This window comes from Myotis lucifugus, unplaced genomic scaffold (genome assembly GCF_000147115.1).
Source record: "Myotis lucifugus unplaced genomic scaffold, Myoluc2.0 scaffold_83, whole genome shotgun sequence".
Taxonomy (NCBI): Eukaryota; Metazoa; Chordata; class Mammalia; order Chiroptera; family Vespertilionidae; genus Myotis; species Myotis lucifugus.
Window position 1 is genome coordinate 4,526,992 of NW_005871131.1, and position 144,179 is coordinate 4,671,170.

Genomic DNA, 144,179 nt, shown 5'->3' on the forward strand with positions numbered 1-144,179 from the left:
CGTCAACCTATGAACCAGGAGGTCATGGTTTAATTCCTGATCAGCGCACTTGCCCAGGTTGCGGGCTCCATCCTCGGTAGGGGGCGTGCAGGAGGCAGCTGATCAATGATTCTTATTGATATTCCTCTCTCTCCCTTTCTTCTCTAAAAATCAATAAAAAAATAATTTTTAAAAATTATAATATGTTCTATTTCAGGATTAATTTATCAGTATACAAGTCCTTTTTCTATTATGGTTTTTGCTTTAAATTCTATTTTTTTTTAATATATTTTTATTGGTTTCAGAGAGGAAGGGAGAGGGAGAGATAGAAACATCAATGATGAGAGAGAACCATTGATCAGCTGCCTCCTGCATGCCCATAGCTCCACACTGGGGAATAAGCCCACAATCCGGGCATGTGCCATACCAGGAATCCAACCATGACCCCTGGGTTCATAGCTGGACACTCAACCATTGAGCCATGCCAACTGGGCTGCTTTAAATTCTATTTAAATAGGAAAAAGCTATCATAGCTGTTTTTATTTCTTGTTTGTCTTGTAAAAATTTGTTACATTGTGAATAGAATATTTTTTCCATTTAATTGCAAGCTAGTTATTTGCAATTCAGAACTTTTTGTATTTTTATAGCCAGTTATATTACCATGTTCCCTGGGTAATTAGAATAGTTTGTGTGGTTTTTTTTTCAATTTTATTTTATAGATTTCACTTGAGTCTTTAGCAATAAAGGAGAATTTATCTCTTTCCCAATATTTATACCAATCATTTTATTTTATTGCTATGCTGTTATTTGTTGAATATAGATTCATGCTTTGGGCATGATTTTAATGGAAGTGGCTTTAGAATTATTTTTATTTTTTGCTAACTTGTCCTTTATCATTTAGATATTTTTTATTTGAGGATTTTTTTATTTTCATTTTTTTAATATTTATGAATTTTCACAATTTTCTGGATGTGGTTTAATCATAACAAGTCTATTAGTGATGATCACGTAATGATGTTTTCTTTTTTTAATTTGTTAATGGAAATGATTTCTCTCATAGATTTCCCAATATTGAACCATCCTTGTACTTCTATAATAAATTCTACTTGGTCAAAGCATAAAAAAACACAAAAACTGTAATATGGAAAAAATATTTTGTTAAGTTAGCCATCTTCACAGTGTATTGAATCATATTGAAGCCAGGTGTTAAAATTAACATTTTCTATATAAATGATAGTCTTTAAATTGCAGATCTTAAAAATACTAAATCTTTTTGTTCAGTTGGCTGCAACCCCTCAATATAACTAGTAATTAACAGATGGATTCATTCTGCTAACAAAATCCATGTTCAGTCCTAGCCAGTTTTGCTTAGTGGATAGAGCGTCAGCCTGCGGACCGAAGGGTCCTGGGTTCGAATCCAGTCAAGGGCACGAACCTCAGTTGCAGGCTCCTCCCTGGCCCTGGTGGGGGCTCGTGCAGGAGGCAACCAATTGATGTGTTTCTCTCACATCAATATTTCTGTCTTTCCCTCTCTCTTCCACTCTCTAAAAATCAATGGAAAAATATCCTCAATTTTCAAACTGAATCATCTCTACCTTCTGTTCATTTTGCATTGATTGTATGTCAAAGGGTTTATATAATACAATCCATTTTGCCCAGTACTCACTTTAATGATATCCTAGAATGTTACTGTATTAAAATATTCGTTTTCATTTTTGCTGATTTCATCTCATTTTGTTCTATAATTGAAAATGGTTAAGTAGGGAATTGGATAGGCTTTATTTAGTTGGCTTTCTTATATTGGATGAGCAATATACAGACTTTTCAAAGTATCGCCTATAATCTTTATTTCCCCTGTGGAATAATTTGAAGAAATGGTGTATCCATGGATACATTTACAAACAGCTGGCCCTTAGAAAATCTGAGTGAAGTATAGTGTTTTAAAGGATATAAAACCAAAGACTATTTCTGAAGCTGTAGAATGTTTAAGTATTGCAAATAACATTATTACATTACTGTTTATTACATGCCTAAAGAAATCTAGCTTTTTGCTACCTGGCTTGTGTCCTTTTTCTTCTAAATGAAAGAACCCCATTATGCTTTGGCTTTTCAATCCAAAATTGATCTAATTTCTCTTTAAGGGCTTTGTGTCCCTGCATACCAACTGAATTGGAAAGGATTGGCCCCAAAAAGAAACCCCATACTCATCAATTTATCAATTGATGGATATTTGGATTGTTTCTACTTTTTGGCTTCTATGAATAATGCTGTACATTTGTGTACAAGTTTTTGATTGGATATATGTTTTCATTTCTCTTGGACATATATTTAAAAGTAGAATTTCTGGACCATGTGGAAAATGTTTAACTTTTTAAGGAACTGCCACTTATTATCCAAAGCAGCTGCACAATTTTGCATTCCCGCCAGCAATGTATGAAGAAGGTTCCAGTTTTCCACATCACCACCACCTTACCTTTTGATTACAGCTATCCTTATATGAAGCAGCATTTCACTATGGTTTTAATTTGCATTTCCCTGATGGCTAATGATGTTCAGCATCTTTTTTATGTGCTTATTGGCCAGTTGTATATCTTTGGAGCTCATTTTAAAAACTGAATTGTGGACATGCAGATGGCCAATAGAGACATGAAAAAATGCTCAACATCATTAATCATCAGAGAGTTGCAAATTAAAACTACAATAAGATATTACCTCACACCTGCCAGAATGGCTACCATTAATAAATCAATAAACAAGTGCTGGTGAGGATGTGGAGAAAAGGGAACACTAGTACCCTGCTGGTGGGAATGCAGACTGGTGTAGCCACTATGGAAATCAGTATGGAATTCACTCAAAAAATTAAAAATGGACCTACCATTTGACCAGTGATCCCACTTCTAAAAGATATCCCAAGAAGCCAAAAACACCAATCAGAAAGAATACATGCACCCCTATGTTCAAAGCTTTATTTACAATAGCCAAGATCTGGAAACAACCCAAGTGCCCATCAGTAGATGAGTGGGAAAAAAAGCTGTGGTACATTTACACAATGAAATACTATGCAGCTGTAAAAAAGGATGTCTTGCCCTTTGCGACAGCATAAATGGACCTGGAGAATATTATCCTGAGTAAAATAAGCCAGTCAGAGAAAGACAAATATCACATGATCTCACAAGTGGAATCTAATGAACATAATAAACTGACAGACAAAATAGGTCCAGAGGCATGGAACAGACTGACATATCTCAGAGGGGAGTGAATTGGAAGGGGAGGGGGGGGAACAGTGGAGATGAGAAGAGATTACAAAGAACTTATATACATATATTCATAACCAGTGGCCTGGGAGAAGGGGGGGAGGGTAATTAGGGGACATCTGTAATACTGTCAACAATAAAAAATAAAAATTGGGTTGTTGTTATTTTTATATTTAGCAGCCCCCCCCAACCCCTTTTAAATCATTATCCCTCATCTCTTTCAGGGCTATCTGGGAGGCAAACCTGGCTTAATACACATCCCTAATTAGTGTCACTCAACCCAGCCTCAAAAAAAGAACCACGGCCAGCAAAGTACTAGCCAGTTCCTGAGAGCCAGCTCCCTGCCTGCAGATGGCAGTGCTAAGCCCCATGATCCCAACTGAGTACTTAGATGACCAATATAATTTAAAGCAGTGATGGCGAACCTATGACACGCGTGTCAGAGATGACACGTGAACTCATTTTTTTTGGTTGATTTTTCTTTGTTAAATGGCATTTAAATATATAAAATAAATATCAAAAATATAAATCTTTGTTTTACTATGGTTGCAAATATCAAAAAAATTCTATATGTGACACGGCACCAGAGTTAAGTTTGGGTTTTTCAAAATGCTGACACGCCGAGCTCAAAAGGTTCGCCATCACTGATTAAAGCATACAATGAGAACAGTGCAGAAATCCCTGGCAAGCTCAGTAAGGCAGGGCCCTGACTCAACTGTTCTATGAAATACAAAAGACTGCCCAGCCAGCATGGCTGGAGCGTCCACCTATGAACCAGGAGGTCACGGTTTGATTCAGGGCACATTGCCCAGTTGCAGGTTGAATCCCCAGTGTGGGGCGTGCAGGAGGCAGCCGATCAATGATTCTCTCTCATCATTGATTAATGTTTCTCTCCCTCCCCATTCCTCTCTGAAATAAAAAAAATTATATATATATATAAATAGCCCTAGCTGGTTTGGCTCAGTGAATAGAGCATTGGCCTGCGGATTGAAGAATCCCAGGTTTGATTCTGGTCAAGGGCACATGCCTGGGTTGCAGGCTCAATCCCCAGTAGGGGGCATACAGGAGGCAGCCAATCAATGATTCTCTCTCATCATTGATGTTTCTCTCTCTCCCCCTCCCTCCCTCTCTGAAATCAAAATACAAAGAACCTTGTAGGCATCTATTTACTAGTACAGCTGCCTTAATTATTCTTTACCTGAGTCCAGATTGTTGCTTTTGCTATTGTTGATTTCTCACAATCTTTGTTAATAGAATATAACCACTTAAGCATTTTATAGTTTGTGAAAATAACTAAGGTAAAGGGATATTTGCCTAAAAGTAACACAGCAAGAAACAAAAGCAGCCAAGTAACCTTCTGGTAGTGGTAACTTCCTTTAAGTTAGGCACCTGAATGACATGCCACAATGTATATGCTAAGAAAAATTTATCGCCGAAACCGGTTTGGCTCAGTGGATAGAGCATCGGCCTGCGGACTGAAGGGTCCCAGGTTCGATTCCGGTCAAGGGCATGTACCTGGGTTGCGGGCACATCCCCAGTAGGAGATGTGCAGGAGGCAGCTGATCGATGTTTCTCTCTCATCGATGTTTCTAACTCTCTATCTCTCTCCCTTCCTCTCTGTGAAAAATCAATAAAATATATTTAAAAAAATTTAAAAAAAAAGAAAAATTTATCAAGAATCCACTTGGGGGGGGAGCGGTCGGGGGGAATGGGGAGATAACCACACATTTGTAATACCTTAATCAAAAAAAAAAAAAAAGAATCCACTTGTGCTTAAATGACTCTCAGGAGTAAATTTTAGAACCAAGTTCTAAATCAATTTGATATTTATATTAATACAGCCTTTAAAGTAAAATATTTAGATGATCGTAATGAGATTAAGAATGTAAAGCTAGTATTTCATTCCTAACATTTTCCTAAAAATAACTAAGCAGATTATAAACAAATCCTGTATGGGAAGAGTTCTTGGTGTGCCAATACTATCCCAACACTAACTGCTGAACCTTGAAAAAGGTAAACTGCTGGTAGTAGACTATTTCTAATCACTTACTCAGAATTCAACCTTCTGAATAGGTAATCAGACTCTGGACCTGGTTAATTCTTCCCTATAACAGATCTTCAGATAATGTTCTTGCATATTTACCAATCATTTACTCTTTATTAATCAATATAAGTTTTCATATTAATTCTACCAGTTGGTAACTCATATTTACATTAAAGAAACATCTAACATGACACCAGAAAGCATAAGCACTTGTTTTCCAGTGATGTCAAAAGTGACTTTCAGTCCTAGCTGGTTTGGCTCAGTGAATAGAGCGTCAGCCTGTGGACTGAAAGGTCCTGGGTTTGATTCTGGTCAAGGGCACATGACCGGGTTGCAGGCTTGATCCCCGGTAGGGGGCATGCAGGGGACAGCCGATCAATGATTCTCTCTCATCACTGATGTTTCTCTCTCTCTCTCTCTCTCTCTCTCTCTCTCTCTCTCTCTCTCCCCCCTCTCCCTTCCTCTCTGAAATCAATAAAAATATATTTAAAGTAACAACAAAATAAAAAGAAATATGTTAAGAAAAAAAAGTCACTTTCACCTCCATGACCAAGAACCAGAAATCCACATTTAAGAAAGTTTGTTCCGGGATTTCTTATTTCTGGTCCTGCATATAAGAAGCTTGAAAGTTGCCACTCTGTCCTAACAAGAAGTAAAAACTCAACAAACTGAAACATCAACAATATTCTTAGATCCAAAAGAGAAATGTCACAGGGAAAACCAGTGCCCACCCACCCCCCCAAACTGTAGACAAACAGGTGAATAGAGTCACAACTTAAAGGAGCAGAAATCTCTGTGGGAACCAGTGGCAGGTAGGGAAACCTGAACTGTAATTAAGGAATTGCTGGAGGCTCAGTGTGGACAATTGAAAGTTAAAATTCCAAGGGAACCCAGTCATCAGGAGGAAGGAGGGGGTCACACTTGTGAGTTTTACTTCCTGGATTTCTGCCAACTTCTTAGAGAATATTGGAGAAAAATTCCCTCATGCTTCCAGCAGGGGGAGGAAGGAATCATCCTATATAATAAAAGCCTAACATGCTAAGTGTCCGACCTTCGACCGGTCACTATGGCACACACTGACCACCAGGGGGCAGATGCTCCAACTGGAAGGTTAGCTTGCTGCTGGGGTCTGGCCAATCAGGACCAGGTAAGTTGGGCTGGAGATGCCCTGGAGCCCTCCTGTGGTCCCTCCCTGGCCAGCCAAACTCCCATGGTCCCTCCCTGGCTGGCCCCGATCAGGACTGGGCAAGATGGCTCTGATTGGCCCGATGGGGACTGTGTGAGATGGGCCAGACATGCCCTGGAGCCCTCCCGTGTTCCCTCCCCAGCCCCGATTGTGCACTGGTGGGGTCCCTAGGCCTGGCCTGCGCCCTCTTGCAATCCGGGACCCCTTGGGGGATGTTGGAGAGCCGGTTTCTGCAGGCCAGGCCAAGGGACCCCACCGGTGCAGGAATCTGTGCACCAGGCCTCTAGTTTTAAATAATGCCAGAGCATCCTGTTCTAACAAGGTCTGCCCTAGTGAGAAACTAACCAGACTCTAATTTACAGGGGTTTTATCAGAGCCTAAATGACCAGCCAGCATAAGGAAATACTCAAATCCAGCCCACTTTAGCCCTCCTGTCTCACCTAATGAAGAGGGAAAAAAAATTAAGAAACATGTAAAATTCAGTCCAGAGACTGAGACCTACTCATAGAACTATAGAATGCTTCCTCTACCTCCACACCTTACCATATCATTATGAAAGGCCTATTTATAACAGGTCCTTTTACCTATTACTGTGGTTGGCAAACCGCGGCTTGCGAGCCACATGTGGCTCTTTGGCTCCTTGAGTGTGGCTCTTCCACAAAATACCATGTGCGGGCGCGCACGTACAATGCAATTGAAACTTTGTGGCCCATGCGTAGAAGTCGGTATTTTGTGGAAGAGCCACACTCAAGGGGCCAAAGAGCTGCATGTGCCTCGCGAGCCGCGGTTTGCCAAGCCGCAGTTTGCCGACCACTGACCTAGTACATCATGTCCAACAGTCAAGATTATAGGACATACTAAAAGGCAAAAAAAGTTTGCTGAGAGGAAGCATCAGAACCAGGCTCAGATATGGCAGGGATGACAGAATTACCAGACCAGGAATTTAAAATAATTATGACATTAAGGGCTCTAATGGATAGACAATATACAAGAACAGATGGGCAATGTTAGCAGAGATGAAATTTCTAAGAAAGAATAAAAAAGAAATGCCAGAGGTAAACACTGTCACCAATAGAGAATGCCTTTGGTGGGCTTATTAACAGACTAGAAAAAGCTAAGGAAAGAATCTCTGAGTTTGAGGATATCTCAACAGAAACTTCCAAAACTAAAATGCAGAGAGGAAAAAAAAACCCAAAAAATAAAAACAAACCCAAAACAGCAACAACAAAAAAACAGACTATCCAAGAATTGTGGGATAACTACAAAGGGTGTAACATATATGTAATAGGAATACAAGAGAACAGAATATTTGAAATGACCGAGAATTTCAAGTAAATGTCATGCACATAAAATTTAAAAACACACCAAGTAGAATGCCAAAAAACTTGTAACTATGCATATCATTTTCAAACTACAGAAAAATCAAAGAAAAAAATCCTTAATAATATAATAAACTTGTGTTTCGTGAACTCACAACTGTAAACCTACTTTTGCCCCACCCTGTATATGAACCCACTATAGAGACTTAACATACCTCTACTAGAATGGACTGATCAGGCAGGCAGAAATCAGTAGGGACATACAATAGTTTAAATCAACACCACCAACCATCAACTGGCTAAACCTGACATCTATAGCCTACATCCATGGGATACATATTCTTCTCAAGCTCACATAGAACATCCATCAAAATAGATCACATTCTGGGCCATAATCACACCTTCACAAATTTAAAAGAAATCACAGTGTATACTCTCAGACCACAATGGAATCATAGAAGAAACCAAAAACAGAAAGCTGGGAAAATCTCCAAACACTTAAGAGATTAAACAACACACTTCTAAATAAGACACAAAGAAGGTTAGAGAAATTTGAAAAGGTTTTGAAATAAAAACAACTTATCAAATTTTGTGGGATGCAGTGAAAGAAGTGCTTCGAAGGGAATTTATCGCATTGAATTTATATACAGGTTTCCTCCACTATCTGAAAGGAGAGTTCCTACGAAACCTTTCACAAGCTGAAATGGCATAGTGAAGAGTATCCCCTGCTTTCTGAAAGTTCGTGCTCCACCGCTTTGCTTTACAAAAGACCTACATTAGTAAGGTAAGGTAATGATGGCTTTCTTCGTAAAAGCAAAAAACCTCTTCGGATTTTCTGGCTTAACAAAAACAAGTAATAATGTAGGTCTTCTGTTAAAATCTAAGTGGCATGACATCAACTTCTGGAAAGCAGGAGATAGCTGTATTAGAATCAAAAAACATCAGCTAAGCTTTCACCTTAGGAAATGAGAAAATGAGGAGCAAACTAAATCCAACCTAAGCAAAGAAACAATAAACCAAGAGTAGAAATCAATGAAATTGAAAACAGAAAATCAAGAGAGAATGTCAACTAAACCAAAAGCTGTTTTTTTTAAAAGACGAATAAAACTGATGAGCCTCCAGTCTAAGAGGACACACATTAGAAATGAAAGCTGGGACATCACTAGATGCCATGGACTTTAAAATAAAGTTTGATCTCAGTAAATGTTATGAAACTTTACCATGTGATATAATTCTGTACATATGCTAAGAAAAACTGGAAGTCTCAGTGAATGAAACACTGATGATCTGGAAAATTAAGATAACATTTCACTTAAATTTTATTTTCAATCAAGAATATATAAGGGGAAACCCCACAGAAACAAATATGCTACAAAATATCAAGATACTACATCACAGAAAAGCAACTAAGTGGTTAGACAATAGACAATGGGGGATATTATGGACTTTTATAAAAAATGCTTATTGGACAGAGAGAAAACAGATAATGGTTCTATCAACTCTGATGCTGCTAGTCAGCCTTTAAAAGAACTACAATTCTGCCGAAACCGGTTTGGCTCAGTGGATAGAGCGTCGGCCTGCGGACTGAAAGGTCCCAGGTTCGATTCCGGTCAAGGGCATGTACCTGGGTTGCGGGCACATCCCCAGTAGGAGATGTGCAGGAGGCAGCTGATCGATGTTTCTCTCTCATCGATGTTTCTGACTCTCTATCTCTCTCCCTTCCTCTCTGTAAAAAATCAATAAAATATATTAAAAAAAAAAAAAAAAAAAAGAACTACAATTCCTCTTCAGTTTCTCTATTAACATACTTATTTGCCAGAATACTTTTTAAATCTAGGAATATAATCAATTGTTCTATGTATAATAGAGGTCACAGAGACCTCTTATTGATTGACCAATACTAAGTTTAACATTGTGTGAACAGTAAGCATTAAATCTTTTTTGTTGTTGTTAATCCTTACCCGAGGATATTTTTTCCATTGATTTTTAGAGACGAAGTCGGGAAGGGAGAGAAAAACATCAATGTAAGAGAGACACTGATTTGTTGCCTCCCACACTTGCCCCTAACAGGGCCGGTGAATCAAACCTACAACCCTGGGCACATGCCCTTGAATGTAAATCACTGGAGATCGAACTCTAGACTCTAACCATTGAACAACATCAGCCAGGGCAAGCATTGAATCTTTTATTTTTTTTAATGTATTTTACTGATATTTTACAGAGAGGAAGGGAGAGGGATAGAGAGTTAGAAATATCGATGAGAGAGAAACATCGATCAGCTGCCTCCTGCACACTCCCTACTGGGGATGTGCCCGCAACCAAGGTACATGCTCTTGACCGGAATTGAACCTGGGACCCTTCAGTCTGCAGGCCAACGCTCTATCCACTGAACCAAACCGGTCAGGGCAAGCATTGAATCTTGATAGTGTATTTTATAAAAAGTACTGCATATGGCCCTGGCTGGTTTTTACCAGTGGGTAGAGCACCAGCCTTCGGACTGAAGGGTTCCGAGTTCAATTCCAGTCAAGGGCACATGCCCAGGTTGCAGGCTTGATCCTCAGTAGGGGGTGTGCAGGAGGCAGTCGACCAATGATTCCCTCTCATCATTGATGTTTCTCTCTCTCTGAAATCAATAAAAATATATCTTTTAAAAAAATACTGCATATGTCAACTAATTAGGACAGTGATAGTGATTTTGCTTGCATTTACTGCAAAAAACATAGGGAAAAGCACTTTGGTATTATCTCTTAATTTATTCATTTTTCCAAGTTTACTCCTATTTGGAAAAAAAAAAGAATTTCTCAATTTGATTAAAAAAACTAAAAAAAAAAACGACCCTGATTAGGGATGAAGTAAAATTTTGGGGGGTAAAAAACATACCAAGTTAATACTTTCTTAAAAAAAAAAAAAAAAGGCGGGGTGGGGGCAGGGGAAGGGAAGTCTTCCTAATCTTTTTTTAAAACCCATTTCGTGAAAATTAAGCAATTTTAGTTTCTTAATGCAGTCATTTCCAACAATGATAGTAGAACCCCCTTACAACACAATTAACATTGTATGAATTTTCTTTACTCCCTTTCTTTGACTTACTTGGCTTAATTTTAAAATAATACAGTGGTAATTTAACTGTGATCCTACACTGAACCTACTGAAGTTTAATCTCTTGAACCCCATAAAGCTACACATACTACTAGATCTTAGTTTTAACCAACAAGAAATGATACCTTTCTTATTTGGAGAGAAGAGAAAACTCATCTGGTGGGCTAGGAAAGTTGCACTTACATCAAAGTGACAGGTTAAACACACGCTTTATCCCAGTAACCTGTTTGACAATCAACTACTTAATTCCAATTTCTTTTCAGTTGAACCAGTACTTTTTGTTGTTGTTGTTAACTATTCAAAACTATACATTATTTTACAAGCATGTGCTTGGTTTTGAAAATAAAATTTCAATCCACAAATTTACCAAAATCTATGCAAGCCATTAACAATCATAAAAAATCAAGGTTTATAAAATACAAAGAAATTTAGACTATAGACAAAAACTAAGTTATTTATAAGGTTACCAAGTGGAGTCCCTAATAACTTAATAGATGTAGTTAATGAAGTATATACCTTTATTGCCTTATTAACAAAAACTTAGTCACATGTAATCTCTCTGCAGTTCCGAAATTCGTGAAGCAGAAAAGTGCTGTTACCTTTTTTCTTCTATGTAGAAAAGCAACATCAATAATAGTCTATGTATTCTGCCATGAAACAGCACTTAAATTTTTTTAACCTTAGCTGTAAAGCAAGCACATGCATACATGCTTTTTGGGCAGTTCATTTTATTATAGCTTTTTATTCTTGATCTGTTTTTAGAAATGTACAGTGTCAAAAATGGTATTTTATCAAATAAAACTAAATTTTAAAAGTTGCTTCCCCACTCTGTCCTACACACGATAGCAACCCAAACTTTATTTTCATTTTAAACAATTAATAAATTTCACTGGGATCTGTATTATTATTCACAGTGTAAAGTATGTAAATCAACTTTACTAAATAAAAAATCCATGTCAAACATCTTTAAAACTCAAAAAGAACACACACAAATATATATTTTATCATTTTATTAGGAATAATTCCAAATGGGTTATGAAGAAAACTTATTCATTTGAGTTTGATGAGTTTTCCAAAAACTCTTAATGAAGATATGTTCACCAATAAACAATAAAACATCAGCAGAACTATCATATACTGGGCAAAGAGTCAGGCTGATACCAAAAGCAACATGCAACATAAAAAAGATACAATATAAAGAAAGACAATCTGCTGGGTATTAAAAATCATCTCCATATGAACTCTTTGCTACCAGCATAGAACTAATTAGCTATTGAATCCAAACCACACCAAGGTAAGCTTGGCTGATGGAAGCCAGGAGTCATAATCGGGGGGAGAGAAGGGAGGAGTAATAAGTTCCTCAGTGCAAGAGATCTCAATAGTGTTTTGGAGCATTTCCCTGGCTGGTACAAGCAGTATTAGAAAATCTTTTTGGCAAGGGAGGAAAATAAATACAAATGGAATGCTACATTTTATTTTTAAATCAGCAGACTGTCCCAGGAATGATAAAGGTATCAGTAAAGTAGCAAGGGGATAACTTTAAAACATTATTTTTTGTGGGCTCAAAAACCATTCAAAACGGATTTATTTAAAGGTGTCACAATAGCTAAGTTCAGGCATTTAGGCTTAAGGGAAGTAAAATTAAAAGAGGACACTTTTTTCCCCCAAGTTAAAGATAATTTCTTTAAAACCAAGCATATTGCTAAAGTGCAACATTTATACTTGGTAAACAATAATTGGCAACAAAATAAGTTTAAACGCTGTAATATTCTGCCCAAACCAGTCCCAGATACTGTTTAATAACCAAGATGCAAACTAATTTTGTTGTAACAAGCCTAGACAAATTCTATCCAACATGTCCTTGATTAGATATCCAGTTTCATTTAACGTTTTGAAAGCTCATTTGACAGCCAGTCAAGTCCCTCATACAGACCAGTTCCTTGTGTAGCACAAGTGGCTTGAACATACCACTACAAAGAAAAAAAACAAGAAAATACGTGATTAACATGAGACTATGTATAACACAGAATTTCAAATTTCTGAATCAGAAAATTATTTTCCCCCAATTGCTTAGGGGTATTATTTAGCCAGCAGTTTCCATAAACATACAGAAAAAAAGAAAACATAAGCCCGGCAGTGTGGCTCAGTGGTTGAGTGTCAACCCATGAACCAGGAGTTCACAGTTCGATTCCCGGTCAGGGCACATGCCCAGGTTGCAGGCTCTATCCCCAGTAAGGGGTCTGTAGGAGGCAGCCAATCAATGATTCTCATTATTGATGTTCTATCCCTCTCTCTGAAATCAGTTTTTTTAAACAAAGGAAACAAAATACATAAAACCATAGGAATAAATGAGTAAATACATTAAAGTTTTACTCAAGTGATTACTTTTATATTTAATGATCTCAGTAAGTGTATATATAGATTGGGAGTTCTCTCATAACTCTTGCTTCTCAAAAAACTCCTCTCACATTTAAAGCTACTTCTACCCACACATTAAATTTAACCAACTATCTACTACTTAATCTAAAAAGAACATTCATGGGAAGATTAGTAACAAATAAACTACCCACCTATTCCATATAACCCTCTTATTTCCCACTTTTTAAAAAAGTTCAGAATATAGGAGGCAAAATTTTTAGAGTATGGGCTTGTTGATATTTTTAGAGACATGCCTTTCAGATAATTTCATTATCTTTAGTCTTATGCATTCCAGAAAGTTCTACTTTTTAAAATTGGTAATGAATCTTTTCTCTAGTAACTCTATGTACTGCCATGAAAAGTTACAAATACAAAAAGACTTAGAAAGCAATTTAATTATCTATAAGGGATAATTTATTTTTATTAATTTCTTTATTCACGTTTTGCCTTAAAGACCTTGTTTTAATATTGCAACACCACTGAAAGTATACAATGTTGCCAAGTATTATTTGAATATCAAACACCCCAGAAGGCTGGGAAAAGGCATAACTTCATATCATAGCATGGAAAACTGGTATCCTTTGCAGTTTATTTTATTTAAATCAGCCTGGAACATCTCAAACAGTCTTTACATTATTGCCACAGTATAGTATTTGCCTTGCTGACAAGCTAATAAAAAACTATTGTAAAGCACAAGCCACACTAATAGTTTGTGATATCATGTTTACATATAAAACTGCATGTTGTGTTTTGCCGATATTTAAATCACAGATATAAAATAAGCTGTTAGAGAGGGAATATTTCTTGTAATTTTAAATTAAAAACTTAGATAGAAACATCGATGAGAAAGGAACATCATCTATAGGCTGCCTCCTGCACGCTCCCTACTGGGGGTTGAGCCCACAATCTGGATATGTGCCTGGACTAGGAATTGAACCAGCAACCTTCTTGGTTCCTGGGTCAACACTCAACCTCTGAGCCACACCGGCCGGGTGCCCCACAAGCTTTTGATATTACGGTACAAAACAGTATTATCTAAAATATGGCTCCTAAAAACAAAATTACAAATTATTTGCCTCAGTTATTTAAAAGATATAAAATGTAAAATATCAATAATTTTTTAGTATTACAATTTATATACAGCAGTTTTCTACATATTTATCAATACTAAAAATTTTGAGGATAAAGTTAACAAACATTAAATAAAATAAAGATATTTAAATCTTTAGATCCTTAACGAATATTTATTAAAAGCTAAAAAAATGGAGAAGGTACCAGCATTCTCTAAAGTAAAACTGAACAAATTTATAACGGTATGAAATAATGGCTGAAAGGGGTCATATTTGTGTAAGCAAGAGTAAACTATAGTAAAATAATGTGTTCATTATCTGCTCAAAGGGGACAACTAGCTAATAAATTTTTAAACTAAATATAAAACAATTATCCTAATAAATCTAATAGTCAAGAAATTAATATAAGCCAAATACTTACTGTTCTGTTACGAAGAGACTGAAGACCTAATTTATCTGTCATTTCACTGATGGCCATAGCATTTGGCAAATCCTGTTTATTTGCAAAAAGCAGCAACACTGCATCTTGCAACTCATCTTCCTGAAGCTGAAAATAAAAGCTAAGACATTAACAACTATAAAACTGGAATTCAATTATTGTAACAAACTAAATAGAACACTGTCTTCCTATATATATTATTTATTAAATATCAACCCAATTTCTCTACATAAAGTTAAGGTATTCCTACAAGTTAAATCTCTTATCCTTCAGTTGTTGAGGGGTTTCTTCCAGTACTTATATATATTTTATTGTAAGTATGCCTATGCTATTTTTTAAATATATTTTTTATTGTTGACAGTATTACAGATATCTCCCATTTTCCCCTCCTATACCCCTTTCCACCCAGCCTCTACTCCCTTAGACCCGTGGTCGGGAAACTGCGGCTCGAGAGCCACATGCGGCTCTTTGGCCCCTTGAGTGTGGCTCTTCCTAAGCCTTAGGAGTACCCTAATTAAGTTAATAACAATGTACCTACCTATATAGTTTAAGTTTAAAAAATTTGGCTCTCAAAAGAAATTTCAATCGTTGTACTGTTGATATTTGGCTCTGTTGACTAATGAGTTTGCCAACCACTGCCCTAGACCGTCACCCACACTATTGTCTGTGTCCAAGTGCTATGCATAGAAGTATTTAAGTTCTCTAGTTTATCTTTTCTCATCCCCCCTCCTCCCACCCAGAGATACGTCAGTCTGTTCCATGCCTCCATCCTCTAGTCTTATTTTGTTGGTAAATTCATTTTGTTCATTAGATTCCACAAATAAGTGAGATCATGTGGTATTTGTCTTTCTCTGACTGGCTTATTTCACTTAGCATAATAGTCTTCAGTTCCATCCATGCTGTCTCAAAGGGTAAGAGACCCTTCTTTTTTACAACTGCATATTTCATTATGTAAATATAACAGATTTTCTGTTGTTAATCCTCACCCAAAGATATTTTCCCATTGATTTTAGAAAGTGGAATGGAGGGGGAGAGATACATAGAGAGAAACATTGAGATGAGAGAGACACATCAATTGGTTACCTCCAACACATGCCCCAACCTGGCTGGGGGATTGAGCCTGCAACCAAGGCATGTGCCCTTGACCTGAATCAAACCCGGAACCCTTCAGTCCAGAGGCCGACCATCTATTTACCGAACCAAACTGGCTAGGGTGTAACACAGCTTTTTTTTTTATCCGTTCCTCTACTGATGGGCATTTGGGCTGTTTCCAAATCTTAGCTATTGTAAAGAAGGCTGCTATGAACATAGAGGTGCATATATTCTTTCTGATTGGTGTTTCAGGGGTTTTAGGATATATTCCCAGAAGTGGGATCTTATCCTTCAGTTTTTAAATCCTGAGCAAATAATTATATGCCTTCAAGTAAAGCAAAACTTTTTCAAGCTAACCATGCTATACTCCATTAAGGTAAAACATTTATTCAGTCTTCATGATCATACATTGAGGGTAAGACTGGCAAGGACAAGAAACACATATGGCAATAAATATTTATGACAGGATCTTATGGTACTTAGAACTATTTAGATAATGATTCTTTTTGGACTTTTATCCTTTCCAGCCAGCTGGACTAGACAACAGTGGGACAACAATACAATGATTAGGGTATTAACAATGTCATAAAAAATGCAAGAATACCACCAAAAGTAGAAAGCCAGTAAAAATGAGATTCTGATACATGATACAATATGAACCTCGAAAACTTATGCTCAGTGAAAAGTAACGAAAATTTTAAAAATTAACAAAAGACCACATATTGCATGATTCCAATTATATAAATGTCCAGAATAGGCATATGTATATAGAGACATAAAGAAGATTAGGGATGTCAGAGCTAGGGGTGTAGGGTAGAGTGGGGAAAGGAAAGGGGAATAAATAATAAATGTTCTACTATTTCTTTATGGGCCGATGAAAATGTTCTAAAATTAGACTGTGGTACCGGTTGCAACATTTTGTAAACTAATAACCACTAACTTGTGCATTTCAAATGAGTGAAGTTCATGGCATGTGACTTTTATCTCAAAACTATTTACAAAAAGAGTAGAAGGGGTGATATGTAACTCATCAGACAAAAAAAGAAAAAAACCACCCCAGCAGTTATTTAGTTACACATACACTGACAAAATGGTTTTACAGATTGCAATAAATGAGAATTAAGATTTCATTTCAGTAAATGTTTTATGGCCATAATTTGAAACCATGGCAAGTTTCCTCAACAACCCCACCCCGCCCTGGCTTTTTAGCAAACAGACAAATGAAAACATTAACCCAATATATGGCCAGGCCAAGATGCCACTGTCAACCAAAATCCTACTACCTTCCCCGGGATTCTTTATCATGGTTACTATTACAAAACATTTCAAAGTATACATTGTAAGCACAATATAGAAAAAACTAAACCCAATGACCTTAGGAGCAAGGAATCTGAACCAGCATCCCACCCATAAAGTATCAGAACTACCAATTTTATACCTATAAAATAAGACTGGACTAATGTAAACACCCTCAATCAGAGAGATGCATCAAAAGCAGTCATGGAGCATTCTAAAAACAAGCTGGGCTTTTTCTCCTAGCCTACTACGTAGATTCTCTTCTGTGTCTGTGGTTTTTTAAAAAAAACTCTATAGGAGATTTTTATATGCATTCTTTTTTTTTCTTTATTGATTATGGTACCACATATGTGTCCTTATCCCCCCATTTCCACACCCCCCCCCACCCCACCCCCCGCTCATGCCCTCACCCCCTGGTGTCTGTGTCCATATATGCATTCTTAAGAACCTGTGATGATAGTTCTTTCTCCCCTAAAAAGTCTCATTTGTGTAATCTAATCACAGTTAAAATGTGCCAACCACTGACATCACCACTGTCACCTAGAAAAAAATACATCCTGGAAATGATAAATTAAAAAAATATATTCTTACCATTTTTTGCAGCTCTTCAGCTCCTTCCTGAATTCTTTCACGATCATTGCTATCTACCACAAAAATAAGACCCTGAAAAAAATTGTTTAAATAAATTATGACAGTTAAATTTAAAAAACACACTAAATATGAAACACAAGCATAAGCAGCAAAACCATATCAAGAGCTAAATGTTGAGAAGAAAATGTCCCATTATTTTTAAAAAATGGAAAAAGAACAGGACTCTAAGTCCTGAAAACAAATTTGAGCACTATTTTTTACTTCAACATTTGAAATTTTATTTTAAATCAAAAGAAATGACACTCTTAACCAAATGAAATCTTTTCTTAGTTGCGCCAAGACTAAATTTTACCCCACTCCCTTCCTTCCCTGTGCCCTTGCATGTTTTAAGCCAGATAAATTTAAGTAACAAAATGGCCACAAGTGGGGACAAAAGGAAAAGAATAAGCCAAAGATTCATAAATTTACTAACAGGATTTTTTGAAAGTACACAGTGCTTAAAAAAAAAAAAAAAGCCCTAACCAGTTTGGCTCAGTGGATAGAGCGTCGGCCTGTGGACTGAAAGGTCCCAGGTTCGATTCCGGTCAAGGGCATGTACCTGGGTTGCGGGCACATCCCCAGTGGGAGGTGTGCAGGAGGCAGCTGGCAGCTGATCGATTTTTCTCTCTCATCGATGTTTCTAACTCTCTATCCCAGTCCCTTCCTCTCTGTGAATAATCAATAAAATATATTTAAAAAAAAAAAAAAAAAGAGGGAGAAGAGGCATGCTTCATCAGGAAAACTTAGCCTTGCTCCAGAATGTTGCCCACCAACTCAATCAGGGTAAGGAAGTTTTAAGCAAAATATATCTAAAATTCATGGTTGACTTGATGAAACAAGAAATACTTAATAAGAAGGAAGGTAGTAATCATTCTTAAAGATATTTACAAATATTAGAATTTTATACTAGGAAAGAAATGGAATTGGGAAGCAGTTCTTTGAATTAAGACTTTTCTAAAAACTTTCAAATGGGAAAATATAAAAAAGTTTTCAACTTGAGAGGGTAGATTAATTTTATAGCTTTATTAAAATCTATTCCTATTAATACAAAAGTGATTACTTTGAATGTTCTCCCCACAACCCTGACCACAGAATATTTATGATCATGTGTCACTTTTATCAGAAACTGTCTTGTGTTATTACTTATGTAAGTAACTAGATTAAATCCACTGAGGACAAAGGTCTACATCACTTTGTATTTACTCCTAAGTATTACACTGAGTTGGCCAGAGGTACTTAATAGTTATTTTAGGCTATGGATGTTAAATGACATAATATCATTTTTATCTAGCAACTTTCAAACCCATTTCCTTTATGTCTGTTAGAAACCATCCTTTTTATATACATTTTTTAAAAATTGATTTCAGAGAGGAAGAGAGGAGAGAAACATCAATGAGAGAAACATAGATTGGCTGCTTCCTGTACACCTCCTACTGGGGATTGAGCTTGAAACCCATGCATGTGCCCTGACAGGGAATCGAACCCTGACCTCCTTTTCATAGGTTGATGCTCAACCACTGAGCAACATTGGCCAGGTGTAAACAATCATTTTAAACATCCTAACCTTTAAAAAAAACTTTTGGTACTAGGAGAGCCAGTATGGCATAGTATAAAGATACCCAAATTCAGATCTCAGCACTACTTACTAGTTATCCCCTCTAGAAGAGTTAATACCTCTAAAATGATCTACTTTTTTTCTGTGCTATCAACCCATTTTTATTGTTTTAAAACATAAGTAATGCTATCAGTCCCAAAATAGTATTATTGAGAGGGAGAATTATTTTAAAAATAAAGTATAAGTTATTCACTTCCTTGGACAGCCTAGAATCAAGAGTGTAGAAAATGCCCTGACTGGTTTGGCTCAGTGGATAGAGCGTTGGCCTGCGGACTGAAAGGTCCCAGGTTCAATTCCAGTCAAGGGCATGTACCTTGGTTGCAGGCACATCCCCAGTAGGGGGTGTGCAGGAGGCAGCTGATCGATGTTTCTCTCTCATCGATGTTTCTGACTCTCTATCTCTCTCCCTTCCTCTCTGGAAGAAATCAATAAAATATACTTTAAAAAAAAGTGTAAAAAAGGTAAAATTCTAAAAATAGGTCTGGCTATTATAAGATTACTTAAATGGCTAAATATTTATTTAATTGTTTAGAACAAAATAATTGGAATTATCTAGTAAGGGAAGAGAAATTTACTACAATAAACACTGTGTCCTGGATTGTTAACACAAGTTAAAATCATGGCATCAGTTTCTTTTAAATTTTATAGCTGAAAGAACTGGTCAGGAATGCTGGCAAATCTAGCTGTAACAGCTTAGCTGTTATTATCAGGTAACACATAAAGCTTTCTCCAGCAGACATGAGGTCCCTAGGAAGAAGTACTTGGACTTTTGATTTAAGGTAATCCAAAGAGGTCAGGAATGAATCTAATCTCAAATTAAGACCTTGTAACTAACTTGCACATGCTGGGAGGCCCTTGAAATGGGCATGGCAGAGTATCTCTTTGATAAGCACACCCTGGGAGACGGTGCTGACAGCTAAGCCTTAGGCTGGCTTCCCAGTCACAGGGGTGACTTCCCTGGTCACCAAAGCAGTACATGCATGTTGGAGTTACCTTCCCTTTTCTATAACTTGTACCAAATCATTCATTCATGTCTTTCATTTGTACCATTCCTTCAAATAAAGTAATTTGGTACCTACCCTCCCCCCCCCATAAAAAAAAAAGATCTCAAAGTAAACTACCAAGCATGCTAAACAAATCTAGGGATAAAACCAGGGCTACCCTTGGTTAAAAATTATAAGGCTTAAGATTAACAAAGTTTTACTTCACACATAATTTTACTTCAAAAACATGTTCCCTAAATGAAATACCTATGACTTACTTTAAAATAATCCTAAAGGTGAAGTACACTACAGAGGAGTACTGATTAAACAATATAGCCATAGCCTAATAATTGAAGTTAATTAATAGTTATGTGGGAGTTTATTATGTTACTCTCTCTCTCCTTTTGGGTATATTTGAAAATTTCCAAAATAAGATTTATTTTTAAAGCATATGACTCATCAAAATATCTTTTCTAACCACAGCTATGCTAATGAACAGAAACATTATAATTTTTTAAAGAAGATGGAAGAGGGAAATAGAAACATCGATGATGAGAGAGAATTATTGATTGGCTGCCTCCTGCATGCCCCCTACTGGGGATGGAGCCCAAAACCCAGGCATATACTCTGACTGAGAAACCATGACCTCCTGGTTCATAGGTGGATGCTCAACCTCTGAGCAACCCGGCTGGGCACATTCTTATTTTTAAATAAATAAACAAGCTACTTACTTAACAGGATATACTACTTAAATCTGGTTGCTAGGGTATTCACTGCCACCTGGTGGCAATGTACCTCACTTGTATACAATGTTATAAGAGCTGGAGACCAAGAATAACTGCTATCTGCAAATCTTAAACATATGAAGTGCTTGTTAACATCGCACATTACTTCGGAAACACAACAGAGTTGGAAGCAGGTTAAATAGAAATGTAGAAGAACCAGCTCTCCAGTCTTAGGTAAGTCATTCCAAGCTTCAGTTTCCTTACATATAAGAGTAAGACTAGAGCAGTGGTTTTCAAGAGGGAGCAATTTAGGTTGTTGCAACTGGGTTGGGGGGAAGGAGGGTACTGCTACGGCACCTAGTGGGTAGAAGCCAGGAATGCTGCTAAACATCCTACCATGCAAAAGAGAGCTCTCCCTTCACCCAACAACAGAATTATTCCGCCCGAAATGTCAACAGTGCTGCTGTTGAATTACTCTGTACTAGAGCCTTGTTCCGCAAAGTAAGATCTCAAACAGCAGCATCAGAACCACTACCTGGAACTTGCTAGAAACCTCAGGTGTTACTTAGCCAAGCCCTAGTGAATTGATCTGTATTTTAGCAAAGACCCAGATAATTAATAGGCATATTAAAGTTTGAGAAGCACTATTAATGCCTAGTTTATAGTCCCAGAAACTCTGATTCAAGTGGTCTGGAGTTCAGGACTTTAGCATTTTGAAAGCTCCCCAAGTTACTCCAATGTGCAGCCAAATTAAGAACTTCTGCGCTAATGTCTCTTCCATGTGTTATTTACATATACTACACAGTAATATAAAACTATCTTACAAATCAACAGGGCAGATTAACCTTAATATATTTTTGTAATGCCATTTTTTTTAGAATTTTTTTAAATTCTCTCCTGAGGATTTATTTTTGATTTTGAGAGAGAGAGAGAGAGAGAGAGAGAGAGAGAGAGAGAACATCAATGTGAGAGAAACATCAATCGGTAACTTCCTGTGCACACCCCAAATGGAAACTGAACCAGCAACCTTTTGGTGTAGGGAACATGCTCCAATCAACAGAGCCACCCAGCCAGGGTTGTAATGTATTTTAGTAAAGTAAACAATTAACTGGGGTAAATGAAGAAAGATTGTCTTACATTCATTAAAAACTATAATGACAGAAAGTTATACATATCTTACTTTCTAGACTAAGAATGAAACCAATAGAACTACTGCTGAAACAGCTAATTCAATCTTGAGAATAACCCACACACTTAAAAATATTACTATGACAGCTATGTAACTCTTCCACCCTCAGTAATTTAGCCTCAAAAGCTTGAGAGTTCACTGACGAATGTGGTAGTGATAAGAAGAATGCCAACTCATATAGTAAACACCAACAGCCAGTTAAACAGTAAATATTAACATAAATTTTAGAGCATGAAACCTATAAAGAAAAGTTATAAAAAATGTATAGCATTCCTTACCTGGGTGTTCTGGAAGTAATGCCTCCAGAGAGGCCTTATTTTATCTTGACCACCAACATCCCATACTGTGAAACAAATGTTCTTATATTCTACTGTTTCCACATTAAAACCTACAAAGAGAAAAACCAAAAAGACTGTTGTGCACAATGTCATTAAGGAAATAAACCCCTTTAATTGTGGAATTATCTCAGAATTGCTTTTTTAAAGTCCCACTAAATAATCAACAAACTTAAAAATCAAGGAGTTATAATGATGAATGCATGTCATTGTACATCTGTTTAGACAGAATGTACACCAAAAGTGAACCCAAAGGTAAACTATGGACCTTGGGTGACTATGACGTGAAAATGTAGGTTCATCAACTGTAACAAATGTTATCACTCCAGTGCAGTGGTTCTCAACCTTCTGGCCCTTTAAATACAGTTCCTCATGTTGTGACCCAACCATAAAATTATTTTCGTTGCTACTTCATAACTGTAATGTTGCTACTGTAATGAATCGTAATGTAAATATCTGATATGCAGGATGGTCTTAGGCGACCCCCGTGAAAGAGTCGTCCGACCGCCAAAGGGGTCGTGACCCACAGGTTGAGAACCGCTGCTCTAATGAGTGATGTTGACTATGGGGGAAGGGATAATTTAGGATACCTCCCAATTTTTCTGTGAAAATAAAACTGCTCTAAAAACAAAGTCTTTAAATATAAGGCAGTTTCAAAATTAAGCTCTATTCTATTTCACTTTATAATAATCACCTGTAAACTTTCTTACCAATGGTAGGAATTGTGGTGACTATCTCCCCTAACTTCAGTTTATACAGAATGGTCGTCTTGCCAGCAGCATCCAATCCAACTAGAAAAGACATCACAGGTTTTAAATCTAGACCAAAAGCACACACTAAGAAATTATTTTGCAACAAATATATAGTTTGAAAGCTAAAGTTGACTGGTCAAGGCACAAATGAGTTAGAAATAAAATCACCTCATTTCTGATTTCACTTTTTCTTTCTAGACCTAAAGAGATAGCATGTAGTAGTGAAAAGAAAATAGTATCTGGCTGATTCAGGCAATAATTTCTAGATTTGCTTTGCCATAAACTAGTCAAGTGCCTTTAAACAAGTCACTTTAGGAAACTAAAGCCACAGAAATTAGCTATAAAATAAGGACACTGGATCAGATCATTTATGATCTCCTCCAACTCGTCTGTATTATTTCTATGACCTATTACCATTTTAAAAAACACAAATTAGAAGTTGAATAAGAACACATAAGAACAAGTGAATAAAGAACTAACTTTAAGATTAGTAAACTCAATACTATGTCCTAATCTCTTTAAATGACTTCCAAAGGAAGATAAGGCCAATTTTACTCCTGCTTACATTCATTTCAACGTCAAATGTGCAGAAATGAGAACAAAGACTGGTATATGAGTTGTAAAATGACCCTATCATATTCATCTCCAACATATGTCTAAATTCTTAAAATGCTTCCTTGAGGCATAGACAAGTGTGGAAGAATGTGGTTTCTGAAAAAAATTCATATTAAAACAAGAAGTCATACCACTTTATTACAGTGATAGTGAAGAACAAATTAAATGCTTATTTTAAGTATGAATCTCTCAAAACCTGAATATTCTACATTGTTTGCTAAAGTCTTCATAAATGGAAGGAAGGTCAGTACCTAATAATCTCATTGAATGTACCATTGCTGTAAAGATATCACATTAGGCCACTTGAATTTCCACATTACCACAGATTTTGAAATTCAACTGAGTGTTGATTTAAGCAAAGATGTGTTTTAAAAATTTAAATCAAAGCAAGACTTGGCACATGAAACCAATTCTATTAAGTTTTAAAAGAAAACCAGAAATCACCTCATTTATCTAATCTACATTCCCGTGCAAGTAAGTTTAATTTTGATCAGTTACTTCAAAAACAGAACTAAAGGCTATAGGCAACTCATACTCCTACCCTTTCTGCTTTGTTCCCTATAAAGCAGGGGTGGAGAACGTCCGTATAAGGCCCTCAAAGTCACGTGGTCTGGCCCTGCCAAGGCATTAGGGATGAGTTAATTTAGCAGAAGTTGATAATTTTGTATGGCCCGTGAATGATGTTATAAATATCCAAATGGCCCTTGGCAGAAAAAAGGGTAGCTTTAAGATTTCTCTGGAAACTCTGACATCTTAAATCTTCTTATTCCTATGTCCTCTAATAAAACTTTGGTCTCTACTTCTTCATACTGGGATTCAGGTTTATTCTTTCCAAAATACTGACACTTACTAGACAGAGTGAGCAGCCCACTCTCAGCCCTCACTCATGGACATAAGAAAAATCAACTGTTACCAGGAAGAGTTTTGTTTTCTGTGTATGGAACACTACCAAAAAATCAGAAAAACAAAACAAACAAAACAAAACAAAACAAAACAAAAAAACAAACAAAACCACACAGATCTTCAGCAACAATACAGAAAATGGGTGTTGAAAAAAAGCTGTCTCTTGAGAGCATAAATGCCACTCGCGATTCTGATCAAATTTTAAAATAAAGCAAAAGTCCCCTTTAACTACGTCCAAATATGATTAGGTACAAGTCAGAAGAATTGAAATTGAGATGGTGATTAGGAAAAATACTTGAGTTACAGTTTGAGAACTATGGCACATGCCACTCCTCATTGGGGTCCAAATGAACCTCATACTGCCATTTAAAAACAATGTAAATTCAAAAATATTGACAAGGAACGGGAGAAAACAGAATTATGATTATATAACTACTTTAAGTTACAGTAATCTAATTTTTATTTTAATAAAAGCTTTATACCTGCCTGTATGCATAATTACTATTCTACTTCCATATTGTTAATTTTTTTGGTAACACAATAAACACGTGTTACTTTCATTAAAAAAAGAACAGCCCTAGCCAGTTTGGCTCAGTGGACAGAGTGGACTAAAGGGTCTTAGGTTCGATTTCGGTTGAGGGAATGTATCTTCGTTGTGGGCTCGATCCCCAGTAGGAGGCATGCAGGAGGTAGCTGATCAATGTTTCTCTCTCATTGAGGTTTCTAACTCTCTATCCCTCTGTAAAAATCAATAAAATATATATATATTTAAAAAGGAGTTTACAAAATAGTGCAACCATAAGGTTTTTTAAGCAACCCCGTTATTTTTAAAATAAAAACTATAAGACAATATTTAAATGACTTCCAGCCACATAGAAGTTTCTAAAATCATGAAGATATCATTTGAGTTGAACCCAAAATGATAGTGATATATATATACATATATATATATGCAAACCAAACGTTTCTTAAAAAGATATTTCTATTGTAAGATTTAAGATGCACACATTAATGTTTACCATCATTTAAAACTCATTATACAGGTCTTTACTCAAAAACATGTTGGTCTAACAATATTGTGCTATTTTAATAATTTCTTAAGTTTGTACTTCCTTAATGTTCCAATGTTTGGCAATGAGACTTCTCCACAAAATGAAAATTATAACCAATTTTTAACTAGCCAAGATAAGACTCTAATCTGTACAGTCCAGTTATGTCCTCCCTCCCTCTCACCCCCATAAACAACTCACTGTATTGAAAGATACACTGGAATTACTTGTTCTCCTTACTGGACCCACACTTTGACCAAAGTGTTAGCAGCAAAACTAACCCCCAAAATCTTTGTCAATCATTAAAAAGTTTGTCTACCAAACTGTGGCAGCAAGAAATATTTATATTTTAAATTAAGATAGATTTCAATTATCTCAACTTAGAGAAAAAAACAAATGCAGAAAGGAAAAAACGAGGAAGAAAAAAAAGTAAAATTTCAGATACTTTTATTTCCTTTATATCTTTCAAATTTTCTTACAAAGAAGATTGAAATACAACTTCATAATAATTTAACATTGAGTGTTTACTGTGTTCCATCCATATCTCTAGGTGATTCCATCCATTTTTATAATTTAATCCCCACAATAACCCTCCATTTTTCACATGAAGCATCTGAGGTTCAGTAATATCCCCAGAATCACAGGAATAACGGAGAACAGATAATTCAACCCCTGGGTCTTGTGGAGAAATTAAACCCCTCACACTAGTGGGAATGTAAAATGGCATAGCTGCTTTGGAAAACAGTTTGGCAGTTCCTCTGAATGTTGAACATAGTTAACAGGACCCAACAATTCCACTCCTAGGTATTTATTTACCCAAGAGAATAAAAAACATATGCCCCCCACAAAAACTTACTCACAAATGTTCATAACAGTATTATTTGTAATAGCCAAAAAGTGAAAACAACCCCATTTCCATCAAACAACCCAATTTGAACAAACTGTAGTATATGTATACAGCAGAATTATTGTTCAGTCATAAAAAGGAATGAAGTACTGATACATGCTATAATATGGATAAACCTAGAAAACATGATGCTAAGTGAAAGAAGCTAAACACTAAAGGTCACATATTGGCCCTAGTTGGTTTGGCTCAGTGGATAGAGCGTCGGCCTGTGGACTAAAGGGTCCCAGGTTCCATTCCAGTCAGGGGCACATGCCAGGGTTGCGCTCCACCCCCAGTGGGGGGTCTGCAGAAGGCAGCTGATCAATGATTCTGGTTGCTGTTTCTAACTCTCTCTCTCCCTTTCTCTCTGAATGTTAAAAAAAAAAGGTCACATATTGTATGACTCCATTATACAAAATATTCTAAGTAGACAAACCCATAGAAACAGAAAGTAAAGTAGATGAGTGGTTGCAAGAGGTATTGGGGGATGGGGCAATGACAGACATTTTGGGGGTATGGGGTTTCTTTCTGGGCTGATAGAAACGTTCTAGAATTAAGAAAGTAGTGATCGTTACACAACTTTGTGAACATACTAAAAACCACTGAACTGTACATTTTAAAGGGATGAATTATATGTTTTGTGAATTACATCTCAATTTTTAAATTAAAAATAAAACAAAACAAACAAAAACACCTAGACTGATGCCAGAGCTCTCAAATAGTATTTGTACACTGCCATTCTGCCTTTATATTCTTCTGGTGGACACAATCTATCTTAATATTTTATCTAATTACTCAGAGATTTGACCATCAGGGGATCCTTCCTCCTAAACCTATCCGGTCCCCACCCCCCCAAAATAGTCAAAATATAAGGGAAAGGCAGAACTTAACTGGTATTAGCAATCTTTTAGAAAGGAACATTTTTCAGCTTTTCAACTGTCAAGAACTTGCAAGTTCAGAGAATAGAATTAGTAATTCCTCTATGAACACATTGGTGGTTTTCAGACATAAACAAAATGTGTGTGTGGGGGGGGGGGTCGTTTACTGAAATTACGTATTATCAGATCAAAGTATGCTGATCCTACATAAAATAGCATAATGCAGGGCTACAGGAGAGATAAAAGTTGGAAACTCTGAATTTAAGCTTATATTAGTTACAGGAGCAATTTCTCCTTCGAGGGAAAAAACTATGATTGACGGATTTCTGACAATCTATAGTTTAAATTACTTTAAATCTGATACTGTTTTTAACTAGTTTACTGCAAGCTGTAACTTCAATCAAACCCCTTTTTAAATTACTTGAACTTTTGGGAGAGTGGATATAGGAATAAAACTTAAAATTCTCCACAGTAATTTGGCAAACCAGACTCAGTAGCTGAGTATTAATTCTAATACTTCAATAGAGGCAGACATCTTGAGTGTCTATTATTTATGCTGTCACTCAGAAAGCTGAACAAAAATTTCCAAGAATTATCAAACTTTCAAATCACCTATTTCTCTATCCATTATATGGTTATACTTCATTTGATGAGTTACCTAAAAGTTGTCCTTGTGACTGAAGTATTTTTAATCAAGGAACCTAATTATCCTGAAATTATAATGCAAAACAATAGCAAACCTGAGTAATAAATGAATAATTCCAAATCATGACTTCTACGCCCTGCACAAATGCACAAAGTTAAATACTTTTCCTCTTCCATCATTTTTGAGAAGGGGAAGAAATGCTTCCCTAATATAGTAAAAATAGGAAAGTACTTATAGCATAATTCTACTGCTCTTTTCCCTCTTAACCTGTAGCCATCACAAAGATTAAGGAAATGAAAAACAGCAATTTACTTCCAACGATCTTCAGTAAAAGGACCAAACATACATTTCCAGGAACACAAGGTCGTACTAGTTCATCTCTTTAAGGAACAGGCTGAAAATTAATTTATCACAGTCCAAAGTTCTCTCATTAACTTCGGATACTTTTTTAGACTGCCATTTTTCAGTGACTTTTAAAGCCTAAATAGCATGCTTGCCCTCCTAAATTTCGTCTTCAAAAATGAAATCCGAGAAACACTTTGCAAGAGAAAATATTTTAATTTTCCTTTGTGAATGATTCATTAACAACTGTCCCATGAATTGTGAAGAAGTCAGAAGCTTAACAGAGAAGTTAAAAAAAAGAACCAAATGTGTTTACCCTTCATCTTAATACACCTTGAAATATTACTGAACCTTGCTTTGGAAAACTTTCAAGGGTACAACTTGAAAATAAAACCTTTACCCCTTCCACTCTCTAGAAAACAGGTAATGACCCAGGTTTCAGTTTTAAAGTTAGAGGGGCACCTTTTAGCATTCCTGGGTCCATGGAGCTTAGCTACAGTGCAGACTCCCTACAGCGCTACGCGGAAGGGGCTGCTTACTTCCCTCCAATGACAAGTCCCTTCTCCCTCCGCTGAGCGAAAAATGACCCTGAAAAGCAGGTTTCCAAAAGCCTATTTCCCAAAAGAATTAAAAAAGAACACCTTTGTAATTATTAAGAAGGCTACCCTAAAATTAAGCGTCATAAAGTTCAGTTACTGAAAATTTGTTATCGGCTTAAGAAAATTACTTTCTAAAAGTTCCTCCCCACCCCCATTAAACCTAGGGCTAATAAAACTACCAATAAAAATCAGTTTGAAAACCAAAGAGAGTGAATCAAACACCTTTAGTTTTTGAGAGTGGCTAAAAGGAACATATTCATGAAAAACTCCGTTTGCAGGGCTACTAACGAGGAAAAGGAAAAATACGAAGCGGAACCCAGCGCGAAGCCAAGGTGAGCGAAGGGAGCAGAGGACTCCGGTCGCTCCTGAACCCTCGGGCGCTCCCGGGCCACCGCGCCGAGCCGGCCACTTCCGCCCACGGCCAGCCCCGGGCTCGGCGACCGCTCGCTCGCATACCACTGGAGTGTGCAGGGTGCAGGGTGTGCACCGGCGGAAAGGGGGGCGGGGAGGGCTGGAGTCGCTCTGCCTCCTCCCGACCGCTGCCCACACCGGGGAAGCGGGGAGCCAGATCGCACTCTCAGAGGGGGCCCCGCGAGATCCCAGTTCGCTTCCCCCGTATCTCCGCCCAATCTTGTTGGCCTTTCAGTGAGATCGAGGAGAGGAAGCCAAACGCAGGAGGAGGGAGCCTTGCCCACGCCGCTACAGGGCCTCCGGGACAGGTCTGGGACCACCACCCACCCTTCACCCCATTGTTCCCCCTTAAGAATTCCGCCCGACCCCCAACCGCCGCCCCTCCCCCACCACGGCAAAATGAGGCAAAACCAGGCCCCGACGCCGCCGCCACCGCAGGGACCGGCGTTCCCCGACCCCCACTGGGCTCGGACTCCGCTCTCGGTCGCTCACTCACCCATCAAAATGCGCATCTGCTTCTTGCCGAAGAGGCGGGAGAAGAGGGAGGAGATGGTGAGGCCCATGGCGGTAGTTGCACTCGCGATGGGCAGGAGCAGAAGGGGTTCGGAGCTTCCCCCGGCCTTCTCTTTTCACGCTCCCGGCAAGCTGAGCGAGGAGAAGAGGCGCTAACGAAGAAAGAGGGCGGCGGGGCGGCTCGCTAGCCGGCGCGCCGGGCGACGCTCCGGGGCCGGAATCAGCGGGGCGCGGACCTGCTCGACGACTGCCGCGGCGGCTCCGGCTCTAGTGTTAAGGCTTCGGCTGTGCCACGTCACTCGGCAGCCGCGGCGACTCCGGCAGGGGCCCGGCCCCTCCAACGCGGACAGAATCGCGTCACCGCCGGCCCATCCCCCTGCGCTTCCGGTGCTGCCCGAGCCACTGCGCCTGCGCCCGCAACGGCGGGGCCAGCTTTGCTGACGAGCATCTCCAGTCGCCGCCACCTCCGGGACGTGGCTGCAGGAAGCGGGCGAGGCCGGTTAGCACAGGCGTACTGGGGGACAAAGTCCCACAATGCCTCGCTTTGTCACTGCCAATCAGACTTTAGCGAGACCCTTCCGCCTGATAAGTGCATCCTGGAGGTTGTCATCCTTGCTTCCGGAAAGGTGGGCTGTGCCTTGCGGGTTGGGAGGCAGTTAACTTCGTTCTCTATGCCTTTTGGGCGTCGTCCTCCAATGCTACGCGTGTTGGGGATTCCCCGGTCCCACCAACGAACACGTTGCACGCGCTGGACCGGACTCATTCCCTAGTGGAGAACGAGCCGGCGGAGAGCCGGTGGCAACCGTTGAGGAAGCCAGGTCTGCCGCTTCGACCCCCCAGGCGAGGTCATACTGAAGATCCCTACTCCTAGGTCAAGACAAGAGAACTCCTATTTTCAACAACTATTCAGCTTTTTAAGAGAAGCCAACGAGCAAGGCTCACTTTTCTACTGTCTCCCAGAAGCATGTAAGATTGATTCCTTAAGTTGAGGAAGTGGGAAGCCTTCTCACTTTAAATATATTTATGATCTTAATGTTTTCCTGATTCAAAATAAGGCATACGTCTTGTGGGGGGAGAAAGGTATGAAAAAACAAGTTCCCGGTAATCTTTGCCACTTCCCACATAGACCCCAATTGCTGGAGCAGTTTAGGATGCTTACCCGCTCTGAAGATCTCTTTCAATTTCAACCCCCTTGGAAATACTTCCTTGACTGACTAGATAAATCACTCCCACTCAAGGAATCATAACCGCTCTTCGTAGTTAAGACCTGACTTTTAATATTAACTATTGACAACCCTCCTTTCGCCCACTTGTCTGAAACCTTTAAAAAGGGGTATCTGAAATACTTTCAAAAATAAAGATAAAATTTTTAAAAGGAAGTTAAAATAACCGTCAGTTATGAGAATGCAAATCAAAACCACAGTGATATACCAATTTGATACTGAATAAGATGGCTAAAATAAAAAGATAACGACTGTTAAGAATGTAGATATCAGAACCCTCATACACTGCTGATGGAAACATAAAATGGTAAAAGAACTTTAGAAACAGTCTGGCAGTTTCTCAAAAAGTTAAGCATAGACTTTCCATTTGAATCAGTAATTCCACTCGTAGGTATATAGTCAAGAGAAATGAAAACATATGTCCATACAAATACTCATAGCAACATTATTCATAACTAGAAGTCTGGTGCATGAATTCATGCATGGGTGGGGGGTCCCTCTGCCCAGCGATCTGGCCGGCTGTGGGGAGGGACCTCAGGAGGTTGGCCGACTGGCCCAATTGGTGGGAGGGGGGAGGTGGAGGCGTGGGAGGTTGGCTGTGGGAGTGCACTGACCACCAGGGGGTAGCTCCTGCATTAAGCATCTGCCCCCTGGTGGTCAGTGCACATCCTGGCTACGTAGTAAAGGTCACTTAGGCTTTTATATATATATAGATAGCCCAAAGTGGAAATGACTCAAATGTCCATCAACTAGTGAGTAAACAAAATGTAGTACAGTCATACAATGAATATTATTCAACAACAAAAAAGGAATAAAGCACTGACATATACTACAAACTAGATAAGCCTTGAGAAGTTTATACTAAGTGGGGGAAAAAATCTAGTGACAAAGGACCACATAGCCTATGATTCCATTTGTATGAAGGGTTCAGAGCAGTCAATCAATGGAGACGGCAAATTTGTGGTTGCTTAGGGGTAGGAAGGATGGGAGGCTTGGGGATTACAGCTAAAGGGTGGAGGGTTTCTTTTTGAGGTGATAAAAATGTTCTGGAATTGATGGTGGTGATGGTTACATGGCTCTATGAATTACTAGAACTAGTGAATTATAAACTTTGAATGAGGAATTGTATGGCAAAGTTGTTACCAAAAAATAAAATATTTTAAGAAACAAGGCAGGACTCTAGTCTGTTTTGTGTGTGTGTGCTTTTTTTAATCCCCACCCAAGGACACGATGTGTGTGTGTTTAATTGATTTGAGAAAGAGAGGAAGAGGGAAAGAGAGAAACATCAATGGGAGAAATGTCCATCAGAAACATCCATGGGTTGCCTCCCTGGTAAGCACCCTGACCAGAGATGAATCCACAACCTAGGTATGCGCCCTGAATGAGTACTGAACCTGCAACCGTTTTGATGAACCACAACAGCCAACTGAATCACCCAGCCAAGGCTAGTCCGTTTTTATATTTCATGGTATTTCCTGGATTTGGCACTCCATGACACTCATATATGGCTCAGGGGTGGGCAAACTTTTTAACTCGAGGGCCACAATGGGTTCTTAAACTGGACCAGAGGGCCGGAACAAAAGCATGGATGGAGTGTTTGTGTGAACTAATATAAATTCAAAGTAAACATCATTACATAAAAGGGTACGGTCTTTTTTTTTTTTTAGTTTTATTCATTTCAAACGGGCCGGATCCAGCCCGCGGGCCGTAGTTTGCCCACGGCCGGGCTAAATGATAGAGGGATGGTGAATAAACTATAGTATATCCATACTATGGAATACTATCAAGAGTTAGAATGATGTAGAACTATAAATTCTAATGAAAAGATCTCCAAGATACAATTAGTGGAAAAAGCCAAATAATGACAGTACTGTAAAGTAATATAAAAGTGTAGATTTCCCCAGGTGTATGTGTAAATGCTCAAGAACTTTGAAGTAGAATCTGTAATAGTGATAGTGGTTACCAGTTTAACCTGTATGGAGAGAGGAGGGGGCCTTCCCAGAGAGTGAAGGAACCTGGTTTGGGAGTGGTAGTCAAAAGAGAGCTTTATCTGTACTTTAAAAATCCACTGTATTAAGCCCTGCCAGCATGGCCCAGTGGTTGACCTATGATACAGGAAGTCACGGTTTGATTGCCGGTCGGGGCATATGCCCGGGTTGCGGGCTCGATCCCCAGTGTGGGGCCTACAGGAGGCAGTTGGTCAATGATTCTCTCATCATTGATGTTTCTATCTCTCTCCCTTCCTCTCTGAAATCAATAAAGATTAAAAAATAAAAGTGGGTATTTTTTAAAAACCTCTATAAAAATTACATGCAATGAAGTTCACCTATTTTAAATATACAATTTGATAAACTTTAACAAATGTATATAGTAGTGTAGCCAACACCAGAATCATGATATCAATATCTATTGCCCCCAAAAGTTCCTTCATACTCCTTTATAAGTCATCCTCACAGCCTCTAGCCCACCATTGATCTGCTAACACTATAGCTTTGCCCTTTCCAAAATTTCATATAAATGAAATCATATGGTATGTAGTCTTTTGTGTGTGGCTTCGTTCTCCTAGCATAATTACTTTGAGATTAATCTAAATTATATCATGCAGCAATAGTTTTTTCTTTTTTATTGCTGAGTAGTATTCCACTGTGTGGAGATACCAAATTTTTCTATTCATTCACCAGTTGATGAGCGTTGGATTGTTTAAAGTTTTGGGCTTTTGTGAATAAAACTTTTTGGACATTTTGGTACAGTGTTTGTGTATCTATTAAATTTATTTTTACAAGATGAATTTATCCATGCACTACATACATAATGTAAAAAGTAATCTTCAAATTTGATGAGTTAATCAGTGTTTGACATATATTCTTCCAGATTTTCCTCTCTGAAATACTAACATCTTTATATAAATGTTAATGGGATTTTACATTGTGAAGTAACTCCTTTTTTGATTTAATAATATACTGTGGACATTTAAAAATATCAATACTTTAGGTTTAGCTCATTCTTTTTAAGGGCTGCATTCCATTATGCCTGTAAGGTAACTTATTTAACTTATCTGTGAAATTGTGAAACATGTATACTCTTTGATTCAAAAATTCCACATCCAGGAATTTGTCATAATGAAAATTTCCCTCAAGTTTGCTATGTGTTACTTGTAAGAAGTTCATTACAGAATTGTTTGTAATGGAAAAAACTGGAAGCGTCAATCTTTTTGAAAAGAAATATTTAAATCTCCCTTTGTTTCCCTCACTGATCACTAGCCCAGATAGTCCAATTTTGCTTTTGCTTTGCTACATTTTATAAATTCACAATGATAAATTAGGAGAGAAATTAGACCCATTGCCAGGATAAAGATTTAATCTTTTTTCCTAATAGTGCCATCCTAGGTGTTCTGTAGTTGCTTGTTCCAACTGGTGAATTGCGCAGAATGGGGTTGAATAAGAAAAACCTGCAAAGTTCAAAAAGAGTACGTTGTTTTGTATTGTTGACAGACCGTTGAGTAAAGCTCCATTTGGTAGGACTACCCTTCAGAAACTCATTTCTCAGTAGTGACCCTGGGCAGTCCAGAGCAAAAACTTCTTTATTCAGGTGCATAAGGTAAAGCTATTTGGACTCTACAATGAGTTTATCCTGCCTTTTTAAAAACTTTCCAAAAATTACATGTAATTAAATATACAACATTTAAAGAACACCACCAAGAAAATGCAAAGGGAGAGCAATTTGTTTTCTGCACTCATACTTTTAAACTGTTTAAGCAACTTAACAGAAATGTTTATTAATTTCTGGGGTGAAGCAAAATACTATTTTAATTTTGTAATAACTTAAAGTCTTGCAATTACCTGAGAGACCCACACATTTCCCTAGTTACTTTTTTTTTTTTAACTTAAATGCAATTAAAGACTGTCTCCCTTGAGAAGAACCTTCCTTTGTACTGGAGATACATGTGAAGAGTTGCTTAACAGCTGAGTAACTTAAAATTACATTTTGGAACCTTGCTAGATTTAAAAATAAATATGTAGTCTTTAAGTAGCCTTTATGTTTTCAGTTTTATATAGAAGTCCTTAAAATAATTTTTTCAGTTTTATATAGAATTCTTTAAAACAGTTTCAAACTGACTCTACTTTTCTCAAGACAAATGAAAATGAATCTCCTTCTTCTAAATTTTAATTTGTTTTCTCTTTACTTAAGTAAAATAGATAGAAAAAACTCTGATCTCCACCTCTAGTTTCCAAATCCTAAACCAAAAATAAAAAGAAGATAAAATAATTTTTCAGATTCCCATTTAAAAGGTGCTACTTATCAAGTGGCTAATGTAAGTTATAAGACAGGATGTTAATGGCCAACTAAAATGTCTCTATGGTAAAGTAAACATAGGGAAAGTCGGGGTCAGAGAGGTTAAGTAACCTGCCCAAGGTCTCAGATAATAAGCAGAACTGAGATGGGAAACCATGTCTTCTGATGTCAATACCCTTAACCATTATACTTAATAATGCTTTCTTATTTTTTAAAATAAGAAAATTGAGCCCCAGCCCTAACCGGTTTGGCTCAGTGGATGGAGCGTCGGCCTTCGGACTGAAGGGTCCCAGGTTCGATTCCAGTCAAGGGCATGTACCTTGGTTGCGGGCACATCCCCAGTGGGGAGTGTGCAGGAGGCAGCTGATCGATGTTTCTCTCTCATCGATGTTTCTAACTCTCTATCCCTCTCCCTTCCTCTCTGTAAAAAATCAATAAATATATTTTTTAAAAAAAGAAAGTTGAGCCACAGAAGGAGGAAAATGCTATTGTTTATAAATCACTTATCATGTACCAAGTCCTATACTTCATTTAATCCTAACAAATTTGAGGAAAATGTTATGTTAAGGCATGTCCTCATAAATAACACACTACACTAGGGATTATGTTTTCATCATCCAATTTTTTAAATCTTTGTTGAAAGTGTAACAGATGTTCCCTCTCTTCCCCCATTAACCCCTCCCCCACACACACCCAGCCTCTACCACACTATTGTCGTGTCCATGGGTTATGCATATATGTATATATAAGTTCTTTGGTTAATCTCTTCCCACTGCCCCTCCACCCCCTGATCTCTGAGATTTGTCAGTCTGTTCCATGTCTCTGGATCTATTTTATATATCAGTTTATTTTGTTAATTAGATTCCACATACTCTCCAGGCCCGTCCATGCTGTCTCAAAGGGTAAGAGATCCTTCTTTTTTACATCTGCATAGTATTCCATTGTGTAAATGTACCACATCTTTTGTATATTTATGTTCCAGTCCTTTAAATTTAATAATGTAATATTTTTGTTGATTGTTTATGTCCTATTCAAATTAGACCTTGGGCAGCTTCTTAAGGAAACTGTATAACTTCCTTTGACATTTTCAAAGCACTTGAGAGTATGTGCTCTATAATAGTGCTAATATTTAATAGCAACAATGTTATTGAGCACTTACTATTTGCCAAGCATTGTACTTATATCCCATTTAATCATCTAAACAATTTAATCCATGTCATTTCCTTTGTTCTCTGCAAGAATTACTCAGCTGTTTCTAGTCCACTTGTTGTATAATAGTGTAATTCTTGCCCTTATTCCCCACCCCACCCCAACCTCTGTAAACTTCATTTTTATCTCATTATCTGACAACTCATCACTGATCTTGTTTAAAGTTCACGTTCTCTGGACATTGTTATTTACCTGCAATAGTGAAAGAGTATCTGTGCTTCTATGAAGAGTCTTATCCACCCATTTTCTCTCTCGGGAGGGAAGTGGTATGTGAATTCCCTGAGTCTTCGGTTTTGCTTCTGTTAACTTCTCAGCCACTCAAGCCTCTGCCATGAGGTTAAGACCTGCCCCTAGCTTCAGTGCCTTTTACTAGTTCTTTATTTTAAAAGTTTTATTTATTCCATTTGATATTGTGGGAAAGTCTGTATAACTGGATCTATGCCCTTGTCTTTCCTAGGAGTAAGTGTTGTATTTGCTTTTTAATAATTTGGGTAAACACTGCTAACGTGGAAGAGTATAAAGTCTGCCTGACTTGACTAAGTCAACATTCACCTACTTCCCTAATTTAAAATATTCCCCGTTTTGTTTCATAAAGGTGGCATAAATTTTATACATGTCTTAACCTGTTTTAGTTTCTGGCAGGAAACTTTTTAAAAATAAGGAATATAACTCCTTGACTAGTTTCCTTCAAAGGATTCACAGCAATCACATTCCTAACTTCCAGAAGAACTGGTACTGTTTTTTTCTGAATCCTTTAAAGCAGAATGATTTTATAATGGGAATATATCTTGAGGCCACTAATTCTACTAAGATTTGTATTTACCGTCTAACATTTATAATAGTTTCATGGCTAGAGAAATCATTAGATAGGTTAAAGCTAAAAGACCACTTTGTACCATAGCAATGTTAATGAAATAAGGTTATTTTACAAACTCTTCCTCTCCTTGCCCAAATCTTCATCTGTATACATATTTGAAATGTCTTACAGTAATTGAAATGTTTGACATATTTTCAATGCTACAAAACATAGGAATGAGAATTTATGAACAAAAGTGGTTTTTTTTCCTCCAAAAATTAGATTTACTGACTCATATAATCCTGTCTTCATGGCAAATGATTTATAATATTAGTGAGTAATCACCTAACATTAATTTTATATATCTATATGGTTCTTAAACTTTAAGATGTGTCAGAATTACGTGGAGGGCTTGTTAAAATCAGATTGCTGGGCTTTTTGCTTCTAGTCAAGATCAAGTTACATTGATCAGATTTACCTTCTCACATAAAATGAAAACAAAACAAAACAAATAAAATATAAGAAACAATGTTTTTTTTTAAGACAGTGAACACCAGGCAGTGCAGGGCAATGATTCCTAAAGACAGAAAACAAATGCATTGAGCCCTTAGCCTGAGATTGCCCGTTTACTGCCCCGAGAAGGTTTCTAGGCCACAGCATAGAAAGAGGGAGCAAGAGGGGGAGCTTGGTAAACTCTGAGAGGACAGTCTGGGGAAACCAAACTTTAGGAGAGAATTACAAAGAGAATAGCATAGAAAGAAAAAGCCCCTGTACAGAAAGAAATCTGCAGAGGGTTCCCCTAAAACATTCAGCAGAGTACTGGTTAGTACAGGCATATGAGGAAACTACCCAAAGCACAGAACCATAAGAAAGGATCAGATGGAACAGTGCCCAGGCTTGGTTCGGAACAATGCCTGTTCCCACCAGCCAGACTGCAAAAAACTCGTAATTCATGGGGCAGTGGGTAGAGTACTCAAGAAGGTCTTGCCTCAGTAGTAAAGAATAATTAATTCTAGTCTGAGCACTGTTTCGGGCCTGACAATATTAACTGCAGTCTAGAACAAAGCTCAAGAAGATGTATAAGAATACAAAAATATCCAACACCCAACAAGGTAAAAGTCTGGCTCTAACCTAAGATAAGGCATGCAAAGAGGCAGGAACACATGGCCCATAATAATGAGATAATCAGTCGAAACCAACTCAGAACGGACACAGATATTATCTCAAGCAGAAATGTGTGAAATGAAAAATAACAGATGGAATTAATGGCAGACTAGACAATACAGAAGGAAAGATAAATGAACTTAAAGGCATAGCAATAGAAACTCTCGAAAATTAAATAAAAAGAGTAAATAAGAAATATGAAGAGCATCAGTGAGCTGTAGAACCTCAAGCAGCCTAATACATGAGTAACTGAAAGAAGGGACGGAGGAAGAACAGAAAAAATACCTGAAAAAATAATGGCCAAAAAATTTCCAACTTTAATGACAAACTATAAAACTTGATCTAAGAAGATCAAGAAACCCAGTTAGTTAAAAGCCTAAGAAACATGAGCAAAACTATTCCAAAGCATATTATTATCAAATAACTCAAAATTAGTGATAAAGAGAAAATCTTAAAAGAGCCAGAGAAAAATACGACTTATTAACTACCTAGGAACCAGGATAATATTAAATACTTCTTTCTGGAAATATACAAGTAAAAAGACAGTGGAGCAACATTTTAAAATACTGAAAAAAGGGGGACAGCCTAGAAATCTATACCCAGCAAAAATATATTTGAAAAAGAAGGCAAAATATATTTTCAGACCACAAAAGTTGAAAGAATACATTGACAGCAAATCTGAACTACAAAATATGTTAAAAGGAAGTTCTTCAGCTCTAAGGAAAACTATACCATATTGATCTATGCAGAGAAATATAAAACACTAAAAAGGTTCAATGTAAAAGTTTATATGCAAGAATTTTTCTTACTATTTAAAACTTTAAAAAATTGACTAAACAAAATGTATTATGGAATTTATAACATGTAAAATTCATGAACAATAATATAAAGGCTGGAAAGAAACAGAAGTACACTATTGTACATTCTTATTCTATACATGAAATGGCATACTATCACTAGAGGTAAACCGGTAAGTTAAAAATGTATACTGTACTACAAACCTTAAAATAATAAAGTGTTATAGCTAGTAATCTCACAAAGGAGATATGACATCATAAAAATATTCTATTGATTCAAAATAAGTCAGATAAAAAGGAAAAGAAATAAACAGAAGATAGGACAAATAGAAAACATAGCAAGATAATAGATTCAAATCTAACCATATCAATCATATTCATTGTAAATGGTGTAAATTAAAAGGCAAATTTTGTCTGATTGGATAAGAAAGCAAGAACTATATGCTATCTACAAGAAAAGTTTTTAAATATAAAGACACAAATAGGTTAAGAGTAAAGCAATGAAAAAGCTATACCATGCTAACACTAGTCAAAAGAAAGCTGGAGTTCTATTAATATCACACAAAGTAGATTTCAGAGCAAAGTATATACAAATCTACAATTATAATCAAGAGATTTTACTAACCTTTAGTTAGAACAAGTAGGCAGAAAATCAGCAAGGGCAGCCTTAGCCAGTTTGGTTCAGTGGATAGTGTGTCAGCCTGCAGATTGAAGGATCCCGGGTTTGATTCCAGTCAAGGGCACAAGGCCCGGGTTGCGGGATCAACCCCCAGTAGGGGGCATGCAGGAGGCAGCCAATCAATGATTCTCTCTCATCACTGATAGTTTTATCTCTCTTTCCCTTTCCATTCCTCTCTGAAATAAAAATATATTAAAGAAAAAAAAAAGAAAATCAGCAAGGACATAAGCAATACTGTCAACAAACTTGACCTAACCCTTATAAAACATTCTACCCAACACCAGCAAAATATATATTATTCACAAGTGTACCCAGAATATTTACCAAGATAAACCATACTCTGGGCCATAAAACAAATCTTCATAAATTTACAAGGATTCAAATCATAACAAGTATGTTCTCAAGCCACCATGTAATAAAATTAGAAATCAATAACAAAAAAATTTCGGCGCCTGGCTGGTGTGGCTCAGTGGTTGAGCATCGACCTATGAACTAAGAGGTCACGGTTCAATTCCTGGTCAGGGCACATGCCTGGGGTTGTGGACTTGATCCCCAGTGGGTGGTATGCAGGAGGCATTCTCTCTCATAACTGATGTTTCTATCTCTCTTTCCCTCTCCCGTCCTCTTTGAAATCAATAAAAATAAAAATTATTTAAAAATTTTTTTAAAAAATTAAAAGATGTACAACTGTTTGGATAAGTAAATAACATTTCTAAATAACCCATGGATCAAGGAAATCCAAAATGAAATAAGGTATTCTGAACTGAATGAAAAGAAATATAAAACATCAGAATTTAAGGCATGCCACTAAAACAGAACTTAGTGGGAAATATTGCAATATACAAGATCAGTATATAAATATCAACTATATACTAGTATTTTGAACTGAATATTTGAATGAAAAATTGAAAGCTGAAGTTTTTAAAAATGGTATCATTTACAGCATCAAAAATATGATAGGCTTAGGGATAAATTTGACAGATGTGAAAGATTTGTATCCTGAAAACTACAAAATATTGCTGAAACTAAAGAAGACTTAAAATAAATGGAGAGACATACTTTGTTCATGCATCAGAGAACAACATTAAGATGTCACCCCAATTTATCTATAGGTTTAATACAATCACAATCAAAAGCCAAGCAGAAATTTGTGCAGAAATTCGTAAACTTCTTCAAAAGACACATGAAACTGAAAAAACTCACAAGTGGGAAAAATCTTTGCAAACTATATATCTGAAAAGGAACTTGATACATAGAAAATTCTCTAAACTCAACCTTTAGGAATTAACTCAATTTTTTAAATGAGCAAAATATATTAAAACTTTACCAAAGAACATAAACAGGTGACTAATAAGCTCATGCAAAGATGTTCAACATTACAGGTCATTAGAAAAATGCAAATTAAAATCTCAGTGAGATAGCATTATAAGCCTATTAGAATAGCTAAAATTGAAAAGGCTGACCATACCAAGTGTTGGCTAAGATGTACAGAAACTGGAACTTTCTCATACTCAGCTGGTGGAAACAAATTAGTACAAACACTTTGAAAAAATAGTTTGGCAGTTTCTTTAAAAGTTAAACATTTAGCCAAAACCGGTTTGGCTCAGTGGATAGAGCATCGGCCTGCGGACTGAAAGGTCCCAGGTTCGATTCCGGTCAAGGGCATGTACCTTGGTTGCGGGCACATCCCCAGTGGGAGATGTGCAGGAGGCAGCTGATCGATGTTTCTAACTCTCTATCTCTCTCCCTTCCTCTCTGTAAAAAATCAATAAAATATATTTTTTAAAAAAAAAAGTTAAACATTTACCTACCATATAATCTAGCCATCCCACTCATATCACTCTAGGGATTTATCCAAGATAAGAGGATATATATGGTCCATACAAAGACTTGTACAAAAGTATTCGCAGTAGCTTTATTTGTAACAGCCAAAAACTAGAAACAACCCAAATATCTATCAACAGGTGAGTTGATTATATATCCTATCTAATAATAGAGAAACATGGTAATTAACTGTAACTTCGCTACCCTTCCCATTGGCTAATCGGCAGGATATGCAAATTAACTGCCAACCAAGATGGCAGCCCGCAGCTACGCAGCTGAAGTGAACAGGAGGCTTGCATGCTCCAGTGATGGAGGAAGCTAAGGTTCCCCGCCGGCCGCACTCAGCTCTGAGCTCCGAGCTCCGGATGCAACAATGTTGCAATTATAAAAGCTAAACAAACTACAGATACCTGCTTTCATATTTACAGATACCGGGCTCAGAGCTTAGAGCGCCAGTGATGGTAACAGAGTTTCAATTATAGAAGCTAAACAAACTCAGATACCTGCTTTCAGCCAGCCGCAGCCTCAGAGCTGGAGTCGGCTCTCAGCTCCAGTGACAGCTATAGAAGGTAAATAAATCCCAGAAAAAAAAGAAAAAGGGGGAAAAAAAGAGGCTGGGAGCTTCAGTCACCTACCAGCCTGAAAATGGCCCTCAGCCCCTCACCCAGACTGGCTAGGCACCCCAGTGGGGACCCCCACCCTGAAGGGGGTGTGACCAGCTGCAAACAGCCATCATCCCCTCATCCAGACTGGCCAGGCACACCAGTGGGGACCCCAACCCTGAAGGGTGTGTGACCAGCTGCAAACAGCCATCAGCCCATCATCCAGGCTGGCCAGGCACCCCAGTGGGGACCCCCACCCTAAAGGGGGTGTGACCACCTTCAAACAGCCATCAGCCAGTCATCCAGGCTGGCCAGGCACCCAAGCAGGACCCCCACCCTGATCCGGATCACACTTCAGGGCAAACCAGCCGGCCCCCACCTGTGCACCAGACCTCTATCCTATATAGTAAAAGGGTAATATGCAAAATGACCCTAACAGCAGAAAGACTGGGAATGACTGGTCACTATGACACACACTGACCACCAGGGGGCAGACACTCAATGCAGGAGCTGCCCTCTGGTGGTCAGTCGCTCTCACAGCGGGGAGCTCTGCTCAGCCACAAGCCAGGCTGATGGCTGCCAGTACAGCAGTGATGGTGGGAGCCTCTCCTGCCTCCTCAGCAGTGCTAAGGATGTCCGACTGCAGCTTAGGTCTGCTCCCTGCTGGCAAGTGGGCATCCCCCGAAGGCTGTCGGGCTGCCAGAGGGATTTCTGATTGCCAGCTTAGGCCCAATCCCCCAGGGAGAAGGCCTAAGCCAGCAAGTGGTCACCCCTGAGGGGTCCCAGACTGCGAGAAGACACAGGCCGGGCTGAGGGACCCCCTACCCCCGAGTGCACAAATTTTTGTGCACTGGGCCTCTAGTATATATATGCCTAATATGCTAAGTGTCCAACCGTTCGGTAACCACTCGACCAGTCGCTATTATGCTCACTGACCACCAAGGGGCAGATGCTCCAATTGGTAGGTTAGCTTGCTGCTGGGGTCTGGCCGATTGGGACTGGGCGAGATGGGCCAGACATGCCCTGGAGCCAACCTCCCATGGTCCCTCCCAGGCCTCTAAAATATTTCTTCTAATCAATTTCCTTTCAATGTGCACGAATTCGTGCACCAGGCCTCTAGTAGCCATATAATAGCAATAAAAAGAATGAATTATTGATACATGCAACATGAATGAATCTCAAAATCATTATGCTGAGTGAAAAAAGACTGCTCTTTGCATTGAGAGCAGCTCTCCTGCCACAGCCCTTCACTCCCTGAAAATGTACTCTGTATCAAATTCATCTCCACCCCCTCCCCGGTCAGGAGCACTTCTCAGCTGCCGAGCCAACCACTCTGCAGCAGTGCTGAAATGATCTGTGACACTAATAGAGGAGAACCACAGGAGTTTGGCAGCCTCATATCTCCTGACCTCACTTTCCCCACGTATCCCTAGCCATAACTTGCAAACCAGCGGCATTGCAAAGGACCTTGACACAGCAGCCAAGTTCACTAGGACTGCAGCTGCCACAGTAGGAGTGGCAGGCTCTGGGGCTGGGGCTGGAACTGTGTTTGGGAGCCTCATCATTGGTTCTGCCAGGAACTCTTCTCTGGAGCAATAGCTTTTCTCCTACACCATTCTGGGCTTTGTCATCTTCTAGACCAGTGATGGCGAACCTATGACACGCGTGTCAGAAGTGACATGCGAACTCATTTTTTGGTTGATTTTTCTTTGTTAAATGGCATTTAAATAAATAAAATAAATATCAAAAATATAAGTCTTTGTTTTACTATGGTTGCAAATATCAAAAAATTTCTATATGTGACACGGCACCAGAGTTAAGTTAGGGTTTTTCAAAATGCTGACACGCCGAACTCAAAAGGTTCGCCATCACTGTTCTAGACTCTAGAAGATGTAAATGGGGCTGTTTTTCCTGACGGTAGTCTTTTCCATCCTCTTTGCCATGTTAAGAAGCCCTCTGCACCTCCCATAGTTTTTTATCCCAAGTTTCATGTGCCCTGTATGTTCCTTTTCCTATCATCCCATAGGCAGCATAGGAAAGCAGATGGCTCTGGGTATGACAGAAGGAAAAAATGAAATATTGTTATCATCAAGAAGGGGGAGGAAGCCATAGCTGGTTTGGCTTAGTGGATAGAGCATTTGCCTGTGGACCAAAGGGTCCTGAGTTTGATTCCGCTCAAGGGCATTTACCTTGATTGCAGGCTCCTCCCCAGCCCGGGCCCTGGTCAGGGCACATGCAGGAGGCAACCAATTAATGTTTCTCTCTCACATCAATGTTTCTGTCTTTCCCTCTTTCTTCCACTCTCCCTGAAAAAAAAAAATCAATGGAAAAATATTCTCAGGTGAGGATTAATCAAACAAAACAAAGTGGGAGGAAGAGTCAGACCAAAAAAGAAGTACTGCATGATTCCATTTATGTGAAACTCTAGAAATGACAAACTAATCTAGAGAAACAGAACATAGATCAGTGGTTTTGGAGGGAATTTTTGAGGGGTGACAAATATGTTCTTATCTTGACTGTGGTGATGGTTTTATGGGTGTATTTAAAAGTTAAACCATCAAATTGTGCACTTGAAGTATGTTCAGTTTATTGTATGTCAATTATACTTCAATAAAACTAGTTTTTAAAAACACAAATTTCTGGGTTCTACCACCAGAGCCTCTAGCTAAAAAATATTTACCCAGCCCTAACCAGTTTGGCTCAGTGGACAGAGCGTCAGCCTGCGGACTCAAGGGTCCCAGGTTTGATTCCAATCAAGGGCATGTCCCTTGGTTGCGGGCACATCCCCAGAAGGGAGTGTGCAGGAGGCAGCTGATCGATGTTTCTCTCTCATCAATGTTTCTAACTCTCTATCCCTCTCCCTTCATCTCTGTAAAAAAATCAATAAAACATATTTAAAAAAATACCCATTACATTAGATCAAAACCAATCATTTCAATAGCTTCCTAATGAAGTCTAAAATTAAATTCACTTAATAGTAAGTATGACAACTCTGGAATATAGAGTTATTATTTTTCAAAAAGTATCTCAATCAATCTGAAGCAATTTATATTACAATGTATTCAGACTGATGGCTATGAAAAAACATGAGACAGGAAATAAGATGAAGGATTCACAAAGTTTAGCTTTCTAATGGCTAAGCTGAAATGGTATCATGACCAAAAAAAAATGAGAAGGCAATAAACAGAAGAACCAAGCCTAGTGATGACGCTAGTAAAATGGAATGAAACCTATGATTACTAGACAACACTAACCTTAATTTGGAGAAAGTCATTCAAGTAATGGGTAGCAGAGAAATGTTGCTATTCAAAGAAAATAGCACTGGAAAATAGGATACATCAGAATTCTACTGCCATCTTTTCTCCCCCTCAATATTTGTGTATCCCTTAAGAAGACCGTGATAGGCAATGTTATCACTGCAAAATAAATGTCATAAACCTATTTTATTAACCAATCATCGAGTTAAAACTTGCTTTTCTAAAATTGGTTAAATTTTAGGCATCATGCCCAGGTAGCATGACTCAGCGGTTGAACGTCCACCTATGAACCAGGAGGTCACGGTTCGATTCCTGGTTAGGGCACATACCCAGGTTGCAGGCTTGATTGATCCCCAGTGTGGGCGTGCAGGAGGCAGCCAATCAATGATTCTCTCTCATCACTGATGTTTCTTTATCTCTCTCCCTCTCCTTTCCTCTCTGCAATCAATAAAAATATTTTTTAAGGAAATTTTAGGAATCATGATTCTGTATCTTGTATCAAATAGCTTTAGCTATTTCAAACAAATAGGAAAGTGTAATTAGAAAATGTTTCTAGATGTTGTTTTATTAACAAATGCTAATTTCTATTTGTATAATAAATACCAAAATTCAACCAAGTTGTAAATGGCATATAAATATTATATCTTAGATATATGAAGCATTATCAAATTACTCAAAATTTAGTCATTATTAATATATTTTGTTATTTAAATAACAGTTATCCATACTTAGAGAAGCTTTCTGTCTTCCTCAACTATCTGTTTTTAGAGGACTAATATCTGCAAGTTAGTAAAATTTTGGTGTATAAAAACAAATGAATTGGTATGAGCAAGAGAAAACTAAAGGACAATATTTTAATGACATCTCTTCTAAATATACTAAAACATTCTATAGTATCCTTTGAAGGATATTACCCAGTAACTTAAAAAGGAGTGATATCCAATATATTTTATTATTTTTAAATATGTTTTTATTGATTTTTAGAGAGAAAGGAAGGGAGAAGGATAGAGACATAGAAACTTTGAAGAAAGAGGAGCATCGTCATTTGGCTATCTCCTGCAAAACCCCCACTGGGGATCGAGCTCGCAACCTGGGCATGTGCCCTGACTGGGAATTAAACTGGCAACCTCCTGGTTCCTGGGACAACACTCAGCTGCTGAGCCACATCGGCCATGACAATATATTTTATTATTAATAAATAAATTAAAATCCAAAGAACAGTATCATGTACTTGCAACTTTTAGAAAGGAAGAAATAAAAGTAATTTGAGATTTAAAGTTAGAAAAGAAAAGGTGGCAAACAAAGGACAATCTAACAATACCTAGATTATTAAGCTAAAAGTTTTTCATCAGGACATTTCATAATCAATACATTGATAAGAAGACTATGAGATCACTTAGTTGATCTGTCTGTTATTAAACTGGACTATTCACCTGTTCATAGTGAAGTGAACAAAAAGAAGGTTTTCATTTGAATTTAAACAAGTACTTTAGAAAGTAAAAGGAATCACATAATACACATTTCATTTACAGTGCATTTTTTCAAGCATTCCAACCTTACTCAGAAATAACACAAGATATTCAAGTGTTTTAAAATCAAAGGCCTTTAATTCAGTTTTCAGTAATGACCATAAATGCCTTCACACAAAACATTTTTATCACTGAAAACAGAAGGCACTAGGCATTACTTAACACCCTGAAGCAGTGATTTCTTCTGATGCTGGTGGAGATAAACATTAAATGGCAGATTTTAGATCTTAACAGTGTCTCCTAAAAAAAAAAAACAACGGGGGGGGGGGGCAACTCTGAAAACCACACAAAAAATGAAATTACCAGTCAGTCTTTCTCAGGTTCCCAATGCAATTTTAAATTGTTTTTTACAAGTAATTTGAAATTAATAGATAAACCAGGTTAAGTATCATAGGATTTTCAACATTTGTTTGGTTTTAGTTAAATACAGTAAATATAAAGATAATTATTATGCTAACTGGCAGCCTTTGATACTCTTTAGCTATGCAAATTAAACTTGAAATGATACATCTGTAGTGGTATAATTTAAAAGGTCCTTGATATGACACTAACAACTTTCAAATTCTAGTCACAAACTGCATATAAATTGTGAAATTATTAAAATACACTTTTTGAAAAATAAGATGACCATTTATACCTAAATAAGGTTTCCCAGAAAGATATGAAATTTAAAAGTAGTTGCCTTTTCCATAAGGATAACTGTTGTTTCACAAAATAACTCACATGATCTGAGGCAAATGATTTCAAATGCTATATTCTCTCTATGACTTTGAGGTATGCTTCAAGAGACTGTATAAGACCACAGTTACAAACACAAAGAGCCTTTCTTGGATGGGGAGTGCACTTAATAGTTATAGTAACAGAAAAGGATAGCTTCTGAAGCCATTTCTTCTACAAACACAGTTTGGATACTTAGAAGGTAATTCAAGATGCAGCTATTTACATATGTGCTATGTCATGTGTGCCTTAAAATAGTGGCTTTTGCAGAACACTCCTATTCAAACACAAACCAAACAAATTTGGTAGAGTAAACCAAACCATGATCTTCTATTTTTGGCAAGGTAGTATAAACAAAACAGAACAGAAACAAACAACAACAAAATAGCTATAACAGTGATTCAGGCAAAAGTTCCCATGTGAGACACAGTAGAGAAAGTGTTCTGAGAAATATAAATTCAAGGGGGAAAAACCCTAACAAACAAATAATGCTGAAAAATCAATCTTATAGTCACTCAATTAACTACCACATAAAAGGTTTTTGAATGCCTTTAAAATAAGCTCAGTTTAAAAAACAGCTGATTATGAGGTTTATTATTAGAATGTCTTTGAAAAACACCCAAGCTAATTAACTTAAACAGAAACCAATTAGTAAAGGATAAGAGGAAATGAACTCTTCCATAATTAATATTAAATGCCTTCTTGCCTTTGGAGAAACTAATAAAATTAAGTTGGAAAACATATAGAAAGTAATGAAACGATACCTACATGACAATGGGGGGTGGGGGAAGAGGAAGGATACCAGGCCACTACTAAACATGATGGGAGGCAAGAAACATGTTTTTAAGCAATTATTATGCAAAAGTATGTCTTATATAATTACATATCATAATTAAGTTAAGAAAAAGCTTCAAGACTAGCAGCCGGGTTTTGTGAAACATGTAGGACAACGGAAGGCACTACAAAAGCATTAGTTACTTCTAACTACAGTCAGACAGTTCAGTCCTTTCCTTCTTCTTAAGAAGGTAACCAGTGTGAATGTTATTTTTATATCCCCCTGAGTTTTAACATGATTGGGCAAAACAGCACCAATTTAAAAAAAATATCTGCAATGCCAGCACTGCAGTTTAGAATCACTTATACTGATGGTCCCACAGGTCTCTCATAAGAGCACTTTAGAACATGATTAAAAATATAGAAATGCCTTTCGGTGTTTCAGTATTAAAGTGGAACCATCACAGATATCCATTTTTTAAAATAATGCGCTAAAAAAGTCAATATAGTCTTTCTACCCTGTAGCTAGCATTTACGGCTATTTTCCACTCCAGGAGATCTCCTTTGTGCGTCCAGTTGAAATGTCAGTAATGCTCCATGATGCACACACAGTCCTTTCTGGCTGGAAAATCCTGGCAAATATCATGTCATGCTCGTTTTGAGCAGGATGCTTTGTAGGTCCTCTGGCAATGCTAAGATAATTGCGTCTATGTGTCCCCGTAACTTTTCCATAGTTTCAGGTTTCACAGGTAAATGCTCTCGATCAGCCTGCAACTATACAAGAAACATTTGGATGCATTTAAGTTATCCTCTGAGTCTGTATTAATACATTATATTTTCTAAATAAACATTTTAATGGTCTAATGATTTGTACACTTCAATCAGAATTTACAGAAACTGTAAAAAAAAGCAAAGAACGTGCCATTTAAACAATATATTGTTTGAGCTTAATAAAAAACTCCCATGTAATTTGATAATACTTAATGCATATCATGTGGTATTAAATATAAGTGACAATGATTTTGTAGAGCACATTAGACTCCATGTAAATACTTTTAAAATATAGGTGACAGTCCATGATGTGTCACAGATGTAACCTTTTTATTTTTTATTTTAAATTTATTTACTTTAGAGAAACAGCGATTTGTTGTTCCACTTATTTATGCTTTCCTTGGTTGATTCTTTTCATTTTTTTCCCCATATGTTTTTATTGGTTTCAGAGAGAGGAAGGGAGAGAGAGATAGAAACATCAAAGATGAGAGAGAACCATCTCAGGCAGAAGGGTATCATTATGATCTGCTTGAGAGACAAAGTATTTTCAGTCAGGTCTACTATCAATCTCAAGTCCTCTCATTTAAAAAGATTACGTCTGTGCTCTGACCAGGCAGCTCAGTTGGTTAGAGCATCATCCTGATACATAAAGGTTGCAGGTTTGATTTCCGATCAGGGCACATTCAAGAATCAACCAATCGCATGGCTGGTGTGGCTCAGTGGCTGAGTGTCTAGTCATAAACCAGGATGTCACAGTTCAATTCTGGGTCAGGGCACATACCCAGGTTGTGGGCTCGATTCCCAGTAGGGGGTGTGCAGGAGGCAACCAATGGATGATTCTCTCTCATCATTGATGTTTCTATCTCTCTCTCCCTCTTCCTTCCTCTTTCTGAAATCAATCCTATATAATAAAGAGGCAATATGCAAATTGACCCTCACACCATAACACCATCACAAGAAGGCAGCGTGCACAGCGGGGGCAGGGGTGGTGGCTGCTCTGCGCAGCTTCCACTGGGGTTCCTACAGCCTGCAGGGGCGCAGGGGTCCCAGCGTCCGCTTCGCACGGCTTCTGCCAGGGTTTCCGCGGCCCCGCATGTGCACCACAGGGGCGGGGCCCGACAGCCACTGTGTGGGGCCCGGAGGCGGGGCATCAGGGCGGCACTCCAGGACTCAGGGCCATCCCGTGGCACGCCGGCCACATGGGGCGGGACTCTGGGACTCAGGGCGGTCCCATGGCGCGGGGGGGCGGGTCCCAGGTCTCATGCGATTTCGCGCAACGGGTCACTAGTAAAAACATATGGGGGGAAAATTTAAAAGAATCAACCAATGAAAGCATAAATAAGTGGGACAACAAGTCTATGTTTCTCTAAAGTAAATAAATTAATTAAAAATTAAAAATAAATAAAAAGGTTACACCGGTGCTGCATCATGGACTGTCACCTCAAATGTGAAGAAAATATCTTCACAGATCTTTGGCTGTTTTGGCTACATACCAGCTTACTTTTTAGCTTCAATACAAGGTCTACTGTTTCTACTTCTGTGTGTTTCTGGGTCCAGAGAAGTAAGTCCTAGAACAAACAAATCCCAAATCAGTTAAGTGCTCAAAATCATTTTCAAATTGCTCTATTTCAAAAGATAAAACTCCTGAGAAGGACAAAAACAAAAAGGCGAACAGGGTATTTAACCAAGATACAGCATGACAGCACAAAAATAATTCTGTACATGATATTCTAACAACGTTAATTAGATAATTTTCAACATTAGCCAGAACAATTATTGAATATGTGTCAGTAAAAGAAAATGTAAGAACCTTCTTTCTAAGGTAGCCCTTTTAGATCAATCACGAAAAAACAAAATTGCAATTCAAAGTACAATCAGTACTACCTACCCCCACTAAGTAGTGAGTATTTTAATTTATAAGGAACATTGGCTAACAAATGAAGATAACTGTGAACATGAATATAATACTGGATGTAAACTCTGCATCTTCAAATAAGCTCTTACTGGACTTATTTGTGGTTGTCTTTATCGTACTCCTTCTCTTAAAATCACAATCACTGTGAGTTTATGATTAGAAAGTTAACACTGAGGCTAGCCCACCTCAAACTAAATACAAATGAAAATGAGACTATCCTTTGTATTTTCACTTAACTTAAAATAGTCTGGTAACATATTGTAGAATATAAAAACGTCAGTCCAAATACAGGGAAAAATTATTAATAGTAACTCCAAGAGGTTAATAAGGCATGCTGGAAAAAATCTGAGTTAGACTATTTGAATCTGAATTCTGACTCCATCCAGTGGTATGCTGGAAAATATTTAACAACCAGAAAAAGTCTCTGGTTTGTAGCATTTGCCAATTTCTGTGGTGTAATACTCCCACTGTAGCCAATTTTAAACTACTAACCTAAGATCACTGAATGCAGAGCAGGGAAGAGATGTATAGTCAGCTCTTATGACCCAAAGCAAGTGGGCTCTGGCTCCCTGCTAGCTCCCCTACTTAGCAGTAATGCGATCTGAAGCAAGTCACTTAACTTACAATCCTCAGGTGTCCCATAATGCAGATCATAACACACCTACTTCAATGAACTGTTGTAAAATTAAAAGAGATTTTCCACATAGAGCACCTTACACAGTCCTTGGCATATAGCACATGATCTAGAAGAGTTAGCTATTACTAGTTTTATCCTTCCAGCCTCTACGGATAACTTTTATCTTTTTTCCCCAATAAATGTTAAGATCACACAAACATGCAGTTCTCTAACCTCTTTACAAAGAGCTTCTAGATGGAGTGCCTCCAATTTCTGGGTCATTTCCTTCCGCCGGGTCTTGAACCAACCATCAAAATTTGGGGATTTTAGAAAATGCCTATAAAAATCAATTTTAAAACAGCAAAGTTTGATTATGACTTACTTCCTCTCCTCAATACCTTTCCTACCTATAGCTGGAAGAACCATGTGAAACAATGCAATTTTGAATGAAAGAATATAAGTTCAAATCCAGCTTTTTTTTTTCTTCTCAAAAACAAAGCTGTACAGATGGGCAAAAAAGAAAGAAAGCTAACCGGTAAAGTCCAATCCAATCGCCTTTTATTCTAGAGGTCAACTGAGGTCCTGTTTTCTCAAGTGTTTTCATAAATTCTTCTGGAAGGAATTGTCTTAATTGGGGTGGACTCTATAAAAAAAGGACATACTATATTTAAAAATTAGAAATGCATGTGTTCAAAGAAAGTAATTACAGTGAGAGAACTCAAATAGGAATTTAATTTAATATATTTATACCTTCCATGGAGAAATACTTTTCTGCAAAGGCATTAAGCTTGCCACATATCTTTCCTAAAACCAAGAAAAAAAATGTCAATCAAGTTAGTTTTTCCAGAGAGTCTTCAAAAACGTTTATTAAATAGTTCAACTTAAAAGAAATGGGTTTCCAAGTTTTTCATCATATAGTCTTTCAATGGCTATCAACAACACCATCATTCCCCATAGTGGTAAAGTTCAGAATGAATTAAGAAGTCAGGCTTTCAATAAAAATGTAAATTTTAGATAATCCAAGGAACTACACTTTTTAAAAAAACATTTTTTATTGATAGATTTAGAGAGAGGAAGAGGAAGAGAAAAGAGAGGGAAAGGGAAACATTGATTTGTTGTTACACTTATTTATGCATTTACTGGTTGCTTCTTATATGTGCCCTGAATGGGGATCGAACCCACACTCTTGGTATATTGGGATAATGGTCTAATAAACTCAGCTACCCTACTTGCCCAGGTCAGGACTACACTTTTATTTATTTATTTATTTTTTATTTTTTAAATATATTTTATTGATTTTTTACAGAGAGGAAGGGAGAGGGATAGAGAGTTAGAAACATCGATGAGAGAGAAACATCGATTCAGCTGCCTCCTGCACACTCCCTACTGGGTATGTGCCCGCAACCAAGGTACATGCCCTTGACCGGAATCAAACCTGGGACCCTTCAGTCCACAGGCCGACGCTCTATCCACTGAGCTAAACCGGTCAGGGCAGGACTGTACTTTTAATGATAATAATTAATCTTATTCAGTAACTATGTTCTGAAAAATACACTCAACATTTTAAATGTATAATCTCTTTCCATCCTTGCAACCCTCCTGTGTGGCAGGTATTATTGGGAATCTACGGCTTCAAAAGACCTGCTCAAGTGGAATTAACCACATTTTACAAATAAAATAATTGAGGGTAAAAAAAAGAAAGTGATTTACCAAAGTTACACAGTTATAACAAGAATAGAGAATCCAGGTTTTCTGTAAAGGGCTCAATTTTTTTAATGTTTTTTATTGATTTTAGAGAGAGAGGAAGGGAGAGGAATAGAGAGAGAGAAACATCAATTGGCTGCCTCCTGCATGCCCCCTACCAGGGATCAAGGCTGTAACCTGGGCATGTGCCCTGAATCAGTGACTTCTTGGTTCACAGGTTGATGCTCAACCACTGAACAACACTGGCTGGGCTAAAGGTCTCTTTGTTTTTTATTATTAAATTTATTGGGGTGACATTGGTCAACATGAACATATAGGTTTCAGGTGTGGGTTTCTGTGTTACAAGATATGTATATTACACTGTGTACCCACCACCCAAGTCAAATTTTCTCATCACCATATATTAGGACCTCTTTCTCCCGCTACCCTCTTCCCTCTGGCAACCACTATGCTGCTGTTTATGTTCACAAGTTTCAGTTTTATATCCCACATATGAGTGAAATCACATGGTTCTTACCTTTTTCTTTTCTTTTTTTTAAATTGTTGATAGTATTACAGGTATTTCCCATTCCCCCCACCCCCTTTGTCCCATTCCTCCCAGGTTCTTAGCTTTTTCTGACTTATTTCATTTAGCATAATGTTCTCAAGGTCCATCCATGTTGTTGCAAATGGCACTATTTCACCCCTTCTTATGGCTGAGTAGTATTCCATTGTGTATATGTACCAAATCTTCTTTATCCAGTCCTCTATTGCAGGGCACTTTGGTTGTTTTCATGTCTTGGCCACCGTGAATAATGCTGGAATGAATATAAGGGTGCATATATCTTTGAAAATACATGATATTGAGGTTTTTGGGAGGGAAACCCAGGAGAGGGATTGCTGGGTCATATGGTAGCTCTATTCTCAATTTTTTGAGGAATTGCCAGATGGCTTTCTATAGTGGTTGTGCCAGTCTACATTCCCACCAGCAGTGAATGAGGGTTCCCTTTTTCCCACAACCTCTCCAATACTTGTTATTGCTTGTCTTGTTGATACTGGCCCCTCTAATAGCTGTGAGGTGGTATCTCATTGTAGTTTTGATTTGCATTTCCCTAATTGCCAGTGAGGTTGAACAGCTTTTCATATATCTATTGGCTGCTCATACGTCGTCTTGGGAGAGGTGTGTTTTCAGGTCCTCTGCCTACTTTTTGATTGGGTTGTTTGATGTTGAGTTTTATGAGTTCTTTATATATTTTGGAAATTACTAGTAAACCTTTGTCGGAGCTATTGTTTGCAAATATCTCCCATCTGATTGGCTGCTTCTTTGTTTTTTTGTCAGTTTCTTTTGCTATGCAGAAGCTTTTTAGTTTGATATAGTTCCAGTCATTTATTTTGCCTTTACTTCCTTTGCCTTTGGGGTCAAATTCATAAAATGTTCTCTATGACCAAGGTCCATAAATTTGGTACTTATATTTTATTTTATGTAACTTACTGTTTTGGGTCTTATATTTAGTTATTTGATCCATTTTAAATTAATTTTTGTACATGGGGACAAACTATAATCCAGTTTCATTCGTTTGCATGTGGCTTTCCAGTTGTCCCAGCACCATTTATTGAAGAGCCTATCTTTACTCCATTGTGTGTTTTTGGCTCCTTTGTAAAAAATTATCTGTCCATATACCTGTGGTTTTATAGCTGGACTTTCTATTCTGTTCCATTGATCTGTGTGTCTATTTCTCTGCCAATACCATGCTGTTTTGATTATTGTAGCTCTGTAGTATAATCTGAAGTCAGGTAGCATGATACCTCTAGCTTCGTTCTTTTTTCTCAGGATTGCTTTGACTATTCAGGGTCTTTTGTGGTTTCATACAAATCTGATGATCTCTTGTTTTATTTCTTTAAAAATTGACATTGGGATTTTGATGGGGATTGCATTAAATCTGTATATAGCTTTGGGTAATATGGCCATTTTAACTATGATGATTCTTCCAATCCATGAACACGAAATATTTTTCCATTTTGTTGTGTCTTTTTCATCCTCTTTTAATAAGGCTTTGTAATTTTCAGTATATAGGTCTTTCACATTCTTTGTTAAGTTTATTCCTAAGTATTTTATTCTTTTGGTTGCAATTGCAAAAGTTGTTTTTTTTTCATTTCTTTTTCTGATGTTTTGTTGTTAGTATACAGAAAGGCAATGGATTTTTGCACACTGATTTTGTATCCTACAGCTTGACTATTTATCGTTTTGAATAGTTTTTTGGTGGAGTCTTTAGGGTTTTCTATATACAGAATCGTGTTGTCTGCAAAGAGTGACAGTTTGACTTCTTCCTTTCCTATTGGAATGCTTTTATTTTTCTCTCTTGCCTTACTGCTCTGGCTATGATTTCCAGCACTATGTTGAATAAGAGTGGTAAAAGTGGACATTCTTGTCTTATTCCTGTTCTTAGAGGAAAAGCATTGAGTATGATATTAACTGAGGGTTTATAATACATGGCCTTTATCATGTTGAGGTACTTTCCTTCTATTCCTATTTTGCATATTTTAATCATAAATGGATGTTGTATCTCAGCAAATGCTTTTTCTCCATCTACTGATAAGATCATATGATCTTTATTCTTCCTTTTGTTAATATGGTGTATTACATTGATAGATTTGCATTATGCTGAACCATCCTTGTGCCCCTGGAATGAACCCCACTTGATGGTGATATATTATTTTTTGGATGTACTGTTGTATTCCATTTGCTAGTATTTTGTTTAGGATTGTTGCATCTGTGTTCATCAGAGATATTGGTCTGTATCTTTCTTTTTTTGTGTTATCTTTGTCAGGTTTTGGTACCAGGGTCATAGTGGTCTCACAAAATGTGTTAGGAAATATTGCTTCTTCTTCAATTTTTTAGAAGAGTTTTAGAAGGATAGCTTTTAAATCTTCTTTGAACGTTTGGTAGAATTCACTGGTGAAGCCATCTGGTTGTGGACTTTTATTTTTGGGGAGGTTTTTGATGGTTCAATTTCCTCACTACTGATTGGTCTATTTAGATTTTCCAATTCTTCATGATTTAATCTAGGAAGGTTATATAATTCTAGGAACATATCCATTTCTCTTAGGTTATTGAATTTGGTGGCATATACTCTTTCATAATATTCTAGTATGATCCTTTGTACTAGTATATCTATGATGTCTGTAGTGACTTCTTCTCTCTCATTTCTCATTTTGTTTATATTGGTCTTTTTCTTTTTTTCCTTAGTGAGTCTAGCCAGGGGACTGTCAATTTTATTAATCTTTTCAAAGAACCAGCTCTTTATTTTACTAATTTTTTGTATAATCTTTGTTCTTTATTTCATTCAATTCTGTTCTAATTTTTATTTCCTTTCTTCTGCTGACTTTGGGTTGCTTTGTTTTTCTTTTTCTAGTTCTTTAAGATGTAATGTTAGGTTGTTTAAGATTTCTCTTGTTTATTGAGAAACGCCTATAACAATATAAACTTCCCTCTTATTACTGCTTTCGCTTTATCCCAGAAGTTTTGATATGTTGTAATGTCATTCTCATTTGTCTCTATATATCTTTTGATCTCTTTTCTTTCTTCTTTGACACAGTCATTTTTCAGTAGTATGTTATTTAATCTCCACGAATTTGTAGGTTTCTTTACTTCCTTTTTGCAGTTTATTTCTAATTTCAAGACATCATGGTCAAAGAATATGCTTGATATAATTTCAATCTCCTTAAATTTGTTGATGCTAGTTTTGTGACCCAACATATGGTCTATCCTTGAGAATGGTTCATGTACACTGGAGAAGAATGTAGAGTCTGATATTCTGGGATGAAAGGTTCTGTAAATGTCAATATGTCCATTTGGTCTAGTGTTTTACTTAAGGCTGATATTTCTTTATTGATTTTCTGTTTGGTTGATCTGTTTAGAGCTTTCAGTGGAAAGTTAAGATCCCCAACAATGACTGTGTTTTGATCTGTTTCGTCCTTTAGTTCTGTGAGGAGTTGTTTTAAATATTTTGGTCCTCCCTGGTTGGGGGAATATATTATGTTTTCTTGATGTAGAGTCTCCTTTATCATTATAAAGTGTCCATCTTTGTCTCTCGTTATCTTGAAATCTATTTTGTCAGATATAAGTAGCTTTTCTGTGGATGTTATTTACTTGGAGAATCATTTTCCACCTAAAGGGCTCTATTTTTTAAAAAATAATCTTTATTGTTGAGATTATTACAGATGTCCCTCTTTTTCCCCCCATAGCTCCCTTCCACCAAGGGCTCTATTTTTAATCACTAAACACATGAGCAGACAAAGCACAAACCTTAAGATAAGGTTTTGGTGGATGGGAAAATCATTTATATCCCCTTCAACAAATCATTAAATTAAGCAAATGTATTTATTAACTTACTAATGGAATGATGAAGCTTTGTGTCAGCTCCAAGAAATAACGTCGCAGAATAACACTCTGAGCCTCAGAAGGACGTTTCTGTTGTACACCCTTAAAAGAGAAAACAATAAGAACCTATAGTTTGGTATCAGAGAATATAAAATAATGGATATAGAGTTCAACTGATGCATGAAAAAATATACATATATATGGTATCTATATATATAAAAGCCCGGCAACTGGAACGACCAAAACAACCGGTGGCTACGACACACACTGTGGCAGCCAACTGGCCTGATCTGGACTCTGATCACCCCTCTCCTGGTTGGCCTGGCCCCCAACACCCCAATTAGGGGCAGGGCCGGCCGGCCAACTGCCTGCGACCCCTCTCCCTGGTTGGCCCCACCCCCAATCAGCCCCCCTTACCCCAATCGGGGGCGGGGCTGGCTAGCCAACTAACCGCAGATCCCCCACCCCCCTCCAGCCCAGCCCAATGGGACCCCATTGGGGCAGGCTGGCTGGACCCCAACCATGCACGAATTCGTGCACTGGGCCTCTAGTGTATATATATAACAAACCCTATAACTTCATCTTGAAGTAATTTAATCTGAAATTCATTATACAATATACTGTGAAAAAAATCCTTAGAAAAAAACATGAACTATTCACCCCATACTTAAAAGTATCAGTTCACAACAAAGACTGTATTTATTTCATAATTGCTGTATCAATATTATTTACATTTTCCAAAAAAGGCTAACTATAGTGCATTAGATGCTAAGCTACCTCATGGCACAATCCACTTTTTCACTGTAACTTCCAAGTATCTGGCACTAGTTTGTAGCTGCACCTCCCTATTTTAAGCCCATTAATTGCTGCTACTTTTGTCTCCTGATTTTTAGGACACATTGGTTCAAAAGAGAGAGCTCATTTCACATTATTATACATAAAGCACACATTGCCTAGTTATATATTGCATAACTGAATAAGGAAATTTAGTAATATGAGCAAATAATTACCTTCTGTAATTGCTTTATGATCTCTTCATCTCTATTTAGATATGGCTTATAAGAAGTATAAACTCCTAAGAAGTAAAGAAAACAAGGTAAGCAGTAAGTTTTTATTTTTTAACAAGTGCCCAATATGTATATATTTTTAAATTAATAAAAGTTAATACCAGGTTTAGAATCCAGAGTCTTTAGGTTCTTCAATTTTTTCACTTTAACCTGCTTAGGAATTTCACCTGAAAGAATACATTAGAAAGATTCTTAGATATTCAAATTTCACATCACAAAACTGGAATTTTATAAGATTAATAATCTGCTGACTATTCTTAGTCAGGGATATTGTAGCTAATATATTCTTCCTAACATCAATTGATATTCAAAAGTTTGCCCTCACTGGTTTGGCTCAGTGGCTAGACCGTCAGCCCATGGACTGCAGGGTCATGGGTTCAATTCTAGTCAAGAGCACATACTTCAGTTGCAGGCTCGACCCCTGGCACCTGTTGGGGCATGTGCAGAAGGCAACCAATTGATGTGTCTCTCTCACATAGATATTTCTCTCTTTGTCTCTCCCCCTCCCTTCTACTCTCTCTAAAAAAAAATCAATGGAAAAAATATCCTCAGGTAAGATTAAATAACAACAAAATATATATATTCAAGAGTTTATTACTGGTACTTTAAAACTGGCTAAAAACAATACTGGATTATTACAGCATTACAGAAACAATTTGTGTAAATTACATATAATAGGTACTTGATCTTTCATTAATATCTATCATTACTTAAAATGTTCCCTTTTTGTCATTCAACTTGTAATTGAAAATATTTGTATGAAGTACATAATATTGAAAATTCACTTTATTTTTTGCACTGATTGTACCTTTATTATTTATGTGCCAAATACACATAAGATACCCTTTAAGAGTAAATGGAATTAAAATAACTCCTAAATTAGAATGCAAAGTATTTAAAGGTTTCTCCACTCCCCACCCCAACACACACAACTCTGCTTTTGCATTGCAGGAACTTACACTGCCACCAGGTGGTGATAGCGTATGCCACAACCCCAGGTCTGATTCACAGGTGAACAGGACTCCTGAGCAGGGAGGGCTGCTGTGAACAAACTACTCCTGCAGCATATGCAGAGGGGTTCTAGTCTTGAGGTCTAGAGAAGCTACAATCTAAAGCACCCTTTTAACTGGCAAAAAAATACCTCAAGATAAACACTTAAGTGTCATATACATATGAAACAGAACAGGCTTTCTTTCTCTTTTCCTTTCTCTAGCCTTTCCTCCCCCCGCTCCCCCCGACTTAGTCCTAGGTCTTTTAAATTGGCAACTTCACCTGCCTGAAGAGATTTCTCAGATCAGCAAGAATATTAGCTGGCAAGATATCATAACAAAATGAAAAATTCAGGAATGTCCAATGAGGAATGTCAGAGGTATCATTAAGTTATCTAAAGTTATAAAACTTCCAACCTCAGAATTCATGTATTCACTTAAAAACACCTTTAAAACAGCTACCCTGGCTCCTTCCACCATCTTGGAGCTGGCGGAGACCTGCTGGGAACCGGACTTCTAAAACGACAAGTATGTCTGGAAGGCTGTGGTCCAAGGCCATTACTGCTGGATATAAGCAGGCTCTCTGGAACCAGAGAGAGCATACTGTTTTCTTAAAATTAAAGGTTTTATGCTCAAAATGAAACTGAATTCTATCTAGGCAAGAGATATGTTTTTACATGTACAAAACCAAGAACAACATAGTGACTCCTGGTGGCAAACTGAGTAATCTGGGGAGAGGTAACTCGGGCTTATGGAAATAGTGGCATGGTTCGTGCCAAATTTGGAAGCAATCTTCTTGCTAAGGCCACTAGACACAGAACCTATGTAATGCTGTACTCCTAGAGGATTTAAATTTATTGAAAAGAAACAAGTAGGTAGGGGAGGCCAGGGGATTGTCAAGGGCGGGGGGAAAAAAAAGGACACATATGTAATACCCTCTGTAATACTTTAAGCAATAAAACAATAAAAAAAAAAAAGAAACAAGTAAAAGTGGATTTGTTATCTTATTTTTAAAAAAAGCCACCATGAGCAAGGTATATATATCTTATTTCTTCAGGAAAGCACACCTTTTGATTACTTCTTTAATCAATACCAGCATCACAGAAATGTATAATACTTAGTCAAGTGTTGGAAATCCCTTTTTAATTGGGCTATTTACAAAAAGTAGCTCGTTTTTGAGGTTTCATTTAGCTATAATTCATTCCATGTTTATAACACTAAGTATGTTTTTTGGTAGGAGGAATGATGGGTTATACCTGCATATTTTAGTGAGAAGTTATGCTTTTCTCCAAAGGCCCTTATTCAGGTTGCCTCAAAGAAGACTGCCATCAACATAATTAAAAAGTAACCAAAAAGTAAAAACAAATGGGAAGAAATAAACCTGCTCAGCCACATTATACACTAAAAAGCAGAACACCAAGTTTATACTTTACCTGCTGGCTTAAGGTCTCCTATTCGAATAATGTGTGGCCAGTGCTGAAGTGTTTTTGCAAAAAAGGGGTTGGTTACTCCTAATATGACTGAGGGCCTACATAAAGACAAAACAAAAATGAGGTGAGAGAAAGATGAATGTTCCATCAGTGAAGAATAGTTTACAATTTCTTTTGAGTGAACCATAAATAGATTATGTTTTCCTTCATTCAATGTATTCCATATAAACTATATGCCAGACACCATGTTTAGCACTAAGCATATAAAGATGAAAAGACATAGTCCTTCTAAAGCACACAGTTAAAAGGGATACATACTGAATTATGATGCCAGAAATGATAAAACAGTGAAAGTGCTATAAAATGTACAATAATTACAAAGGAGACACTATGTCTACCATGGGATCAAAGAGATGACATTTGCACAAAGATATGAAAGATGAGTAAGAGTTCTTTGCCAAATAGATAAGAGTGGTAAAGGTGATGCAGGAGAATGAATAGTATGTGCAAAGCAATGAAGTGAGATCATGATCTATTTGTGGAACTACAAATAGTTCAGCATTTCTAGAGCACAAAGTACAAATAAAAGTAGTTGGGCAGATGCTGGCCAGATCATTAAGTACCAAGTTAATATGCTAAGAAGTTTAGATGTTATCTTGTAGGCAAATGAAAGCTTCTAGAAAACTGAGTAGAGCAATGCCACATGAATGAAAATGTACTTTTAGAAAGGCTACTCTACGGAAAATTTAGAAGATATCCTATAAGGAGGGGAAGAGGTTTGAGAAAAAGCAACAGCCCATATGAAAATAGACAGGAGGACTGGGAAGAGAGCTTTGGAAAGATTAGGACAGTGATGGCGAACCTTTTGAGCTCGGCGTGTCAGCATTTTGAAAAACCCTAACTTAACTCTGGTGCCGTGTCACATATAGAAATTTTTTGATATGTGCAACCATATTTATTTTATATATTTAAATGCCATTTAACAAAGAAAAATCAACCAAAAAAATGAGTTCGCGTGTCACCTCTGAAATGAGTTCATAGGTTCGCCATCACTGGATTAGGATGTTGAATTGACAGAATTTGGTAAAACTTGATGTGCACCCTATTAAGGAGAAATTTACAACAATTTAGGTTTTGATAACTAAGCAAAAAGTAATAGCATTCATGAAAATACTAAGAGGCTTGGGATAAGGGGGGAAAAAAGAGGAACCAAAAAGAATTAAGTTTGAACATGTTTTGTTTTAGGTGACATTAGATGTCCAAGTAGCAAACATGGTTAAAAAAAATAATAAATTTGGATATATATATGTCTGGACCTTATAAAGATTTTGACTAGGAAGATAAACTTCAGTCACCAGTATATAGGTGTTAACAGAAGTCGTGAGTACAGATAAGATTGTACAGAAAGAATTATCAGTATGAAATCAGAATCAAGAACACAACACTGAAGAATACCAACATCTAAGGGGTTGGCAGAGAAAGAAAAGTCTGCACAGGAGAGTGAGATGCACCACCAGCCAGCCAGGTAAGAGTGGTATCAAGGATTAAAATATTTTCAAGGTCAACAGCTCAAATGTTATAAGAAAGGGAAAATGGGGCAATATAGTACCCACTGGGTCGAGCAGTGAGAAGGGCCTTACTGACTTGGGCAAGAACAACTTCAGTTGAGATGGAGAAATCAACATGCAATGAACTGAGAAGCAGCCAGGAAACCAAGAAAAGGAGATAGTAAATAGAGGTTTTTATTGTTATTCTAGAAACTTAGCTATGAAAAGAAGATGAGTAATAGAGCAGGAGCTAAAAGGGAAAGCATAAGATAATTTTCCCCCTTTTACAGACTAGGAAGAATTTTCATGTTTATATGCAAATTCAATGAAGAGGAAGAAGAAAAAGGAAATTATAGAGCAAGAAGAGATAACTGATACTACAAGAGGTCCTGAAGTATGAAAAGAAGATAGAACTGACAGTACAGTTGGGATGGCTATTAATGACAGTATAGCTCCCACTAATAAAATGAATCATTCAAAGAAAATAAGATGCTGACTCTGGAAATGTGAACCAGCAGCTCCTTAAACCTTACTTTATAAAATCAATCTGCCAATAAGTTCAAAATTTAAACTTTTAAATTATTACCAAAAATGATTCTGCAGTTTATAAAGGTAATAATTGGTTAATAAAAGTTGCTTTGTTTACTTACGGGGCTTGGGTACGAGTAGTATATTCTTTGAATTCACTATCATGAATAGTGAAATAAGGTCGGAAATCACTGAAGTACTTCAATGGAGAAATACAGCTGTGGAGCGAGAACATGTAAAACAAAGGACACAGAAATTAAAGGCCCTGCTCAATAAGCACAAAACAACCATATACACAGTATACCCCTAATGGGATAATGTATCTATTTCAATAAATGGCAAACTCATTTCAGGAAACTAGAAATCAAATGGAAATACATAATGTGAAAGGGCATATTGAAAGAACATTGGACTTGGGGCAGAAAATAAGGTGAAATTCTGATTCTCTCAGATGCCTTTTAATGACACTGACCATTCACATACCTAATATTTTTCAGGTGTCAACTTTGTGTATGTCAGGGATTTTTCAACCTTTTTCATCTCATGCACACATAAACTAATTACTAAAATTCCATGGCATACCAAAAAATATATTTTTGCTGCTCTGACAAAAATAAAAAGGTACATATTTTTTTCAAGTTATAAGAGAAAGTTTATTTAGAAAGTTACAGAAGTAGCAGAAGCGAGCCAGCTGGGCTGCATAGGCTCAGGAAACAAGTTACAGAGGCAAAAGAAGGGACCTTGAAGGTTAGGAGAGGGAAAGGCAAAGGTAACGCACCTGGGGGGAAGGGGAGAGGAATGGGTGGGCGTGCTCCTGAAAGGAAGAGCACTGGTGTAATTTTGATTCATTCACACCGAAAGGCTATAGGTGTGTTGGCTGTTGTCATTTTTTAATTTGACAATCTAAGGGTAAAGCGGTCAGTGCCCCTGACTAAACAGTCAGGTACTGCCTGTTTTGGCACACAGGTTGGAAATCACTGGTGTAAGTAAATGAATGTGCTTGTTGCTCAGAAAAACAAGAACATGGTTCCAGCCTTCATGAAGCCTGATTAATTTTGTCATCCATAAATTGGTGCTATAATGAGCACTAACTTCTTTGTGTGGATCAATGCAATGAGTGTACAAGCAAATAACAGATGGGAAAGTGCTGCAACTATCACCATTATGAACGAATGTACTCACTTAACAAGTGCCAATACAGTCTCCGAAGACTCTGAAGGTGATGGTGCCATGACCACAAGGGGCTCCCCCAACAGCACCAGTTCCCAAAGCATCTGACTATGAAAGAAAACTGGGAAAAAACACCTGAAAGGTGTTTACATAGTAGGAACATTGTTATTTATCCAACTTGCTAAGTTCCCATGTAATCATTCTAAACACTTCACATTGAGTCCTGGCTGGTGTGGCTTGGTTGGTTGGGTGTGTCCCTGCACTGAAAGGTTGCCAATTTGATTGGGTTGCAGGCTAGATTGGGCACATGCTTGGGTTGCAGGTTAGATCCCCAGTAGTGGGCATGCAGGAGGCAGCCGATCAATATTAAGCTCTCACATCAATGTTTCACTCTCTCCTCCCTCTCCCTTTCTCTCTCAAAATAAAATCAATCAAATCTTTAAAAAAAAAAAAGGCCTGATTTTTATAGTTTCTCCTTTTCCAGAATATTATATAAATGGAATCATTCAGTAAGTAGCTCTTTATACTAAATCTAGCTCATTTCACTAAATATAATGCTTCTGAAAGTCATCCATAATATATCGATAGTTCATTCTTAATCGCTGGGTAGTATTCCATGCACATATCTCATTTTGTTTATCCATTTACCAGTTGATGGACATTTGCATTATTTCCAGTGTTAGGCTGGTATGTAAAGCTGCTATAAACACGTGCATACAGGTCTTTGTGTAGGTATGTTTTCATTTTTATTGCATAAATACCTAAAAGTAGGGTTACTGGGCTGTGCCAGGTCCAGTACATAAAACAAATCTAGCATATAAAACTAATAATCTTTGAAGCAGTATGCCATGCAGGTCACACACACACACACACACACACACACACAAAACCCATATACACATAAAAAAAAAGCAAACCAAAACTCACTGTCTTTGACATGACTTCTGATTATATGTATTAATATTTAGTAATTGCTCATTTATAACAATGGTTTCTCAAGCTAAGCTCCACATGAGAACCACCAGGGAGCTGGAACTTGGGCACCAATTCAAAGATTCTTACTTAGCTGCTCTGTGTAAAATACATTGGTACCTTTTCCTTCTTTCTTTTTTAAGTGCTAGATTATCTGCACTTAATTTTTAGTTTTGCATTTTAAAAAGTTTCAAACATACAGAGAAATAAAGATAATAGTGTAAGAACTCCCTTACATATATCTAGTGTTAACAATATTTTGCTATTTTTGCTTCATTTACTTTTTCTTATTGAAGTACTTTAAAATAAAACACAAACCTCATGACATTTCACCTCAAAATACTTAAAAGTGCATCGCTAAAAAAAAAGTGCATTTAAAAAAATTTAATCCTCATTGGGGGATATGTTTGAGTTTAGAGAGAGGGAAGCGGGGGAAGGAAGAAAGTGAGAGAGAAACATTGATCGGTTGCCTCCTGTACATGCCCCAAATGGGGATCAAACCCCGCAACCTAGATATGCGCTCTGACCAGGAGTCCAACCCACAACCTTTTGGTGTAAGGATGATGTTCCAACCAACTGAGCCACACAGGCCAGGGAATGAGTGCATTTTTTTTTATATCATTACAATACCAAAGCTTGTAACATGCAGTCAAGATGAAGCATAATGATTATTTTCCTAAATTTCATATACAAACATTCATTTTCTAAAGAAATTTAACATCAAAAAGCAAAAGCAGTTAAAATTTTTTACTCTATACCTGAAAAGATCCACTTCATGAACAGTAGATAAAACAACAGATATGTGTGTGTCTGCCTAAGAGATAGAAAAGAAATAGAGATGTCATTAAAATGTACAGAAATTGATTTTTTAAATAAACCTATTTATCTCATGATCAAAAAACATACTGCTCTATCTTTTAAGATTCTCTTCCTCTAGGGAAAGCTACAGAAAATGGGTCTGACCCATCTCCCCTAAACAGCAGAAGATCAAGGAAACATTACATGGTTAAAGCATTAATTTAATAGCCAGATGAATTCACGACTGTATGAAATACTACCATAATACTATATGATATATATAACAGACAAAATTAGCTTTCCTACTGCTCTACATTTTTATTCAATTCAAAGAACAATGGAAGTGCTAAGATACTAGTTAAAATGTCTCAGGTGAAAAAATTCAACTCCACCCTAGAACAGATGTAGCTTTGAGAAAAATGAAAGGCAATCATAACTACAGAATCCTTTTGCTTGAGTTTGCTAAAACCAGAAGTCTGCTGACCACTCTATAAGAGGCTTTTTAGAATTAAATCTTGCTGAAAAAAATATTTACTTTCCCCTTGTCCTCACAATTACAGTATAAATTCTGAGTTCTCAACAGTATCTACCAGAGAAAGAACAAGAAAAATATCTGAGAAACATTAGAAAGTTTACTATCAATTCATTAACATATTATTTCATAGGATATTTCAGTACTATTCAGAATTGTATCATAAACCCAAGACTGCATTTGCTAGTTTAAAATGCCTGTTAAAGAGACTCTCTGTGCTGGTTTATTCTACCACAGTACCACACTACCTGCACTATTTGAGTTGTCCCAGGTTTGTCATGACATGTGGGAATCCGTACCTTAAAGAGAAAGGAGAAATTAACTTTGGTAACAAAAGAATGTCCTTTATATAATTTGCCAGTCCCACCACAGAGGGATCAGAAATGCTCTATCCTGCTGCTAAAAAGGTACACTTAGCACTACCTAAAAAGCCATAGAAACAAAGTATTTATGTCAGATTAAAAAACTGAGGTCATATTTATTTTCAGTCACAGCAAAAGGTAAATGCACCAAGGTCTCCATATTCCCACACACACAGAAATCACTAAACCAATGAGAAGCAAATGTGCTGAAAAACAGAAAAGGGACATCAACTTCATACCGCTTCCAGTTTATTGTTCCAATCTTTGCTTCATTAATATACACACACCCAAACACACCCTTCCAAGCTTGCCAAACTATGGGATAAATCCCATAGGAAACCATGAAAACTCTCAACCCAGGACTACAAGTACTACTTTTGATGATTTCCCAGGGAAAAAAACAAAACACAGGAAAGAACACATTTAAGAGAGCATTGCCAAAAATAAATCCAACAAGAAAATTAAATGCAAAAGCACTTAGAGCCCACTCAAACAAAGCCTAAGAGCAAAATGCAAATTTATTTTAGAAAATGAAGGAAAGAAAATTTAATAGAGAACAATACCCTGGAATGGACATGTTTGGTCTGACATTACATATTAAGAAGATCATTTAAGACTAAAAAACAATGGCTTTCCTAATTTCTTTTAATTTTTAGTAATTCATACTTGATCCTACAAGTATGTTGCAATACCACCCATCTCTGGAGAGCCATAAAGTAGCAGAATTCTAGGTGGCATTTACATGCACATGTATTATATAAAAACTAGAGGCTCGGTGCATGAATTAGTGCACTGGTAGGGTCCCTCAGCCTGGCCTGTGCCTTCTCGCAAACCAGGACCCCTCAGGGGATTGTCAGACTGCTGGTTTCAGCCCGGTCCCTGCAGGTAAGGCTGAGGGACCCCACCAGTGCACGAATCCATGCACTCGGCCTCTAGTATGCATATATAAGATCTTTGGTTAATCTCTTCCTGCCCTCCCACCTCCCTCCTTCCCTCTGCGATTCATCAGTCTGCTCCATGTTTCCATGCCTGTGCATTGAGCGTCTACCCTCTGGTGGTCAGTGTGCGTCATAGCTACCGGTCAAATGGTCACTTAGGCCTTTATATATATAGATGACCCCCCTCATGCAAACTTTACAGGAAGATGGGACTGGTGTCCCTGGAGTTGTATGACTAATGTTTTTGTGCAGCAGGATGAACTGGTATATCTGTAACTCCTCACATAAAATAAAATAATAAAATAAAAAAAACAAGTGAAGGCAATAACAAGATTGGATGTTATTAGGAAGTTAAAAAGCAAAACTCATGTATGAACGCTTACAGATCTTTTAAAAAGGAGACAAATGAAATATAAGTTATTACCTTCATTACCACCCCCATAATAGGCAGGTATAATGTTTTCCCTGGCACTGGGGCAGGCCATCGATCAACATCATTACAAGCTGTAAAAACATAATAAAATTCTTCCTTAGTATAAATGGAAATATTAAAATATGAAAAATAGCGTATTAGATTTTAGAACTCTACTTTCTATAGGGCAGGACAAATATACTGGGAAGGTTGGAAAAGAGGTAAAAAAAAATAAAAGCAATGAAAATACCTTACATTTCACCAGAAATACACCTCTGCTAGGATAAAATTGGTTAATATATTTTTTAAAGCAACCAAATAACAGGTTTAAAGGAGTTTTTCTATTCATTTATTACTACTAAAATTAGCTACAAAAGCACACCACTTGGCAGAGGCCTTCTCTCTGCATCAAGCAACATAAGGATTTCTGTTTAACGTGCTAAGTATCAGAAATGTCAACTCAATATTTGTTTATTATTGTCCCATGGTGCAAATGGAGATAATAAATGATACAGTTTTTGGTGTTTCTAGGTAAAGATGCCAGAGAGTAGTTTTACATCTCTCTCCCACCATAAAATTCTTAACTAAATTTTTAAAAGGTCAACTTCATTATTATCAGACCATTTCCAGTAAAATTTTTAAAACTCCTTCATAAAGCTACTTAAGTCACACAATGTTTAACTTACCTGCTTCCAAATAAGGTTTGCTCTTTTCAAAATACTCTGGTGCTATCTGTTTGAGTACAGTGTGAAAAAAATGAATATAAGGTAGTTTGCTGATCAAAACCAAGGACTGGAGGGAAAAAAGAAACAAGGTGTTGTTGTTTTTTAATTTTCTAATGATTATAATTTAAATTTGTCATTTTTTACATCAGCAATTACTAACAATCTAAATTCAGCAAAAAGTGTGGATTTTGAAATAAAAAGGTTTTTACAGTATATGGTTAAAAGGAAATATAAAACTATAATCGCAGAATACAAGAAGTTTTAACCTTATTACTACACTTTAAGAACATAAAAAGCATACTGACCAATTTTCCTTCTTTCCAGGAAAAAGAATTTCCTGTAAACAGACTAACATCATGGATAATTTCTAAAGGCTAGCTACTAATATCATCATCAAAACAATATCAGGAATTAGCTAAATAAATTATTCCTCATAAGGAAAGAGCAAATTGTGATGCTTTTTCAAACTAAGACCTGTAACTGTTATTATTTTATTTTTTATTGAATTCATTGGGATGACATTGGTTAATCAAATTAAGTGAGTTTCAGGGATACAATTCCATAAACACATCATCTGTATATTGTATTGTGTGCTCACCACCCCAAGTTTCCTTCCATTACCACTTATTCACCCTTATCCTCTCCTATCTCCCAATATTTTAGAGTTCAATGGTCATAGCCACATACTTAGAAATTGTGGCTTTACAGTTTAATCACTTCAGATACAGATTATGCTGATCTTGTTTTTTAAATCTATTTTTCTTTAAATTTATTTTTTACTTTTCAGTCCAGCATCAATTACTGGTCAGGGCATACTCCAGTTACAAAAGGTAAAGGTGTGTTTCATTAGTTGGGACTGACTTGAAATCAACTGATTTTTTTTTAAAGAAAGTAAAAGATTGTACATTTACAGTAAAAACTATACCTAGATGTTGCTAAAGTATATTTACTGACTCTTCAAAAAAAGTACTAGTTGTAACTATATTATAATCTGTTTATTCTTTCCCTTATTCTAAAACGTAACAATTAAGTAGATTCTGCCCTGACTTGTGTGGCTCAATTGGTTGGGTGTCATCCCATGCACCAGGAGGTTGCCAATCACGGGCACTTGCCCAGGTTACAGCTTGATCCCCCATAGGGGGGCTTACAGGAGCCAGCTGATCAATATTGTGCTCTCACATCGATGTTTCTCTCTCTCCTTTCCCTTCCTATCTCTAAAAAAATCAAAAAACTCTTTTTAAAAACTAAGCAGATTCTTCTGGCTTTTGACAGTTTCATAAAAAACTGTAAGTTATTGTCATGAATATACTACAGAGGCAGCAGAAAGGTAAAATTTAGTAGCAGATAAAAATCTAGGAACAGATGTTTATAATCTAAAAAAACACAAAGATAAAATATAAATTCTAGTAAGTTTAAAAATAAAATATCAAAGACTTTAAAGACTATTCATTCTGATAGTTTCTATCTTTCTAACCATATTATAAAAATATTTTTTCTATTATAGTGTATCTGAAAATTACCTTTTGAAAATAGCCTCTTTTTAGAGTTTTGTCTCGAACTTGTCGGAAATACACATATCCATAAAAATAAGCAGGATCCTTCTACGAAAGAAGTGACAAATGAAAAATATAATTATGTGTAGCCATCCTTTATTATTAACATTAAGTTCCTTTATAAACCCGAATGGAGTCATGAAGTATACACAAAGAGGTAGTTATGCTTTTCCACCAACACAAACAACAATCATGACAGTAACAGCCAGATAAAAACCTAACTTGCCCAAAGATGAAATAATCATTAATAAAGTCATATTTCCCCCTGTAACTTACTCTGTTTATGTTCTTTATTCATAGCTGTACTAGTTAAAGGGAGTTATGAACAATTAAATTGTTTTTCCCCAATGCTTTGTATAATTTTTTAAATCCTGCCTATACTTTTGCATTAGGGGACAGTCTTAGTAAAATGAAGTGTCCTAATGTAAAATTTCGAGAGAGATACAAAAGGAGTTAAATGCCAATTTGAATCTTATGTAGCCAGTAATGTTTTTACCCAATAATAATGAGACATTGGAATATTTATCAACATACAATTTGAAAGGAATTACATTCCAAAAAACTTAAGTTTTAACATCCTAATGGAATAAATTTTGGCCTGGTTCCTCATTTGATATTTTTTAAACAAATGCTTATCGACCGACCACCTACTCTGAACAAGGCATTGTGTTAGAGAAGATAGAAAGATGCATCAGACACAGTTCCTAAAGGAGATCACAATCTAAGAGGAATAAGAAAAGTACAAAAATGACCATTATGGAACAGGAGGGCAGGTACAAAGCACTGTTACAAAGAGGTCAAGGGGGAAGAGATTATCTCTGTCTATGTAGATCAGTAAAGATTTCATGGAGACACCTAGTTTTAAATTGGGCAATGAAGGATGGATATGTTTAAACAAAGACAAAGACATTCCAGGTTTAGGAGTTTCAGCAAAAAACACACAGAAAAATACAAGCTATCCCGGAAAAAATATGGCACATGTATAGGAAGGGTAAAAAGTTGGAAACTGGAAAGGTAAAGGCCTTATTTTGGAAGGCCCAGAAAGTGAGCACAAGGAAACAGTACTATCATTAGCTCTTTGTTCATTAAACAATGCGTAGTCATTTTAGATTTTACTTATTTTTAGATAATACGTATGTACATTTTAGCTGGGAACACTGTGCAAGATATATTGCGTTGGAATATCTTTGGGCAAGTTTCAATCCTCAATAACCCTTAATTCCCACATCTGCAAAAGGAATGCTCTCAGAACACTACAGAGATTAATGAGATAATATATGCTTATTGATACAGTGAACCTAGAACATAAAAAGGTCTAATAAATGTAGTGATTATTATCATCAATTGAAAGAATATGTTAATAGTGAAAGCAAAAGGTCATGGAAAGGAACAGATGGCTATAAGAGACATTTCTTTGGCTAACTGGGAGAGGGTTCCTGTCATTAGCAAAACCAGTTAGGTATACTGTAAATGCTGATTGTAGGCAAACTAAAGTTCATATTGGATGTGCTGATAGCACATATAGATGGAAATGTTCCTCACACAGTTAGAAATGTAAGTGTGGGTACAAAACAGAAATGTATGCTCTGGAATAATCGGAATTAAAATTATTTTTAATAAATAATAATTTAAAAATAAAGCTCATTAAAAAAATCAAAAAGAGAATTCTATCATAAAGTAGGTAGGGATTAATTACCACAGGGAATCTTCTACTCTGGGTGATATTTACTGGTATAAGACTACCCTATCTCCACATCTAAACAAGGAGTTATTTCCCAGCTGGTGTGGCTCAGTGGTTGAATGTCAACCTTTAAACCAGGAGGTCACAGTTCGATTCCTGGTTAGGGCACATGTCAGGGTTGCGGGCTTGATCCCCAGTGTGGAGTGTGCAGGAGGTAGCCAATCAATGATTCTCTCTCATAACTGATGTCTGTCTGTCTGTCTCTTTCTCTCTCTCTCCCTTCCTAAAATCAGTAAGAATAAAACTTAAAAAAAAAATTTAAGCAAGGAGTTATTGCCCAGGCCGGGTGGCTCAGTTGGTTGGAGTGTCATCCCATGCACCAAAAAGGTTGCAGGTTTTTGGTCAGCACATATACCTACATTGTGGGTTCAATCAATCCCTAGTTGGGGCCAATATGGGAAGCAACTGATCGACGTTTCTCTCTCACATCAGTTTCTCTCTCTCTTTCCTTCCTCTCTCTAAAATTAATGAACATATCCTCGAGTGAGGATTAAATATAATAAAATAAACAAGGAGTTATTAACAAATGAAAGAAAATTACTTCAGCATCCTAATCAATTTCTCTAACTCCCAATGGGCATTACATTTCAAGAACAGTAACTTTATAAAGTCTCCTTCACTCACATATTGAATCTATATGAATCAGATTTAGGAAATTCAGCAGTGTGATATAATAACAAAACAAAAGCAAAATGTTTCTGAATGCTATAAGAAGTAACTGAGTTTTAAAGTTTCCTCTCACATAGACATTCTTTTATTACTACTTTTCCAACCTTTAAGTAAACTGGTAAATCTTTGTCAAATTGATCCAGGAAACAATGCAGTGACACACTCCTCCCAGAAGACTGTCGAAATCTAAAACAGAACTGGGTATCTCCAAGACAACCTAATGAAAACAAAAATGAAATAAATTTAGGATAGCACAGTATAACACTTACTTATCCAGTTTCATTAAATGTTAGAGTGGCAAGGGTCCAAGCATCATTTAAATCCATTCCATCATGTTTTAGAGGAGAAAAAAGAGATCCTGACAGTTCAAGTGACTTGCTCAACACTATCTTCACTAGTTAGAGGCAAAGCCATTAGTAAAACATGCATCCTAAATCCTGCATTATTTTTCCTATTCCATTTTCCCCATGTAATTAAAATTACTTAAAATTGTTTGCATGTAATGCAGACTCACAAGTATAATAATGAGCAAAAGAAGCCAAATACAAAATAATACATAGTTCAAATCCATTTATATAATTGTTTAAAAAAACAAAAGCAGGCAAGCCTGGCCAGCGTGACTCAGTGGTTGAGCGTCAACCCATGAACCAGGAGGTCATGGTTTGATTCCCCGTCAGTGTACATGCCCAGGCTCAATCCTCAGTGTGGGGCGTGCAGGAGGCAGCCAATCAATGATTCTCTCTCATCATTGATGTTTCTCTCTCTACCCTCTCTCCCTTCCTCTCTGAAATCAATAAAAGAATATATTTTAAAAAGCAGGCAAAAGTACAGACTTTAGAGATGCTTGGTTGGGTGATAAAACTATAAACAAGCAAGAAACTTATTACTGTAAGAATCAGGGTAGTGGTTATATTTGAAAGGGGAGGGAAACAGTGTTTGGAGGAGACATATGGGGCTTTTGAAGTTCTGTATTTCTTGACCTTGTATGTGTTTTATATTTCACAATGAGAATTTTTTTTAAAAAAAGGCATAATATAGCCGAATCAGAAAGAGCTCAAGTAATAAACTTACTATTTTAACTAAAAATAACTTTTTAACCTTTAATCATTTTAGTAAACCTCTTAAAACATGTAAACTTTACAACTAAACTGTCAGGCAATAATTACAAAAAACTGAATATCCTAAAAAGACAGATGAAAGTAACTTGTCACTCAAATTTTTCCCAGTTACTATATTTAAAATAGGATTATATTAAATATAAAATGTGCTCAAGATTTTATTATTACTTATTATGCACAGAAGTACTTTAGCACATGAAGTTCTTAACAAAGGAAACAGAAACTTGGTAATATGTTTTTCTTTTTAAAGAAAATACACTTTATTATAATTCCTTATGAAGTTAAAAACAGAGGCAGACCCCTCTAAATAAAGGATTGTAAAACAAAGGGCCACTCCATTAAAAATCAAATAATCTCAAACACTGAAAATTTAACATAACAAACAGGATCCTCAGATGGCATTCCCGCTTCTAACATGTAGTCCTCCTACAGTCACAGTTATAGGGATTATATTTAGCTTCTGAATTCTCAGGTGGAGAAAGATAAGCCATGTGATTTTTTGAGTAGCAAAAACTGATCATTGCTCTTAACTTTCTGGTTGATCTTCTTTCCAATGTATAAATTTGCTATTCCTGATCGTTGGGGTTGGGGGGAGCACCTTGTTTATTTGCATTATTTCCATACTTATTCTTACAGGAGCTGGATGGCGGGGACAACACAGAGCACAGGTATTGAAATTTCAAGAGTGGAGAACAATGACATAAAGATGATTTCAGACATAAAAAGGAGACGATCCCCTGAACCTCAACCCTAATGTTACAATCAGAAGGATGATACTGAAACTTGGTATTATGAAAATCAGAGGTTACAAGACACTGGTCTCCCAGAAACATTACTTCAAGGGCCATAAGTAGATCATTATCCATTGCAATTGACTTGACACTGGCCAGGAACAAAGAGGGGCTACATTATACATAAATTGGTGTTCTCCAGAGCAAGTCCAAATCAAAGAAAAAAGGAAGTACAGCCCTCCTAAAACCAGAAAAACCTTCATCTGGCCAGAGCACCAATATGTTTTTTAAAAAGCAACTCAGTGCCCTGGCCAGTGTGGCTCAGTTGGTTGGAGTGTCATCCCATACATCAAAAGGTTGTGGGTTCAATTCCCAGACAAGGCAAATACCTAGGTTGCAGGTACACTGAGAAGTACACACTAATTTCTCTGAGACCGTTATAAGATAGAACAGGAAAATGCAATGGATTTTAAGAAAGAGATATGATAGCATCTGGAAAATGTAAGAAATACTAAGTTTTGTGGAAGGGAAGTAATGAATCTCCCATAGCCTTAAATTCCTACCCACCTGGTTCCATTCCCAAATCATGCTGTGAGAACTTTCCAGTGACCAGCTGCACCCAAAAGCTATACAGAATTGGTCAGGAGGCAAGTTTACCAGGTCAAAAAGGCTTTCATAGTGCCCTTGTGAACTGAGGTAAATGTTTCCTATTTTATTTTCAGAGATCTGTCCATTCACATATGAAAGATTACTAAAGAAATATCAACTACTGCCCTAGCCAGTTTGGCTCAGTGGATAGAGCATCAGCCTGCAGAATGAAGGGTCCTGGGTTCTATTCCAGTTGAGTGCACATACTTTGGTTGCAGGATCAATCCCCAGCCCTGGTTGGGGGCCTGTGAGGAAGCAACCAATCGATGTGTCTCTTTCACATTGATGTTTCTCTTTCTCTCTCTCCATCTCTCTCCTCCTCCTTTCCACTCTCTCTAAAAATCAATGGAAAAATATCCTCAAGTGAGGATTAACTAACTAACTAACTAAATAAATAAATATCAACTCCTGCCAGACCAGTGTGGTTCAGTGGTTGAGCGTCAACCCATGAACCAAGAGGTAACTGGTTTGATTCCAGTTGCAGGCTTGATCCCCAGTATGGGGCATGCAGGAAGCAGCTGATTGATGATATATTTCTCTGATTGATGTTTCTATCTATCTATCCCTCTTCCTTCCTTCCTCTCTAAAAATCAATAAAAACATATTTTTAAAAAAGAAGAAATATCAACTCCTTGTCTGGCTTTGTTGAGAACCTTTGTTCTCCATCCTGACCTACCATCATCATAGGAAAAGGGGCATTACAGATTGGCAACCAGGTTTTTTCACTTTTGCATTGCAGAAAATGATACCTTAGAAAGGGTAGAGCAATTCTGATACCCTACAACCTCATCAAAAATAAATTTATGGCCCTAGCCAGTTTGGCTCAATGGATAGAGCATTAGCCTGAAGACTGAAGGGTCCCAAGTTCGATTCCAGTCAAGGGCACATGCCTGGGTTGCAGGCTCCATCCCCAGTAGGGGGTATGCAGGAGGAAGCCGGTCAATGATTCTCTCTCATCACTGATGTTTCTCTCTCTCCCTCTCCCTTTCTCTCTGAAATAAAAAATGTACGTATATTTTTTTAATTAAAAAAATTTATCCCTGGCCAGCGTGGGTCAGTGTTGAGCATCAACCTATGAACTAGGAGGTCACGGTTTGATTCCCTGATGGGGCACGTGCCCAGGTTGTGGGCTCAACCCCCAGTGGAAAACATGCAGGAGGCGGTTGATCGATGATTCTCTCTCATCATTGACGTTTCTCTCTCTCTCTCCCTCTGTCTTACTCTCTAAAATCAATAAAAATTAAAACAAGAATCTATTTTGTCAGTATGACCTGTTTAGTTTGTCTATATAACAAGAGACTGCAATTCTACATAAGCAACCTAATGATAACATGTACAAGATGGTTAATGAGTGTGATCATGAGGAAAAAGTTATAATCCGAGGAAAAAGAAGCCACAATCAATGGGATCTAGTCACAGGTCTGTCAATAATTAGCCTTCTAGAAGTCACTTAACCTAAGCTTCTCAATTTCCTTAACAAAAGTAAGAAGTATCAGAAGATAATCACTTAAAGTCACTTTCAGCAGTTATATTCAATGATTTTAAATAAAAGTTGCCCAGGCCAGTTTGGCTCAGTGGATTGAGCATCAGCCTGCGGACTGAGGGTCTCGGGTTCAATTCCAGTCAAGGGCACATGCCGGGGTTGCATACTTGATCCCCAGGGCATGTACCTCAGTTGCAGGCTTGATCCCCAGCCCCAGTGGGTATGCATATGGGAGGCAACCAGTCGATGTGTCTCTCTCACATCTATGTTTCTTTTTCTCTGTCTCTCCCCCTCCCTTCCTCTCTCTCTAAAAATCAATGGAAAAAATATCCTCTGGTGAGGATTAACAACAGTAAAAAAGAGCTAGCCCTATCCTTGGCATTCAGTTCTTTATAGCCACTCTTCCTGTGATTAAAGTGGTTAAGTTGGAATTGCTGGGAAGTGGAACTTTGGACCAGGGCTTCTCAAAGTGTAGTCCATAGACGGGTGCCAGTATACAAATCTTGCTACTGATCCATGATGAAATGAATATCCAAACTGAGAATAAATATTTAGGAACTCTTACAGAAATTTGATATTGTCATGACAAATCTGGACTTCATTTTTCTAAAAATTTCTTTTAACTGTATTTTATAAAAACATTGGTCCACTAGATTGGAAATTTTTAAAAAACCCAACTGGCTGCCCTAGCTGGTTTGGCTCAGTGGACAGAGTGTCAGGCCATGAACTGAAGGGTCATGGGTTTAATTCCAGTCAAGGTCACGTACCTCAGTTGCAGGCCAGTTGGGGCGTGTGTGGGAGGCAACCAATCCAAAATTCTCTTTCACACCAATGTTTCTCTCTCTGTGTCTCTACCCTTCCCTTTCACTCTCTCTAAAAAAAAAAAAACCACAAAAAAACACCCTGAGACAGAACCAAGATGGCAGTATAGGTAAACACCAATACTCACTGCCTCCAACAACAACATCAAAATTACAACTAAGATACAGAACAACCTATCATTCAGAACCTCCTGAAATCTGGCTGAATGGAAGTCCTATAACTACATAAGTAAAGAAAGCACACTGCGACTGGCAGGAGGGGCAGAGGTGCAGAACAGGCTGGTTCAGCACCCACGTGTGTCATTTTTTTAATTGGGAGGTATATCGTGGCTGTGGGGGCCTCCCATGAGAAGAGAACCCAGCCCTGTATCAGACCCACAGCCCAGGGTTCCAGAGCTGGGGAGAGAAGTCCCCGTACCTTCCGGCTGTAAAAACCAGCGGGGATTGTGGCTGAGTAACACAGATGCTGCTGGAAACCCAGGCAGTTCCTCTTAAAATGCTGGCACACCAACTTACACAGGCTCACTTCCTCTGAGGTCCAGTGCTGGGGCAGCAGTTTGGGGGGATCCAGGGATATATGGGAGGACTGGATTGTTTGGCATCAGAGCAAGAACTCGGCGGTGGCTTTCTCCCAGACAGAGGTGCTCACAGGGGTCATTGTTCCTATGCTGAGACGTTCCTCGTTGCAGACCTGACTGGCAGCCATATCTGAGTTTCCATCAAGCTGGCTCAAATTGTTTATTTCTCCCTGGTGATTCCCTGAGACCCCACCCCATCCAATCTGCACCCCACCCAAGTTTTGCAGCCATTTTTCCATATGTATGGTCTGTCCTGGCTCAGGCTTCAAAACTTTCCTAAAATATCTCAAACAAGCAGCAGCAAAGTCAGGGTGCCCCATACCTCTCAACAAGAGACCCAAGATAAGGCACTAGCGCCAGCCTGCCTTGCTTCACTCTCCTGGGCACTTCCAAGGCCATACAAGTAGCAGCAATCTGTAGATAGCTCTGTAGCTCCTGCTGGATGACCCCAGGCAGTGGCTGACTTTGTACCTCCCAGGAGGCCCCAAGCCAGTGCACCTGGTGGACAGCTTCAGACCATACCAGATTACAATTCTATACATCCATAAGCAACACACTCAAGGAGCAAATTCAGTGAGCACCAAAGCCCCATTGAAGCAAGTCCTGCTCCATAGGGTGTCTCCTGCACAGCAGCTCTTCCATTGTAGTCACAGCTGGTCCTCAGAGCCAATTGGCCTGGGGGTCAATTCCTCCCAGTGACACCAACAGCAATCAAGGTTCAACTACAACAAGACTGTGCAGACAGACGACACAGGGGTGCACCTAGAATGCCCAGCTCAGGTAACTGGGGAGGCTGAGTCACTGGGCCCCACAGGACACCTACTACACAAAGCACTCTACTCATTCCAGGAAATGTAACAGCTCTACCTAATGCATAGAAACAAATACAGGGAAGCAGCCAAAATGCAGAGACAAAGAAACATGTCACAAATGAAAGAACAGAAGAAATCTCCAGAAAAAGAACTAAATGAAATGGAAACAAGCAGATACTAAATACAGAGTTCAAAACAATGGTTATAAGGTTTCTCAATGATCTTAATGAGAGCTTCAAGGGACTTAGTAAGAATTTTAAGGATCTTAGTGAGAACATCAAAGACGTGAAAAAGGACTAGTCAGAAATTAAGCATATACTAACTGAAATAAAGAATAATTTACAGGAATTCAACAGTAGAGAATCAAATCAACGATTTGGAATATGAGAAAGCAAAAAACACCCAATTAGAAGAGTAAAAAGAAAAAAGTATCCAAAAATATGAAGACAGTGTAAGGAGCCTCTGGGACAACTTCAAGTGTATCAACATCCCTATTATAAGGGTGCCAGAGGAGAAGAGAGACAGCAAGAATTGAAAACGTATTTGAAGAAATAATGTCAGAAAACTTCCCCTACCTAGTGAAAGAAATAGACTTACACGTCCAGGAAGCACAGAGAGTCTCAAACAAGAGGAACCTAAAGAGGCCCACACAAAAACACATCATAATTAAAGTGCCAAGGGTTAAAAACAAAGAGAGAATCTTAAAAGCAGCAAGAGAAAAGCTGTTAGTTACCTCCAAGGGAGCACCCATATCACTGTCAGTTGATTTCTCAACAGAAACTTTGCAGGCCAGAAGGGAATGGCAAGAAATATTCAAAGTGATGAGTAGCAAGGACCTACAACCAAGATTACATTACCCATCAAAGTTCTCATTTTAGAATTGAGGGTCAGATAAAGAGCTTCACAGACAAGAAAATGCTGAAGGAGTTCATCACTACCAAACCAGTATTACATGAAATGTTGAAGGGTATTCTTTAAGAAAAGGATGATGATAAAGAAGAGGAGGGGGAGGAGGTGAAGGAGAAGAAGATAAAAAATATGAACAATAAAATGGCAATGAATACTTATCTATCAACAATTGAATCTAAAAATCAAAATAAACAAAAAAGGAATCTAATAAACAAAGTAAACTGATGAATAAAATAGAACCAGAGACATGGAAACATGAAACAGACCAACGAATCTCAGAAGAAAAAGGGGAGGGTGCAGGAAGAGATTAACCAAAGGTGTTATATGCACACTAGAGGTCCAGTGCACGGCATTCATGCACTGGGGGAGGAGGGCTCCCTCAGTCTGGCCTGCACCCTCTTGCAGTCTGGGACCCCTCAGTGGACATCCCCGAGGGGTCCTTAGCGCTGCCGTGGAGACGGGAGAGGCTCCCACCACCACCACTGCGCTTGCCAGCGTGAGCCCCACTTCTGGCTGAGCAGCGCTCCCCCTGTGGGAGTGCACTGACCACCAGGGGGCAGCTCCTGCATTGAGCTTCTGCACCCTGGTGGTCAGTGCGCATTATAGCAACTGGTTGTTCTGCCGTTTGGTCGATTTGCATATTGGGGTTTTATTATATAGGATATGCATTACCTATGGACATAGACAATAAGGGTGGTAAAGGCCTGAGGCTGGGCAGGAACCGGGTGGAGGGGGGCAATCAGAGAAAAAAAGGGGGACATCTGTAATTCTCTCAACAATAAAGATTTTTTTAAAAAGAAAATCCAACTGGCCTTTTAACACAGATAGTGTGAGAAGCATTGCTTTCAGCACTAGGAACTGTAAAGCACATGACAATGTCCCTGCTATTTATAGAGAAAAAATCTGCTGAGACAACAAATATTGTCTGCACATTTAATCCATCCAGAGCAAGGATTAATCCTTCCCTTGAATTCATAATTATTTGAAACTTTCTCTACTAATGCTGACTTTTCTCTCTGGACATGTTTAAAATATAGTGGTATAGACCTTGGCTACCCATTACAGCTTAAGCCTTAGGAACACTTGTATCTAGACAATGTTAATGATAAACAATAAGGAGGAAAAATAAAATCTGACAAATATTTATCAAAGAGTAGGCATACTTCAAATGTAGGCTCCTAAAGATAAAAACCATTCAAATGGTACAAGAAATCAAAACCTAAAAACAAACCAATTTCTAAAGACACGAAATCTAGGGTGTGTGTGTGGGGGTACAGGGTGGAAGAAGTGAAGGATTGGCAAATCATTCTATTGGGAATTCCCAAAGCATTCTTTTTTACCTATTCAGCATACCAAAGTCTAAATGTTTTACTTTTTAAAGTGTGCACCCCGGAGCCCTGACCAGGTGGCTCAGTTGGTTGGAGTGTATTCCCATACACCAAAAAGTTGAGGCTTTGATTTCCAATCAGGGCACATAACCTAGATTGCGGGTTCTATCCCCGGTTGGGGTGCATTCGGGAGACAACCAATCAATATTTCTTTCTCTCTCTCCCTCTCCCTTCTCTAAAATCTATAAAAACGAAAGTGTGCATCATAGAAACGAACCCTAGACTTTCCTAAAGACTGCTCTACTGTGCCTAGATTTCCTTTCATAACAATAAAAGCTATTTTGGGAAAAATTAAATCCATTTCAAAGTTGGCACAGTAATCCCAACTTCCATTTAATAAAACACTTAAGTGAAATAAACTTTTTGGATAATCACAACTGTGAACAGTGATCTTAAATACACACAAAACTTACAATCTTTTGGTGTCTAGAATAATATTCATCTGTTAAGAGGGCAAGGTGTCTGTTTTTAAGATCTTTTGTCAATTTTACTTCTAAGTGCCAATCATACTTTGAATAAAATAAACCACACTTCATTTGATGTAGATTTTATTAAAAAGGCATTACAAAACATTGGTAGATCACTCAAATGCCTGAAATACTGATCAAATTCTGATTTACACTCAGTTTAACTTCCAGTAAGAAAATAATGTATGGAAAGACTAATTACAAAATTAGAAATGAAAAGGCTATCTGAACACCATATAATAACTTGATGCTCATGTGGAGATATGAAAAAGAAAGAAAGCCATGAAAACCAACTATTAACTGAAAGAGAAGAATGTGCAGTAGAATCTGCTGGAACTCCAAACACATAATCAGCTCATCCTGCAATCCATACAGCTCAGCTTACCCTGAGTCCAGGAAGTCCAATCCAACATTTACTACATTCAAAACTGCATGTGTGGACTTTGTAGGCAAAACTTAATAAAATATTGCAATAATTCCAAGTCAGAACAAATGCCCTACAGGGATCTCTCAAAGGCACCTTTTAATTTTATTTTTACAAAATAGCACTTCTCTTTTACATATGTCATGAAAGCTCAGTTCCAAGCCCTCACCGGTTTGGCTCAGTGGATAGAACGTCGGCCTGCGGACTGAAGGGCCCCGGGTTTGATTCCGGTCAAGGGCACGTACCTTGGTTGCGGGCACATCCCCAGTAGGGGGTGTGCAGGAGGCAGCTGATCGATGTTTCTCTCTCATCGATGTGTCTAGCTCTCTATCCCTCTCCCTCTCTGTAAAACATCAATAAAATATATTTTTAAAAAAAAAGCTCAGTTCCAAATATATAGAAAAAACTCTGGAAGCATTTAGAAGAAAAGGAAAAAAATTTAAATGTCAAATCTCCCAAATCAGATTAATTAAACTAAATTAGTAGAATATTGGAAATAACCTCAAAAGGAAAGGGAACTGGAGTGTCTTTGCTTCAAAAGGTTCTAACTGTGTGTGGTCTAAGAAGTTGAAAGCTCTGGTCATTATAACACGCCTAAAAAGCTGTTTTAAAAGTGAAACACGAGAGGTAACCTGAAAGATTTCAACAATTAGGGAGAGTTTGAGAGACCAGCAAAATCAAGTTAAAATAATAGCAAACACTTATATGGTGTTTTCTACACACCAGACACTATTCCAAGTACTTTCCATATATTAACTCACATAAATTATTGGGTGAAAATAATTGATGGTCATGCTTTATAACCAGATTCACCTGTTGTGTTTTTGTGTGTGTGTGTTTTTAACTTAGTGCTTTTACAGAGTTCTTGGCAAGCTCTCAAACGCTAAACTAAAAGTAAACTACTTATTATAAATCCCCAAACAAAACAAACAAACAAAACAAAAAAATCCCCAAACATACCAATGTTGCTGATTTTCAATCTCTTCACTATTTCAACAGTTTATTTTTCCTGGATGTTTTACCTCATTATAGTTATTTTAAACGTTGAACCAACTATAATCAATAAGACATGACTAAACATCATAAAGCTAGGAATCCAAATCACTGACCTTTTAGGCTGAAACAGTTGGCATTCTAATATGTGGTTTCAATCAATTTTCACATATTAAAGTAAAATCAGTATTCTTAGTAAAAATTCAACAGAAACACCACATGAAAAATAGTTACCTGAATTTGAATCTGGAAAAGACAAATAGCAAATATTGGTTTTCTGAAAAAGAAAACAAAAGCTATATATATTGACACACACACACAACAATAAAAATAAACAAATACAACAGTAAACTATACAGAGCAATATTTTTACTTACTTCTTTATCAGTAAGTTTGGAATGTTGAGGATAAATTACCTAGGAGAAGAAGAGTTAAATTTTATACATAAATATATTGAGTGTATATTATAAACATTAGTAGGTACTTTTAAAATACTATATGGCTACCGTCAAATAGTTTCAAGAAATAGTTCACAAACTTTAACAATGAAATATGTGAGAAGTTGGGAGAATTGAGAATTTATATTAGACCAAAAAAAAAATCTTTTTGACTCAAAGTTATCTCTAAAAGATTGGTGAAATCTTGAGTTATCAAGAATAATTTACTAACTGAATTACCAATAACTCAAAGCTTAATCAAAGTTATCTCTAAAAGATTGGTGAAATCTTGAGTTATCAAGAATAATTTACTAACTGAATTACCAATAACTCAAAGCCCCCCCGCCCCGAGTCTTTTCTTTGGAAGCCTAAAATCTAAAGAGAAACTGATCTATCAGCTGGTATATACTTCAAGCAAAAATAATTTTCAATTGATTCCAAGAAGTAGCATAAATTACTAACTTCTTATTAAAAGAAAAATGAAAAAATAATTATCTGCAGTTTAAGAAATTTCAAAGGCCATCTCCCACCATAAAACCTATCCCACTTCTAATTTCTTTAAATAATTATTGCATTTTTCTAGATAGGTCGGTTTAGTGTCTGCAGTAATCAAAGCCACCTTCTGAGGGAAAATCCTGCCCCATAGCCCCAGCAAAGGAAGGAATAGCCAAAATAGCTACTGTGGAACAAACACTAGTAAACACCAGATCCAAGGGCACCCACTCTACAAGCCAATTATCTGCCTGTATCTGGCTGGGTGTGAAACTACTGCCCACAAGAATATCAGTGCTCCAGTGGACCAATCCAGATTCTCTTGGGAATGTGAAGAAGAAATGAGCAGGTTAGCTAGAGGCTAACAACAAAAAGGAGAGAAAACAATACAAAGAGTAGCTAAATTATGTTAATGTTGGGTTGCTAATGTAGGGATCCATGACTTCCACTTCTGGAAAATCCATGAGTTCTTCCAGTCCCCAAGCTGCTGAGAGCCTGAAAATCTTCCCTTTCTAGAAATAACATATAGTAATATCATATCATAAACCATATTAAAGTAGATTCACATATTTATTTCATTTATTTAGTTCTTACTATCATAGACAAGGCCAGTAGTAGTATCCCCATTTTACATATAAGAAAACTAAGGTTAAAAAAAAGATGGGGAGAATTAATACTTAATGAGCATCTTCTGGAGTTTTTAATTTTCACAACTCTCTCAATTCTCCCCATCTTTACCAAAGAGGGAACAAGTTCACAGTAGCTAAATAACTCTCCCAAAACTTATATATGTAGTAAGTGCCAGAGCTAGGACTTGAATTGAAGTTTGATTCCAAAGTATATCAGCCACCATTCCTCACTGCACTTACAGTAGTGATCATTAACATGCAATCACAGCCCTCAATCCAGGTCTATGGGGAGGGTCTACAGAGCTAGTAGGTTACATGAAAACCATCCACCGTTCCTGAAACACAGAACGACACCAAAGCATATTCTCCCTACTTACCCTGCTTTGTATTCCATGTACTGATCAACCTCACTTAATCTGTCTCCACAATTCATGAATGCAAGAACTGGTCTTTTTTGTTCACCACTCTATCTTGACGCCCAGAACAATCTCTGCTACACAGTAGACACTAAAATATACTGTATGTCTTCAATCAGTGGATATACCTTCAAATTAAGTCCATTCAACAACTAAGTATTTTATATGTAATTCGTTATGTGTAGATACATTTCCCTTGAGATTATTTTACTTTGTTCCCTTTAAAGCAGAAATGGGACGCTTAAAACCTATTTAGCCATATTTTATGAAAATCTCATTGCATTTAAGTTACCCTGGAGTTTGCTGGTCTAAAACATATTGGTAAGCTTAGTGATATGTAATAGCTTAATCTTAGCCTCTAAAATAAGTTTTATGTAAGTGCCCTTCAGATTGTTATTTCCTGCAATTAAAATATCCACTCAAAAGTAAATTCACAGCCGAAACCGGTTTGGCTCAGTGGATAGAGCGTCGGCCTGCGGACCGAAAGGTCTCAGGTTCGATTCCGGTCAAGGGCATGTACCTGGGTTGCGGGCACATCCCCAGTGGGAGATGTGCAGGAGGCAGCTGATGGATGTTTCTCTCTCATCGATGTTTCTAACTCTCTATCTCTCTCCCTTCCTCTCTGTAAAAAATCAATAAAATATATTTAAAAAAAAAAAAAAAAAAAAAAAAGTAAATTCACAGTTTCTTTTTAAGTTTCTTTTTCCTTTCTTTTACATAATCACAGTGACTCTTTTGGACTTTGGTTTCCTATGGTTTAAATATCAGCATGACAATATAGAAAAAGATGTCGGTATGTTTTACCTATATAAGAGTACCTTAAATATATACAACATGTGTATATATGTCTGTGTATGTGTATATTATAAGAAGTTTATATAGCTATATATATTTAAGTAAGCTAGAAGGATATAAAAACTACATAACCTATCAAAAACTGGTTGTACCTTTTAAAAACCGGTTGTACTAGACTGTCAAACAGAATTCCAGAAATTCATTTCAATGTACTCTTTTAGGGCTATCCAGTATTTTATTTTGGAACAGATATAATATTCAAAAAGTAACAGTGTATTATTATATGCTATAGAATTCTAAATGTCCACTCTGTACTTAATAGAAAAGTTCATACTTGATTTTAAAAACCTCAATTAAACTATCTAAAAAAAAAAGTAACCATTGTCAAGTAGCTTGAACTGCATAAATGTCAGTTACTAGAATTATTTTCTATGTATATACTTTATTTCGTGGGGGGGGGGGGGAGTTTAAATATAAGTTTGGGCAATCACTGTTAGTTTAGTCAGTTAGCTCCTGACACCTATAAGGAAATTAATCAATTATCGTTTGGCCCCAGTATCTGGAGTTTTCTTTCTCGCTTGAAGTTTACTTTCTCCACAGCTCAAGCCCAGGCATCTCTGTCCCCCAAGCCACTTGCATTCCTGGGAGGCATCAAAGGGGGACACAGAGCATCAGCTAATGTCATCCTTGTTTTGTTACCTATGATAAGACATCCCATGTTATAACAAATAAGAGAGAGGTGGCCAGGTAATAAGAAAAAAGTTTTATTTCATAGAATTATTAAGGCCTAAAAATGACATAGTATATATATTTTACATTATGATAAAATAGGAAAACATATGCCCCAGAAAAATATGTATATGTACTGAAAAACAGTATTACAAAATGTTTTAAATGGGGCTATTCTCTTTAAAGATATGTCTATTTGCCACTTGCCCTGGATACCCTAACATTTCCACCTCAGTAGGGGAGTAATCGTGGTCACAGGAAAAGGAAAATTAGGAAGACGAGTTAATTTACTGCTAGTATTACTTGGACACGGGGAAAATTCATGCCTGCATGCACCCTAGTTGTTTGTGAATGGATATCTATTACCACGTGGCTGAGTATCTGTCTTCTGAGTATCTGTCTCCATTGCACAACCCCACCAAGCATCCCAAGCTTGGAAGAGACTACATTTCCCCAGAAACACCTGCCTTGATCTCTAACATTAACTCCTGCCCTGGCTGGTGTGGCTCAGTTGGTTGGAGGGTTGTCCTGTACTGAAATCTTGTGGGTTCGATTCCCAGTCAGGGCACATCCCTAGGTTGTGGGTTCAATTCCCAGTCGGGGTGTGTTTTTGAGGGGGGAGAGGGGGAGAGAGAGAGAGAGAGAAAGAGAGAGAGAAAGAAACATGGATGTGAGAGACACATCTATTGGTTGCCTGCTGCACATGCTCCAACATGGGCCAGGGGTCGAACTTACAACCCAGGTACGTGCTCTTGACTGGGAATTGAACCCGAGACCCTTTGGTGCACAGGTCGATGCTCTAACCACTTAGCAACACTGGCCAAGACAGGAATAAATCTTTATGACCATGCATTAGGCAACGGTTTCTTAGATATTGTATAAAAATCACAAGCAATCAAAGAAAACATAAATATACTAGACTTCATCAAAATTTAATACTTTTGTACTTCAAAATACACTACCCAGAAAGTGAAGACATCTCACAGAATGAGAGAAAATATCTGCACATCATATATCTAATAAGGGTCTAATATACAGAATATATAAAGAATACATTTTTTTAAAAAAATGTATTTTATTGATTTTTTTCAGAGAGGAAGGGAGAGAGACAGAGAGTTAGAAACATCGATGAGATAGAAACACCGATCAGCTGCCTCCTGCACATCTCCCACTGGGGATGTGCCCGCAACCCAGGTACATGCCCTTGACCGGAATCGAACCTGGGACCCTTCAGTCCGCAGGCCGACGCTCTATCCACTGAGCCAAACTGGTTTCGGCAAGAATACATTTTGCCCGGCCAGTGTGACTCAGTGATTGAGCATCGACCTATGAACCAGGAGGTCATGGTTCGATTCCTGATCAGGGCACATGCCTGGATTACAGGCTCCATCCCCAGTAGGGGGCGTGCAGGAAGCAGCCAATCAATGATTCCCTCTCATCATTGATGTTTCTATCTCTCTCCCTCTCCCTTCCTCTCTGAAATCAATAAAAATATATTTTTAAAAAAGATATACAAATGGCCAATAAACACATGAAGAGACAGTCAGCATCATTAGTCATTAGGGAAATGCAAATAAACTTATAAGATACCACCTAATATTCACTAGAATGGCTGTAATCAAAAGGACAGACAATAACAAGTGCTGACAGAATATGGACAAATTAGAACCTTCATATATTGTTGATGAAAATGTGAAAATGCAGCCATGGTGGATAACAATTTAGTAAACATAGTTACCATATGACCCAGCAGTTTCACTCTTAGGTATATATCCAAGAGAAGTGAAAACATGTTCATACAAAAACTTGTGAATGAATGTTCAAAACAGCATTATTCATAATAGCCAAAAAAGTAGAAATAATCCTTATTTCCATTGAATGATAAACAAAATGTGATATAGTACATCCATTCTCACTATTAAATGGTCTACCCTCCCTGCTAGATTGATAGAAAATTCAACCATAGAAAGGAGTGAAGTACTAAATACATACAATATGAATGAACCCTGAAAACCTTATACTAAGTGAAAGAAGCCAGACACAAAACGCACAATATCCATTCTTATGAAATGTACAGAATAACCGAATCTGAAACAGAAAGTGAATTAGTGGTTGCCAGGGGCTGAAGGGGAAAAGGGAATGAGTCATAACTGAAAGAAGGGAAATTTCTGGGGCAGCGATAATATCCAGGGTATTTTTAAACCCATGGTAGTGTCATGGTATGTTCACTTTATAAAAATTCATTAAACTACAGACGTAGGATTTGTGTACTTTTTTCTATGTATGTTATACTTAAATGAAAATATTTATTTACTTATTTTTAAAGTAGAAAAAATGACTTGACATCACAGTATTAGGACAGGCTGGGCCTCAGTCTAAGATTCCAGCTCTCTCAAGATCGAAGGTAAATTATGCCACAGGAAAAGCTTGATCAATTTGAATATGAAATGGACAGTGAAGCATTTCTCTCAAAAAAGAATAGCCCTAACCAGTTTGGCTCAGTGGATAGAGCGTCAGCCTGCGGACTGAAAGGTCCCAGGTTCGATTCCAGTCAAGGGCATGTACCTTGGTTGCGGGCACATCCCCAGTAGGAGGTGGGCAGGAGGCAGCTGATCGATGTTTCTCTCTCATTGATGTTTCTAAATCTCTATTCTCCCTTCCTCTATGTAAAAAATCAATAAAATATATTTTTAAAAAAGAATAAAGTTTATATATAATTGTCCATGTTTTACATCAGGCATCTTAGTAAATACAAAAATATAAAGTACTTGTGACAGGACTAACTGGACAAGAGAATGCCCCAGATTATCTCCAGATTGGGATTATACAATTTCATAACAGAATTAGAGATTAGTAACACCAAAGAAGCCTTTGTAAAATCTAGGAGCCTAAGAAGCTCAAGAGGACACTAAAGCTTTAATTCTCAAATCACAGAACTATGAAGTGCTACTAGTTCACAAGGGAATTTAAAGGCTATTATGAGTACCTTGAATATCCTCCTACCAAAGCACTCACTGTTAAATAGCCTACCTTCCCTGCTAAATTGACATCTGATGATGAGGGAATGATCAAGGCTTTATCTCTAGAATATACCAGTGCCCAATAAATACCTGCTGAACAGATGGTTCAATGAGACAGTACAGCAACATACAATTACACATAACATCCATTTCAATTAAAAGAGTAAACTTGCTGATGATCAAATACTGGGGCTACAGATCACTCAGTTAAAGAGTGAAAGAAACAACCCTTCATATAATTCTCTTTATCCTTCTCAGAAAAATAAACAGAAACTGCTAAGATAAAGAAAACTGGTGACTACTCCAGGCTCCACCCTGCTTAGAGGATAAGGGGGAACAGGCAATGACAAAAAAACAGAAGTTGCCCAGCTGGCGTGACTCAGTTGTTGAGCGGCAACCTATGAACCAAGAAGTCACCAATTCTTGTCAGGGCACATGCCTGGATTGTGGGCTTGATCCCCAGTGTGGGGCGTGCAGGAGGCAGCCAATCAATGATTCTCTCTCATCACTGATGTCTCTATCTCTCCCCCTCTCCCTTCCTTTCTGAAATCAATAAAAAAATATTTTTTAAAAAAGGAAACTACTAAATATCCAAATTAAGGAAAATGGTTTAATAAATTATGGTCCATAAAATTATATTTATGAAGACTCTTCAATGATCTGGCAAATTGTTTATAAGAACGTTTATCAATAAAAGCAGACTTTTACAGCCCATGCTTTGAAAGTGTCTCCTTCCTGCCTTCTGCAGCAGTGGGTGTCTCCTGATTACAGCTCACTGAACAAAACAGAGAACTTAACCCATTCTGAGCCAATCGGATATTCCATTAGAGTTACACTTCAGTCTGATTCCAGAATAAGAGTAGAGTGGCTAAAATCAGTACCAGGGTAACCCAAAGTCAAGTAGAACCTGGGAGCTGAAACTGAGACACTTGCAGAGGAAACCACCCTCAGCATGGAGAATGGAACAAGACATGCAAAGAAAAGCAGAGACAAAAGACCACACAGCTCCAGAAACAAAGGCAAAAAAGCCTGGGGCTTTCCAAATTCCATAAGGTTCATTCCTGTTTCCTGTAACTGTGTCCCAAGAGACTCCTCACAATCAATCTTTTTGCTTAAATTTATTCTGCAGGGTTTCTGTTACTAACAATCAAATGAATCCTTGACAGATACAAAATTATGTAAAGGAAAAAAAAAAAGCATTAACAAAAATGCCAAATACTGATAGCAGTTGTTTCTTAATATGAGTGATGTTTTCTAGTGTTTATAATTTTCTTTCTTGCCAAGTTTTCAACAATGAGCATATTATTACTCAATGGGGGGAAGGGGAACTTGAGTAAATAAGGCAATTCTGTATTGAGATAATTAAGGCTTTTCTAGATAATCAGGTAATTTCAGATCTAGAAGTAACAGAGAATATTTTAAATCCAGAGACTTTCAAACCTATTCCACCGGACACTTGGATTCTCTGATGATGTTTCAGGGCCACTTCAGAGGGAAAAAAAGAAGCTAAGTACACCTCCTGCAGTCTGTACCTTTTGCCGGCTCTTCTGGCTCCAAAGACACCCTGCCCCCAACTGTCTCCTTCACTCAGACAGGGCCCCCCCCCCCCTGACATTTTGTGCAACAAGGTCTTCAGCTGATTGTATCAGAGTGATAATCTGCCCCAAACCAGGCCTGAGTACCTTCCTCTAGTGTTTGGAAGGAGAGTGAAATTCACTCTCCATTGAAGTGGCTGAAAGGGGCAACTTCACTACCATAAATATCACAGAAGTAGAGGAAATCAGTTTGCAGGGAGCATAAAGCATGAACAAAATCCATAAAACAAGAGCATAAATAAGATGTGTGCTTGGTTCTGGGCTCTAGCCATTTTCTGAAGCCCCACTAGGTTTGTGCGTTGGATTATCTTAAAACACCTTTGTAGCCTTAAGCAAGTTCCCTTTTTCTGCTTGAGCTGTAGCTTAGTTTCTGCTGCTTATAACCAAATATACACACACAGGCAACATTTCAACCAGATTAGCCAGGTCTTTATTTACACAGGGGAAAATATTACCCTACTTAAAAAAAAAGAAAGAAAAAAGTACTGATTCTAGTAACTCAACTTCATCTTACAAGTAAGAAAACTGAAGTCCAAAGGCTTCATTTTCACAAAGCAAAAAGTGAGGGGTTCTCCCCATCAAAAATGAAAAGGGGACTCTCGCCCAGCCAGTGTGGCTCAGTGGTTGAGCAAAGACTTATGAACCAGGAGGTCACGGTTCCATTCCCAGTGGAGAGTCGTGCAAGAGGCAGCTGATCAATGATTTTCTCATTGACGTTTCTATCTCTCTCTCCCTCTTACTTCCTCTCCAAAATCAATAAAAATATAGTTTAAAAAAGAAAAGGGGACTCTAAATGCTTACATAAGCCTTACTGGGTCCCAAATGCTATTTCAAATGCTTTGCAAACATTACCTTACCTAATTCTCACAATGCCACGACAAATGTACTGTTATCCTGTTACAGAGGAGCAGCACCAGGCTCAGACAAGCAAAGTAGTGTACCCAAAGTCACACAGATTAAAACCAGCTCTAGAATCTAGAGTTCCTAATCAATATTCTATAGTCACTTTAGTAGGGATTTAAACTTAAATAAGTGGCACTGTTCATGCATTTGTTTAAAATCTGCAAATGGTATTTTCTGTCTTGGCAGAACAGATTCTTAAGTCTCTCAGGCCTAAGATTCAATGACTGTGTTTTTTTATAGCACAGGTAGGTAATCTAGGATATTATTGTCCAAGCTTAGTTTTTACCTATTCTTCAACTAATTTTCCTTTTGAGTCCCCATGGTTGTGCTTTATAGGAAGTAGAGATGGACTACTATATGTCACTTCTCCAACACAATTCTACACTCACCTTTTTAAAAAATATGTATTTTTATTTGTTTCAGAGAGGAAGTAAGAGGGAGAGATGTAGAAACATCATTAATGAAAGAAAATCATTAACTGCCTGCCTCCTGAACGCCCCTACTGGGGATTGAGCCTACAACCTGGGCATGTGCCTGACCTGGAATTGAACCATGACCTCCTGGTTCATAGATCTGAGCCACACCAGCCAGGCTACACACACCTTCTTATCCCATTATAGCCACTCCTCCTTTCCATTTTTGGCCTGGGTAGGGCCATAATACAAAGGTAAAATACTATGTGTTTTTCAACTATTTTGTTATATTAGTTTCTAATCTGTGTTCCTTTTTCTTTAAAAGTGGCAAAATGCAATGTTTCTTAGGAAAACAAAACAAAATTGTTGTGTTGCATCTCACTTAATGTGTTTATCTGTCTTTGGATCCTTCATTAGGGAATCTTCCCCACTCTCATCCTACACCTTCTAAAATCAATGGTTCTTAATCTAGAGACAATGGACTATAAGGTCCATTGATAACCCCCAGAAAGTACATAGAAACAAATACATAATTTTGCATTAGTAAGCATTTTCCTAATGGAGAGAGTTCATGAAGTTCATCATATATTTTTTTAAAGTTTCAGAATGCAAAAAAACATTATGAATAACTGACCTAAAGAAAACTCTGCAGTAGCACATACTATGGAAAATGAAATTCAAAATAAGACCTTTAATGATCCACATTTTTGGAGCACCTCAATTATGCTAAGTATTCTTTATTTGGTCAGAAAAACATACTCATGTTAAAAAGAATGTCCCAAATGATAAAAGTCCCAAAAGATCTCCTATAGCTACATAAAAATGCAATAAACTGCGACAACCCAAACCATTGTTTTCTGGTTAAATTGTAGTTTGCTATACATATAATTTCAGGTTAATGTGTCAATATAGTCAATAGATGGTTTACAAATCTCTTCTTCAAATTCTTTAGGAACCAGTTGTTTCTATCTCAATAAGATAAAGAATTGTTCCTGTACTTACTCATTCTATCAGCAACTATTTATTGAACACCATATGTGCCAGGCACCACATTTGGCCCCATCTGCTACTGTGATTAATTCTTGGTCCTTCCCTACATTGTAGTCTCAATCCACAAACATAGTTTAGAGCATATAGTTCATATTTGTATGCCCAGCAACCAGCATAATGCCTAGATCTTTGTGGAAACCGTGTATGGAACTACATAATGATAAAACATAGAGAAGACAGGCTGAATACAAAAGCAGTATCTTCGAATTAAGAAAAACCTCCCTGGCCAATTTTCTTAGCCAACTCATGTCACTGAAGTAAAAATGAGATGGTGCACTAAAATGGCATCACTACCAAAACAATAAAAAAATAAAATCTCAAACCTACAACCTTCTGATAAAAATTTTTCTTGGACACATAAAGACAAGCAATCTCTTATGCTACATAAAGTACCCTAAACAATGTCAAGAACAGATTAAGATTCAAAGGCCTTTCAATAAGGTGGCATACAGATAGGAAATTTGACAGATTCACAAGCAAAAGATATTCCCTATGTTCTTCTTCATATTAGCTTTCAGGCCGACTGCTTCAGAAGCAACATCAAGAAATAACAGAAGTGAGGAACAAAAGGAGGAAAATGAGAAAATGCATGCTATGCCTTTCGGCTCAGGCTCACTAAAATGCTCTAAGAGTTACTACTGTGAATAACCAAAACAATCCCTTAGTCTAAAAAAAAGTATGTTGTAAGAAGCTTGGCTATTATATTTCACCATATGTCAAGGGCATTGTTTGCTTCTTGAAAAAGTCCCAAACATCCCGCCTGCAGCCTCCTCCAGGTGCCGCTAACCATGTCAGTTATTCTGGTGACACCGGGTTAAAAAAACAAAAACAAAACAAAAACAAAAACAAAAGACAGCAAGTGTTTAGGAGGGGCCTTGAGAGAACTTTTCACCCCCAGCCGCAGCCCAGGATGCTCCCAGGGGAACTGCCAACAGACCGCAGACCGCCCCGATGGGCGGAGGGGCGGCCCGCCACGCCCAGATGCGCGGCGGCCGGGGTCCAGGCCGGCACAGGCTACACACTCTGCAAAGGCCGCCCGGGCGCGAACCCGGACAGGGCGGAGGGACACCGCTGCGGCCGGGCCTCACCTCCACGGCCTGGCCCAGCTCCAGGTCGAAGCCCACCACGCACACGCAGTGCAGCCAGGCCGAGAAGCCGTCCCAGCGCAGCAGGCCGCGGCCATCGTCCTCCTCATCGTCCAGCGGCGCGGCTGCCGCCGCCGCCGCCTCAGCCGGCGCCTCGCGCTCCTCGGCCGCCGCCCCCGCCTCCTCCAACGGCCCGCGGGAGCTGGGCCCCGAGCTCTCCGGGCCCCGCAGAGCCATCCACCGGCCCCAGGCTGTTCGCGCCGCCTCCACCGCGGAGCGAGCCGCAGAGCGCGCTCGGTTCTGCGCAGGCGCAGCCGCCGCAGCTGCAGCCGCGGGGGACGGGCTCCGCCAGGGCGAGACCGGAACCCACGTGACCCTGGGAGCCCCGCTCCGCGCGGTCCCGCCCCTGCACCTCGCGGACGTGGGGACGTCACGCCGGCGCTTGACTTGGATTATGAATCAGGCGCCGGCCGCCTTGTCTTAAAGCTCTTCGAGGCTGAACGGTGGTTTATGAGTCCTGGCACCCTCCTTCGCAGTCCAGCGACTAAGGAATGAGTTATCCTTGGAATGATCCCGGTCCATAATTATAAGGTATTATTAAATTAAATGAAAACAATGGGAATGGTAACAAACATTGAACACTTACTCTGTGCCAGTTGATGTGCCAAGCAAGTACTTTACAAAGGTCACCTCACTGAGTCTTCGCATCATGGCTAGTACGTAGACCTCATTATTTATTTCTTTACAGATAAGGAAACGGGTTCTGAGAGGTTGCATGACTAGCTTAACAGTTGACTCAAAACAGTCTGCTGATGTAGGAGTTCTGAGCCCTCCCTAAGCTTTTTCTCTCTACTAAGGCCCCTCCCACCTTTCTTGGCTTGGATCCCTGTGAGTCACTCAATACGCACAACAACATCTCCAGACCTTTCTGGAACGGCAGGTCGCCTCCACAGCAACCTGTGCATCACTGTTAGCAAGGGCCCAATTTCAGGCAGCGTTGTATTCTCAGGGACTAGTACTGGGCTGGGCACCCAGGAAGCTCTTGACTTGCTCAGTTGAATTGTTACTGATTGTTGGTCCAGCATGATATTACTGACTAGGATTTATTCAGCACCTACTATGCTAAGCATAAACTGCACAGTGAAAGTAAATAGGAAACACACAATAATACCCCAATTTTAAAAAATGCGTAATAAACTGGATATTAACTCACAATAAATGTAATTTTTAAAAACAGCACCGTGTTCGTGCCTTTACACACATTATTCTATCTAATCCTCCCAACAGCCAAAAAAGGCAAAACCTATTATTATTGTTCCCATTGTACTGATAGGGACCCCAAGGCTTCCTGAGATGACTGTGATTTCTCAGGCAGTAGGTGGCAGAACAAAAATCTTAAACCCAGGTCTCTGACAGCCAGAGCTCCTAAGCATTTTGCCACACTGCCCAGTCAAATCTACCCTATTTAGCAAACATTGTTCTGTCCACATCCTTAGGAATTTTATTTGAAGCAACTGTTAGCATCCCTGTTTTCAAGAAGAGAGTCAAGTACGAGTATCCTCAGCCATCAATGGTAATGTTTGCTATAGACTTTCTTTAGGACATAAGATGAACTAGTGCAGTTTATTCTTAGCATACTAGATGCTGAATAAAATAGGAATAATTATTTCCAGCCTGCTTACTTCACCGATTGTCGGGAAGGGCCAAACTATCCCAATGCACACATTTTTCTGTATGCTACCTCATTATTAACGGTTAATGAACTTTAAACACCAGCTGTTCCACAACAGAGCTGGTTGTTTGACATGTGGATACAGATTGCTATTCCCCAAAATGCTGCTTTATAATTTTGGATTAAGAGTAATCTTATCAAAATATAGTGTCCAGCAAACAACATATTAAGAGGAGCATAGTCCTAGCCGGTTTGACTCAGTGGATAAAGCATCGGCCTGTTTTCATTCAGTTAGAACAAACAAACAAACGCTACTAAAACAAAATTCACAACCATCAGGGAAAACAGAAAAGTTCCTATGGATTTTTTGCTTTCCAACTTCATAACTGGTATTTGCCCTTAGCATCAATTTTAACATAATTTCTGTGGTTAATGCTTGTATGGGGTCTAAGAGAAAAAGCAGTAATTTTTGTTTTGTTTTTTTTACTTCTTAATGTTTCGTTATTAGAACCTTTGACTGTGAAAGAAGCTTGGATCAGGTCATCTTTCCAAACCTCCCATCCTATTCATGAATGGTCTGAAGTTCAGTCAGCCGGCCACCGTCCTAACACCCCTTAGTAAGGTATAGTCACTACCTTACAGAGCTGCTATTTTCTGGATGTTCATAAGGGCTAGAAAATTCTTCCTTTTATGGGGACAAGATCAGCTACTTTGTAATGTACACCCACTGGCCTAAGTTGTGTTTGCTGAGATTTCACAGAGGAGTCCAACTCTTCTATATGATAGCCCTGCGAATATTTGAAAATGGTTATCCCACATCCTCATGCCTTCTAGTTTCCAGGGGAAACTACTTCAGTTTCTCCAACTGTTCCTCAAAGGATATAGTTTCTAGGCCATTCATCATCCTGTTGCCCAACTTGGGCATACTCCAACTTGTCCACATCACTCTTAAAATGCAGTGCCCAGGAGGTAACACCATCTTCCAGGTGTGATCTGACCACTGCAGAGTGTACTCTGGGACTATTACCTTACTTGTCCCAGCCACCAGCCTTCTATTAATGCTGGTTCAGATCACATTTGCTTGTTCTGGCAGCCAGGTCACATCACTGGCTCAGGTTGCATTTACTGTCAACTAAAGCCCTGGGTCTTTTTTCATTTGAGGAGCGCTTAAGTCAGGGTAGGCTGCTGTAGCCAAGAGCATGACTGGATTCATGGCTCCGCTGCTCTTCTAATATTACCAACAACATTGAGCACAGGATTAAAAACATGCCAAACTTCCCTATTCATTTCTAACCAAACTCCTGGCATTTCAGCAATTTTTGTAGTTTAAAAAAAGAAGAAAGAAAGAAAGTAAAAGAGTGTGAGCCTTAGATAATGCTGTGAATTGCCACGCCAAATCTCTGGACTAAGTTTAACCAAAAGGACCTGAAGGGAGTCCAAATACCTGAGATATCCACCTACTTGGGTAGCCAGAGGACTTCCCTTTTGCTCTAAAGCTAAATGCTACTGCAGCTGCTGGGCCATAACCACACTTGTAATGGAGAGAAAATACACAGAGAAATGTGCAGAGGCTCAAGTACCAATGTGTTATCAACAGACGACTAAATTTACTGCCATATGCCTCAAAGACAAAATGCTCAAATGCAGATTTTAAAGGGAGGATCCAGGCAAAGAAGACAATAAAATACACTGTTTGGTGCTTCCTTAATAGTGCTTGTGAGAGCTCAAAAAAAAAGAAGGCAAAGAGCATATATATATACTATATTTTAACCGTTTTAGGGAGAAAGGGAGAGGAAGAGAGAGATAGAAACATCAATGATGAAAGAGATCATTGATTAGCTGCCTCCTGCACGCCCTCCACTGGGGATTGAGCCGGCAACCCAAGCGTGTGCCATAACTGGGAATCGAACCGTGACCTCCTGGTTCAAATGTTGACACTCAACCACTGAGCCATACTGGCCGGGCAAGAGCTTTGTTTTTTTATAATTACATTCCTAATATCTATATAGTGCCTGGTACATGGCAGACACTCAGTAAATAGTTAATGAATGAATCAATACACTGAAATAAAATCTCTAATTGCTGTTCTCTATTAGATAGAATTTTTCTTTCATGGTCAGTTGTATGAACACGTGAAAAGTTAACAGAAATGTTTCTTAAATGTACTTTACTCTTAGCTTATGAAAAGTAAAGATAACAACACCTCAATTATTTGAAGGTTACTTTTCCAACTATCTGACTCTGGGAGTGCCAGGGGGCAGTTTTAACAGGCCTACTAGCAGTCGAAATGCAAAACAGAAAAGGTAACCAGTGAAATTTATGATCTTTAATCAGAGAGATGTGAAGCCTTTGCTCAGAAGTTATTTTGTCTGAATTTACACATAATTCTAACAGATATGTTTGTCAGGTTTCCCAGACTAACCAGCAAATAAGAAGAGTAAAGAGGCTGCTTGAATCTGAGCATGAAAAGAGCAGAAAACAGAAGGCTATAGGTTAATAGAATGGAAGGAAAGAAAAAAAGGAGTCAGAAAATAAAAGCATTCAGAAGGGTACACAGTAAACTATTAACAGTGGTTGCCCCATGGGGAATTGAAATGCTGGGAAATAAAAGTGCTGGTAAATAGAAATAGGGAACTTTGCTTTTTATTTTACACAATTCTATATTGTATTATTATTTAGAAAGAGCATATATTGCTTTTGTAACTAAACATTAAGAGATAAGAAGGGTGCCCTGACTGGGTGACTCAGTTGACAAAAGCATACACTGAAAAGGTTTCAGGTTCAATTTCTGGTCTGGGTACATACCTTGGTTACAGTTTCAAAACCCAGTCAGGGGGTATATGGGAGCCAACTAATTGAAGTTTCTCTCTCACAACAAGGTTCTCTCTCTCTCTCTCTCTCTCTCTCTCTCTCTCCCCCCGTCCCTTCCTCTCTCTTTAAAATAAATAAAAACATGTCCTTGGGTCAGGATTTAAAAAAAGAGATAACAAGGGTGTAATAGAGTTGCATAGCTTGTGAAAAATTGGAAACCACCTAAGTATCTAACAATAGAGGATTGACTGAAAAATATCATGTATCCATTCAATAGACTGTTATGCAATCACTAAAAATGTCATAGAAGACCATTTTATAGCAGAAAAAATGTTTAAAGTATATAGTTCAAGTAGAGGAAGGTAGGTCATAAAATAAAATCTAATAAATGATTCTGTTTTTAGAAATTATTTGCAAAATAAAAAACACTGGAGTTGATAAAAAATATCTTGACAAAGGAGACATTTTTTGTTTGGAATCAAACATTTATTTTATCCTTAATATCTATGTAACTCAGGGGTCCTCAAACTATGGCCCGCAGGCCACATGCAAATACAAATATTGTATTTGTTCCCGTTTTGTTTTTTTACTTCAAAATAAGATATGTGCAGTGTGCATAGGAACTTGTTCATAGTTTTTTTTTAAAACTATAGTCCGGCCCTCCAACGGTCTGAGGGACAGTGAACTGGCCCCCTGTTTAAAAAGTTTGAGGACCCCTGATGTAACTAGCTGGACACCTGGGTAATTGGGAGCCGGGGCTCCGCCGCCATCACCACCGTGAATGATCAGCAGCTGTACTGTGCCTTGGACTTAATGAGGCACCTGCCTCTACAGCAAATCGAGATTGACCTGATTGACCTGGTCCCAGTCTGAGTGAAGATCTGTCTTCTGTTAACCAGACACTGAAAATCGTCCGAGAAGATGGTGGGAAAGGATTACCTTTTGTGTGACTACAACAGAGATGGGAACTCCTATAGGTCACCATCTATAGGAGATGGAAGATGGGGCATGCGTTCTGCTCAGGTGAGAAAGCTGGAGGTGGAAGCCAACAATGCCTTTGACCAGTATCAAGATCTGTATTTCGAAGGCGGCATCTCATCTGTCTATCTATGGGATCTGGATCATGGCTTTGCTGGGGTGATCCTCATAAGAAGGCTGGAGATTGCCCTAACCGGTTTGACTCAGTGGATAGAGCGTCAGCCTGTGGACTCAGGGGTCCCAGGTTCGATTCCGGTCAAGGGCATGTACCTTGGTTGCGGGCACATCCCCAGTGGGGAGTGTGCAGGAGGCAGCTGATCGATGTTTCTCTCTCATCGATGTTTCTAACTCTCTATCCCTCTCCCTTCCTCTCTGTAAAAAATCAATAAAATATATTTAAAAAAAATAAAAGAAGGCTGGAGATGGATAAAAGAAGATCAAAGGCTGCTGGGATTCCATCCATGTGGTGGAAGTGCAGGAGAAACCAATGGCTGCACCACCCATCAGAAGCTGACCTCCTCAGCAATGCTGTGGCTACAAACCAACAAATCTGGCTCTGGCACCATGAACCTCGGAGGCAGCCTTACAGATGGAGAAAGATGAAACTGAGTCACTGCTCGCCACACATAGCCAATATCGGGCGCTTGTAGAGGATATGGGAAACAAAATCCGAAGTGTGCTGAATGAGATCTGCTTTGGAAAAACAAAGGACATCATCAATGGGCTGAGGTCTGTGCAGACTTTTACAGACAAATCAAAACAAGAAGCTCTTAAGAATGACTTGGATGCTTTGAAGAGAAAGCAGCAATTGTAAAACCTCTGCTTCACTCTAACCGGACATGCTATGCACTCCTTCGATTCCTTTCTTACACAACTCTGCTCTCTTCCCTTGTCCCTCCTCCCCCCCACCCCACTCCCCTACACACAGATCACACAGTAATTTGTGTCACCGACCTGTATAGGGCCATCAAACCCTGAGAACAAAGCTGATAAACACCTGTCTCTGTCTCCAAGGCCTGCTTTCCCCACCACGTTTTGCTATCAAAACTCAGTGTTTCAAAAAAAAAAACACGCCAAAAAACCTCAATGTTTCCGCCTGGCCAGTGTAGCTCAGTGGTTGAGTGTGGACCCAGGAACGAAGAGGCCACTGGTTCAATTCCTGGTCAGGGCTGCGGGCTCAGCCCACTGTGGGGGCGGGAAGTGGGGCGCAGGAAGCAACCAATCAATGATGTTTTTCTTACTCAGATATTTCTATCTCTCTAACCTCTCCCTTCCTCTCTCTCTCAAAAAAAAAAAAATTTTTTTTTAAAAAAAACACACACACTTGCTACACCACTGTGATTAAACATTATACATATGCTTCCTGATAATACTGATCATACTTCTTTATAAAAAAACACAAAACCTTGATGTTTCCATATCGACTGTATGTATTCTGTTTGCCCAGCCCCATGTCCCCACCACCACCCATTTATAGGCATAAAATACACTGTCTGCCTCCCCTTCCCTCCCACCTTTTAGTTACATTGGTATAAAAAAAGTAAAACAAAAAAATTATGAAATAACTGTGGTGTGTGAAAGATAAAAGAAAAACTAGAAATCTGATTCCACATGTATTTGGGAGTTGCTTGGAGTTGGGGGTGGGAGGACAGGGGACAGCTCTGGGAGGAAGGAGAGGTGACCCTCAGCATTGTCCCACACCGTCTATCCCCTGTCCCACCAAGAGGATGTTGTGGGGAGTGCAGGGTAGGGCCTTCAGACCGATCTGCTCTTCTGGCTAGGTGCTTTTCTGTCAATTTTTGTGGAATGTAAAGGAGTTTTTTGTTTAATTCTGTTTTTGTTTTTTTCTGTAAAGCTTTAAAATAAAAATCTACATCTTATACTTGAGCTTCCATACTTTTAAAAAAAAGGAAAACAACAAAAAAGAAAAAGAAACTGGGATGCAGTTAAAAAATATATGTAAATATATATATATATATTATATATATATATATATATATATATATCGGCTGAAACTCAAGAGAAAGAAATTAAAATGTTTTCACTAATATCTTTGTGGCAGAAACTGCAGTGTCACTGTTATGGTTAATTTTATGTGTCACCTTGACTGGGCAATGGAGTACCTAGATATTTGGTTAATTATTATTCTGGGTGAGCCTATGAGAGTGTTTTTAGGTGAGATTAACATTTGTATTGGTAGACTTGAGTAAAGCAGATTGCCCTCCCCAGTGTGGGTAGGCCTCATGCAATCCATGGAAGCCTGAATAGAACTAAAAGGCTGAGTAAGGGAGAATAAGCTCTCTGCTTAGTGTCTTTGCGTTGGGACATTGGTCTTCTGCCATTGGACTCAGACTCAAACTCAGGTTTCCTGGTTCTCAGACCTTTGGACTTGGACAGGAACTATATACCATTGGCTCTTCTGTCTCCAGCTTGCTGCTTGTAGACCATGGGACTTCTCAGCCTATACATCTTCTTATTTATTTTAAAACAATTTTTTATTTATTGATTTCAGAGAGAGAGAGAGAGAGAGAGAGAGAGAGGTAGAAAGAGAGAGAGAGAGAGAGAGAGAGAGAGAGAGAGAGAGACAGAGAAACATCAATTTGTTGTTCCACCCATTTATGCATTCGCTGTTTGATTCTTGTATGTGCCCTGACCAGGGATCAAACTTGTAACCTTAGTGTGCTGGGACAACGCTCTAACTAATTGAGCTACCTGGCTAGGGCTATACATCTTTTTAGAAACTACATAAATAATCATCAATAGAATGTTAGTGGAAATAGGGGCAGTAAAAGCCATTCTGGTGAACTCTCCATGTTATTGGACAGTGGATAAAAAGGTGATCTTTGTTAAAAAGTGACCAGAGAACTTGGCTGAACTATATTTTAGTGTTTTGTAGAAAGTAAACTTGCAAACTATAAAATTGGTTAGTTAGCTCAGGTGATTTCTACACACTGTTGCAGGAGCAGTTGGATTCTTCCTGACTGTTTACAGTAAAACACAGGAAGAGAGAAATGAATTGAAGAAGGAATTGTTAAGTGAAAGTGAACCAGAACTTAAAGATTTGTAATAGTCTCACTCTGTTCATACTGCAAGAAATAAGAAAGGTTGTTCTGAAGAGAACATTAAGGGTGTGACCTAACAGGTTGATAAGGAGGTTAGTATGGGTGTGAACCATAGACCTTATCATCCACCCCAGCAGAAAATGAAGGAAGGCTGTCAGACTTCTTAGATCCTACAGGACTGGACTATAGAACTACACAGCTGAAAATGTGTGCTATTCTTTAAGAAGAAGGAAAAATGACCACAAAGGTGATTTATAGATCATCAGGGCTGCCTCCTCAGTTTCAAGGAGGGGAAGGTGTGTGTGTGTGTGTGTGTATGTCTGCGCGTGCGCACATGCCCACGCGCATGTGTGCTCTGTGTGTGTTTTGTAGCTGTTCATTCAGATTCAACCATCCAGACAGTAGCCACCTTCATACAGCCTTGGGGGCTGGGGTGGTGGACGACAGGCTTTGGGAGTACAGCCCTACCTGGCAGAGCTGTAGAAGCAAGTCCACTCCCCGCCTCCCCCAGTAGGTCTGGAAAACAGAGCACTGAACCAAAAAGGATTTTTCTGAAGCTTCAAGATCTAATGTTATTCGTCTTACCAGGTTTTGGAATTACTTGTGCAATCTGACAGCTTTTTCTTCCTTCCAATTTCTCCATTTTGGAATGAGAATGTCTATCCTTTGCCTGTCCCACCATTGTATTTTGGAAACACATAATTTATCTGGTTTCATAGAATCACAGCTGGAGAGGAATTTTGCCTCGGGATGAATCATACCTCCCTGTAGCACCCATATCTGATTTAGATATTTAGATAAGATTTGAACTTTAGACCTTTGAGTTAAAGTTAAGTTTTTTGAACTATTAGGATTGAATTAATGTATTTTGCATGCAAGAAGGACAGGAATTTGGGGGGGCCGGGGATAGAATGTTGTAGACTGATTTTATATGTCACCTGCAAATATGTATGTTGAAGCTCTAACAACTAATGTGATGGTATGTGGAGCTATAATATAATTAGGTTTAAATGAGGTCATGAGGGTGGGGCCCATGATGTGATGAGTTTCTTTATAAGAGAAACCCTCTCTCTCTGCCATGTAAGGACATAGCCAGAAGGGGGCCATTTGCAAGCCAAGGAAGAATGCACTCACCAGGGAACCAAATCAGCCAGCATCTTGATCTTGGGCTTCCTAGTCTCAAGAACTGTGAGAAATATCTATTGTGTAAACCACCCAGTTTTTGGTATTTTGTTATAACAGCTCAAACTGACCAGTCACCCAATATCCATTTAACTCCTTTTTCCTACCATTACAGCATGGTTTAATTCTGGGTGGTACTGAGGTAAACTAAAACACTGTATTTCTCAGCCTCCACAGAAGAAATATGTGGCCATATGATGAATAAGATATACTAGTATGTAGGAGTGTTGGTTATACTCTTTAAAACACACACAGAAAGCCCAGCTGGTGTGTCTCAGTGGTTGATTGTCAACCTATGAACTAGGAGGTCACAGTTAAATTCCAGTCAGGGCACATGCCCAGGTTGCAGGCTTGCTCTCCAGTAGGGGGCGTGCAAGAGGAAGCTGATTAAGGATTCTCTCTCATCATTTATGTTTCTCTCTTTTCCCTTCCTCTCTGAAATCAATAAAAATATTTTTTTAAAAAACATACAGAAAAAAATAAATACAGCAAGCAGTTCTTATCCTTTTGTACTTATCTGCTTCCTTCTAATGCAAACCTGAACATAAAGGCCAAAATTAAAGCAGCCATTTGGGGCCAGAAAAAAATATCAGGAGACTTAGCATTCATAAAGCACCAAACCAATGCTAGCAACAACCTGCCTCTGGACTTCTTAAATATTAACCCTTATCTGTTTAAGTCACTGTAGTTAGATCTGTCATTTGCAGCCAAATGTAAATCATAACTGACATGAGTTTGCTTTTTCATTAAGATGTTTACCATATTCAGCCCTAACCGGTTTGGCTCAGTGGATAGAACATCGGCCTGCGGACTCAAAGGTCCCAGGTGCGATTCCGGTCAAGGGCATGTACCTTGGTTGCGGGCACATCCCCAGTGGGGAGTGTGCAGGAGGCAGCTGATGGATGTTTCTCTCTCATCAATGTTTCTAACTCTCTATCCCTTCCTCTCTGTAAAAAATCAATAAAATATATTTTAAAGAAAAGATGTTTACCATATTCGAAGCTATATCATAAAGCTCAAATGGTAGTAGACATTAGAAATGAATTTGTGTTTAAAGTTGATTTCTTAGTTAATCTTCCTATATAATAAAAGGCTAATATGCACATTGTCCCTTCAACTGGGAGTTCAATCAGGGGGTGGGACTGGCTGGCCAACAGCCCGAGGCCCCTCCCCCCAACCAGCCCCACACTCAGTCGCCCCTCCCCACCCCATTGGGGTGAGCCCGCCAGACCCCACCCATGCACAAATCCATGCACCGGGCCTCTAGTTTGTATATAAACAGACTTAAGATAGTTTTGTTTTGCATAACTAGGACCTCTTTTTTGTTAATTTTGTTGTGGATTCCCACTGTTCTTTCTTGCCCATTATCCATTGTACCTTTTTCTGCTTCATAGTCCTAAGTTTTCCAACAGGGAGCCACCCTACCATCTTTCTAAGTCAAAGAGGTTCAGGAGGAGATACGGTACATGCTACCTGTGGACGCCAATCTGGGCACATAACCCAGTCCTAGCGAATCAGTGTATACTATATTCCTAGAATAATGATAAGTGTAGGCACATTCCCACACACGACCCAATCAAACAATAAAACTCAACTCTGGAAGTCATTAGAACTGTTCTGAAAGAGACACTGTCCTAACACCAATATTAGAGGATAGAATATAAGCTTGGAGCTGTTAGTGAGTAGCCATAAGTGAAGAGCTGGCCTTAGATTTAAGTCAACGGAGAAAAAACAAGCAAAAGAAATGGAAAGAGTTAAGACTAAGTCCTAATGACGTCATTCAGCTCTGGATTCAGCCAAGCCTGAACTTTTCAGATACATGAGTCAAGTAGATTTTCCATTTTGGATGAACAAGTTTGAGCTAGATCTTTTGACATTTGCAACTATAGAAGTCCTAACTAGTAATGCTAAATAGTCCTGATTCGTTACATTAGCCTTTTACCATGCCAAGTGTTCATAGGAAATCTTCCCTGAAAGTTATTTACCAAAAAGCAGTATAAGAGAATACTAACATAATGCTTTCTGGGTTTTTATGTTATAAAATAAACCATAAATCATTTTATAAAATAGGGGGGGATATCATTACTGTAATGTAATTATTATCACCTGGCTAAAGGATATTTATCTCACCAAAAAGCGAAACAATTATTGGAAAATAATCTGCAAAGCAAAACAAAAAATATTTCAACACATTCTCCATTCCTTCAAATATTTATTTAACTTGTCGCAGTTGCAGTGTTAAATTGTGAGGAATAGCAGACTGAATATGAAATGTTTTTAGGACCTTACAATTTAGCACAGCAGACAAAACATGAATGCTCATAACAGTTATATACCATTTTCTAAGAATTAGAGAATAATAAGAGAAATATCTAGGGAAAGTCTGAAAATTTCTGTAATATTATTAGAACTGGTAAAGAGATTAGAAATCCAACAATTCTTTGAACACATAGTTGAGGAAATTGTAACTCAGAGAGCCAGCGACTTAGTTCCCATAGCAAGTTAGTGGCAATGTCCCACTGGAAGCCAGAACTCCTTAGACACAGTCCAACATTCTTTCTTACTACCCCACCCTACCTCTGCTAGGAGAAGAGCAAAATACCAAAAAGTTTTTCAAACTATAATTTTTCTTCCACACAACCTAACATGGAGACACTCAAAGACCACACTAAAATAAGCTTAATTCTCTCCTTATCATTTAGAGGCAAAACAGCAAGGCTCTGCGTCATTTTGAGAGTTTGCCTGCAAGTTTCTGTCATGGTTTTTCTCTCACTGACTTTTGTTTTTATTAGTCTAACCTTGAAAGTGTAGCAACACTGCCTGAGAAAAATCCAAAACATCTTGTTTTAAACATGTTTGTCTCTTCTGTATTCTGGGCAAGCTGATGGAGTCTGATAGCCCAAATTAAGAGTTACCTAACTAAGTTAAACTTAATCCAGGAAGTCTTCCTTGGTTGATATCCCATGTGGGCAGTGCCGGCCTGCACACAAGAGTAAGCCACTGCAAATTCTATTTTAAGACTTTTGGCTAAGGAAAGTAAAGGAAATATATTGATTCCAAACTAGGACTGCTGTCTTTAGGCTCCTTATTGTCAAGAATTTACGAAGAAGACTAATTCTTTTTAGAAATACTTGTCATATTTTTTTCAGTGTTGCCAAGATGGCAGCCACCTATGAATAATTTGAGAAAGTGGATTAAAAATTTGGTTTCAAAGAAGGACAAAGTCAGAGGACTTACATTCCCACATTACAACCCTTACTACAAAGCTACAATTATCAAAACAGTGAGACAGTGCCATACAGATATATAGACCAATGGGATAGAATAGAGAGCCTAGAAATAAATCATTGTAATAAATCATTGAATGGTTTTCAACAAGGGTGCCAAGACCATTCAATGGGGAACGAATAGTTTTTTCCAAAAAATGGTGCTAGAAAAACTGGAAACCCACATGAAAAGAGTGAAGTTGGATCCTTAACTTACACCATGTATAAAAATAACTCAAAATGGATCAAAGACCTAAACCTATAAAGTTGCTAGAAGAAAACAAAAAATAAGCTTCATGACATCAGATTTGGCAGTGATTTTTTGGATATGACATCAAAATCACAGGCAACAAGAAAAAATAGGTAAAGTGGACTTTATCAAAATTAAAACTGTGCATTAAAGGACACCATCATCAGTGTGAAAAAGCAACCTACAGAATGGGGGAAAATATTTTAAAATTATTTATCTGAAAAAGGATTAATATCCAGAATATACAAAGAACTCCTACGACGCTCAACAAAAAACAACTGGGCAATTCAAAATTGGGCAAAAGACTTGAATAGACATTTCTCCAAAGAAGATACAGATGGCCAATGAGCCCATGAAAAGATGATCTATATCACTAATCATTTAGGAAATGCAAATCAAACCCGCAGTGAGAAACCACTTCATACTCATTAGGCTATCTATTACCAAAACAAACATACAAAACCAGAAAATAACAAGTGTTAGTGAGGATGTAGAAAAATTGGAACTCTTGTCATTTCTAGTGGGAATGTAAAATGATACAGTCACTGTGGAAAACAGTATAGAAGTTTCTCAAAAAAGTAAAGATAGAATTGCCACATAACTCAGCAATCTCACTTCTCGATATATACTCAAAATAATTGAAAGCAGGGAATCAAACAAATAATTATACATCAGTGTTATAATAGCACTATTCACAATAGCCAAAAGGTGGGAACAACACAATGTCCATCTACAGGGGAATGGATAGACAAAATGTGGTATGTACATACAATGAAATATTATTCAGCCTTAAAAAGGAATAAAATTCTGATGCATATTATAACATGGATGAACCTTGAAGACATCCTAAGTAAAATAAGGTAGACACAAAAAGTCAAATATTGTGTGATTCCACTTATATTAAGTGCATCAGTAGTCAGACTCATATAGACAGAAAGTTGAATGGTGGTTGCCAAAGGCTGGGAGGAAGGAATGGGAAGTTTGCTTGTTTGCTTTTACTGGTCATTTTTCACCAATTTCAAATTTTTTATTCTCTGCTTTTATTTTCATCATAATTATACTGATCTTGTAATACTTGCAACACATTTTTTACATTTGCACTTATGATGATGTAGGATTAGAGGTGCTACACTTAGCACATACATTTTTTTTGGTCTCATCAATTCTTTTATTATTATTAAAGTATATGTGAGAGGATAGTTAGAAGCTAGGAAAATTCCTGGGGTGGTGGAATAGGAAACTGAGATAAGAAAATTAAACAAGGACCAACAGTTTGGGCAGTTTGCAGCCAGCTTGCAGTAAGACCTTACCTTCCCCAACCTAGGACACTTGAGAGAAAATAGTTAATACCTCTCCTCCTATTCAGAGAATACATAGCTTAAATCACTCTGGAACAGCTAAGGCAGGAGGTGGGAAGGCGGAAGGAAAATATGGGAGTTTATCTCACTCACTGAACAAAGAAGTCAGCCTCCTTGGGACTTGCCAAACAAGATGACCAGGTGTGTATACAAACATCCCAAGAGAAGCCACAGTAAAGTAAAAGGGTGACTTTGAAACCTAATCTGCTACCCAAGATTCCAGCAGAGGAACCTTGAAAACTATAGGACAAAGGGAATAACACCCCTTGAACCTGCACCGGCATGCACTCAGATTAGCTGAGTGGCCCACTTGTGCTATATGCCAAGTTTATTAATAAATTAGCTCGTCTTGCTTCCTTAATAAATTCACTTGCTTTGTTTCAACGCTGCTGTATGGTGTCACTTGTTTGAAATCTTTCTTAAGAGACAACAAGAACCAAGGAGGAGACAGGTCTCTACTTCCAACTCAGGGGGCTGTCCAATAACATCTTTTCTGGTGCTGATAACAGTATAGTTGGTATACAATAGTATATTCATTTCAGGTGCACAACATAGTGATTTGACATTTATATACTTACAATGTGATCACCACGATAAGTCCAATAGCCATCTGTCACCATGCAAAGTTATTATAGTATTATTGACTGTGTTATATACTACACCATGGCTTATTTATTTATAACTGGAAGTTTGTGCTTCTTATTTCCCTTCACCCTTTTCACTCATTCTCCCTCCTCTTTCCCTCAACCATCAGTTTATTCTCTTTATGAATCTGTTTCTATTTTGTTTTGTTTGTTTAGATTCCACATGTAAGTGAAATCACATGATATTTGTCTTTCTTTGTCTAATTTACTTTACTTAGCCAATACCCTCTAGATCCATCTGTGTTGTTGCAAATAACAAGATTTCATTCCTTTTTATCACTAATACTAGAGGCCCGGTGCACAAAATTTGTGCACTCGGGGCGGGGGGGGGGGGGTCCCTCAGCCCAGCCTGTGCCCTCTCACAGTCTGGGACCCCTCAGGGGATAACCACCTGCTGGCTTAGGCCTGCTCCCTGGGGGGATTGGGCCTAAGCTGGCAGTCAGACATCCCTCTGGCAGCCCGGGAGCCCTCGGGGGATGTCCACTTGCCAGTGGGGAGCAGGCCTAAGCTGCAGTCGGACATCCTTAGCACTGCTGAGGAGGCAGGAAAGGCTCCCACCACCACCACTGTACTGGCAGCTGTCAGCCTGGCTTGTGGCTGAGCAGAGCCCCCCCTGTGGGAGCACACTGACCACCAGGGGGCAGCTCCTGAATCGAGCATCTGCCCCCTGGTGGTCAATGTGTGTCATAGTGACCAGTCATTCCCAGTCGTTCTGCTGTTAGGGTCAATTTGCATATTACCCTTTTATTATATAGGAGTGCCTGGCTAGCCTGGGTGAGGGGCTAATGGCTGTTTGCAGGGTGGGGGTGCCCCTGGGGTGCCTGGCCAGCCTGGGTGAGGGGCTGATGGCTGTTTGCAGGCTGGCCACAGCCCCTTCAGGGTGGGGGATCCTGCTGGGGTGCCTGGCCAGCCTGGTGAGGGGCTGATGGCTGTTTGCAGGTTGGCCACGGACCCCAGCCACCCAAGCTCCCAGTGGAGGCTGGCTGGAAGCAGGTATCTGGGATTTATTTGTCTTCTATAATTGAAACTTTGTTGCCATGGGTGGAGGCCACAGCCGGCTCAGGGCAGGCGGAAGCTTGGCTTCCTCCATTGCCCGGGCAACCAAGCCTCCTGCTTGCTCCAGCTCCGTGGCTGCCCGCCGCCATCTTGGTTGGGTTAGTTTGCATATAGTTGCTCTGATTGGCTGGTGGGCATGGCTTAGGGGGTAGCAAAGGTACGGTCAATTAGCACCTTTGTCTTTTATTAGTGTAGATTCCATTGTACATATACACTCACTGCTTGTTTATCTATCGACGCACATCTAGATTGCTTCCATATCTTTGCCATTATAAATAATGCTGCAATCAACCTAGAGGGGTGCATATATTTTTTCAAATTAGTGTTTTCATTTTCTTTGAACAAATACCCAGAAGTGGAATTGCTAAATTGTAGGGTAGTTCTATTTTTAATTTTTTGAGGAACCTCCATACTGTTTTTCATAGTGGCTGCACCCATTTACAATCCTACCAACAGTGCCCTGGCTGGTTTTGCTCAGTGGATAGAGCGTCAGCCCTTGGACTAAAGGGTCCCAGGTTTGATTCTAGGCACATACTTTGGTTGCAGGCTTGATCCCCAACCCTTGTCACGGTGCACATGGGAGGCAACCAATCAATGTGTCTCTCTCACATCAGTGTTTCTCTCTGTCTCTCCCCCTCCCTTTCACTCTCTCTTAAAAAAGAAAAAGAAAAAGAAAAACTATCTTCGGATGAGGATTAACAAAAAGCAAAACAAACCAATCCTACCAACAGTACACTGAGAGCTCCCTTTTCTCCACAACCTCGCCAACACTTGTTATTTGTTGACTTTTTGATAATTGTTATACTAATAGGTGTGAGGTGATATCTCACTATCATTTTGATTTGCATTTCCCTGATGATTAGTGATGTTGGTTGGTGGATGTTAAGCATCTTTCATGTGTCTGTTGGCCACCTGTTGTCTTTTTTGTAGAAATGTCTATTCAGGTCCTGTGCCCATTTTTAAATCACATTGTGTGTGTGTGTGTGTGTGTGTGTGTGTGTGTCTATGTGTGTTGGGTTATATGAGTTCCTTGTATATTTTGAGTATTAACTTTTATGAGACATATTATTTGCAAATATCTTCTCCCATTCACTAGGTTGTCTTTTAGTTTTGCTGATGGTTTCCTTTACTGTGCAAAGCTTTTTAGTTTACTATAGTCTTATTTGTTTATTTTTGCTTTTGTTTCCCTTGTTCAATGGGACATACCTAAAAAGATACGGCTAAGAGCAATGTCAAAGAATTTACTGCCTATGTTTTCTTCTAGGACTTATATGTGAGAGTCACATCAATTGATTGGCTCCCACACATGCCCTGACTGGGGCTTGGTTCGAACCTGCCACCCACGTACATGCCCTAGACGGGTAACTAAATCAGAGATCCTTGGTGGGTGGGCCAACACTCTAACCACTAAGTCACAAAGGTTATGCTGGCCTCAGAATGAATTTGGAAGCATTCCTTCTGTTTTAATTTTTGGAATAGTTTGAGAGAGAAGTTATTGTTTAATGGGTATTAAGTTTCAGTTTGGGATGATGAAGAAGTTCTAGAGATGGATAACAGTGATAGTTTGTACAACAATGTGAATGGACTTAATGCCACTGAATTGTATACTTAAAAATGATTAAGATGGTAAATTTTATTTTACATGTATTTTACCACAAAACATTTTTTGGCTTCAGGCACATAGGTACACTGAAAATCATTTTCAAGAGCCAGGCTTACTGATTTATAAGATTTTTTTCAAACGCTAATATATACTTTGGGCTTTTCATTCATAAATATTCATTGACAACTTGCTGAGGCTACAAAATTGAGCAAAACATAGTAGAGCATCTAGTTTTTGGTGGAAACAGGTAAAAAGAAAGTAAACAAGCAAATAACAAATAATGATAAATTATGGAAAGCATGAAGAAGTAAACATTATGATAAGATGAAGATTAATGGGTGTGGTGAAGACCTACTTTAGATGGATCTGATAGATGGTGTATTAGTCTTCTAGGGCTGAGTAATATAATAAAGATAAACATTTGGTTTTTGTCCCAGGTTCCTAGAATACAGCCACTAAAAGCTTTGGAATCTCTGGAGAGATGCTGAGTGTCTTTTGGGAATCTTGCATGATTGAGTGTCTTTTGAATGCTAATGAGATAACTGGTTCCTGGGAGCCCCTTGATAATTTCTAGATGGGGATTAGAGGGTTGGAACTTTCAGCCGTACTTCCTGGTATCAAGGGGGGAAAAGAGGCTGGAAATTGAGCTGATCACCAATGGCCAATGATTTAATCAATCATGCCTATGTAATGAAACCTTCATAAAAACCCCTAAATGATTGGGCTTGGAAAGCTTCTGGGTTGGTGGACACATGGAGATGCTGGGAGGGTGACATGCCTGGAGAGGCCATGGAAGTTCCTCAACTTTTCCCCAATACCTTGACCTATACTACTCTTTGGCTGTTTCTCTGCTATATCTATTATAATAAACTAGTAATTGTAAGTAAAGTGTTTTCCTAAGTCCTGTGAACTGTTCAAGCAAATTATCAAACCTGAGAAGGGAGTTGTAGGAACTCTTGTTTTATAGGTGGGTGGTCAGAGTACAGTTGGCAACCTGGGACTTGTGACTGGCATTTGTAGTGGGGACAGTCTTGTGGGACTGAACCCTTTAACTTGTGGGATCCGGGGCTAACTCCAGGTAGATAGTGCCAGAATTGAATTGAATTGTTCAACAGCCAGTTGGTATCTGGAGAGTTGGAGAATTGGTTGTTAGCAGGAAATGTCCACACTTCAGTGATAGAGGTATTGTGAGTAAAAATAGTTCAGAGGTTGCCACCACAAAATAAGCAACAGAAATTTATTTTCTTACAGTTCTGGGGGCCAGAAGTCCAAGATCAAGGTGCCATCAGGGGTGGTTTCTGGTGAGGCCTCCCTTCCTAGCTTGTAGACATCTGGCTTTTTGCTGTGTACTCACATACCTTTTCCTTTTTTTTGTTAGATCCCTGTAAAGTAGAAAAGGGGATAGAGAGATCTGGTGTTTCTTCCTCTTCTTATAAGGATAACTTTTATGACCTCATTTAACCTCCCTAAAGGCCCTGTCTCCAAATATAGTCACATTAGGGTTATGGTTTCAACTATAAATTTGTGGTCAGGGGTACATATTTACTTCTATAGCAGATGGGTGATCAGAGAAAGCCTTTCAGAGGAGGTGACATTTCCACTGAGATCTAAAAGCTATAGGATCTTGTTATGGGATAAGCCAGTGGAAGATCACTATACAAAGAAGAAATATGTACAGAGGTATAATGTACATTTGTTATACTGGGAATATTGAGTTATGCTGCAGAAGAAAAGAAAAAAATAAGTGAGATAAATGAAACTCATAAGATGCAGAGATAAGTATAGACAAGTAGTAGTGAGTAGAGCACGTGTATGTTAAACATAAATAGAAAGGAATTAAAGGACCAAGACTAATATTCGAGAGGCACTAAATATTCATGACAAATTACATACATATGAGGATACACTAAATATATATGATCACTTAATATTTATGAGGTCTTAATCCAGTCACTCATTGGTAATAACTATTCTGGTCCATGTGTCCTCTGCCCCAAACACATAAACTCATAGCCCAAATAAAGCCCATAGCTGTACAGCAAGTTAATTGGCAAGCTACAAATATTAGCCATGTATATATTTGTCTCTGTGTCTTTCTGATAGAACAAATGTATGTTACTGGTCCAAGCCATCTTCTGTCTTTGGGCTCCCTTTCTTAACCCTCAACTCTGTTCCATCGACAGAGAAGACTGATGTAGCAGAGAGATTTATAGACAAACAATATATAACCCAGGATTTAAGTAGTGTGATCCTTCCACCTCTCTTGTACCCTTACCTAATAATATACCTGTCTCATTCCCTTTGCTTTGTGCTGTGGGTATTTTGTTGTTGTGGTGGTGGTTTGTTTTGTTTTTTTGGTTTTTTTTGGTTTGTTTGTCTTATTTTGGTTAATCCTCACCCGAGAATATATTTCCATTGATTTTTAGAGACAGTGGAAGGGAGGAGGTGGGGGGAGGGGAGGGGGGGGGAGACGGAGAGAAAGAAACATCAATGTGAGAGAGAGACATTGATTGGTTGCCTTCCCCATGTGCCCTGACCAGGGCCAGGATCCAGCCTGCAACGAGGTACGTGCCCTTGGCCGGAATCGAACCCGGGACCCTTCAGCCCATGGGCTGACACTCTATCCACTGAGCCAAAATGGCTAGGGCTGTTTTAAGTTAATTTAATAAGCAGTTTAAGCATTTTAATTTGATGTGAGCCCTTCTGTTCTGTGACCTTTGGGATAGCCTGCCTGATAGTATAATTGATGTTTACAAGGTAATTTCCCATACAACAGAAGGCCTTAACATGGGAAAATCTCAATGTGTTCTAGAACTGCACTGTCCAACAGGGTAGCCATTTGACACATGTGGCTATTTAAATTTAAATTAATTAAAATTAAAAAGTCATTTCCTCAGTTGCACTGATCATATGTCAGGTGCTCAATAGCTATGTGTGCTTGGTAGACACCATCAGACAACTGGACAGTGTAGAAGAACATTTCCATTATCATGGAAAGTTCTGTTGGACCGTGATATTTTAGAAACTTAGAGGCGGCCAATATGGCTGGAGGGTGACTCTGAGGAAAGTGGCAAGAGATGAATTTGGAGGGAAGATGTCAACATCACAAAGGGACTTCCTCTTTTTTCTCCTTATCACTTTCTAACTCATTCACTCTCCATTTTATTCATAAAGTCTTCCCTGACTGACCCTGCCCCGACTATACTCCTTAGTCCCTCTCAACCAAAACATTTAGTTTGTTTATTTTTTTTTTCATTAGATTCCACATATAAGTGAAATCATATGGTATTTGTCTTTCTCTGACTGGCTTATTTCACTTAGCATGAAACTCTCCAGGTCTATCCAGGCTGTCACAAAAGGTAAGATGTCCTTTTTTACAGCTGAGCAGTATTCCATTGTGTAAATGTACCATAGCTTTTTTATCCACTCATCTACTGATGGGCACTTAGGCTGCTTCCAAATCCTGGCTATTGTAAATAATGCTGCAATGAACATAAGGGTGCATACCATATGATTTCACTTATATGTGGAATCTAATGAACAAAATAAAATATTAACAGACTCATAGATACAGAGAACAGACTAACAGCTGTCAAAGGGGAGGGGGTTTGGTGCTGTGTGAAAAAGGTGAAGGGATTAAGCAAAACAAAAACAAAAAAACTCATAGACACAGACAACAGTATGATGATTACCAAAGGGGGTCATGGGGAGGTAGAAGAAGGTAAAAGGGGATTAAATGGTGATGGAAGGAGGCTTGACTTTGTGTGGTGAACACACTATAATATGCAGATGATATATCATAGAATTGTACACTTGAAGCCTATATAATTTTATTAACCAATGTCACTCCAATAAATTCAATAAAAATTTTAAAAAAGAAAACAGAAGGGGCAAAGAAATAAACATTTAGAGTAGGTGCCATATAATTTAGAGTATATATATATATTTTTTACCCCCCCCCCCCCCCCCTTTCCTTTTCCTTTCCTTTTCCTTTTTTTTTTCCCTTTTCCTTTTTTCTATCAGGACTCTTTTGGTTGCAAGTGACAGAAAACTCAACTCAAGTGAATTTTTTTTTAAATCCTCACTTGAGGATATGTTTTCACTGGTATTTTTTAGAGAGAGAGGAAGGGAGATCAAATTCGCAACCTAGCTATGTGCTCCGACTGTAAATCAAACCCACAACCTTTTGGTGTATGAGACGCCGCTCCAACTAACTGAGACACCTGGCCAGGCCTCAAGTGAATTTATTAAACAATAAAAGGAAATTTTGTGTTTGGTGTAATTTAAAATTTTAGGGTGTATCTTCTTTTATTGAGGCTCTATTCAAAGCCTTCAATAATGTCATCAGGATTTGGTTGCTTTTCATTTCTAGGTTCTACCTTTCACTGAATTGGCTCTATTCTCAAGCTCTAGCTATGTGATTTCTCCTCTCACCCCAAACAAGGTTACAACTTTACATTCTTTCAAGTTCAAAGCCAATGAAAAAATAGAATTTCTTCCTGGAAATTTTCAAGTAATTCTTGGAATTCACCCTTTTGATCTTGAATTGGTCATACCCATTCCAAGACCAACACTGTGGTGAGCAGGATTCTAGATGCTGGCTGGTCAGATCTGGGTCACATGCTGCAACACCAGAACTGGGAGTAGAGTCCTGTCTGAATCAAGTGGACTCAGAATGGAGGAAGGAGAGTTCCTAAAGGAAAACTGAGATAGGGTTTATCAGGAGGAACACTGGTAGGTAAAAACAATCTATGACTACCATAATTTAAGTGACCTTATGAACTGCTTCGTAACATGCAGATATTTCATCTATCTTTATTTTTCTAAATAAAGTTAAATTTGGTACTGGCTTCACCTGACGGGCTAACATTAATGACCAACTTTCAGGTATTCCTCCCCACCTTGAAGCATAAATAAAGTATGGAATCCAGCCCTAGCTGGTTTGGCTCAGTAGATAGAGCATTGGCCCTCAACTGACAGGCCCCAGGTTCGATGCCGGTCAAGAGCACATACCTCAGTTGTAGGTTCCCCTGCCCTGGTTGGGGTGCATGTAGGAGGCAACCAATCGGTGTGCCTTGCTCACATCAATGTTTCTCTCTGTCTCTTCCTCTCCCTTCTACTCTCTCTAAAAATCAATGGGAAAATATCCTCAGGTGAGGATTAACCAAATAAATAAATAAATAAATAAATAAATAAATAAATAAATAAATAAAGGAATCCAGGGAAACTGAACCAAGAGCTTTGGCCTTGGTTCATCATGATAGCTTGTAGATATTCACTGCCCTCTTTTTCCATTTGAACCTGAGCAGATCGACTGAGGGTATCTACTCTCTCTAAACTACTGGGATTTTTACTGCAGATCTCAAGGCTAAATGGCTTTATGTTGAGAGACCAGGCATCTATACTGATCTTCTTCAGCAGTGGTTTTGCATCTCCCAGGACAGAACATATGGGATCAAAGCTCATGTCTCTATTAGTTATATACTTATATACTCTTTTATAAAAATTGCTACAGTTTTACATGGGTAGGATTTTTCTTCCAAGTTAAAATATGTTTCATAATTTATTCTTTCCTATGCCTTACTTTGCTGAGCATAGAAAATACAATAAATATTTTATTGGTACAAAAAAATACACAGTTTCTATCTGGAAAAATTTACAACTGGCCAAGGGTACAACCAAGGAGAGGCCCAGGTATAACCACAAATCAAGAAAGAGTAAGAGAACAGAAATGAGAAAAGGAAGCACTATAGGGGCTCTAAAAGCACAAGATATGATGTTACTAAGAGTTCTGAAAAGAATACATAAATATAGGCTTACTAAAGAATGCCCTGGAATCTTTTTTTTTAAAATATGTTTTTATTGATTTTTAAGGAGGAAGAGAGAGGGAGAGAGAGAGAGAAACATGGATGTGAGAGAGAAACATCAATCAGCTTCCTCCTGCACACCCCTATTGGGGATGGAGCCCAGAGCCTGAGCATGTGCCCTTTCCGGAAATCAAACTGATGACCTTTTGGTATATGGGATGATGCTCAACCTACTGAGCTACACTGGCCAGGGCATGCCCTTGAGTCTTAAACCTTTTTAAGAAAGATAAGGATAATTTCATTTTTGATTTTCTAATTTTTTTATAAACAGGATTTTAAAATCTAAAACAACACTGTTGGGATGGATGAAGAAGTCTGGAATACATTTTATTCTCTCTCTTTTTTTTATAATTTTTATTTCTTGAAGTATTACAAAGAGTATTACATATGTCTCCTTCCCCCCCCCCCTTGACATTCCCCCGGCCCCTACCCCCCAGTGTCTTGTGTCCATTGGTTATTCTTATATGCATGCATATAAGTCCTTCGGTTGATTTTATTCTCTCTTGATACCCTCTTTATTCAGATTCAGATTTAAACTGTGGAATTCAATTTAATAATAGTTTTATATTCAACTGGGGCTGCCATTCTTGCACTCATTCTCCTCAACTTTCATGTCAATGATAGGAGCCCTTGATGTAGTCTGTAGCAATACAAAAGTAGACCAGCAAACTGCAGACACAAAGAACCTGTTTCAGTACTTGTTCCTACCCCCCAACTCCCAGGCTCTAGAGAATGGTATAATAAAGTCATGTTTAGCTATGTAATATCACAAGTTGATGAATATTATACCTGCTATTTCCCCCTCCATCTTCCCAGGTGCTTTTCAAATAGCATTGACTATGAAACTTGCTGGTCTGATACAAGATTTTGGTGATGAGGAACACACTGACTTAAAGAAAGCATCAGACATAAGAAAAGCATTCTCTTTTATTACATAAGAATACTAAGAAGCAGAGAAATAAGCATTAAATTATTTGATAGAAACATTTACATTTCATTTGTTTATTAGTGACTGATAACTAATAAAAAATGAAGTTCTAGAATACTACGTGCATATTTTTGAAAAAGAGGTCCCAAACAGCACTTATGTGAGATCTCTTACAAAAAAAATAGCACTTACAATAGGGTCATACTAAATTACTGTATTTCAAATAACCCACTGCAGGCTGGTTGAGGGAGTGAGGTCAAAGCTGGAAAGAATTCAGTCCTGAGAAAGGGGAGCTAGGAAAGTCAGAAACTGCCTTTGTTTCTGCAGCCAGGAGTTCTCTGATGGTTTGTTGATGGTTGGTGTGTATCCAGATTATAGTTGAATAAGTGGTTTGCAGTGCTCTTCCTCTAAAGCAGTGGTTCTCAACCTTCTGGCCCTTTAAATACAGTTCCTTATGTTGTGACCCATAAAATTATTTTCGTTGCTATTTCATAACTGTAATGTTGCTACTGTTATGAATCGTAATGTAAATATCTGATATGCAGGATGGTCTTAGGTGACCCCTGTGAAAGGGTCATTCGACCGCCAAAGGGGTCAGATTTAGTAGATATAAGATGGAGGCCAAGAAATCTGCCTAGTTATTCAGATGCAGATGATCTGAGGATTGTACCCTGAGGAACACTGCACATTCAGAGCAGTCACTGCTTCATATTTTCTATATAGAAGGTAGGGTGTGGAAAATTCTCTAGTGGGGAGGATTGCTAAGGGGACTTGTCCAGAAAGTTTGTTTAGAAAGTGCACACCCTGTATCTTATTTGAAGTGATGTGTGGCTCCTGAAGGACACTGGTGCAGCCATTGGTTAAAGGGTGCTTAAGAGTAGTGCTTCTTAAACTTTAATGTTCACACAAATCACAAAGGAGCTTGTTAAAATGCAGATTTTAATTCAGTGGAGCTGAGGGGGGCGGGGGGTCCTGAGAGTTCTGTATTTCTAACAAGATCCCAGCGGATACCAATACTGTTGGTCCCAGGAATAGCAAGATTTTAATTGAAAGTGGAGTTATGTAATGGAATGAGCTATGGTCAGAAATTGCATGCGAAGTGAAAAACCAAAACATGAAACATAGCCAAAGTCTGAAGAAAACGTAATCCAAAGGTTAAACAAATTAGAGTCATGAAAGGGGATATAGCTGACAGCTCAGACTTGCTAAGGGTGAATCCCCAAGGCTCTGGCTCTCAGCCTTTTATTTTCCCCCCACATGGAGCACGTTTGATGTCAGCATGAAAAGAGGGGGTCATAGATAAGGTCACAGGCTGGGTTCTGAAAAAATCCAGCAAAATTTCTTAAAGAAACATTGTTTTCTCTGATTAACAAACCTACCTCCCACAAGCTAGAAAATGCAACTTTGCAATACAGGGTAACTGATAATCACCACAGAAGTTCCAAAAACCAAGATCTTATCTTCCTCTGCTGGAAATTCTGGATGGTTCTCTTACTAGACAAACTCAGACTTCTGAGCTTTGAGTTTAATTTCCTTCACATTCTGACCCCTCTGTACATTTACAACTCTATCTCTTACCAATATTCACTTACTTTTAAGGCAGGTCAGACCTGTCTATAGGGTATTTCCTACTGTAGGCCTTTCTACTCTAGTCCGTTCTTTGCTGGAATGCCCTTTTTAAAATATACTCTTCAAAGACTAATTTAAACATAATAGCAATGATGATGAAACACAAATCTATATTTATATAGTTCATACTATTTGGTAGGCCAAAAAATTTATCAGAATGAATCCTCACTCCAACTCTGAACAATATGATTATTATGATTGGCCATTCGTTCATTCAGAAAATATTTATTGTGTGCCTAATGTGTACTCTACGCACTGAAAAACTAAACAGACAAGTTTCTTCCTTCAACAGGCTAACATTCCAGTTTTAAGAGAAAAATAATAAATAAACATACAATATGTTAGTGATAAGTGTTGGAAAAAATGAAGCACAGAGGGGATACTGATAAAGATCATTGTTGGAGCAAATACCTGAATGGAGAAAGCTATAACTCTTGAGAATAGCTGGATGCAGAGAAAAAAGCAAAAGGCATACCTGACCTGTTTTGGCAAGGGGAGAGTGACTGAAGAAGAGGATGATTGGAGTTGAGGTTAGAGAAGTGGAGGAGGTGGGGCTAAATCGTATAGGAGGTCTTTGTAATTTAGTCTAAAAATGTTGCCTTTTCTTCTAAGTTAAATATAAAGCCATGGTCCTTTTTATTTCCATCACCATTTATCCCCCTATACCCTCTTCCACCTCCATCCACTCCCCCACCCCCACAATCACCACACTGTTGTCTGTGTCCATGAGTTCCTTCTCTTTTTTAAATTTTTTACTCAATCCCTCCACCACCACCCCACTCCTACCCCCGAGCTATCAGCCTGCTCTCTATCTATGAGTCTATCTCTACTTTGCTTATTAGTTTAGTTTGTTCATTAGATTCTACATATGAGTGAGCCATGGTCCTTTTAAAAGACTCAAGGACTATTGCCTTGAAAATTGATCACAGGGGAATAAGGACAGAATCAGGGACACCTGGTAATAGGCTATTGCAAAGGTCCAGGTGTGACATGATGGAGGCTTAGCCCAAGGTAGAAGCAGTATAGGTGGAGAGAAGTGGTCAAATTCTGGATCTATTTAGAAGGTTCAGGAGGTAGAAGATAAGTGGGATTGAGAGAATGAGAGGAGCTAAAGACCACTAAGTTTTTGGCCTCTACAATGGGCAGGATGGAGTTGCTAATTGCTGCTATCTTATAGATAAAGAATTTGAGGTTTAAAGAAATTAAGTAATTCCTCCAAAGTCAACCGTTCAGTTGTCTGTTACAGGTTTATCTGGAAAGACTGAGTGATAGTTCTCCTTTTTCCCATCTCCTCCAGAAAATAGCTTTTGCTAAGGTAAAGACAGCACTGAGGCTGGGGATTTCCATGCGTCTTCCTCTCTTGGAGCATCCAACAGAGGACATGACTCAGGTTGGGGTGGCTGCAGGATGCCTGGGGGACAGGTCTAAGCACTGAGACCCTGGAAACAACCCTAAGAGTCCTGGGCTGCTTTGCTCCAGAGAAGGGAGAAGACTACTGGAGAGGGCTGTCTTTGGCCAAAGGAGGAGGATCAACAGTATAACCCCAATCCAGTTTCCCATTATCACTCCTAGCCTAGAGGTCTTGTAAAGTTCACTTCAATGAGGAAAAGAATCCTAGAACTACCTCTTGTCCACCTTGATGAGTGAGGGCTCTGAGCCATGTTTTACTTGAATGAATGAATGAATGAATGAATGAAGAAAAATGACAGGGATATGCACCATTGCATTGGTAACTAAAGGAAAACATTGGGGATGACCTAAACGACAACATGGGAATGGTTGATTAAATATGCTATTTATATGCATCTGTTTAGAAAGCTGGAACAGATCTGTACATATATAAGTAGAAAGGTCCACACATGTTGCAAACTGAAAAGATCAGTTTACAGAACAGTATGTAGAGTATGATTCTGTGTCAGTCAAACCATGTGAAAGATCAGTTTACAGAACAGTATGTAGAGTATGATTCTGTGTCAGTCAAACCATGTGCACACATATATATGCACAAATATATGTATGAAGGGACGGTTGGAAGCAAGTTCACAGGATGTTAATAATGCTTATCCATGGCCAGTGAGGTTTATGTAACTTATTTCCTGCTTTTCTGCATTAACTGAATTTTTAAAAATGAGCATGTCTCAATTATGTAATCAGAAAAAAAAATGTCTTCTTCTTAGAAAAAACATCTGCCTAGAATTTTACAACTTTACTTTTATGCTGTAAAATTGTTTTATCTAAAGCTAAATTTAAAATATTCATCAGATATTTTGCACCTTAGAAATTTTTATTGAGCCTCCATTTTCATCAATTAAATGTTGAAAAAGTTAAGTACATTATGTGGTGCCTGTGCTAACCATTAAACACTCTGGTAAAAACACTCAGCACCATTTACTCATTTTTAACATTCCTTGGACTTTCTTGCTAACAAAAATTAAGTGGTTCTTTATTAAAACCACAATTATTTCCACAAATAAGAAGACATGAATTCCACTGATGCTACTTTTTTTCCTGAGGCAGAAATAGTTTTGAAACAACCAAAGGAAAAGGTACTGTTCAATGTCTGGGACTTTATTGGTTTATCACAATGATTCTTCTTCCCAACTTGGTTATAAAACTATATGATCTGCAGGTTACTTTTTTTTTAATCCTTGAAATGCTAATTCTATAGGCACTGTACTTATTTATGTATATAATATTTCTAAATATGTAGTTCTAGATAAGTAGATCCGTTCAAATTGGTTGAATTCCAATTCTTAGAGTGTTGAGTTCTAGCTATACTTAGGTGTTAGAAATGAAAATCACCGTATTAGTTGAAAAACAATTTCAAAGAATTAGATGACTATTGACAATGAAATCAAGAAGTGTTCCATGCCTATAAAATACTCAATAAGGAAATCAAGATCTCTGCCACACCTGTTCAATAAAAGAAGAGGTTTTATTTTCTATTGTTCACAAAAAGCAGGAAGAGGAAAAAGGGGGAGAGGAGGAAGTAGAAGATCATGAAACTGATACAAATATACTGGAAAACAAACAAAAGCAAAATTTAATTTGAAAAAAATGTAGAATAGTAATACAGAAATAGAGTGTACTAGATGAGATATATTAGCGGCGCTAAAACAAGTTGATCTAAAAAGGAAACATTTTGGGGTGGGTGAGTAATTTTTAGGCTTTGCCCTATCTTTACACCTTTTTATCTACTTAGTCATCAGGTTCTGCCAATGGGTGAATCCTCAGCAAAACTGGAAGATATTAAAAAATGGTCTTCAAGTTACTCTCACTACCTGTACCAGGTTCTAATTCATTCCTCCAATCCTACCCCAAGTTCAATGAATTTGCTATCAGTGAAAGATAAATCTAAAACTCTAAATCGTATTTAGATTTCATTCCACCCATGGAATTGTTTATATTTTAATAAGGGAGGCTTGCATGAAAAAGCCTTCAAAACTTAACTGTCCAACTTTAGCTTGACTTTGCTCCCTCTTGGGTTTCATGCCAGGCCAGGGTTTCTAGTTGCCCACTGTACATGTTTATCTGAATGTCCTACAGATCACTCAAACTCACCCCCTCAAAACTTGCTCCTCTTCCCGGAACCCACATCTTCCCTTTCCCTTATCCCTCACATTTAAAAAATTATACCTCCTAAAAGCCTTCTGAATCCATTCCCCCTTCTCTATTCACCCTACTAAGTCCTTAGGCCTTAGTCCGGTCACTAAACATCTGGACTTGCAGTAGCTTCTAAATTGTCTTTCTGCCTCCAATCCATCTTCCATTTGGTCATCATTCTAAAATATACAATTGATCATGTCAGCTGCCTGCTTAAAATTTCTTCAGTGGCTCCTTATTTTTTTAAAAAATATATTTAATTGATTTTTTACAGAGAGGAAGGGAGAGGGATAGAGAGTTTGAAACATCGATGAGAGAGAAACATCTATCAGCTGCCTCCTGCACAACCCCCCAGTGGGGATGTGCCCGCAACCAAGGTACATGCCCTTGACTGGAATCGAACCCGGGACCCTTCAGTCTGTAGGCCGACGCTCTATCCACTGAGCCAAACCGGTCAGGGCCTCCTCATTGCTGTCAGGATGAAAAAACAATTACAGCCCTAGCTGATTTGGCTCAATGGATAGAGCCTCAGCCTGTGGACTGATGAAGGGTCCTGGGTTCGATTCTGGCCAAGGGCACATGCCTGGGTTGCAGGCTCAATCCCCAGTAGGGGGCGTGCAGGAGGCAGCCAATCAATGATTCTCTCTCATCATTGATGTTTCTATCTCTCTCTCCCTCTCCCTTCCTCTCTAAAATCAATAAAATATATTTAAAAAACAAAACAAAACAAAAAACAAATACATGCACATGGCATATAAGGTGCTTTGTGAGCTGGTTTCTGTCTACTCTTCTAATCTCTCTCAACCTCATTCTTTAAACATACTGCATCTAGTCATGCTGAACTAATTGCTGTTTTTCAAACAAGTCATGCTCTCTTATTTCTGGCCTTGTGTACAAGCTGTTCCTTCAGCCTGAAATGACGCCCCTTTCTCTACCTTACATCCACCTGCACTCTCCTACTCATCTTGAAGACTTAGTTCATGTCCCTTTTTTTCTGAAGATTTTTTTCTGACCAATTTAGGCAATAGTTTCATATAGACATTTATTCTCTATAATTTATAGTATAGTGTTTTACTTATTGCTGCATAATAAATTATTCTAAAATGTAGTGGCTTACAACAAAAATAAACATTAACTTCTCATAGTTTTTATGTGTCAGGAATATGGAACCACTTGTCTGGGAAGTTCTAGCGAGGGGTTTCTCATGAGGTACAGTCAAATGTCCGCTGGGGCTGCAGTCATCTGACGGCTTGAATGGGGTTGGAAGACCCACTTCCGATGGCTCACTCACATGATTGGCAAACTGGTGCTGGTTGGGCCTTTCCACAGAGCTACTTAAGATTCTTCAAGAGATGACTGACCTCCCCCAAAACAAGCAATCCAAGAGATCGAAGCGGAAGTTACTAATCCTTTACTACTCTTGGAAGTCACCTCCTCTAACCTCCACCATACTCTGTTGTTCACATAGATTAGCCATGATTCATTTCAGGAGAAGACTAAATAAGGACATGAATACAAAATGTGAGGGTCATTGGAAGCCATCCTGAGATTGACGGTGACATGCAGAGTAACAAAAATATATCTTACTAGCTTACTTTTAATGTTGACATAAGTCCTCCCAGCCCATTTCCTGATCTTCTTCTTTGTATTTCCGATGTAGCTCTTATGTTCTCAGGAACAGTTTCTCCTGTTCTGTCCCAATTGTCTGGATCTGCTACAGCCCTGCTGTTTCTCCCTATGAGGATATAGCTTCACTGGTCACCACTGTCTTGCACAGATGACTGTCACCATTGCTTCTACCACTGACTTTGAGAAATGTGTGATATTTCTTCAAGAATGTGAATGTGTGATATTTCTCCAAGCTCAAGAGCACAACTGAGTCCACACTGTGATTGTTAGCAAGTTGTTTCAGATGGCCTGGGAAACACCAGAGAATAAATGTAATGGATAGGGTAAGTTACACTGTTACTAGCAGTGCCTACTCTGAGAGAACCACAATCTAAACTTACCCTCAGAATGGCTCAAAAAAGGTCCTCTGGAAACTCTACTACAATCAGATGATGTTCTCTTGTCCTATGTCCTACAAAAGACAAAGTGCAACACAATCTATCATCAGTGCAGCTCATAAGGTCTGGGATTTCAGTTTTTAAATAACACCACAGGTGGAACTCAACCATCCATACCATGGCATGCTGGGCCAAGCACTCTCCATGTCCAGTTCACAGCCTCTCTTCCAGCACTGGTGGAAGAAAATAGGCCTGTGCACTCTCCCAGCATTCCTTTCCATCCAGTTCCATGACCCTCACAAACAACTGCCGAAAGAATAGTATTAATATCTAGTAATGCATAAGCCTAGGACAGTCTAAATCCACACTTAGGGAAAAACATTTCCATATAGAAATCATAGGGGCAGAAAACTACCAAAGGACATCTTATTAACAGCTTGAAGCATCTACACTTGCTTTAACTTAATTATTTCAAGTCTTTCCCAAGAACTACACATGAGTGATTGTTTTATATTTACATAGTCCAAGAGACCACTTCAAGGTGTTTCCCAGGACTAAGGAAGAGTTAATACCAAAGGGAAATTGGATTCTTTGCTTTTAGGTGATAGAGTTTCCAGCTGCTTGACTCAAGGTTAAAAAATAAAATCGGGGCTTCAGCCAGCCTGATTATATCACCTGCTGTAATTACTTCTTGGAAAGCATGTCTCCTCTTCATTAGAGAGCCTGGAGGTCAGACAGTAAAAATGGGAACTGAAGGAGATATTAAAGGAGTAAATGATTCTTAGAGATAGAAAATGTAATGTCAAGCACATGTCATGTGGAAGCAGTGGGCTGCAGTAAAATGACAAGAGATTTTTTGAGTCAGGCAAATGTAGGTCCACTATGTAGTGGGTGCTTTTCCTGTGGCGAGTGAGGTAACTCAGACTTCTCTGAGCCTTGCTTTCTTCACCTGTAAAATGATGGTAACAAACTCTACCTCACAGGGTTGAGGGCTAAATGAGAAAATACATAATCAACCTCTAGCAAGCAGGTAGGCAGGTTGTGCTCCAGGTACAGCACTGGGTACTGGGAACAGATTGGTGAACAGATAAAAATGAGTCACTGTTTCACTGAGATTCCAGTCCAGAGGGAAGGCAGGCATTAAACAACTACCTAATTAATTACAGTGGTAATGAATGCGATAAAGAAGCAGCCTAGGGTATCACAAAAGGAGACCTGACCTAATTTAAGGTGGTAGGAAATGTGGCCTTGAGGTAGTGACACCAAAGATGGGAAGCCTGGATTAGGGGAGAGCATGTCAGGTTTCAGTTGGAACATTCTAGGCTCCTGGACGGTGCTCAATAAATGGAACCTGCTATTTATTATTATTATTTATTCAATAAATATTTATTGAGTACCTACCATGTGTAATATTACTAGGCATACTGAGGATATAATAAATATGTGAACTTGAGCAAATATCTTAACTTTTTGAGCGTCAGTATGTTCATATGTAAAATAGGAATATTAATAGTACCTACCTCTTCACTACTTTTTTGAGGATTCAATGAGATGATGTACGTAAAGTTTTTAGCAATGTTTCACATAGGGAGAAGATAATATGTGCTAGTAATATTATTGTTGTTCCTTAGTCAGGACTGGCAATATAATTTTTAGGGCCCAGTGCAAAGTTAAAATGAAGGGCCTCTTGTTAAAAAATTATTAAGTGTAGGGCCCCGTGTGATTGCCAACACTCATGAAGATAGCCCTATCACTAATTATGTCATATGCATGTATTTATATAGCTTACCAATCCAAAAAGATTGAATTTTTCTGGGAGGCAAATTCCAAAACTCAGTCCATTGAATTTAGTTTGTAAAAATAAAATATAAACATATTCAATATACCAATAGGTGATTGGTGCTTATATATTTCTCAACATTTTATTATGAAAAAATTTTAAATAACAAAATTATAAGAATTTTATAGTGAACACAGGTATATATACCATTTAGATTCTATAATTAATATTTTTAAATTGTTGACAGTATTATAGATGTGTCCCATTTTCCCCCTCTTTGTCCCTCTCCACCCATCCCCTGTCCCACTCCAGGCCTACACTATTGTCTGTGTCCATGGGCTATGCATATATGTAGATGTTATTTGTTAATCTCTTCGTGTCGCCCCACTTCTCTCACCTCTAAAATCTGTCAGCCTGTTCCATGCATCCATGCCTCTGGACCTATTTGTTATATTATCTTTATTATATATCTATCCACTTATCCAGTCCTCAAATCATCCATTAATCTATCTTGTTTTTGGTGCACTTCAGAGTAAATTTCAGACATCAATATCACTACCCAAGGTCCAATTTGTTTGTTTTTTCTTTAGATGTAAAATTGACATAGAATAATGCACAAATCTTAAGAGTAAATTTGCTGAGTTTTGACAAATATATATGTCTCTGTAACCCACACTTTTAAAGCATTACCATCACCCTAAAATGTTCCTTCATACTTCTTCACAATCAATCTCCATCACAACCTCCCCCAAAGACAACAACTATTCTGATTTCTTTTTTCTTTTTGTGCTTAAATTTTTCAAAAGGAGCCTTTATAAGTGCTTAGCTTCTGCTTGCTAACTTTTATACGTGTTTTCTTACATGGGTATATAGACTATCCCACAGACTCTAAATGAGGAAAGATAAGTCTAGGATACTCTGGTGCAATCAACAAATACTTATTGAGTCAAAGAGTGAAACTAGGAAAATCATTTTATTGTTTTTTTAAAAATAATTTCAATGTGTACTCCAGAAAAATGTAAATAATATGAAAAAATACAAGAGGAAATTAAAAATCATCCATCATGGAGAAATAAACATTTTAAATTTTTGATGAAATTTCTCCCAGATGTCTATTTATATATACATATAGTGACCTATGTATAAAATTTGATAAAAATAGCAAACACATGTATAATCTGTTTCTATCACTTAACAATATGAAATAGATGTTTTCCTCATGAATAAGTATAGAGTGGAATCATCATTTTAATGGCCACACTAGATGGGCATACCATTCTTTAATGAACCAGTTACCTACCCATGAACATTTAAGATTGTTTGCAATTTTTCAATATTATCTGCAATACTGAGATGAACTTCTTTGTACATACATCTTTCTCTGAAATGTATAATTACTTCCTTAGGATAAATTGTTAGGGTTAAGTTTACTGGGTTACAACCTCAGTACATTTTACATGCTGCTTTATGACACCAACATGCCCTCCAAAAAGGAGGCACCAATTTATATCCTTAAGTTTAAAATTTTTAAGAATAGAAAATAAATGTTTGCTTCATCTTTTTTTTTCCTTTAAGATAAAAAAGGGAGAAACACACCAAGGGCTAATATGCCTAGATTTAAACCAGCAAGCATGAATGTATATAGATGTGCCCCTAAAAGCAAATCAATCCAGTTGAACTCCATTCCATAAACAATTATTAAGCACCTACTATATGCAAAAATAAGGCTAGCTGCTGAGAACAGAAAGATGAGAAGCTATGGACTCAATATTCAGAATATTCACTCTCTTATAGGACAATTTCCTTGGCTACAGTGATTTATCTTTACCTAAGCCTACATAATGAGGATTTACTCTTAAAGGGGCACTGACTCCTACATTAAATTTGGTATTACTCAAAAGATATAAATGAAAAATCTTTCTCCCATCCTTATTCCCCAATCCATACCCCCCACCTATTGTTTCCCTCTCCAGAGGTTATCACTGTTTCTGATTTCTTGTATATTTTCCAAGAAAATGCTCTGCATATACATAGACAGGCATGTGCTTGAGCATGTGAAAACATTAATTGCCCACTCATTGCTTATTCATTCAAGCTGTTTTAAAAATACAATAGTATTATACTTACAAATGATTACCTTGGAGATTGTTACATTATCCATTCATATAGAGTAGCTTCTTTATTTTTAACTTGGAGATTGTTCATAACCCACTCTTAGGGAGCTGCTTCGTTCTTTTTTTAATCATCTACACAATTTTCCATTGCATGAATATGTTTAACCAGTACTCTATTGATTGACCCCTAGGTTGGTCCCACTGTTTTGCAAATACAATCCTGCAATGAATACCCTTTTAATTTAATTTTTAAATATATTTTTATTGATTTCAGAGAGGAAGGGAGAGGGAGAGAGAGATAGAAACTTCAATAATAGAGAATCATTGATCGGCTGCCTTCTGCTAGGGATCGAGCCTGCAACCCAGGCATGTGCCCTTGACGGGAATCGAACCTGGGACCCTTCAGTCCACAGGCCGATGATCTATCCATTGAGCCAAACCAGCTAGGGCATGAATACCCTTTTAGATAGTAAAATCATTTTGAAATAAGAAGTGACATTGTGAAGGTAGTAATGGTTGGCTTCTAATCAAATTAGTAAGTACTTCATAGAGACATTTCCTGGGTTATAGATGAATATCAAAAGTACAAAGCATTCAATATTATATGCTGTGTCTGAAATATGTTCCTCCAAACGAAAGAAAACCATAAAAGCCAACAGGAAATTTCCACCCACTTAGACTCCTTAGGAGGAGTAAATAGATAGGCCTTATCCAGTGTTCTCCAGGTCCACAGTAGAGCTTTGTCACATTAATAGTGAAAAGTTTTTTGTACAGTCCATGCCTTGGCACTAGGAACTTCCCCTAGAGAGTTTGGATCTACCAATATAGACATACAAATATTCACTTGTCACACAAATAATTCATCAAAAGGCCTTTGGACATGCAAGCGGAGGAGCATGTTTCCTTTTGCCCTTCCCATTGACTTTTTTTTAAACTTCATTTTGAAAAAATTACACTTAGAAAAAAGTTTCAAGAATAGTACAGAGAACTCCCACACACTCCTTATTCAAATTCACTAATTTTTTTAACATTTGTCGATCTCTCTCTCTCTCTCTCTTTCTCTCTCTCTGTTTTCCCCCTGAATTATTTGAGAGTAGGTAGCATACGAATGCTCCTTTACTCCTTGATATTTCAGGTGTGTTCCCCCAAAACAAGGATATCCCATTGGTTGCGGGGGAGGGAGGAGAGACTGACCTGGCTGCTTCCAACTGACCTTTTAGAGAATCGTGGACTTTAAGAGTTAGAACAGCGGTTCTCAACCTGTGGGTCGCGACCCCTTTGGCGGTCGAATGACCCTTTCACAGGGGCCGCCTAAGACCATCCTGCATATCAGATATTTACATTACGACTCATAACAGTAGCAACATTACAGTTATGAAGTAGCAACGAAAATAATTTTATGGTTGGGTCACAACATGAGGAACTGTATTTAAAGGGCCAGAAGGTTGAGAACCACTGAGTTAGAAGGAACCTAAAGGTGTCTAGTTCAATCTTTCTTTTACACACAGGGAAACCCAGAATTAGCAAATGAGTCAGCCACGGTCACATTGCCAGTATCCGGGAGAAGATCTTTTCTTCTGGCTCTTTACACTCTACAAGGCATTAGGGAACATCTGGTCCAAACTATTCAATAAATTTTATAAATGAGGAAACTATGGTTCAGAGAAAGTTTATGATTTGTCTAAGGTTACATAGGAAGTTACCTGCCTGGATTCCATTGGCAGCTATACCTCTTTGCTAAGAGGCTTAAGGAGAAGACTAATTTTCCTAAATGCATACTCAGTGAATAAGCTAAGTGAATATCTAATATTTTTGTCTGCCCAGCAGCCCTTCCCCCTCCTTCTGGCAAGAGGTTTGGGAAACCATCCCTCTTCTATTGGATACAGAGTTAGTGAGACTGTCCTTCAAAGGACCTTGCCCTTTTGGCCATGAAATGGGCATGTAACCCAACCTCGGTCAATGGTCTCTGGGGTATTGAATTTTGAGGAGAGGGTCTCAAGGATTGAAATCCTGATTCTTCTTAAAGGTGGTGCCTGAAGAGGCTGTTACTGGCTTTTTTACTCAGCCACTCTGCTTCCCATCCCACCCGAGACTTGCTTCTTTAGTATTTATTTTCATTCTCCCAGGTACCCCAATGTGCTTCCAACAATTTCCACAGCCTGAAATTGGCCAGGCCCAGATTCTGTAGCTTGCTAGACCAGGACCCTAAACAATGACAGCAGACTAGGAAAAAAATTGCAGAAACATTTGTCCAAACAAAACTGTGACTTGGGTTGCATAGAAAAAAGTTGGGCCTGAGTATACCCTTCCTCCAAGCTTAGTGTGGAAATGCTTTTCAGGCTCATCACTCTGCTGTTCAGTGTACTTTCACACTCCAAGAAGTGACTGTTCCTGGAAAAACAGAGCAACCTTTCTGTTAACTGTAGCTCTTAGAAATGTCTCCAGCATGGGGACACCACTTAGTCAGCGGTTATTTTAAATCCATTTTCCCCAAACTGCCCCATCTGGACTGTTAAGAGTGTTGAAACACAATCTGACTTGAGCACAAAGGCACAGGGTGGGCTCCCTGCCTGATTGACTCCAGGGCCTGTTGCCAGCAGGAAGTGAAGACACCGCTCATTGTCTTTCCTGACCTCCTGAGAAGGCTTTTGGAAGGAAGTCACACACATGCAAGAATGGCATTCAGACAGTGTAGTCTGAATCTGCATCCAGGAAAAAAATCTTCATAAAAGCATAATCATCTGCAGAGGTTCCCAAGCTCATGCTGAAAACAGCTTTTCCTCTTAAAAAAATTATTTTAGTATTATTTAAAATAATCTACCATGTATTATCTATATTATTCATAATTTAATATTTTTAAAATATGATTACACAGCAGTTTAGCTTCTCATTAGCCACTCATGAACCAGATCTTTGCATAGCCAAAAATTCGATTATTTAACAAATTTTTGTGCCTACTGTGTGTCAGACTGTATTAAGTTCTGGAGAAATAATAGGAAGGAAAATCAGACAGGGTCCTTACTCTTACAATGCTTACAGGGCAGAGGGAAAACAAACATTAATGAAGATGTTATCCTCATACCCTGTTACAAATTATTACTAGTGCTATGGATAAGAATAGTAAATTACTTTCCTCAAAACAAATAGTTTCCATAATTCTAATGAATTTCTTAAAAGGACTATGGAGCAGTCCTTCCTCTATTCCATTAGCCTATAAATGGTCTGTAAATATACATATCTCCACAGCCCTGGTAATAAAGAAAACAACAAAAACTATAGATCTAGTGCCCCTTTTAGAACAAAACGTAGGGATTCTGCCTTTATTTTCTCATTGCATTAATTATGAATGTGTTCAAAGGCAAATAGAAAAGGAAAATCACTCAGACAAAATGTCCTAATGAATAAAAGACCACCATTTGAAAGGCAAATACAAATGGGGAGATGTATTTATTTTCTATCTTTGCTGTAATAAAATACCACAAATTTAGTGGTGTAAAACAACACAAATGTATTATCTTAAAGTTTTATAGTCAGAAGTTCGACAGTGTCTCACTAAGCTAAAATCAAGGTATTGGCAGAACTGAATTCCTTGCTGGAGATTCTAGGAGAATAATACTTTCCTTGCCTTTTTCCAAGGCTTCCTTCATTCCTTGGTTCGTTGCCCTCTCCTTCTATCTTTAAAGTCAGCAACATATTGAGTCCTCATATCCCATTTCTCTGCCCTGACTTCTGCCTCCCTCTTCCACTTTTAAGGACTCCTGCAATTAAAAGTAGCTTCACCCAGATAATCCAGGATTATCTCCCCAGCTCAAATTCTGTATCTTTAATCATACCTGCAGAGTCTCCTTTGCTTAACATTCATAGGTGCTGGGGATTAGAACATGGGTATCTATGATGTATCTTATTCTGCCTACACAGAAGACATGGAAATGTTCTTGTTAAGGGTGAAGAAAAGCAGAGATACTTCATTCTGTGGGGATAAAGCAATAGGTACAAGGTGGTAGCATTTTTCTCCATAGCACCAAACTGCTTACAGTGGTAATCCGCAGGCAGTGGAACTATGGGTGATTTTTCTTTATGTTTTTCCATTTTCCACGTTTTATACATTAAAAATAAAATAATTAAAAAAGAAACACTGTGGCCTAGCCAGCGTGACTCAGTGGTTGAGCGTCGACTTATGAACCGGTTGGAGGCGGGGAAGGGGAAGGGGGAAAATAGGGGGACATCTGTAATACTCTCAACAATAAAGATTTTAAAAATCCACAACTTTGAATCAAGGAGGGATATATATATATATATATATATATATATATATATATATATATGCTCATTTTTATTTTATTTCCATTTTCCTATACATTTGAAAATGTTTATAATAAAAAGTTATAAAGTGCATAATTTTATATTATTCTCATTGTTTTCAAGCATAACTTCAGCATCTAACTAGAGGGGATGGATAAGTTACAAAATCAAGGCAAGTTTTTGCGCTGGTGGTGTGGTTAAGTGGTTAGAGTGTTGGCCCACAAACCGAAGGGTCTCAGGTTTGATTCCCGGTAAAGGGCACATACCTGGGTTGCAGGTTCAATCTCTGGCCCTGGTTGGGGCAAGTGTGAGAGGCAGCAGATCCATGTGTCTCTCTCACATCAATGTTTCTCCTCTCCCCCCCCCCCCCTCTAAAAATCAATGGAAAAAATATCCTCGGGTGAAGATTAACAAAAAATAAAATAAAATAAAATAAAATAAAATAAAATGCCTTCCCAGAATTAAAAAAAAAAAAATCAAGGCAACCATCTTTGTCACTGATACCAAGTCATATAATTAGATCCCAGGAAATGGAGAGATGAACCCATCTGGTTTTACTTAAAAAGTCTCAAAGATCTCTGAGAAATTCTCCAAAGTATAGCCATTTGGTGAGATGCTGTTGACCATTATCAATGACAGTGTTGTACCATAGTAGCAACAATGCCTTTCTCTAAAACAAAAGCTCTAATGAAACTTAATACAAGGAAACAAATAATTATATTCAAAAGCAATGATTCAAAATGTCATAGTTTTCCCAGAACAAAGAATATACTTAAAATATATTTTAAAAATCACTAAATGAATAAAACCACCATATAAACAGTCTCTGATATTGTAATTGGTTATTTAACCAAGTTATGTAAAAATAAACCCAGATATACCAATAAAAATTCAGAAAGAAAATGCCTCAGGTGGCTTTCTGACCCATCCTTTTTTTATTAAACATTTGCTGCATTCCAAGTAACATTCTTAAACTGATTATTAAAAGCAAGAGAATACTTTCAGTAATCAAAAGGGATCTTATAAAAGTGACAAAAATAAACATAATTTCTTTCTTTCTTCCCCTTCCCTTCCAGTGCTGGCTTTTTGCTATTGATATAAAGTATTTGCCACTTTTAGGAATAAGGTTGCTACTGTTCATTTTTCCATTTCTAATAAATAATATGACTTTTTTTTTTAAAAAAAGAGCAGTTCTCATAAGGATTAGAAAAACATCTGGAAGGATATAGCTCACAAACTGATAACAGTGGTTAGCTCTGGACTGAGGATTTGTGATGAAGCAAGAGAGGACTTTTACTTTTCTTACTTTGCTTATTTGAATATATGCAACGAATATGCATTAGTTTAATCAATTACCCCCAAAAAATTCAGTAAAATTTTTTTTTAAAGAAAACAAACACCTGCATGTACTTTAGGTCTAGCATGATGATTTAGGATCCATCACTTAATCTCTTTTGGTCTCAGTTTCTCTACTTATAAAATGGAATTAATATCACTCAGAGATGTCATGAGAAGAATGCCTTAGCACAGGGCAAATACACACCCAATAAAGGTTCCTTTTCTGAGCCTCGGGTTCTTTGCCTACAAAATGAGGGAACTAAATTAGTTGTCTGTCATCCTTTTGAGAATGAATATTCTGATACCCTCTTTTTATGTTCACAGAAAAAGATTGCTAATTGAAAAATAAGTGTCTTTACTTGTCTTCAGGTAATTATTTTTCTTTTATTTCCTGTAGAACCAGGAAACCAAAAACAGATGAGCAGTAACTCTGGAATGTTTGGGCCACTCCACCCTGGGCACCTGGGAAATGACAGGGTATTTCCACTCATTAGAATCTCCCTGATGAGAAGAGCCTTCCTTATTGGGAAAAGGATCAAACTTAGTTTTAGTAAGCCAGTGTGTGCCATTAAAAATATTATATACTCTCAATTTTAATCGTTGACTATTCAAGGCCTCCTTTTTAATTAGTTTGCTTACCTATGTTTGCAATCCAGATACTCTGCGTAAGCAGTTATGCAAGTGTTCCATAATTCATTACATCAAATGTCATTGTTTAAAGTCCAATTAGATCATTATCACTTAAGGAAGGGTTGCATTTTCAATGAGTTTAAAGATTTGTCTCCTACACAACTGAAATGCTAATAATTGTCCGTCTTTCATGGTATCAGGGAAATAATTTCACAATAATTCTCTTTGCTTTCCTAAGATTGAAAAGTAGCATGGTTCATAGCAGTAGTACTTTTTATTTGCCTATTAAAAAAAGATAAAAATAGAAAAGGGAGAGAAAGCTACAACATTGAGGAATACTACCATTCCAAATTTCTCGAAACATGGTATGTTTTTTATTTAATTAAAATCTTGTATGGATATAGAATCATAAAGAGGAACACCCACATGGCTTAGAATTCTAAATATCTCTTGTATGAGATTTCTTGATTTAAGCCTTTTCTGTGCTTGCCGAATACCAGTGGGTGAAGAACGCCTTCAATGTCGTTTTTGGCATTTCCAGCTCCCTGCATAGCTTGGTAGGATTCTTTACCCTTCCAGGTTATAGCAATCCCAAATTTTCTTTCTTTCTTTCTTTCTTTCTTTCTTTCTTTCTTTCTTTCTTTCTTTCTTTCTTTCTTTCTTTCTTTTTTTTTTTAAAGGTTGAAGTCCAACTTGCAACAGAAAGATTTTCTAGCCCCCCACCAAGGCTTCCCCAAATCCTACATCCAAGGGCTCCAAACCCCAGTGCCCTTGGGGTCACAGCAGGAGTCCTGGTCTGGGTAGTACATAGGCACTGAGTGTGGTAGAACTGTAGCCAGGAAAGGAAATGCTTGACCACATGGGTATACTCTCTTGACAGGTCATGTCTTTCTTCTGGATCCCGATCAATATAAAAAAGCCAGAGGGTCTTGGTGGGTGGGTCTGATGAGGGAATCTCAGAAACAATGAATTGAGACGATGGAGGGAACCAATGACCACAGCCTGGGTAACCCGTGAGGAGTTTCCAGTTTCTGTGTCTAATTGCAGCATGGACAGATGTGTTGGAGGCTGAATATTCTAGCAGAGAAGAGTCACCCTTTGCTAAAGCCATGCTTTTCCCAGGACCTTGGGGGTACTTCCAAAGGCAGCCAGACTACCCACCCATCTTAAGTTTTCTTGCAGAAAAAATGCCTATTCTGTTTGTTTAAGAGGTATTATAGTAGAACTGATTATAAAGAGACACTTTTGTTTCCATATTTATGAACAAGTTTCTGTATATACAAATTAGGGATAATACAATTTGCTCCTTACTGTATGTGGAAGGCTGGGAGAATTCTTACTATCCTATGTAATACAAGCCCAATATGCAAATTGACCCCTTGACTGGGAGTTCGACCACTCACTATGATGTGTGCTGACCTCCATGGGGTGGCGAGGAACATGGAGGTGTAGGTGATGCAGCATTGGCCCCAATGGGCCCCAATGAGAGTGGGGTCGCAGCAGGATGGTGGAGCAGGTGAGCAGGCGGAGCCAGGCCAAGGCAGGTGCCAGTGAGGCCTGGCGCTGAGGGAGCTGGGCGGGAGCCAGACTGCCCTGCAGATCACCCTGCAGACGGCGACCAGTGTCCATTACAGAGAAAGGGCAAATAGCAATATTAAAATATTTCTTCTAATTATTTTCCTTTCAATGTGCACGAATCCATGCACTGGGCCACTAGGTTAATAATAATAATAATAATAATAATAATAAAAACTAACATTCATCGAATACCTACTATTTTTTTGGCATCATGGTAGGCACTTTGTCTTTCATGATCTTATATAATCCTAATAAGACTCTGTGAGGTGTTATCTACTTTTTCAAATGAGAAATATGAGACTTAGAAAAGCTAAATAATTGACCATTTACAGTGCTGGTAAATGGTGATGTAATATTTGATTCTGAAACTTTGATTTTCACTACTCTACTTTGACCTTCTAGGAGAAAGATGGAAATGTTCTGAAATCCATTGGGTTGCCTCCAAGTCCTTCAGCAATTGAAACCACACTTTTGTGCACCTCTCCTTGACCCCCATACCTCATGCTCCAGTAACACAGACTACTTGTAATAACTCTAAAGTCCTGCCATCTCAAGTTTCTGGGTTTTGTTTATGTTTTCTTGGCCTAAAATTTAGTTATCCCACTACTACCAGTCTAGCTGGCCTACTCCTACTAACTTTTCAAGTCTCTATTTAACCTATTCTATCATGCTCCCATTACTCTTTTTTAAAATGCTTTTTTAATTTTTCAATTATAGTTGACATACAGTATTATATTAGTTTCAAGTGTACACCCCAGTGATTAGACATTATATAACTAAGTAATCATCCCACTATATCTCGTACCCATCTGACACCATACATAGTTATTAGAGTATTATTGACTATATTCTCTAAGATGTACTTTGTATCCCCATGACTATTCTGTAACAACCAATTTGGAGTTCTTTTTTTTTAATTTATATTTTTTATTGATTTTTTACAGAGAGGAAGGGAGAGGGATAGAAAGTTAGAAACATCGATGAGAGAGAAACATCCATCAGCTGCCTCCTGCACACTCCCCACGGGGGATGTGCCCGCAACCAAGGTACATGCCCTTGACCGGAATCGAACCTGGGACCCTTGAGTCCGCAGGCCGTTGCTCTATCCACTGAGCTAAACTGGTTAGGGCCAATTTGGAGTTCTTAATCCTTTCACCTTTTTCACCCAAACCTCCTCCCATCTGGCAATTGTCAAAATGTTCTCTGTATCAGTGAGTCTGTTTTTGTCTACGCCTTCATTTATTTTGATTTTAAGATTCGATTGTTGATGGATATGTATTTATTGCCATGTTACTGTTCATATATATATATATATATATTTTAAATCCTCACCCAAGGATATTTTTTTCATTGATTTTTAGAGAGAGGGAAAGACAGAGAGAAATATTGATGTGAGAGAAACACTTCGATTGATTACCTCCTGCACGAGCCCCTGCCAGGGCCCAGGCCGGGCAGGAGCCTTCAACCAAGGTACATGCCCATGACTGGAATCGAACCTGTGACCCTTCAGTCTGTAGGCCAACACTCTATCCACTGAGCCAAACTGGCTAGGGCTTATTGTTTGTATTTTCTATCTTTTTTTTTCTTTTCTTTTCTTTTCTTTTCTTTTCTTTTCTTTTCTTTTCTTTTCTTTTCTTTTCTTTTCTTTTCTTTTCTTTTCTTTCTTCTTCTTCTTCTTAAAGAAGACCCTTTAACATTTCATGTAATACTGGTTTGGTGGTGATGAACTTTTGCTTTTCCTTGTCTGGGTAGCTCTTTATATATCCTTTTATTCTAAATGATAGCTCTGCTGGGTAGGGTAATCTTGGTTGTAGGTCCTTACTTTTCATCTCTTTGAATATTTCTTGCATGCAAAGTTTCTGTTGAGAAATCAGCTGACAGCCCTATGGGAGCTCTCTCTTGCTGCTTTTAAGATTCTCTCTTTGGCTTTAACCTTTGGCATTTTAATTATGATGTGTCTTGGTGTGGGCCTCTTTTGGGTTCATCTTGTTTGGGACTGTCTTCACTTTCTGGTCTTGTATATCTATTTCCTTCACCAGGTTAGAGAAGTTTTCTGTCATTATATTTTCAAATAGGTTTTCAATTTCTTGCCCTCTCTTTTCCTTCTAGCACCCACATGATGCGAATGTTGGTATGCTTGAAATTGTCCCAGAGGCTCCTTACACTATCTTCATTTTTTTAAGATTATTTTTGCTATTCTGATTGGATGTTTTTTGCTTCCTCATATTCTAAATTGCTGATTTGATTGTCAGTTTCATCTACTGTTGATACTCTAAAAAATATTCACTTCAGTTAATGCATCCTTCATTTCTGACTGGTTCTTTTTATGGTTTCCATGCCCTCTTTTATTCTGTTGAAGTTTTCATTAAGTGCATTGAGCATCCTCATAACTCTGCATCTAGCAGATTTCTTATCTCCATTTTGTTTAGTTCTCTTTTTCTGGAGTTTTGTTCTGTTCTTTCATTTGGGATATGTTTGTCTCCTCCTTTTGGCAGCCTCCCTGTGTTTGTTTATATGTATTAGGTGGAACTACTGCATATCCCAGGCTTGGTAGAATGTCCTAATGTAGTAGGTCTAGTGGCACAGCCTCCCAGATCACCCAAGCTGGGCACTCCTGTTGTAGTTAATCCTGGATTGCTGTTGGCACATCAGTGGGAGGGATTTACCCCCATTGGCTGCAAGGACTGGCTGCAACCACCTACTACTGTGCAATATCAGCTGGGCAGGGGCCCACCCACATAGCAGGACTTACTTCATCGCACCTCTGGTGCTCGCTGAGTCTGCCCCTTGAGTGAGTTACTGATTGGGTGGTGCTTCAACATGGTCTAACCAGCGGTTCTCAACCTGGGGGTCGCAAACAATGAAAATACATCCTGCATATCAGATATTTACATTACGATTCATAACAGTAGCAAAATTACAGTTATGAAGTAGCAACGAAAATAATTTTATGATTGGGGGTCACCACAACATGAGGAACTGTATTAAAGGGTCACGGCATTAGGAAGGTTGAGAACCACTGGCAGCTGTCCCCCAGGTGTGTTGGCTCTGGTGGTCTCCCAGAAGGTGCAGGCAAAGGTCAGTCACCACTTATGTCCTGCCTGAGACTGGCTTAAGCTACAAAGCAATCTTGAGATGGCCGCTGTTTGTGCTGGGTTTAGGGGTGCCCAGGAGAGGCCAAGCTGTGAAGGTTGGCTAGTGCCAGGCCTGGGCCACTTAGCAAGAAGTACAGATCATGCTGAGTCCAGATGCTGCTTGTTTTAGAGATTTTTTTGTTAGGTTGGTTGTATGTGTGTGTGTGTGTGTGTGTGTGTGTGTGTGTGTGTGTGTTGTTGTTGTTGTTGTTTTAGAGATTTTAGGAAAGTCTGAAGCATTAGCCAAGAAAGGCCATTCTTCTGGAAAAGCCACTGGAAACCAAGCTTGGGTGGGCACAGGAGTTTGATGGGGCAGAGTCTCAGGGAATCACCAGGGTAGGGTGATCCATGATAATCAGGTTGATGGAGACTCAGATATTTCTCCCAACTGCCAGCTCTGGGCTGGGAGAGCTAATTAAAATAATAATGGCCTCTGTCAGTACTTTTGTCTGGGGAAAAGGTGCCCCCATCTCTCACCCTGATGTCAGGTAATTCAGTTCCCCCCCATACATCTCTGGTGCCTTTCCAGCTGCTATCATAGAGCGGGAGCTCAGAGGGAGTGAGTCAGAGTAAGTCTGTGCACAGGCCTTTTGAGAGGAACTGCTTGGGACTCCAGCAGACCTCCATTTCACTCAGCCTCAATCCCTGCTGGATTTTATAGCCAGAAGTTATGAAGACTTCTCTTCTTGGCACTGGAACCATGGGCTTGGGGGCCTTGCTCTCAGGGGGGACCTCTGCAGCTGAAATATCCCTCCCAATTTGTATCTGCCACATGTGGGTGTGGGACCAGCCTGTTCCTTGTCTCTGTCCCTCCTACCAGTCTTGATGTGGCTTCATTTTTAAATCCCCTTTGTATGACTTCTATTCATGTAGGTTTCAGGTGGTTCTGAATGATGGTTGTTCTGTAGTTTAGTTGTAATTTTGATGTGGTTTTGAGAGGATGTGAGTACTGTATTTACCTGGGCCACCATCTTGACTGGAAGTCCCATTAATCTTGATATACTCTTGATATACTCATTATGGCAATGATCTTTTTGTGTCATCATCTAAATTGTGAACAACTCAAGGGAGTCTTTTTTTCTTCTTCATTGTTGTATTTCCAGGACCTTTCAAAGTATCTGTTTCCCAGTAGGCATTCAATTAAACATTTATAGAATGAATGAATGAAAGAATGCATAAATGACTTATAAATTGATCTGGAGTACTCTTTTAGGAGCTGGGCATATTGGTCCACTGTTTCAAATAGCCTTATTCCTTTTCTTGATAGTCCCTCACTCTTGGAATTTATGAAGCCATTCATCAAATAGCATATTTATTGTGGTTTTCCACTCTCCTTCCTTCCCCTAGAAGGCTGCCCCTTACCCCTTTTTTGTGCTTGCCTTGTTTTTAGCCCTGGTCATATCAAAGTAGTTATCTCTGTTTGTCATCTACCTCTATCCCCACCCTATTTCATAATATCCATATTCCCCCTCAGAGAGCAGGAGTTGAGGTTTTGTTCCCCTATGTGTCCCCAGGGCCCAGCACA

General features: G+C 38.2%; 2 protein-coding genes and 1 pseudogene across 12 annotated transcripts; 1 reads left to right on the forward strand and 2 right to left on the reverse strand.

The window, feature by feature from the left end:
* Positions 1-11,873: 11,873 nt before the first annotated feature.
* On the reverse strand, positions 11,874-30,650 carry ARF4 (ADP ribosylation factor 4). The gene is made up of 6 exons (XM_006090873.3): positions 30,248-30,650; positions 23,381-23,461; positions 22,614-22,723; positions 17,785-17,856; positions 14,788-14,913; positions 11,874-12,848 (listed from the first exon to the last, which is right to left on the reverse strand). Exons 1-6 carry the CDS (start codon positions 30,312-30,314, stop codon positions 12,762-12,764), a joined length of 543 nt encoding a protein of 180 aa, XP_006090935.1. The 5' UTR covers positions 30,315-30,650; the 3' UTR covers positions 11,874-12,761.
* A 17,037-nt stretch (positions 30,651-47,687) lies between these two features.
* On the reverse strand, positions 47,688-96,151 carry DENND6A (DENN domain containing 6A). 11 transcript variants are annotated; one of them, XM_023755725.1, is made up of 20 exons: positions 95,867-96,145; positions 84,677-84,715; positions 84,534-84,576; positions 74,032-74,144; positions 71,485-71,562; positions 69,926-69,971; positions 69,252-69,331; positions 67,776-67,826; positions 66,956-67,011; positions 65,238-65,360; positions 64,178-64,273; positions 61,984-62,078; positions 59,663-59,728; positions 59,505-59,569; positions 58,507-58,596; positions 53,181-53,234; positions 52,964-53,073; positions 52,665-52,767; positions 51,393-51,467; positions 47,688-49,902 (listed from the first exon to the last, which is right to left on the reverse strand). In XM_023755725.1, exons 1-20 carry the CDS (start codon positions 96,098-96,100, stop codon positions 49,771-49,773), a joined length of 1,749 nt encoding a protein of 582 aa, XP_023611493.1. In that variant the 5' UTR covers positions 96,101-96,145; the 3' UTR covers positions 47,688-49,770. The 11 variants fall into 11 exon arrangements, with proteins under 11 accessions (XP_023611493.1, XP_006090937.1, XP_014313195.1 ...); XM_006090875.3 differs by having other exon boundaries at positions 69,926-70,031; positions 95,867-96,144; XM_014457709.2 differs by having other exon boundaries at positions 71,485-71,565; positions 95,867-96,144.
* Positions 96,152-101,098: 4,947 nt separating this feature from the next.
* LOC102441622 lies at positions 101,099-103,204 on the forward strand (annotated as a pseudogene).
* Positions 103,205-144,179: the final 40,975 nt, after the last annotated feature.

Excerpts from the sequence above, each read along its gene's own strand:
- ARF4 (XM_006090873.3), bottom strand. The coding sequence starts at position 30,314 with ATGGGCCTCACCATCTCCTCCCTCTTCTCCCGCCTCTTCGGCAAGAAG. Across the intron at positions 22,724-23,380 it reads CACCACAATTCCTACCATTG|GTTTTAATGTGGAAACAGTA; the intron begins GTAAGAAAGTTT and ends TTCTCTTTGTAG. Across the intron at positions 12,849-14,787 it reads AGTCTCTTCGTAACAGAACA|TGGTATGTTCAAGCCACTTG; the intron begins GTAAGTATTTGG and ends TTTTCTTTGTAG.
- DENND6A (XM_006090874.3), bottom strand. The coding sequence starts at position 96,100 with ATGGCTCTGCGGGGCCCGGAGAGCTCGGGGCCCAGCTCCCGCGGGCCG. Across the intron at positions 74,145-84,533 it reads TTTTCCAGATTCAAATTCAG|GTTGTCTTGGAGATACCCAG; the intron begins GTAACTATTTTT and ends TGTTTTCATTAG. Across the intron at positions 59,570-59,662 it reads GACTCTGGATTCTAAACCTG|GAGTTTATACTTCTTATAAG; the intron begins GTATTAACTTTT and ends TTTACTTCTTAG.